Source organism: Vidua chalybeata, chromosome 3 (genome assembly GCF_026979565.1).
Source record: "Vidua chalybeata isolate OUT-0048 chromosome 3, bVidCha1 merged haplotype, whole genome shotgun sequence".
Lineage (NCBI taxonomy): Eukaryota > Metazoa > Chordata > Aves > Passeriformes > Viduidae > Vidua > Vidua chalybeata.
This window is the reverse complement of record NC_071532.1, coordinates 84246924-84373202: the sequence shown is the minus strand read 5'-3', so window position 1 is coordinate 84373202 and position 126279 is coordinate 84246924. Positions and strand designations below refer to the sequence as shown.

Sequence of the window (126279 nt, the reverse complement as noted above, 5' to 3'; positions counted from 1 at the left end):
GCTGTTCTGCAATGGTCACAGAACTGGCACAGAATACTTCCTTTGCATCATCAGTGAACTATGGGAAGAATTTGGAAAATACATGAAGCCTAATACTAGGTAATCAACATTCTCTGTGGTCAGCAGTGCTCAGAGGCTGTGTCATATGAACTAAACCACATCAGTCATGGCTGAAGTGTCTTTAAGAACTAGAAAAACAAGACTTCAATGAAGTTTGTATATGTGAATGAATTTACTATAGTTGGCTGATGGTGGGGAATGCCAGCTGCTGCACGGCATAAGGAATTAGGGTCTGCAGAGGACAATAGTAATTTAAAAATTCTTTGGAAATATTCTTGTGCGCATACCCCTTACTTCTTGAGTAAAAATCAACTCAAATATGATATATTTGCATATGTTGCCTCTCCAAAGTTAATACTCTTGGATGCTAATCTCAGATATTTTTGAAGGCAGACAACTGTGGACACTGTATGTAGCCAGAGAAAACACCAGAGCAAAGACAAAGAGCTGAAGTCCCACTCTGCTCTCCAGGCTGCTGACACTCTTTGTGTGTATTCATTGTTACATCAACATGTCCCTCAAAGATGAAATAGATATCAGGAGAATTTTGGAGAAATTATTTACCTAAACCCTCACAGTAAGAAGAAAGGATTATTTTCATTGCACATACAAGACATTGCAGTCTGAAATACCTGAATAGAATCACTGATGAATGCAAGCATCCCAGCATACCTAACATCAACAACAATTTGCTCAACAAGACACATCTAAACAAAATTTGAGATCACACTCTTCAGCCAGGTCAGTCTGTTTGTAAAAGGAGTCTGCTTCTCAGACTCCCTTCCAGTCAACATCTGCAGGCTATTTCATACAGCATAGGGGCTTATGTCAGAAAAAGGGACGTAACTGGGCTCCACTAAAGGCCACAGAGGATGAGAGAAACATGGGAGAAGACCAAGAAGCTGCATCTCTTGGGTAGACTGAGGTGAAAACAAACACGTGCTCTCCTTGGGCAAGTGACCTCTTGAAAAAATCAGCTAACCCCCAGACTTTAACACACTAAGCCATGTTTGTCACATTCGGACTGCCTACAGCATGTGCACACTTTGTCAGTTCTTGCACACCTTGCCCAGAGCAAGTACATCTGACCAGAATAAAACTCAGAAGGAGCACTGTTTTCAGTGCTTGTGTGTCACCTTAGGCTCTTTTGGCCACTTTAAAGTGGTTCTTTTCTGTAATACTCAGTAGCTTTTACCCTTCCAGGATATTTTTATTTTTATCAAGGTTTCATTAACATTAAAATTATATTATTTGAAGGAGGAGAAATCCCATTTCTTCTTCATTTAAATTTACTATCAAATTATTTGCTTTTGTAATAACAATATGTTTTTCATAGTGTCTGTGCTACAAGTACAATTTTAACAAATTTCATGTGTGGATGTGGTTTAGCTTTGAAAATTTTAAAGGAAAAGAGTAGGACTCCTCACAGCAATCATTCAATAATAGCAAAGCTTCAAATTTTGCCAACCATATAGATTTCATCTGATATATTTTTAAATGTTTTCTTCACCCACATTTGTTTTAACAAAATACTTTAAAAATATTAACACTCCTTTTAGTTTACTAGAAAGGAGCTTTTCCATAGCAGAAAATATTACTCTTTTGTTTTGACCACAGATAAAGAATGGCAGTTTTAGGACTAAAACAGAAGGTTGTACCTCCACTGTATAAGCCACACAGCTAAAGCAAAGCACGTAGAGCACCCAGCATGCATTTTCAAGTTCAAATGGAGCCCACCCACTGGGCACCTCTCAGCTGGAGACCAGGTCTGCAGGCTCTTCAGTCTTCACCCTGGTTTTTTCAGGTGCAAGAATTTCTAAGAGCCTTCAGCTTAAGAAACATGGAATCTAAGACACATGGGGTATTCAACCTCAGCCAGAAATAGAGTAGAAGTGGGAAAACCTGCTTACTTCCCAATTCTGCTCTGCTGATGTATATTCCTGGGAGCTTCGATTCCAGGATGAGTCATGCCAGAAACTCTCCTGTAGTTAAGACATCTTAAGGCTGTAAAGGGTCAACAAAGTGAGGCAGCTGCTTTCAAGTGCAGGAAGCATTTCCTTGGACCTCAAAATCTATGCCATCTTCTTAAAAATAAATGCAAAGCAGATAGATATTTCAGAAAGAACAAATGAAGACCAAGCAAACACCTTCACCTTAATCCAAGCTCCAGGGATGCAGGACTTGATAAAATGTTATTTAGCAGCACTTCACCTCTATAAATCTGGTATCACATTAAAAGGACACCAGTACATTAAGTTCATCATATTAATGGGGAAACAAAGCCATTGGAATGCTGAGGTGGAATGACTTGATCAAAACCAGATCTGGGTCTACCTGTATTGGATTAGACCCATTTTATCCAGAAAATATGCTGTCTCTGACTACAGCCACCAGACACATCCCAGGAAAATATCAGAAAACCCACTTACATGTGTTGACAAATCTACCTGTTTACATTATTGTGAGGTGCAGAAGGGAGGCTGATGCAACTGGTGAGTTAAATTTTCAGTAAAAAAAAAAAAAAAAGGCACAGAAATTATTTGATACAAGTCACTTATAGAAACGTGTGCTAGAAAAAAAATAGGAAAAAGCTCAGAATTGTAGTTTTAATTACACTGTCAATGTCATGCAACTCACCCTGAAATTAGAGAGCCACCTAAAGAGCTTAGTTAATCTGTCATGTCTCTGAAGGCTGCAAGTCAAAGGACATGAAGTCTCGTCTTTAACTGTTGAAATGCAAAGTGAGAAAGTCACCAAAAAATATAAGGAACTAGTAAATACTGACATGGATAAATTTCAGTACTGGAGTGACATCCAGGGAAATTTGCCGCTTGGTTATCTGAGGCTCAGGTAGTGAATTTCAGCTAAAACCAGAGGAAGCTGTAAATTGCTTGCAATGTTTTGACTGTCAGGATTTCAGAATCATCAGGGACACAGAAAAACCATACTTACTGCTGGTCTCAAGAGATTTCATGGAAAACAGCCCCAAACTAGAAATGAAATGAAATGTTTATTAACATCCACGTGTAATCAAACTAAAAACCACCTCCCATAGAAACAGCAGAGGAAGACACCTGTCCAACAATACCTTTCCATCAGATGCGATTTAAACAAATATTTGGTTTGCATTTTTCCATTGGTTAAAAGTCATACTATCATTATAGTCTCCCCTGAGTGAGTTGAAGGGTTCTGCTGTCTATTTCAGTATTCCAATAGGAATGCTATGGAATAGTATGTCACAAGGATGATATTTTACATAGCTGCACGATTACCAGAATTTAAGAATATTTGTAGTTTGGAAATATCTAAGGTTTGTTAGAACTATACATTTAAATTAACTGACATTACTTAAAATATGCTACTTTTTTTTTTTTTTTTACCTTAACTGTTGTTAGTTCACTTCTTAAGGGCCTCCTGCTAAGGCTAACCACTTTTACTGCCTAGTAAAGACAATACCAAAAATCTTATCTGGCATTAAATAGCTGTCATGGACATGAATGCTCTATGAATGAATATTAAAGACAATTCCTATCAGACTATGATAGTAAGAATACACAGAAGTAATGGCTGACCTTGGGTGTGTCATTTCAACTGAAGATTCAGAGATGATCTCAGTCATCAGAGTTGTAAGGACAACATTGCTTATTACAAATTGTGCTTTAGAGAGCAATTAATTATGTTCTACCTAGCCCTGGACTGTTATTAAGTGTGCAGTGTTACAACATTTAAACAGCTCTGAGTCTAAATTACTCTGACACACAAAGCATTCATGTGTTATGTAGAATACCTTTCAGTACTCTGCGTGTTCCAGGTCATTCCTGCAACTGCTCTGTTTACTAAAGACCCCTTGTGCATAACATCCAAGAAACAAGCTGGGTGTAGCAATGTACTACAGCTATTGGTATGAAGCAGCAATTGCTTCCACACAGCATAGCTTTTTCTTGCCTTTCCTACAATAGGAAAGGTACACCCCACTCTGTACCACAGGCTCTGTTCTGCACTTGCTGAAGAAAGAGAAACAGTCAGCTCTGCTGCTGTGTGCACTTACACCTGCCTTCAAAGGGGCAGGTACTGAAATTGAAATTAAAAAAAAAAAAAAAAAAAAAAGCAATGCTTGCTAGTTAAATGATCCTCTTTAGTAGTCTCAACATTACATATATGATACATTATTTATTTTTTTAGTCTTGAATACCTCTGCTGTCTATTTTATTAATTATTTTATAGTACTCTGTTACAAGCTCCATATATTTAGGAGACAAATACCACCCCTAAAGACTTGCAGTGCATGCTGGAACTATGCATGGGAGTAAAGCCTGAAAATAGACCATCTTTCTGCACTTCAAAGGTCCTAGAATAATCTGGCAGACAAGTGACATTAAAGAACACAAAATGAAAATTCAGAAGCAAGAAATGAGTTGTGGAAAGTAGATCTTGATATTGCTTTAATACAAGTGTACATTTTGTAGATAATTTTTAGAAATGAGGCATAGGACTTGTCTTGGAGTCTCTAACAGTCTTTTTTTTATTGCTACAAACTGTCTTTAAATCTGCCCTGTGATTCTTACAAGATCAATCTTTTCCCTTTTCTCTCTGTGACTTCTGTGCCCATTACCTTACTAGACTTCTTGTTCAATAACCTTCTCCTTTGACTTCCTAAATAAAAAGATCATTTCATATTCAGTAAATTAAACACATGGCTTTCAATGTACATCTCAGAACAGTACACTTCAAGAAAAAGAATTATGTTTTCCAGATAAATCATCAGAATGAAATAAACATAGAAACAATGTGCCTTTGGGGAATAAGAAAACACTCCAGGGCTGATTATATTTGCCAGAACACTGAACAAGGACTCATCAGATTGATTAAGTCTGTCATAACAACGAATCACAAAGTTATAAAAGACAAAATTCAATATTCTTTCTAAACATAGAAGCCTATTTTTAAACTATCAAAATAGTACTGCATTTAGAAAATCCCTGTTGCTTTTCTGTACAAGTATTTTGAGCAGCACTTTGGTATCAAAGATGCTGTAGTAATAAAAGCACAGACACTGCAATGGTCTAAAAATTTTTCTTTTTTACATGATGTGTATGTGTGGGCCTGGGAAGGGAAGGGAAGGGAAGGGAAGGGAAGGGAAGGGAAGGGAAGGGAAGGGAAGGGAAGGGAAGGGAAGGGAAGGGAAGGGAAGGGGAAGGGGAAGGGGAAGGGGAAGGGGAAGGGGGAAAGGACCAGATGTATTTTTTATGGAGAGAAAAACTGCTCCTGAAAAGCAATGCAGTTATGACAGACTTTCCACAAAATATTTCCTATTCCGTGAAAACTTGATCTGATCTGGAGAGAATTCCAGAGTCAGCCTGAAGCCAGGAGTAAAAAGTTGAAGCAAACTGGTCAGCTGGGGGAAGTCCCAGTCAGATGCCTGTCCAGAGTATGTGAGATTATGTAAGAGATGTGAGACTATGTAACAGATTTCCTGTTCTCCTGCACATGCAGGGCCATGCATCTCTTTGAGAACTGCAAATTCTTGGAGTCAGAGCTCATATTCTCCTGACATCACACTTCCTGTGCAGTATAACTGCAAGTTTTGTACAAAACCCAAGGAAAACATCACATCAACCATCATGGGCTTCATGCTTCTAAAGGCAGAAATGCAGGAGATTTTTTTATCTGCCAGATGTAGCCACTGCCCTGGGAACACATCCAAATATGTTTTTCCTCAAGTGATAGATCACAGAGGGACTGAAGGAAGAGCTTATTTTTTTTCTTTTGTACAGCAAATCACTTTTCTCATTTCTTGAGTATCCAGTAGCTGAGGAAAAATGTTTTCCTGCAGATATAAGCTCAGCTTGTGAGTGCTATGGACATTCTTTTCTTGATAAAAGACTCACTGATCACTAAAAATATCAGCTTTTGAAGTAGAAATTATTCTCCTTAAGCATCTCTGGACTGCAGAGACACTCAGAAGCCAGTATGATTTGTTGTAAATTTACCCCCTCAGTCTCCCCAGTGTGAAATTATCTCAAAGGAGAAAAAGTATTTAAAATGTTTGTCCTTAACTTTTCCACTTTTCTGAGGATGATTCTAAGACAAAAATAGGTAGAATTTTCAGGACTGCTGCAGATCTCCAAACAGGTAAGATATACCACACTGCCACTGTGCCCGCCCTGAAGCCCCCTGGCTTTGCCTGCCAGGCCCAGGCACGGTCAGCAGCAGGGGACACTCCCCTGTGTCTTCAGGAGAGCCGGGGAGCGGCTAAGACAGAGCGCTTCGCTGTCTGCCTGGTATGGAGGAGAGGTGGCGTCCGAGGAGGGAATGAGGGAGTCGACTCAAGGCTGGGGAAAAGGTCTCAGGTTTAATGCAAGCTCTGAGGAACTCCAAATGCCATTGTCCTGGCTGCCAAAATGCCCCTGAGGCTTTTGCATCATCTTAAATACCGGGGCGGTGAAGGGGGAAGGGACGCCCACCATCCAATGTGAGGATTCGGGGGAGTGGAAGGCAGAAGGACAGAGAGACACACAAACCAATGGGGGAAGTCCAAGGGAGGGACCCCTGGCCCTCGTCCACTCACTCAATGTCCAAGGTGAAAGATTCTGGGAGAGTGGAATGGGGAGCTGGGTGATGGACAGGGTACCAGGGAGGGGACAGGGGAATGACTGAGCATTTTCAGGGAGATTGGCATTGAGGGAAAGGCGGGAAAGCTCAGGGTGGAACCATTGGGAGAAAATGGGTGGTGAAGGGGCAAACCATTACAGAACTGTTACAGGGGTATAAAAACACAATACAACAACACACAATTATTAATTACTCCTTATCATAAAGGGCACTGACAAGATAAACTCAAATTCATTCACACTAGTATTTAAAGAGTACTGCAGAAAAGAGAAGGAAAAGCATAATGTTAAAGTGCAAAAAAGTAATCTCAAATGCTATATATATCTAGATTCTATTTTGTCTGCAACAGTCTGAAGCTTGCAATTCATCAGTTAGTCCTTAACCCACACTCTCTGCAAGTTCCTGACTTCATTGGAGGGAAAAAATGGACTACATGAATCACAGTTCCTATCGTTGAAGAGCTAAAATTAAGATTTGTGAAGATCAAAAATTGTCCTAGCTTTAGTGACTATCTAGTCATTTACCCATCAGCAAAACATTTTTAAGCTTCAAAGACTACCTTTTGCACAGTAGGACATGAAACAGTAATAACAATGGAGTTCAGCTCCCCCTCTTTGTATTTTCTTTTCATATTTTTCCCTAGTATTTCAATTTTATGATTTTGCAACTGATTTTACATCTGATCATTTCTCTTCATCTTGGCTAGATATTAATGACTGCTGATACCTAAGGCTGGTATTCTTATCCTCAAAGCCCAACTGAGCCAAATGCATGACTCACAAAGTTCCATCTAACAGTCTCTCTGCTCAGAAAACCAGTCTTGAATTGAAATGAGAAGACTCCAAGCGAAACATACAAACAGCCTTAAATAACTGAAAATACACCATGAACTTGGAAAGTGCAAAGCATTTAATTTTAAAGATCGCTTCCATGCTTCCACTGGAACCATATGGAGCTTACATTTCTTTATATTCTACACCTACACTATCCTGCATTATAATTCACATGAGAATATAGTGGCCTAATACATGCACTAGTTCAAAACATAATAGAGCATTTAGCTCTACAGTATGGGTTTTTTTCCCTGAGTTTACACAATTATGACTGACAGCAAAGGTCATTGAAATGTATTTAGTCATCCTTCTATTTAATTTGCAGTTTCCCCTCAGGCACTAATTTATTAACAATTAAAATTCAGATTTACTAATAACTCTCAAGAAAACAAGACTGTTGGTGAAGCATTAGAATTTCTGTCTCAATTTTCAGAATTGCAGTCACATCACAATCTTTCTATTTCAGTGTATTTCAAATGCTCAGCAGCTATAGAAATTAGACTGCCTTTTCTGGGATGTTATAAGGTCAATAATTCATCTAATACCAGATCTCTGAATAAAAGTAAAGGAAGAACCAAGAAACTGGAGGAAAGATTTACTGCCTCTAATATCTAATCTCTCCAGTCAAGTTGCTGTACAGAAACTAGAATTCATTGAAAATGCAGCCTCACCTATAAATCTTGGTCTTTTAATACTTTTTAACCATCTTAGGAGTGACAGTATCATTGTTTGGCTCATTGGCCAGGCAGTGAGGGCTCAAACTGTAAGAACACAACTCAAGCCACTCCTGGGGCAAGCCCACAATGCTTATCAACCAGAGTTCCCATTGCAGTGACCCTCCAAGGCTGTCAAACACATAATACTCATTTTGGGGATGATGAGAAATGATCTTGTTACTCCTGTGTACACAGTATATTCAACTACAGCTTCAAAAGTCCTGTCCCCAACAGTTTTGCATTGTATAAGGAATCTTTTTATTGCATCAATATATTCTATCCTATACAGCTTATGTTTTGTAAGGCATAAATTAATGTATTATGTTCAAATATACATGTAGTTTGTATATTAACATTAAAAAGGTTTATCACGACAGATTTAAAATTGGGCTTTGAAAACTAAACTTTCTGATTCTCCAAGGCTAGGGTTTGTTATGTTTTGTTGGGGGTTTTTTGTTAAAAAATACTGAATCCTTTAATACTATTGAATTTATTTTCAGGGCTGTATTTTTCTTTTTAAACAAAGAATAAAAATTCGTGGTGACTCTTGGTATAGCTGTAGAGTCTCTGATACAGATGTTATTTCATGTAATGTGATGTTACTATGGCTTTCTCAATTTTGTTTTTTTTCTGATTGAAAATATCAGCACTAGAGCTGGGTAGGAATTATCCTACACAAAGTAAATTGCTGAAAAAAATCTCATTAATTAAAACAACATTGAGAATTATTTTCTTAAATGTCTTTTACCACTTGGGTAGGAGACAGTCACCCTTTCTACCCTTTATTCTCAATTAGGAGACACAAACTGTCAAGGAAGTCATTCCCCTCCTTCTAAGGCAGGCCCTTCCAGACAGTAATTCAGCTCACCCCAGTCAGATACCTGTCTGAGAACATGGCAAAGCACTTGCACAAATGTCTGTTTCTCTCCACTGGCCATCAAGGGTAGACAGGGTGATGGGCTCATAGCTCAAGGTTTTCTTAAGTTAGTGATAGAAATTGTATCTGAAGCATTTGCTGAAGCACAGTGGGTATGGTCAGCTTTTCAGGTTGTGCTGTTCTCTGCCAGCCAAGGATCACAGGTACCACATTATCTGACCCTGTGGGCTGCCAACTTGGAAGAGCCAATTTTCAGAAACATTAAAGAAATGTCCATTTCCAAGGAAGTTATATACATATATATATACACGTGTGTGTGTGTGTATGTATGTGTATATCTGTATATGTATAGATATAACTTTTTCTTAAGAGCTTGATAATATCTGAAGCACCAAGCTTTCTTATGAATCAGAAATTCTCAACTCAACAGCTCTAACTGGAACCCCATTTATTTCTGGACTTTGATATTTGAAGACGAGGCATTAGAGAAACACAGCTATTTTAACACCTGCTTTCGATCCAGTTAATAACTTTGCACCTGATACATTCTTCCCCATTAAGTCAAATTTATGCTAATACTGTCCTGATTAGCAAATACTATTTAAAGCTGGTTTATGGGATGATTTCTGAATAAGGTGGGTGTCTAGATTCAGTGAATTTCAGATTATGAAGTTCACAAACTATCTATAGGTATCTCTGCAAAACAGTGGAATAGCCTGAAGGATGACAAGTAGTGACAATTAGGGAGAGATTTTTCTCATGCTGCGTAAATTTGCTTTTACTAAGCACAACACAGTCTCTAGTTCTGAAAACCACAGAACTCCAATGTTAAAGTTACTTGATGGAAAATTCAGTTAGCCTCATGAAACTCACTCAATTCTGAAGATAAAGGTCTGGAAACACAAGGCATGTACTTTAAACAATTCCAGAACTGGATTGCACAGGCTGTGCAGTACAGGGCTTAAGGAAAAATGAAGCAAGGGGCACCGAGCTGACAGGCTCAGCATGACAACTGTGTATCTTCTTTTGAAGGAGCAACATCTCTGACCTCTCTGCACTACAAGTCATGGCATGGTGTGGGCAGACCTGAACGCATTCTATAATCATACTGTATCCTGAAAAACATATTTTCTTCCTTTTTTCTCCCTCAGAAAAATGCTTTTGGAATAACTTCACATCTACAACATTCTGCTACTGTTTAGGATCTAGAAAAAGCAACAAAGGCACAGAAGGGATACATTTTTGTTCTCCTTCAATTCATTTGTGCTCTGAGGGAAACACCTAATGATGTATTTACAGCACGCTGTTTTCAAAGCAGTATCTATTAAAATATTAATAACCTGTTCATCTCACCTCATGGTGAAATAGGCGATTTCATATTTCTACTACATTACAGAAGAAGGATAATTTTCAGAGCTGAACACAAGAAGCACATCATCATACTCAACAGTTAGAAGATGACATCCCACATCAGTCAAGACATAACATTTAGTTTTAAGGCCCTAAGGGCAAAAGCATACACTGAACAAGACAGTCTGCACAGTTGTGTAGGTTTTTTCAAGCACAGGAACTGCATCAATAGCCACTTTACATGGAAAGCATCATCACTGTATTTGTTTTAGAATCAGAGAATCTGATGCACATTAAACCAATTGCTTAAAGCTATTTGATACCTTCTGGCAATATGGCAGAAAGTTTCAGACTACGTGTAACCACAGGTCAAGCCTGTCACATAGAAAAGCAACTACTAGTTTCTTCTAAAATGGCAATGCTGTTGCTTATCTAGCACATGAGAAGCAAGTTCATGTCCTTTACTCTCTCTACCCACAGCTCTTGCCTTTTTGACAAGCATACAAGTATCCTGTTTCTCAGAGTCCTGGGATAACAGCAAGGAGTAGAAGCTCCCTTTCTAGCTGAAGCTGGTTTTCTCAAAAAAAAAAAAAAAAAAAAAAAAAAAAAAAAAAAAAAAAAAAAAAAAAAAAAAAAAAACCAAACAAACAAACAAAAAAACAGTAAAAAACGGAGGAAGTAGCTCACTTTGGGCTAGAAAACAGTTATATGCTTGTAGATAAAGTATTCAGCTAGAAGAAGTCAGTCCTGCTTAATGTCATGTTTAATGTGCTTCCATAATCAAGTCTCTAGGCAAGGGCTGATGGCAAATATCAGGACACAGTAACATTTGTGTTACACACCTTCTGATGCAGCAAGTTTTTGCAAGTTTTTGTATTTTGGCACTGTAAGGCAGCTGGAGTTCAACTTTGCTGTGCCATTCTATATTTCTGGTTTCAACCCTTAATGCCTGCTCCGAGTAGGATGCTAAACCATCTATTTGAATTATGTATTTATTCCAGATCCTCATTTTGCAACCTCATACCCAGTAATTCACTGGCCAGGAGACTCCCAGTGTACAGGAGACCTTAACTCTCCGTTTAAGGGAGATCTAAACCCATTTTCTCATGTCAGGTGCTAGTTTAACTCCTAATTAACGTAATGTGTAGTATTTTAATTTTTTTTCTGTTGCAACTCTAATTCAGTGTTGTCTCTGAGAAAGACACAGAGAATGATTCAGTAATTTAATGGCTGAGAGGGAAAAGACCTGAATTTCCATCTGCCTCACATAAGCATTTTATAGGCTATATATAGGCTTCAGCTTTTTCCAGAAGGGTTGGATTAGAGGCGAAAAAATGCAGCAAGCAAGAAGTGAGCTGACAAAAAGGATGTTACTGGTGAACAGACTCTGTAACAGAGTACTCAGCAGCAGCAAAGGGACCTGATACAAAATGGAGGAAGGGGACAACAGAGACATGGCATTTTGAGGGGAAAGTGTTGAGGTGCAGTCTTGGTCCAAGAAGATCAGCCCGGGCTGTGCTTTTCTGCAGGTACTTTGGATCCGACTCTGACTTTCCCAGAGCAACTCACCACCTACACAGGAGTGGAAAAGCACCAGATTCCTCATTGTAAGGTCTCTGCCGCCTGTAAAGCTTTATTTCAGACAGAAACACGTACTGCTGGGGAAAGTTCAGAGGGCGAGTTCCGGCTACGGCAGAGTCCATTCAATCAAAAGGCTGTAACAGCTTTTTCTTTTTTTCTTCTCCCCCAGCAGAAAGAGACAACTGTCCCAAGGACACAGGGCGCCCCAATCCCATGGGCGCCGGCAGATCTCTTGGCAGTGCTCTGGGGTGTTTGGTAAACACAAGGACAGCGCTGTCCATCCCTCGGCGGTGTGTCTGGGGGCATTTACCCCGCTGGAGCCGCGCGCCCCAGGACTCCCCGCAGCCTCTCCCTGCCGCGCGGGGCGGGGCGGGGCGGGGCGGCGCGCGCACAGGTGCGGCGGCTCGCGCCGGGCCCCGCCCTGGCCCCGGGCACCACCTGGGGGGCGGGCTCACGCGCCGGCGGATGGATACATCACTTGCTGCTACGGCCGACCCCTCATGCCCGGGCACCGCTCCGTGCCCTTCTAAAGCCAGGCCGGCGTTTTTGCGCTCTTTGGGAAGCGCCGCGCAGGGGCGACATCGCGGCGCGGCCTTAGGGACCCGGCGGACTATTTGTCACGTCGGGAATAAGGGACGGTCGTGGCCAGGGTGGGCGTGTGCGCGCGCGCCATCCCGGTAGCGGGCGGGGAGGGAGGGAGGCGGAGGCGTCCGCGTCCGCAAATAGTTCCGGTTGAGGAAGTCGGCGCTCGCGGCCGCCGGTTCCCGTGGCCGCGCCAGGGCAGGAGCGTTCCCGGCCCCGCTCCGGCCCCGCTCCAGCCCCGCCATGGCCACCCGCTCCTGCCGGGAGAAGGCGCAGAAGCAGAACGAGCAGCACCAGGCCATCCTGGCCAAGCTGCTGCGGGAGGAGGACAACAAGTACTGCGCGGACTGCGAGGCCAAGGGTACGCGGGGCGGGGGGCGCGGGGGCCCGGCCCGGCCGCGGCGCTGCCCCCGGCGGGTCCCGGCTCGGGGCGGCTGCGGGGCCCGGCTCGGGGCCGCGCCACGTCCGCAGGGGCGGCGGGACCGGCGGGCGGCTCCTGCCGACAGCGGGCCCGGGGGCGGCAGCGGGGTCGGGCTCGGGGGCAGCGGCGGGGCGGGCAGACAGACAGACAGGCTGACCTGTCCGTGTGAGCCGCGTTCCGCTCTTCCATGGGCTGGGCTGCAGCCGCCTTGTCCTCCAGCGAGGAGCCCCCGGCCGGGCTTTATGCAATGACTGGCCCAGCCCTTTCCTGAAGTTTCACGGCCGCGTCCGCTTCCTGCGCTGCCAGGTATCGATCTGGAGCGGGCTGTGGCCTTCGCGAAGGGACTGGCCGATGCCAGGGGTAGTTGCCAGATGAGTTGAATGTCGAATGTCCAAAACAATATACCCTGCCTTGCTGACTCAGTCAGAATGCCAGGCTCTGTGAATCTGGATGTCTGACTGGTTAAATGTGTCACAGATGTGGCTTTGGCGATGAATGGTATTTTAAAGATTGTATCACTGGCAAATCTTACAGTGCTTTAGTATATATTTTTTTCCTGCACAAAAGTAGATATATATATTTGTATTTATCTTGGATTCTATTGCTTTCAAATGGAAAATTGTAGCGCATCCCTCTTTCATCTAGAGTCAGTTTATTAAGATCTTTAGGTAAGGTGGCTGCACAGTAAGTTATTAAGTCTAATGCTTCCCGAATTACAATTGGAAGTTCACACTGTATGATTAATGCCAGAGCTGCCTTGTTCAGTCCTTCTCCACAGAAGTGGAGGTGAAGTGTGAGTGAGCTTCGTTTGAGCAACCAGAAATGGCACTGTGTTTGTAAATCCTCTTCCCATCTGTGTGTGCTACTATTTTTCACTGTGCACACAAGTCATGCAGTGCACGATCAGAGAGAAGACTGTATTGTCCTAGTATAAACTCTTAGAAGTACATGATATGGATTACACCAAAGAAAGTGGGTCTTTATATTTTGTAAATAACTCTGCCTAACCATTCCCTAACACAGCTCCTCTTGCCCCCTGACAGCTGGTTACCATGTAAATGACTCTTCGTAACCAGTGACTTTCTGGAAAAAGCACATTTGTATATTTTATGTATTATTGGCACTTCGTATTTCCGTGCTGAATGCTGCTTGGTGTTGCTTGCTGATACATATATAAGTTGTTCTGTAGCATTGGCCTGAGGGCTGTGTTGCTCAAGATTGGAGTCCAGAATTCTCCAATTACTTGTCCTGTCTTCCAAATTTTCTCTTTCTGACTCTCGCTCAGTCAAAATGTTTGTACATCTCCGTAGCCCTCAGTGCTCCAGATCTTTTGTCCTTTCAGTTCAGCAGTGCTGACACTTTCAGCTTCCTTTTCCTTATATTTGTGTTAATTAGTGGTTTTATGCACTGTTCTTTTCTTTGGTGCTTTCTTTTGTAAGATCAAGCTTTGGTGTATCTTAAATTTGGGTTTTTTTTTTCCTGTTCAGGTTCTGTAGGACCTACCAATATCTTGACCAGGCTGTCTTCCGCTAGTACATATTCATTCAGTTTTCAAATTTCTAGTAGACTCTTTTACTTAGGTACCTATTCAAATCTGATGGCACTTTTGAAAGCCTCTTGCTTTTCTCTTTTGCTGTCTCTGTATGCCAGAAGCAAGGCTTGCTTTCATGCTGTCCCCAGGAAAGCTGGCATGAAAATGCTGGGTGATGCAATGTGAGGGACTTGTGGTTTGGTGGTTTCTTTTTTATTTATTCTATTCTTCCCTTCAAGTTTAATTTGCATTTGCTTCATCCCGTTGTAGCAATTTTTATTTTAAATCTTGTATCGTATTAGCTTTGTAGTGCTATCTGACTTTGCCTGTACTGTGTATCTTTGGGGTTTTTTTTATAATTGGAAGGAAGAGTGTGGAATGATAAACTTGCTTTAGTTGCAGCTCTTCTAAAAGCACCTGAGATGTGCCCATATATACACAGTTTGTGGAGATGTCTTACTTGAAGTTTAGGAAGTTTCCTTCTGGGAAGGAGGGTTGTGTGAACAATGCTGAGATGCTTCCATTATATCCTGAAGTCTAGATTTCTGTATACTTCCAGGAGACAGCCCAGAAAAAAGGAAACATTATCAGTTGTTAAGCTGAAAATCAAGCTTGTCATGAGCATGCCACTGTGGAACTCTTGCTCAAAGACTACAGTCAGCTGTTTTTTCCTAATATGTTTCGTGTTTGATCCATGGTGTTTGAGTGCTCATGACTTGCTGCTATCTGGCAAAGCTGTAGTTTTGCTAGTCCTGGAATGCAGAGCTGTCTGAGGCAGCAGCTATTAACGTGGCTCTGTTAGCTAACCAGAGCCTGCCAGCTGTCTGCCATTCCCCAGCCTGTGAGGTCTCCTTCACATCTTGCGACACTAACAGCACCCCTTTCATCTCTAGTCGTGTTTAGTAGTCTGGAGTTCCCTATGGTCAGTTCCACTGGAGAGCCTCTTCATCCTGGATTCTGCAGAAATTAACATGAAGCTATTTGTCATTAACATGACAAAATGTTAAGGACTTCTCTTCTGTCCGTCCTAGTTCAGTCTTTAGTTTTCTTAATGTAATGTATTCTTTTTTTCTTTGTAGTGTTGTCCACTTTAGTTTCTGTTACTTTCCTCTTTTGTGTGAGCTTTGCTGCTTTGCCTGTCCTTCTCCTTTCTGCTGCTCAGTAGGGCCCTCCAAGTTCTGTGTTTTGTTTCTTTTTCTGTTCACCTAATTGTGGGGTCACATCTTCATGATTAACTCTAGTTGTTTTAGCTGAGTTGCAGTTGTCTTGGATCTTATTCTGGCAGTATTTAAAAACATTGTTTTCAGTATAGGTCTTTCAGATAGCTGTCAGTTCAGCATGGGCATTTAACTGAAACTAATTCCTTTCTCTTACCCTAGGTATTACAGTAGCTCTTAAATCTGAAGTATTACATTTACCCTGGGCTGCTTTTCAGATACAGTCACATCCAAAGGTTGTGGAAGTCTTGCAGATTGTACTTGTATATCTAACTGCTATTCTTTGAGGCTCTGACAATTCTTAAGTAGCTAGACATAATTTAAAATCTTACAAATATCCTTTTGACCCTAAAAAATGTAATGTGGTCCTATTAGCATATTTACCACTCATTGCTTTCATTGCATCTACTGGAATGATGCTGTTGAACTCTGCCTTCATACCAATAAGGCTTTTCTGCTGGCTTTTACTTCTTGCATTAAAAAAGGTGATAGAGGATCTCACTACCATCCTGTCACTCCTGAGTTACTGAGTTAGCTTTCCTTGCCCATGCCATATGCATTGCCTGCAAAGAAGTTTGAAGTATGCACCTTTCCAGTATTTATCGCATGCTTGCTCTGTGTAAGAATTAGAAAAGTTATTTCTTGGTCATCCTCAAAGTAATCTTTCTGTCATTAACAGTGGTCTTGTATCAAGAATAAATCCATCCTTTGATTTGTAGTCTGCTTCTTCAAGTGTGAGGTATGCAGATACATTGGATGGCTTTGTAAGGTGAAGAATACAGCTGAGGACGCATCTGCCAGAGTAGCATTAAGTAATAATTAGGATTGTTGACTCTAGCAACAGTTTCTGGAAGTGATTTTTATTTTGTATTTGCCTTTTGCCTGTTTAAATAGCTGCTATGAATCTGACTGTTGCTGCTAAAATGTGTTGGGAACTACCTGTTGTAGGGCCATACGGTAGTTACCATATGTCACCTTCAAACTGTAAATCTTGCAGCTGTCAGAAAGGCTAGATGATACTTCTGTGGGGAAGAAACCTGAAAAAGGTTCTGGAACTGTCTTTGCAATCACTGAAACTTTTGAAAGAGTGAGGAGCCTGGGATGACATTTGACAAGGCAGTTCTTGTCTGTGTACTGTCTGTTCTTTATATCCCTATCTGAACTGCTGTCTGCATAAGGCAATAGATGTCTTCCCAGTGTTACATTACTGGGAAGAAGTTACACTACTGTTTCTGATACTTGTAGGAAATAGTAGGGTATGTTGACAGTAGCTTAAGTCACCCTGAAGTTTTGAAAGAGGCAACTGAAATTCCTTTGTGATCCTTTTGTTTGTATAACTAAATAAAGCTGGTAGGAATTGGAATGATGTAGGAGAAGCTGTATCAGGTATGTAGACTATGCTGAAAGCTATTGTAAAGCATTTGAATTTTTCTTACTTTTCATTGTAGAGGGAGCGTAATGCATTTTTTTAAATTGTTGTTTCAATCCTGATATTTGAATCCCTTAAGCAATAACACCTCTTAGAAATCTGTCAAATGAAGCCAAAATAAAAAAACCTCGAACTGTTAACATCAGTCAGAGACCCTTTGACTATAGGGGCTATAATTTGCTATTTCTATGTAGTTAGTACCTGCTTACAACATGCCAGAAGTCTCTTAGACTTGTGTTCTTATTGTTTGACAGCAAGGCTGGTGTTGTTAGGATGCTGAAATTAAATACTGAATCAAGTACTTAGAAGTTGAGGTGTGTGATGAAGCACAAAAGGAGATTAGTTTCAAACATCATTAGGAACAGTAATCAGAGTCTTATGCTCCCCATTTACAGAGGCAGTCACACTAGACCAGATCTGATGGCCTTCAGTTTACAGACTTACTTGCTTAGACAGTTCTTCTATTCTGCTGAATATCTTGTCCCATTCTAAGAAAAAAAAAGTGAATTTTCTCTTTGAGCTGAGAGCTGTCTGAGCTGCTACCTCAGACAGAATATACCTTTTCTGTCTGCTATGCTTGTATTTGGATGTTGTCTTTAATACCAATGGATTGACTACTGAAGTCTGTAAATTCATCTCCCTGTCAAGAAATCAATTACTTGAGCTGTCAACTGCTTTAGATTTTTTTTAAACTGTAATCAAGTTAAAATAACATAATTGGAAACTTTCAGACCTTAGTGTAAACAACTGTAGATGTTTTGGGCTTTCAGAAAAGGCAAGTAAGTTTCTGGATCAGAGGAAGTTCTGGGTTTCTTGGTTTTTTGGGTTTTTTTAATGTTTACTTACTTCATGCTTGATAGTGCTTGAAGCCTGTTTAAATGATCTGTTACCAAAATTGTAGCACATTGACACTGTTGCTTGTTCAGCCAGATTAAAATTGGTTTACTTTGGTTAGAATATTAATGAAAATACTTTTCAGTATTTATAGTTGTACTGTACAGTCATTGAATATCTGTATGTGACTGAAGACTTGGCCTTCTGTCTTAAGAGTAGCAGGTACAGGCACTTGGGAGTGTGGAGAGAGACTCGGCAGGAAAGATTGTGGTACTAACGTTTGTGTAGCTAGAACTTAAAGTTAACTCCCCTAACAACTAACCAATCCCAAGCGTGGTGTCTCTTAGCAGGGGGAGAAAAGAAATATAGTTTGAGTAAGGGGGCAAACTAGCTATGGAAAGAAATCTGGAATATCCCAGAAATGTTTACAGCTGTTCAGACTCCTTTGAGTAGACATTCAAGTTTTGCATATAATCTCTTCTATGGCTAGGAGACCAACTTAAATATTTGTGTATGATGGTCACTTTTTGTGAAGCTGCTTTGCTGTTTACTTGTTTGGAGTCTGGTCTTTTAACTGTTTTAATCTTGCCTGTATACTTTAATGGATAATGTACTTCTTTCTCAAGTAGATGAATAACTCTTTACAGCTCACTGCCCTCAGCAAGGCATCAGCTTTTGCTTCATTGTCAGTGTAAGAAAGCTTTGTGACAGCTCGTTGACAGAGCTCACACTAGGGCAAGGCACTGGCTGCTGTACCTCCTCAGGTGAAAATCTTTCCTGTCTTCCTCCTCAGGTGGAGAAACCCCTGGGAGTACACTAGGGGGAGCAGAACACAGCTGGACTATGCTGGAGGTCAGTTTCACGTGTCATCTCCGCTGCAACTTCAAGCCCTATATTGAAGTTGAAACACAAAGTACTAGCTTACTAGTAGCTGATTGTGCTGTATGAATATTCTGTACCAGTTGTTGCAAGTAGCAGATGTTACTGCAGGTCACTAAGATCAAGAAATTGCTGGTGTTTCTGTTGCAGGGTTCACATTATTTCTGCAAGCTTGGGAAAGATCATGTGAGTGTAACAGCCTGGAATATGAATTGACAGATACAACTGGAGGCCTCTGGCTCTCCAGTGAGGAGCCATTATTCCTTATCCTTCCATAAGGAATAATGAAGGCAAAGCATTTTGATTCAGGGTTGTTCTTACTTAAGCTTAACAAATGAAATTATATATCTTGAACTCTAATAATAGTAAGTAACTGTATCACTAGAAGTCCTAGTGATGATCTGGTACTTAGCTGATAGTTTTCTGGCCTTTTTGTCAAAGACAGTGCCTTCAGAGACTCTTAGGGACCAGAAACTCACTTTGGTCTCTCTTGGGGCTATATAACCAGGATTTGTTTCCTGATTTCCTGCTACTAAATAAAACTACCTCAATGCTCTTGTTCCATTTGCTCTTAACCTGTTGCTGACACTGGTTGGATGAGACTGAAACTTAAGAATTTGCTGCTGTTGCAGCCCCGAGAGGGATAATTGTCTCCCCCAAGAAAAGAGCCCTTAAGACATCTCATTTAGTGGGAAGAAAGTATGGTAGCCTTCGCTGAGAACTTCTGAATGGGGTGTTGCAGTGTTGGGTGACACTAGCAGCCTGTGTAATGAAGGGTCTTGTTTCCATCTCCTGACTCTTACAGTGCAGAAAAATATTTTCAAATAAGTCACAGGAAATATGTTTAGCTTGTAATAGAATTGGATTATTTGCAAAGTTGAAGGATTTTTTTCCTGAAGCGGATGCAATCTCTATTCTTCAGGACTTAAACTGACTTGACTGTGTGAGACCCAAAGCAGCATGATTTAGGTTTGAACTTAGCATTGCTTTGACAATAGGCCAGACTAGGTAACCTCCAGAGATCCCTTTCAGCCTAATTATTTCTGTGACTACTAATAGAAATATTTGTGGGACTTCTTTTTTTTTTTTTATTATGTTGCAAATCTTTAGATTCTCTGAGGTGTATTATACAGATGCAGAAATCTCTATGTGCTTAGTTTGCCACCCTATGTTCAGAAATTATTGGCAATCTAAGCTGTTTCTGTTGTGTGGACCATAAGGATGGGACGGTTCCTTAAAAGTGATTATTGCTATTGGTGAGACCATGCTCTTGCCTTTTTAAAGTGCAAAACACCCCAGTTCTTTTGTTCAGGGCTCCAGGTGCGGGTCTTCAAGTTGTCCTGAAGCTGCAGTTGTGCCACCCTTCAGTGATGTGAAAAAGCTGCAGGATGCTGTTTGTACCACTTGGACTTTGCTTTGTTCCTGAATTTCCTTTTGCAGAATGGAACGATGCAGTCTTCCATCTTTGGTCTGAATGCTATAAAGAAGAGTGAGCAACTGTGCTGCAGCCTGTATCATGTCCTTGTAAATTATACAGAGGAAGCAATTAGACATATCTACGTGATAAGCAGCCTTTTAGGGAGGTACCCTTTCCTGGAAAGATGACTCCCTCTTTAATGCATGCATCCTATAGGATTTAAGAGAGTCAATTATCAGACATTACTCAGGGAGTAGTCAGCAGTTGATTTAGCTCAGATGTCACATTGTCTTAGACTGGCTCCATAAGGTTCATTTGAGCATGATTCAGCTTTACTTTAAGAACTCTGGTGCTTCACAGTGTCTCTTGTGGCCATAACTAAATTCTCCTAGACATAATGATTTTCCCTTGTGAACAGGTAAAGTTGCTCATGTTGAGGTGATTCTGAAGAGGTAGGCTGATGAACCCCATGACTAGTTAAATCTGTCTTCACTGTACTGTCAGCAAGTTGCTTGCTGATATTGTGGCAGAGTAAAATGAGTTAGGACTGAGCTATGATTTTTACTGGCATTTGTGAGTGGGATAGCTCACAGCTGGAGGACTGCAGTGGGTAAGTACAGGTGCTTAGGAAGGGCACGCTGGGATGGTGGTAAAGGGGAATTGCCATTTGCTGTGAGAGCAGTGGGGCTGCCTGCAGCTTTACCTGGAGATGGGTGAGCCAGTTGAGAGTTTATGGGTCAGGAGTAGTAATGAGGATTTCCTCAGATAGTGCAAGCCTAATGTTCACAGGTTTTTTTTTGCTTTTAGGGTACTTGTACCATTCTTATTTTTTTGGGGGGGGGGAAAGCACAGCAGGGAATAAGTGATCAAGGAAGCTTCTGGCATGCATTGATGCCCATATCTCAATATAAGTGGTTAAGGACCTGTTTCTTGCAAACAAGCAATGGCAGGTTGAGGATGTAAAGGTTAGGAGTAGTCTTGGCTGTGGTGGTCATAAGGTAGAAGAGTTCAGGATCTGAATTGCAGACAGCAAAGCAAAGAGTAGGATTACAGCCATAATCTTCAGGAAGATTCTCTTCCATTCAAGGATCTTCTTGGAAGAATCGTTTGGAAGATGGTTCTGAGCAGAAGGGAGCCAGGAAAGCTGGTTGACTACTTCTTTAAGCTCTGGTGTGGCATATTGCAATGAATAGGAAATGGTACAAAGGCACCAGGGGTCTTGCTTGAGTGAATGAAGAGCTTCTGAAAAAACTCAGACACAAAAAGGAAGCATATAACCAGGTGGAAGCAGAAATATGTTGGCCCAGGGAGAGCCTGGAGACATCATCCAAGCATGCAAATGTGTCCAGGTCAGAAAGCAAATGTCCATGTGGGGTTTAATCTTACAAGGTTCATGTGAATGGCAACAAAGGAGGTATTTACAGATAATTGGCAGAAAAAAGAATGGAGAAAATGTAGGCCTGCTGCTGAACGGGGAGGGGAACTGCTCATAAGGGATGTGGAAACAACAATGTCTTCTTCACTTTGTTCCTTCCTAGTTAGACTTGTTTTCAGTGATTCTAGGCAAGGAAAGTGTACTCTCAGTAGAGAAGGATCAGGTTTGGGATCACTTGTAGAAACTGGATGTATACAAGTCTGTGGGCTCTGATAGGATGCAGCCAGGAGTGAGATGGGGTAGCCAAGGTAATTTTGTGGTGACTCATTAACTAAGGTCATGGTGAGTGTGGGGGTGGGTTTTGGGAGCTGAACTCAAGCAAATGTCCTTACTATCTCTGAAGAGGGCAAGAAGGAATGTCTAGGGAACCACAAGCCAGTCAGCTTTGCCTCTGTTCCTGGAAAAGTGACAGACCAAGTAATCCTGAAAACACATGAAGAAAAATGATGGACAGTAGTTGGTATGGATTAATCAAGGGGCTGTAATGTGTGACCAACCTGATAACAGCCTTCCACACCGAACCAAGCAAGATGACTGGCTACTTGGATGAGAATGATGGGTGTTTTCTTACCTTGACCTTTCATGAGGTTTTGGAAACTGTCTTGTAACTTCTTTGATCAGTTGATGAAATGCTTTCTGGATAAAGACACAGTGAGGTGGATTGCAAATAGCTTAGAGGCTGAAATGCCAGGCTCAGGGTGGTGATCAACATCCTAAAGTTGAGTGGGAGGCCAGTCCCTTTTGGTGTAGCTGAGGGATTATTATTGAGGCCAGCACTGTTTAACATCTTCATTAATAACCTGTGTGACCGGATAGACCCCTCCCTTGGCAAACATGATGGGATATCCACTGGGAGGAGTGGTTGATAAACCAGATGGATGTGCTGCTACTCAGGAGCAGGCAAGTGAACAAGTGGAAGAAATGAGCCAACAGGAGTGTTATAAAGTTCAACAAAGGGAAATGCAAAGCTCTGTCCCTAGGGAGGGGGTGTTGGCAGTGCAGAAGAGATGCTGTGGATCAAAAATTGGTCATGAATCAGTAATGCACCTTTGGCACAAAGAAGGCAAACATCTTGGACTGAATTTCCAGAAGAGAGTGGTCAGTGTGTGGGGTCTAGGAGATTCTTTCCTCAGCACTGGTGAGACTGCATCTGTAGTGCTGTGCCATTCTGGGCTCCACAAAGAGACAGGGACAGACTGGAGCAAACCTAGCAAAGTGGCATGAAGGGGAAGGTCAGTATGCCTTACAGTCAAGTAGAGGCTGAGGGCACTGACAGTGTTTAATCTGGAGGAGAGAACACTGCTGGGGGGTTCTTATTTATGTATGTGTATAATAAATACCTGGTGACAGAAAGTAAAGGTGATGGAGGCAAACTTGTCTGTAATATTTAGTGATAAGACCAATAGGCAATGAATGCAAATTAAAACACAGAATATACCACTGAAAGATAAGGTTTTTTTGTTGTTGTTTTGGTGATTTTTTGTTTGTTTTGTTTGGGTATTTTGTTTTTGGGTTTTTTTATTTCGGTTTGTCTTTTTTTTTTTTTTTTTCCTCTGGGAAAGGCTGACTAGGATCAGATTACCTGGAGAGGCTGTGGAGCATGCAATGTGGAAGTCCCAGAAATCTGGCTGGGAACAGCCTTAAGCAACCTGCTGTGCTTTGAGCTGTGAGCACCGGGGCTTGGACTAGCTGATCTTCCAGGATCCTTTCCAGTCTCTGCTACTTCAGACTCCTTTCAGTTGTTGTATCACTCACAAGCTGATATGGAGTCCCACTGCAGATACCATGTAATTTATTTCCTCTTTCTTCCCAGTGTGCAAGTATCAGTCTATGTCAACTCAAAGTAAATTCTTTGTTTAAAGTTGAAGTCCTTTATGAGAAAGTGATTAAACAGTAGTAAATACAGACTGTAGTAGAGCTTTGAGTTTTCAATAGAGAAATCTTGATGTTGTTTGTGCATCCAGAGACAAAAAGGTTCAAATCTAGCCATTTAAAGCAACTGGGAATTGAGATGCTATGATAAAAGGGTTACTCATATATTGCATTTGACTGAAATGTTTAAGTCTAGCTAGGAGAATACCTTCACAACTTTAACTGCTCTGTGGAGCTGGTAGAAAGTTGCTTAGAGCTACTGTTCCTTGTGTCAGAAATTTCTCTGGATTCTGTTATGACTAACAACAATTTCCTGTGGAAGTCTGAGGCAAAAAAGATTCTACAGATCTATAAAAGATACTAAGGATTTCTATTTTTCTTCCATTCTGGCCTCTTATTTGATTGTTTGCTGAGAGCTTGAGCAATATTAGTTCTCTTAACATTTTTCTCTTGAATGGCTTCACAAAAATCCCTTCAAACAAAACTGCTTTATTGTCTTAGCGATAACTTGGCAAATTTAAAATTTGAATGGATACCTATTTATATCCATCTTTGTTTACAGTAGACTCTGGGCTCCTGCTTATCTTCCACTGTCTTGTCTTGATCACTTGTTGCTTTCCATTACATGATAAACTTGTGTGTTTGAGTACGTATTCTCAAGGAGCTCCTGCCCAGTGCTATGAAACAACCCAATCAAGAGAACCCGAGTTCCTGCCTTGTTTCCTGCTTATCTAAAACACTGAGTTTTGTCTTCTTCTGACCAGAGAAGCCAGATGCTTTTCTGATCTGAGGTAATGATCTGAAGAGGAGGAAGAACTTGGAGGAACAGAGAACATTATTGTGCTGCAAAGTCTGTGGTAGATGTGGATATAGGGAGTGCTGATGTTTGTAGCTTATGGAGTCTGTGACAAGTTTTGTGGGGGAAGCTGATCTGTGTAGTTTTTGTATTCTGCCTGTCTCAATAGTCTTAAACTGTCAATTGCCCCTTTCCTCTCTTCAGGAAAGGTGTTTGCTTCTAGTAGATGATGGAGAAAAAAAGAGGTACAGACTGTAGCTCAGTGCCTGCCACAGTGGAGCTGTGGACAGCCATGTGTGATAGCTGGAGGCAATGTTGCCAAGCAACTGACTTTGCAGGTGTGATTTGGTAAAGGAGCAGTTCTTTCTCTAAAAGCTGTGTCAGGCTATGATTTTGTGTTTAAGAAAGAAGAAAAAAAAATGGAGTAGGTAACTTTCTCTCTTGCATGGATGAGAAAAGGAATGCAATATTCCACATTCAGCTACTGATTGCTGTAGAAGAATCTAATGCATTTTTACTGAAGTCTTTGAATGGAAATGAATAAAGTTTCATAAATAAAGGACTTCATTGGTAGGATTAAAGGAGTACTAGTCCTATAAGAAATTGTGCAAAAGACAATGGAAGTGATTAATCATGTAACCTGGTATTAATGAGTGCCACTGAACTTGCAGGTGGATTCAAAACATGGCAGTAAGGGACAATCGGGAATGAATGATCATTTGAAATAAGCTCCTGGCAATGTGTGCTGAAGTCATTTGGGCCTAAATTTGTCATTCATAACAATTCATAGAAGCAACCAATGTATTGATAAGTAATGGTGCTTTTATAGTATAGGGACTGATTATCCCATTAAGGTGTATATATATGGGGTATTTGCTCAGTTGCCAGTAGAATGACAGAAATATCCCTTTAAACATGGCAAATGCCACACTGCACTCTTTAGATCTTCAGAGGAAGCGTGCTTGGGGTGAAAGCAAAGGGGTATGTCAGTAAGACACTGAGTGCAGGCTTTTTGGTCGTTGTTCTCATTGCCAAGTGATACGTGGGTTATCCTCAACGTTAAATGCATTGAGCTGCTGTACTGGTGTTGTCTATGGAAAGGGGGGACCTTTCCACAGCAGCACTCATGGTGCTGTGCTTTGCAGCTCTAGAGGGGTGTTGATGACACACCAGTGTTTAAGCTGGTTCTGAGCAGTGCAAGTGCAGCATCCAGGGTGTCTCTTCAGCTTCCCCCCAAGGACCACTGGGTGGTGAATGTTTGTGAAGGGGACGTAACCAGGACAGCTGACCCAAACAAACCTAAGGAATAGGCTGTAACAATTGACAAAGTAAAGCTAAGAGGAAGCAGGGGAATGGGGTGGTTTTGTTGTTAGGGTGTTTGTCTTCCAGAGAAACCAACTGTGTACTGAGACCTGACTTCCTAGGAAGTGGAGATCGCCTGCTGATAGGAGAATAAATATTTTTCTTCTTCTTCTTTCTGCACATGGTCTTTGCTTTTCTTTACTAAACTGCCTTTATCTTGACCCATGGGGGGTTTTATCTTATTTTCTCCTCTTTGGATGGTGCATGATGACCAGACAAGATTTATCCACCACAACTGCCAAGGGTTTCTTGTGTGGTCTAAGTACAAAGTAACTGTCATTCTCATTAACAAAGACTATGAAGCCTTGGTTCCATTTTCTAGGCGTTCTGCAGCATAGAGCAAGCAACTTCTGAAAGAAGTGATGCTAAATACCCCTTGACACTTGTCTTTTTCACTGCTATTTCTGTGGAGCTTGGGTGTTCATGGAGTCCTTGTTTTGAAAAAGTTACTCCAAAAATGTATTTATGGAATGAAAGGATTTTGTAAAGTTTGGTCTTAAATGGGAATTTGAAAAATACAACAGATCCAAGATCTCATGCCTGAGAGGCTTGCAGAGTTTTGAGAGTACATTTGGAGAATTGTTAACTTCTCAAACAATCTTAATCCTGCTTTGAACTCATACTCCTGGGTCTGTATTCCCGACTGCTTTGGTATTGTATTCCATTTCTCTTCTGGCATCTGAAGAAAATGGTATTTTGAGAAAAAATACTGTACAGCGACAACTTATTTTCTACACAAAGTATGGAAGATCACTTTGGAAAAACAACTTGCACAAAAAACCCTCCCAACTTTCTCTCCCCTTTTCTGAAACACAAATCTAAGTAAATCAGCTGTGAAGAGCTCTACTTAAAAGTAAATTTCTTCTTTCCTTTCTCAGTCACATGTAGCTGATATAATGATGTCTGAGTATTGATGATTGTCATGCTGGAATGTTTAACTGTGTTAGTTTGAATTATATTTAATTTAGTATCATCATGCAGGAGACTAACATAGTTGTAGGAAGCAAGAAGATGCCTTTAGAAAAATGCAAAGCACATTTAAGCCTTGAATGTGTGGCATGATGCATTTGAATTGGATATAAACAAGCTACTTTGTGATTTAACAAATTTTCAAATAGTGGACTGAGCTTTTCCTCAAAGAGTTGGTGAAATAGACCTTAGAGTTGTTCAAAACAACTGAACAAAGCCCTAAGCAGCATGATCTAATTAGATCTGATTGAAACATCAAGTTACTCTAAGTGACCTCAGGAAGTTAATTTATGCCTAGATTATAGTTCTTTTGTTCACTGACTAAGGAAATGCAGAAGTTAACACCTGCTCTTTAAAATCTAGATCTCACAGAGCATAGATACCTTCTGTTGTGTGTATTGGCTTAAACCTAAATTCAGGGAGGGGTATTGAAGCACTCCAAGGTGTGATCCATTTGCTGAGACTTGGGCAGACTGCAGTATTGGGGTGTAGCTATCCTGACATGCAGGTCCTGGGCATTTGTGGGAAGGGTTTGTGTCTATGACACTGGAGCTTCAAGTGGAGAAAAGGTGTGATTCTGCCTGTCCTCTTCAGCCTATTCTTTTCCCCATGTCTTCTGTTAATTTAGTACCCTGAGCTCCACTGAAAGTTCTGCTCTGAAGATTGATAATATAGTTACAGTAAACTCAGGGGTCAGACTATTTGTGAGGTAGGCTGTTCCTGAGAACTGTGGTATATTAGTGGGTATATTTGAGGGTGGGCCAATGAGCTCTCTGTAGGTAAGACAGCTGAATGGTGCAGCCTAAAAATCTACTTGATCTGATCTACATAACCCGAAGAGGAAGTGAGACTGTATGTAGAGGAGGAATGTAGATGAATGTCTGCAGTGAATGTGGATTATATGGATGCCAGTGGGATGGCAGAGAGATTCAGAAAAGTAAGAGTGAGAAAACTCATGGGTTGAGATAAAGACAGGTAAAGCAAAAGCTGTGCCCACAAGAAAAGCAAAATAAGGAATTAATTCACTACTTAGCATCAGCAGGTGGGTGTTCAGCCTTCTCCAGGAAAGTAGGGTTCTGTCACATGTAGCAGTTATGTAGCTACTCACTCCAAATGTCTCTCCTTTTTCCTTCTTACTCCAGCTTTTATTGCTGAGCACAGTGTTGTTTGAGATGCCCCTTTGGTCAGATGGGGTCAGATGTCTCAGCTGTGTCCCCTTCTGGCCTCTTGCCCACCTCCAGTCTCCTTACTGGCAGGACAGTTTGAAGAGCAGAAAAGGCTTCAACATTATGTAAGCACTGCTCAGCAATAGCTAAAACATTGGTGTTATTGATGCTGTTTTGGTTGCAGATTCAGAACACACCACTGTGGGGGTTTCTATGAAAAAAATAAACTCCATCCCCACACAAACTAATAGAGCAGAGAGGATTGGTACAAGAAACAATCTGGCTGGTCATTATAGATGTTTTCAGTATATTTCTACTGTCTGGAGCCTGAAATTTGGCACTTTACTTTGGCCTGCTCATGGCTGCTTGAACAGGTGTACTTTTTGCTCAGTATAAACTGACTGGATGGCCAGGCCCAGAGAGTGGCATCCATCTGGTCACTTGTGGGGTTCCCCAGGGCTTAGTCTTTGGTCCAGTCCTATTTAATATCTCTATCAGTGATCTAGACGAGTGGCTTGAGTGCACCCTCAGTCAGTTTACAGATGATACCAAGTTGGGTGGGGCTGTTAATGTGCTGGAAGGAGGCAGGAAGGCTCCACAGAGGCATCTCAACATGGGGCTCTATCCATGGGCCGAGATCAGTTGTATGAGGTTCAACAAGGCCAAGAGCTGGGTCCTGCCCTTGGGTCACAACAACGCCCTGCAGTGCTACAGGCTGGGGTAGAGTGGTTGGAAAGTTGCCTGATGCAAGAGGACCTGGAAGTGCTGGTTTGACAGCAGCTGAACGTGAGCCAGGGTGTGCCCAGGTGGCCAAGAAGGCCAATGGCATCCTGGCCTGTATCAGTAATAGTGTGGCCAGCAGGACCAAGGCAGTGATTGTCCCTCTTTGCTTGTCACTGGTGGGGCTGCACCTCAAATCCTGTCCAGTTCTGGGCCCCTCACTACATGAAGGACACTGAGGTGCTGGAGTGAGTCTAGAGAAGGGCAGCAGAGCTGGTGAAGGGTCTGGAATACCAGTCCTGTGAGGAGCAACTGAGGGAGCTGTGGTTGTTTAGCGTGGAGAGGAGGAGGCTCAGGGGAGCCCTAATCACTCTCTGCAATTCTCTGAAAGGAGGTAGCCGGGTGAAGGTTGGTCCTTTCTCCCAGGCAGCCAGTGACAGGACAGGAGGAAGTGGCCTCAAATTGTGCCAGGGAAGGTATAGATGAGATATTGGGGAAGATTTCTTATCTGAAAAGTTGGTCAGGCATTGGAACAGGCTGCCCAGCTCCACTGCCTGAAGTGCTGAATCTTTATCCCTGGAAGTATTAAAGAACAGGTAGATGTGGTACTTGGCCATGCTTGGTTAATGGTGGACCTTTAAGATGTCTTTTCCAAACTTAAAGACTCTGATTTTATGGCTCTTGGATAAAGAAACTTCAGTCTCTGATTCCTCTGCATCTTTTTTCAAATTTAGGTTCTTCTTGGAGGGATTAAGGGAGTACATTTACCTTCTTTGTTGTGTATGAGAAAGCACATTTCTGGAGTCACTGAGGACTGCACAGAGCTTGTATAGTTTGTGGAGTGTTCACTTAAGGATCTCTTCAGTTATATTTGAGGAAAAAAGGTAAAGGAAAGCTGATTAATGCAATTGCTAGATAATGTCTCTGGTAGAGAAAGGTTCATTCTTGTTTATGGCAAACAGGCTACATTATAAGCCTGTCTTGCAGACAAATCATATCTCTGGGGTTTTTGTCATGGTTAAAGGAAGAACTTCAATTACTTACTGAAGGGTTTTTTTGAGGCAGGGGCTTATATAATCTTTATCTTTTGCCTGGGTGTGCAGAGGGTTTGATACATCCTAACAAAATAGTGTAGATTTATAAATTTCTTTTTCTTTTCAGTGATGCTTTTACTTAATGCTTAGCTATCAGCTTATGAAAACATTTTGTAAGAGCTCACTGTTGCCAATTTTCCTTTTATTTCTGCATATAAAAGGAATATAAATTGTAAACTTAAAACAGTGTTTTAGCATTTCCTTGCTGACAAGGGAAAAATTGCAGTCAAGACCTGCTCCAGAGGCTTCCTGCTAATACTGTAATATGCTACATAACCCTCTGTTTTAGAAAGTACCAAATGCTGCTAACAGGAAATGACAGCTTGCACACCTTGTTCTTGCAGCCTGAACTCTGACACAAGCAGTCTTTCTCTTCACGAGTGAGCAGGCAGAATAAAATTGGAGTGCTACCTCTTAGCCAAATTGAAATTTTATTTCTGAAGCTGTTAGGTTATTGAATGGACCAGGGTTGGCACCCCTGTCATCTCTGATACTTGGGGCACTGACTTTACTTTCCAAAGTAAAGTGGTGCAGTAGCACCCACAAGGCTGGTAGGAGTGCTGTGGCTGTGTCCATGTGTTCTCCCTGTACAGTCACACATGCTCAGGCTATCCACACGTGGTTGCCAGCCAAAGGTCAGGAACTTCTCTCTTGACAATTCAGACATTGCTTATGATTCTGCTTACCTGGGTAGTATCTGAAGTGTGAAGTACTTCCAAGTCAGGAATGCAGACTTTGGGAGATGGTTTTAAAGGAAGTTGCATTGCAAAACACTGAGTTAAACTGATATTTTCATTAAAAATAAGTGTTTTAATGAGGTAGGTGTTCTTTTTAAATCCTGTCATCTGATTTCTAAGATAAATAGGAGGTCTTTGGGGAACAATTCAGAAAAACCCATCATAATCTCCTTTTTCTTGTAATTTACATGAGGAGGGATCAACTGTGTATTTGTGTATATAACTTTATGGTGAACTCTAAATATTGTATTTTATTTCACAACTTAGCTTTTATGTCTTATAATCACCTAATATTTGAAAAAATGACTTTATTTTGGAAAAGGAATTTGTTAAAAAAGCAAAACAAAATTATTTTGCTTTGTTATCTTACTAGATTGCTTGTGCCAAATGGCTGTTAGACAAGAAAAAGACCTGTTCATTTCAAGAATAAACTGACATTACCTGTATATCTCTGATAGCTAATGTAACCAACCAGTCCTCTGATTTACAAACTGCACTTTCATATTCCACACTTAATTTTCTGTATAAAGCTTTTGCTGTTTGAAATTACTTGGATACATTCCAGAATTAAAGTTGTTATGAAGCCACTTGATTTTCTGGCTCAAACATAGAATTGAAGGAACATTCATGCCACGGTACTTCTTTTCTAGGTGAGGCTTGATACAGCACTTGAAATTTCTTTGAAATGTTTTTAGCAATTTTTGATGCTACAGAAGCAAGTGCATAAGTGAGCTGAAGGAATAATTGAAACTGATACATATTTCTCTCTCTGACTAATAGAGGTGGGACAGAGTTGTGCAGGGGAAGAGTTTCATTCATGGTACTTCTAAAGAGCCTATTTGGAGTTATGAATAGGTCTGCACTCAATGGATTTTTTTTTATGGCTTTCATGAAAAATGGTTATCCAAACCAAAACACAAACTTGGAGGAATTCTGTCCTTGAAATTCTTTACCACCTATGAGACACTGGCTAAAAATAGCTAAGCAATGCTTCTAAGGCTTGTCTTCCCACTGTTTCTGCAGTATACCTTGAACCACATGAATCTAGCTGCTATTAAGCTGGGCTCTGGAACAGTGTACTTTGAGTTGTCTGCCTTCAGAGAATTTTGTGCTGTTGAGTTTGACTTTACTTAAAAATATAAAAACAGCCTGTTACAAACAGTTCTTGTGTGAGTTCCTGTCACACTTTTCTAAATGTGGTAAATTTTAAGTTCTCAAATTCTGGTCTTGACTCTCTGAACACAAGCTTACTAAGCCAGCTGTGGGAGACTGCTAACAACTACCATTTATGCCCTTTGTTGCCTTTGTTTATATCAAAAAGTATTTTACTGCATACTTCGACACCTCAAAAGCACATAAAGACTGAGCTTGTGTGGTTTTCCCAGTCATATGTATGGAAATAAAGCAAGGAAGCCTCTTCTACTGTAAGGGAAGTTATGCTGAATGTTGGAGTAGATGTGATATGAAAACATGCTTCAGGCTATTTGTTCTGTTTAATCAGAAACTAAATTCATTGGATCAAGTGATGAGTAAATAGTCCTTTATCTGTAGTCTCAAAAGACTTAAGGTTCAAGGACCTTAAAGAACATTTAGTAGAATAAAGAGTCTTGTACTGTGGTTCTTGCATGATTTCCTTTGCTTCAAGATCTTTATGCAAGATACTTTATTCTTTCAAAGGTTTGCTTAATTCACAAAATCTTTCAGTGAACCTTAATATTGCAATTAAGCTTTTTGTCTTGGGTGTGGGTGGGTGGTGTTTTCTTGCAGGATTTGTTTCAATCCCCCCCACCCCATCGAGCCCAGGAGTCTATGAATCAGAAATGGAGATGGTGGATCTACTTTTTGTATGAAAAACTTAGCAACTGCCAATGAAACTAGTAAGAGATGGTCTTTGAACCAGCAGGATTAGACTGAAAAAGCATGATAGTAAATTATTTGTTTGGAGCACTTCAGTATTATTTTGATTTAATTGCTGTCTCTAATGTGTTATATTTTGAGCAGAGAAACTTGGAGGAATCTCTAAGTTCTGCCTTGTTCTTTTATTCTTCCCTAAGTTGCCACTGGAGAAGGGACTGTTTTGTGTTGACTCTTCTTGTATTGAATTGAATTGCATAAAATACAACTGCTGCTTACTTGTGTTCCTTCTTTTCTCTCTACCTGCTATGGAAGGGTGCTTGTCTCCTGTTCACAATCTTTATTTGTATCTTACAGATATTTTTGAAATACAGTCTTTCCTAATTTAGTTGAAATCTTGAGTAGCAGAACACTTGAGCAGTATGAATTGGGTGTGGGGGTAATGCAAAGAGAGAGAGCGCTGCATAGGTATGCGTGGATTGATGCAACAACTGAGGCTTTCTTTGGCCAAAAGTGATAGTTTTTGGGAACTAAGAGCCACTCGGGATGAGTGAGGTGTGAAGATTTTCTTGTAGTTAATTCTCAGTTCCACAAGATGGAGCCAGTTCTTTGGGAAATCAAGTCTGTCAAACAGCAGCAGGATTTGGGGAAACAAATGAGAGTTAAAGTAACTTCACTGCATATATGGGTAAAGGACAGGCAAGGTGCTGTTGAGAGAAAAAAGGAATTGTAGTCTGTCAGAAGTTTTTAAAGATGTTGGCTCAAGATAAGTTTGCTACAGACAATATTAGAGATGTGAAGTTAGTACTCTGTTATGTGTAGTACTTGGCTTCCTTGTAGAATTTCTAACTGGTAACTGCAAGAATGTAAAGTGAAAACTAACTTTGTGTTTATGTGCCTCTATCATATTTAAAGCTAGTTTTGACAAGCTTTTTTCATTTAAAACTTTGTCTCAAAACTTGCTAGTTTCCTGGCGAGCTGGTTTTATGCACATATTGTAAAGGATAGAGAATTGTTTGCTGAGATGTAAAACGGTTGTCCTTCTCTTTGACACGTGTAAAATTGAAAGGCTTCATGCTTGCTCTTTTCACCCCAATGCAGACATCTGTGTTCTCTCTATAACTTGAGATGGTTGGTGAGAGGGGTCAGTACCTGTATTGAGCAAAAGGAGTGTTTCAGTATTAACTGCAGTTACAGAAAGCTGAACAGATGGTGGGGGACTGGTGGAGGGAAGTAAACTCTGAATTGCTGTAATAAGGGAAGCAACCATCATCATTCGACTTTGTAGTCAAATCTGCAGTGACCTTACTCTTGCTCTTTTGTGGATGTCTCCCAGTTATGTCATGTTCAAATAATTTTCATTTTCTTTTGCCTCTTTTTTAGTTTGTTCTGTTCTGGTCTCTGCTGCTTGCTTTTTTGTATTACTTTTTTTTTTTTTTTTCCTAGCATGTTTGTGTGACAGGTTCTCCTACTCTGGCCCAGTCTTGCCTGATAGTGTATAATATTTCTTGCTAATTTCTAACTGCAGCTCGAAGCTGAGTAGAGAATGGAGTGCTGACTGAGATGTTTAAAAGAGTTAAAAGATTTTTTCAACTAAGCAAATGGAGAGCTAAAGCAATGCTTCGCACTGTATTGACTGCTTGGATTCATATGCAGTTAGTATATGAGGCTTTCACATTTTTTGGAATTATGAGAAAAGTACTTTTTCCTCATCATTTTAAATGAACTGTACTGTGTAAGCCTTGTTTTGTACCTGATGCAGTACTATACGTGTGCTGTGCAAAATAAAGCTTGAGCAGTTGGAGTAAAACTTAAATCTTGGACATACAAACACTAATGTACTTTGTGTTTTATTTCCTTTGACAATGCATTATACCAGCTTCAGCATTACAGTTCCTATAATTATGCTGGCCCAAAGATGTATGTCAGCTGTACTCATAAATGGATGGTTGTATCATGTAGAAGTGCATTAGGAGGGTTTGTCAGCAATGTATGAATTTTTATTGTGGCTTCTTCAGTCAGCTTATTTCTAAAATAATGGAACAGAACACATGGTCCTTACTGAGTGAGTTAATGGGGACAGAGAAGAAAGTGGTATTTGGGAGTATGTGCACAAACATTAAGCATATGCGAGGTATGAGTCCAGTTTAAATAATACAAAGGAGAAATCTGTCATCAAAAGACGTATCCTGAAAAAAGGAAAGTGTGAGGGAAAAGTGGGAAAGACTTTGAAATATGTTGAGAAAAAAGCTTTCGCCTCACCAGAGAATATGTAAAAACGATGCCTTTTTCACAGAATTCACACTTTGATGTGCACTTTAGAATGAAAGAATGGCATGTGAGATTGGATAACTTTTCCAGCAATTTAAAAATTGGCTTGAAATCAACTTATCTGAAGAATTTTAGCTAAAATTATGTAAATTGCTTTCAAGCTTTTTATTGCTTAAGTTTTAAACAGCTGAAGTTGGTTTTTGAAATGTTCACAGTTTTTTTATTAGCTGTAGATATTTCTGAGAGTAGGGAGAATGTTGGTTCTACACAATAACTGTACTGGCATGGAAGTCTACTATAACTAGAAATAAAATCTCCAGGATTTTTCTTAAATTCATGAGTTATCTAAAACCTCTGAAAACTTAAAGATATAACAGGCTACATTGTTTCTTGGTGGCTACATAATTATTTCATTCTTAGAACCCAGATGGTCTCTAATAAAGGACTCTTTAAATACCTTAAATATGTCACAATTAGTGCGGTTTCTATGCACCTGATTGAATTCTGATATATATTTGTGATGTCCCTGATTCTTCCCTCCTGGCCTCTTGCCCACTCCCTGCCTGCTGGGTAGGGATAGAAAAGCAATCCTTGACTGTGCAAGCACTGTCCAGCTGTAGCCAAAGCATTACTGTTACCAGCACTGTTTTGGTCACAAATCTAAAACATATCTCCATAGGAGCTGCAATTCAGCAAATTAACTCCATCCCAGCCAAGCCCAATACTGGGAAATGTTGCTTGGTGCTTTTCATTTAACATGTAAGCCAAGACTCCAAATTAATTTGTGAAGCTATATGATGGCTCAAATCCACCTTTCTGTTTAGCTCTTACAAGAAACTTGCATTTGTGCTGTGTTTAAATTTCCAGTCAAAATTCATCGCTCCTTTTTATGAAGGCAACTAAATTGCAGTTGTCAGTAAGACTAAATACAGGCAATAAACCTTGTACGCCTAAAAAATAACCTAGTTATTTTAAGGATTCTTTAAATTGTATATGACCTAGTGCATTCAGAATCTTGTCATGATTTCTCTGCAAGACAGCACACACCTTCACAACCACCAGCTAAGAACTGAAATAGGAATTTAGGTCTAACCAGTAGATGATGTATAGAAATATGGAAAAGAAAGTTTAGCATGAAGAAAAAAAATTGATTCTTCTCTTGGAAGCAGCAATCTGTCTTTGGGTTGCTGAAGTTTATTCCTTTGTTCATCTGGGCAGTATTCCAGGGACTTCACAGTATTCTAGTATATAGTCTAGTATAAATATTGGTCATTTTCAGTCCTATGGCCTTTTTCCTAAAATTAACTTTAGTAAAGGATGAAAGAGACTGAAAATATTTTTGAGCAATTGTCTATATCTTAGATGATTGAAGAAATAACTTTAAGTGTATTTTTATATTGGAGTGGTGCAGCAAGCTGCTCTAGTGCACGTTGACACTTCTAGTAAATTCAAATTACTTTCAGAAGAACAAAATTACAATTCTATAAAAACTTACATCAAACATGACAAGTATTTTGTGTTATTTTTGGCTGACTCAAGTTGCAGTGTATAGTGCAGTTCTTGGTAGGTAAGATAGCGTAACTAATGATATGTAAAGGTGTTTTAAATAGTAGAAAATAGCAGTCACCAAGATTCTTGATGTCCAGTCTTCATTTCTGAAGCCAAATATCTGTCTTCTTAATTGCCTAGCAAAAATACATGCAGTAGTTAAACCAGGTTACTCTTGAATTTTTTTCTAAAGGAAACCAAATATCTTTAAGGACCCAACAAAAAGAAACCTGTAAATATTTCTGTTAGTGCAAAATATTTTCTGTGTTGAGAAATAAGGATCCTTGACAAAACTGTAAATTGTTTATTGAATCACTCTGAATTACTGTTAAACATTTTTCACACAGAAATGTCTGCAGACTAGGCTTTAGTTGACTGTTTGGTTAAGTCCAAGCATAGTTGGTATGATGAACACACAGAAAATGTTTTCTCTTGCCTAGTGCTTAACTGTGGTTATGATTGATTTAGATTAATGAAAACATTTTTCATTTAAAGTGTTTAATATTGCATATTGTCATTACTCAGAATTAAATTCAGAGGTTACACATGAATATTTTTATCTGGCCTCAGGTTTGCCTGTTATTCCACTGTTTAATTTGTTCCTTCATTGCTTGAATAGATTTGATTTCCAAAATTTATTTCATAAATAAGTACTAATTAATGAAATTCGAGCTTTTGGGGAAATATAAAACTACTCTTTTTCAGGAGAAAGCCATCTACTTCAAAAGTTGTACTTTTTAACAAAGTTTCAAGTGTAATACTTTAACTACAATTAATAATCTCTCCCTTAATTTATTTAGACTTCAGTCATGTCAAGTCCTCCTTCCAGTCTTGTCTCATTAATGTAGAATTTGCCTGTCTGGGATCTCATAGCTGAGGCAGTACTTGGAGAATAGGAAATTCATGTGATGTGTAGTTGTACAAACTCATTTGTGGTAAAATGTTCATAGTGGTTGTGTAAACACCCTATAGGGATAGAAACTTGGACAGCACACAGGTGCTATAGTTAAACACCTTCTTGTCCCTAGTAACCTGATCAAACTGGCTCCAGTTTTTAGAAGGCACATGGGTTACTTCAAGGGGAAAACTGGAGAAGCTGTTGGGTACACAAGACTTTATCTTATCTCTTTCTAAACTGTCATGGCTAGATTAATCTTTTGCATGAACTGAAGTACTTGATCTACCTTAGTGGAGTGGCTATGAAGGTTTTTTTATTAAGTTTCTTCTGGTGCACTATTTTAGCTGAAACTTGATTAATAGGTTGAGGAAAATGACCTGCAAAACTCTATCCTGGAGCACTAAAACTAAAAGTGGTATAAATTTTAAGTGAGACTTCTTGTAATAAAAATCTACCAAGTGTAAGAGTGAGTATTTTGTGTCTGTAGTGTTTTATAGGGGGAAATAAAAAGGCAGATCAATAGGTTGCTAGTTGTTGAAGTATTTAAGACACATTGCAAAGAGTCTCACCATTCTTACCTGACTAGTAGTGGTTGTAACATAAAATAGTCATATGGGAAAAGATGTGTTAGTTTTGGTGCGTAATTCCTAGATCTTTTGACCCTTGAAATCAAATTTTATGATAGTAGCACTTCCTTTGAAGGCTGCCAGTCATTTTAATGATTATGGTCTTAAAGGTCAAGCAGTGGACATCAAGTATTCTGACTTTTTGAGATATTGAGCAAGATAAATTAAAAGCAAGGTGATTATGCAAAATAATGCTAGTATTTCTACTAGTAAGAGTAATGCTTCTTGAGCAAATGAGGGAATGTGTGAATGTGTCTTGGGATTTTCGAATACCAATTCTAAAGAATGGAATCTAACTGAAAGGATTTCTCCTGCTTCCTTATTTTGGCTATTGCTTGAACACTATCAGAACTTCGCTTTTCTCCTTCTGTTCCCCAGAGTTTAAAGGCTGAATAATGGGTGGGCGGGAAGTGCAGCTGAGATGTCTGCTGACTCAAATTGACCTCTATGCCATGTGATAAAGTGCTCAAGGAAGGGAAGAAAGGACAATGTTGGTTATGGTGGTGTTCAAAACAAGTGTTGTGGGTGCTGAAGCATAGCTTTTTAGGAAGTGGCTGGACAGCTGCCTGGCCATGGGAAGTAATGAAGAAATACTTTCTTTTCTTTTTTTCCCCCTTTTGTCTGCAGTTTTTGCTTCACTTATTAAACTGTTATCTCAATCTGCAAGTCTTCTCACCTTCCTGCTCTTTTCTCCCTGTTCTGTAGGAGAGGAGAGTGAATGAGCAGCTCTATGAGTGTTTGCCAGGTCAAACCAACACAGTCCTAAGCAAAAGATCAGGAGAGGGAAGCTTAAAGCTCTTCTGTAGGTCCCAGGAAAGTGTTCATACAATATATTGATATTGAAATGCAAATGGCTGCAGTTGCAGGAGTGGTCTAGGAGCACATCTGTCATACAAATGCACAAACTAACTGCTTGAAATGTTTTCCAACTCTTCAATGTGCCTTCTTGCTTTTGATGGTAATTATTTAATCTTTTAACTCCTTAGAGCTCTGAACTAGATGGACTTCAAAGTAGTAGTTTTAACAGTGGTGATGTACAGGGCTGGAATAAAATGATATCTATGTGTTTAGAGAATGAATAGTAGTTTCAAGTGAAAAATCCTAAGTGTCACCGTGAAAATTCAGGCCAGCATACTTTAACTGTCTCAACATGCCAGCACAGTTGAGAAACAATGGTGGTTAATAAATCAGCCTGATTCTGTTAGAAAATCCATTTGGCTGTAAATGGTAGTTTAGAAATCAAGAATATTGAACATACTCAGTTTTCCACCATTCTTAGATGGATATTTTTATCAGTTGGTTTTGCAAATCTCTGTATAATCATTTCCTAAGAGCTTGCATGCTACTGTTGTAGAGCCTGTGCTATATGAGGTATTTGTTGCATTAATATAAGATTGCCCTGCAGTTAATTTCAAGTTAAGTACAGATGCATGTCTTAAGAAGCTTTTAAATTGAGCAACTTCTACTGGTTTCTGTTGATGCTTCATCTGAGCCATAAAAATTATTCAAGATGCAAGCAAAAATCTTACTGCTAGTAAGCCAACTTTAGAAATTTTGTTTGTTGTATTGTTTCGGAGGTGGATGCAACATACAACTTTCTAGATACATCTGACTAGTTAATGTTTTGTGACATTATTTAGAAGTAGAAATCTGTGAATAAAATTGTTAACACTGGAAATTGTTAAAAGTGATAGATATTCTAGAGAGGCAGAGGTGAGCCTTTATTCAAGCCTCTTCGTTCACGTTGTCGGTATAGAATTATGCCAGAGAAAATCCTCACAGTATGTGGAATTTTGAAAATAATTTATTTATTTCCCCATTCCTTTTAGGACCAAGATGGGCTTCTTGGAACACTGGTGTTTTTATCTGCATCAGATGTGCTGGAATACATCGAAATCTTGGGGTTCATATATCAAGGGTCAAGTCTGTCAACTTGGATCAATGGACGCCAGAGCAAATACAGGTAAAATATCTTCAAATATGTTTCCAGTTTGGAAAGGATGTCAGGAGAACTTCTGAAAGGATTTGCATTTATCATGATGCCCCCCTTACATGTTTTACAGTCCTATTAGCTTTTGCATGTATCATACTTCTACTGTAGTGAGCCTACATTCATAAAACTCTCTTCAGAAGTTGGTTTACCTCTCATTTCTGTATCATTTTAGAGGTATTCTACCTTACCCCAGGGACTCTGAAAACTACTTCTTGGTTGTATTTGTAGAAAAAGTGTTGTAAGCTTTTTTAGTAAGGGACAGGACAGTAGCACTCGCATATCTGTGTGATGCCTGTTGGTGTTCTTTTGATGTATCAAGCACTGACTCTTCCAGGTATGTTCCAGTCTGAAGCCTCTTCCTGCCATCAGGCAAATTTTATTACTCTTTGTCTTCCTGGTCTGAAGAGCCATCCTGAGAGGTCAAAGCTTGTCTTTCCCTGGATGGGTTAGTTTACACTGCAAACAGGATCTATGTTGCTAGCTTTGTCCATCAAGTCTGGGCAGGCAGCCCTCCTGTGCCATGGTCATATCTCCCAAGACCTATGGTAACAGGGAGGTCTCCAAGTTAGAAACTTGTAATGTCATTTAAGCACTCCACAGTAGCATTCTCACTGTTTCAGAGTTTAAACTATTGACAGACATGAACTGTTTTCTACCACTTTTCCCCAGTGCATGCAGGAAATGGGAAATACTAAAGCAAGACTACTCTATGAAGCCAATCTGCCAGAGAACTTCCGAAGACCTCAAACAGATCAGTATCCTTTTTGTTTTGGCTTTCACATTGAAATGACTTTTAATGCAATTGAGATGTTATGAGTGTTTCAAGGAACTGCTACATTTGTCAGCTTATGCTATTTATTTCATTGATATTGTTGTATAAGAAATGACAGTGAAAGTTGAGAACAGTTCAGAAAAGATTTAAATCACTTCAGTCACAGCAAATCTACTTCGTAATGAGATTTGGCAAGCACCATTTATTTTTGCTTTCAGAAGAGGTGACTTCATAAATTTCTTGTATGTAGGAAGTTAGAGTGATATTGGAGAGCTCTTGAATATTTTCTTTGTCTTGAGTAACTGCCATCTGAAATTTAGAAGCATTTGATCAGCAAATAATGAGCTGAATGCTACAGTAAAATAAGCCATTGCATCTTACTCCAGTGAAGCATGGATTTCTTTCTCTAGGTGACTGCATGGGAATACATAAATAAACCCAAGGTCTCTGAGGGCTGCCAGTTGTGTTTGTGTGTGGTTATCATTGTGTACCTGGACAGGAAGGGTTGGAAGAAAAACCGTCTGCTGGCAATAAATAACTCACAAAATACCTTTACTGAATCACTAGGATAATAATGACATTAATTTAAATCTGGGATTTTTTTCTTGATTTAGTGAAGTTACTCCATAGGTAGGATTTGCTTCACCTGATCTTACTGTAACTCTTTAATTATAATGAGATCCTAAACACCTGCTCTTAAGGGAGCTGAGTCTTTGCCCAGCTACAGGAGCTGATAAACAGACTTAGTTGTAATTTGATCTAAATTTGCTGTATACAAAGATGATTCTGGTTCTTCTGTTTATTAGATACTGCACTTGATATGTTATGACAGAGGATTTCTTTTTTTGGAAGAATTAGACTCCTCATTAAAAAAATGCACTTGAGCAACACAGATACTTTTTTCATATTTTAGTAGCCTTTGCATTAAACATACGAAAAGAATCAGATAGCACCATAGTATTCTAGCTGTAATATTCTGTAACTTTATTTTAGCCGTATGATTGAAATATTTTGACTAAAACTTATCCCAAAATGGGTCTTGAAGATGTATATTTTTTTTGTTGAAGTTAACTTAAATTCACTGGTGCTACTGCAGGAGAAGTAATAATGCTTTAAGCTTTTCTTCTCAGATCAGACCAAAAGTCTAATTTTTAGACTTTGAAAATAATTTTTTTTCACACTGTATGCCTTGAATTAATTACGTACCTTTTTGAATAGTTGTGGACTTAGTTAACTGAATATACTTAATTGCCTGTGTTTTCTTTATTAACACTGCACTGCCATGAGAGGTAATTGCAACAATTTCTGCTTTATTTATCAGTTTTCCCATAACTTTGGCACCTACTTACCGACTTGGCATTCATGACGAGCTGTTGTGTTATGGATGTTTTTTGCCTTTTTTATTTGCCCATTGTATCACTACAAAATAGTAGTGATGCTTAGTATGTGTCATCAGTGTTCTGCTTGTGAATATTCTTCATTATTTTGGATAAACGTTGAAAATATTTTGCATGTGATGATCAATTTTGTATATGTTCATCTGTATTAGTGTTTAAATTCCTGTAGCAGTATAAATATATTCTAGTTTTAAGGTAGTAAAGTGGAGACACAGGAGGAATGTGTTTGTGGGATCTACCCAAAGTCTTCTGCTAAAGATCCCTCCTCATTTCTGCTTCTTAATCACAAGAGTGACCTTTCTAAGCCTTTTTTTTTTTTCTTTCCTGGTACTTGGCAGGGAAGAAAAAATTAATTTCTGTAATGTAGAAACTAACTTTCAGGATAATTATGATTTTTTTTTTGTATGGCAGCTTTAGTTTCCTGTTGAAAACTATTTTTTCCAACAGTAAATAATTTTTTCGCACTATTAGTACTAATACAATTGTACCTTCAAAGTGCTCAGGAAGCCCTTTGCAATTTATATAAATTCGGAAAGAAGTGGAAAGCAGTGTTTTGATTTTTGTAACTTTTATGAAATTGTCTTCAGGTAACATTTGCATACAGTTTGAAGCTATGATTTTTGACAATATAATTTGATGCACAGAAGAGACTGAGTGCTCTGAATTCAGTGTTAATCCTAGGACACAGTATGTGGCGCTTAAGGGTGTCCTTCCATCGATTGCGGAAAAATGCTTTGGAAGTTTGAGCCAACGAGTCTGAGCTTCCACAGTTACAATATCAGTTTTTGAATGGATAATCACATTGCTGGACAAAGTAGTTAAAATTTATTCTTCAGATCCTAGAGAGTCAGCTTTACTAAATGGAAAGAATTCACACTGCTTTGGATGAGCTGCTTTATGAAGCTGAGAGAATAATTGAGGAAAACTAGCTGTCTTTTTTGCATTTGAGCTATTCAGTTGTCAGTTCTGGTTTTCTACAGCAATATGCTTGCTGCTACTTCCATCTTTGCTTCAATATCTTTTTATCACTAGTTGTTTTGGCTTTTTTTCCCCTTCCACAGGGATGTTTGTTTTAACAGGAGACTCTCATGGAGGACTTAGTGATCTTGGAGAAGTGTTTATGATCAGCATTTGATAAATGGTATAACATGCAAATCAGAGAACAGGTACATATATTTCATCTCTTTTATGAAGAAAAAGTATTTTTTCCCAAGTTAAGATGGTAAACTATAATTATTTGCCACATATGAGTACCATTGTTCAAGTATTTTCAGTCCTACAGCCATGTAGATTATAAATACCAGGTGAAAATACCCTAATTGTGAAACACTGAGTTACTTATATATACTTATATATACTTATATATATATATAAGTATATACTTATATATACTTATACTTATATCTTTCTCATATTGTTTTCTTCAGAGATTAAACTGATTAATTTTGTGTAGTACAAAGAAGCTCACTTTGGGCACTGCAGCAGCAGTTGTTCTGTGTAGAGTGGTTGATATTACTATTTATATGAATGCATATCTTCCTTAAACTACCTACTTCAGAGCTGTGGAATTTTTCATCAGGGATAAGTATGAAAAGAAGAAGTATTATGATAAAAATGCAGTTAATGCCTTCAATGTAAGTAAACACTTTAACCAAGAACTGACACCTTTTTTTGAAAGCTATGTAAGAGAAATGTAGCAAACATTATGCGTGTTAAAATGTCTTTTACATTTGAAAACCATTTGACTCAGAGTTAAGTGCTTTCTTCTCTATATTTTGAAGACTATTCCTAGGTTCCTTAAGTTTTACCTACACTGTCTATTCCATTTACATCAGCAAAGCATTATGATCCAACAGGTGTCTTATTTATGATGCTTTATATTGTGGTTTTCACTTATGGGTATTTCTTTAACGGTATAGTTTGAGTCTTTTTTATTTATCTTTTTCCATGTTACAAGGGTAAGATAGGATTGCAAATTATGGTGACATAAATGGTCTTCCCTCATTCTCTGTAAACCTTGATGAGAAATCCTAGGGTGTTTTGAGCCCTTCTTCTGCTGAATTCCAGGCTGTTGCTTGTGGTGAGGTGCACTGTAGTAGCAAACACAGGCAGTACAATGAGCCTGCCATTAAATCCTGTAGCTGTGTGTTCACTACAGTAAGTTGGTGAGTGCTTCTCTGGCAAAGGAGTTTCGAGAATTTGCACCTTTACTGAAGTTCAGCGTCTTCTTAGGTTTGTTTGTTTGTTTTTTTGATACATCTGTATCTGGGATACATCATCTAGTTCATGCACTTTTCATCCTATAGTTCTATTTATGTTTAAACATACACAGCTGTGTACCTGCTTTATTTAAGTATGGCCTGACATATAGCTTTACTACTCTGCCTTAATAGGCAGTGAACTTTTACAGGGACAAGTGCAAGTGTAGGTGTAAAGCATGAGAGCTTATGCTGCATTTCCCATTTGAGAAAGTGGATCTTTGAACAATGGTTTTGTTTTAGAAGGGTTAAAAAAAGCAAACAGAAGAGTATTTCAGTAAGTACTGTTGACCTGGAGGAAAATTGCTTCTCTTAAGATGTAAGATACAATTTGGTTTGAATTACAAATGGGTTGCCCTTCTTTACTTTTATTCCAAAATAGAAACTAGAAAGAAGAGTTTAAAATTATACTTCTTAAAAAAGTTTTAAAGACACTCAAGATCTTTCTAAATAGAGAACCTTGGTGTCTAACGTAGCAGTTCACTCCTGCCTTAATATGTTTGAAGGAGTAATCAGCTTTATCATATTGCAGAGTAAGATGAATCACTTACCTGCCATAGCAGCAAGGATAGCATCCAGACAAGCTGAAGAGATACATATATGTTACTGCTGAGTACTTTCTTCCTGTGTGGGCTTTTCTTTCGTTGACTCGTATAAACGGCATGATCTTTCTGAGAACAAAATCTGATAGTAAAATATTTTAGCAACAGGTGAGTCATACACTTTCAGAGTCGCCTGTGTTTGTTAAAGACTACAAGGCATCAGGTTTGAGGTGGACAGTCTGTAGCCACAGTTATGGCAGATGCTAAAAGTACACAATAGTAAATGAGCTGGACTAGCGTAGCACCTCCTGTTGTCTGATGCTTGTGCTGGGTTATCCTCCCTGGCTCCGGCCCTGGCCCAGCTCACGTGTGCCTATTGTGCTGCACCTGCTGTTCAGTGATAGTTTTTCTGCTGGGCCTGGGCCTGACAAGGAACAAGAAGAAAAGGTGAAGCTGAGCCTCCATTCTGCTTGTCTGGTACTCTGCATTTCTGCTTTTCCGGAAAATTTCTTTGCTCTACTTACTTTTGCAAAGACCATCTTGTACCCTATTTTTAATCAAAATTAGTATTCTTGGTGGGACACATGAGCTTTTTAGCACACTTTTTGTTGTCACCTTTGAAATGGAAATGCCTTCAGCTTGGATTAGGACTAATTTAAGTTAGAGATGCATATGTAGATTGTCTTTTGGTAAAATGAATCCTTTCTAGGTACAAGCAGATGATACAGAAGTGCAGAAAGAGGTTTGCAATGCCTAAGGTATTTTTTCTTAGTGGTAATTTCACTGAAGTGGCATGTGAAAATTTAAGGGGCTTTCCCAGATTTCATCCACTGTTGCAAGTTGCTTGTGGTAAAAGCTTCCTGTAGCATAAAAGTTGTTTTAAATAGATTATTTTAAAACATGCAGTACAGTATTTCTCTTTGTGTGATTTTTGTGGGTTCATAAGCTTTTCAAGTTTGTCTACATCTCTGTGTTTGTATTCTGTGTTTTGAAGCCCAGGAGTATATATCAAGGTTCAGTTTTTGACTGTCAGGATTCATTTGTTACAATGAGTTACAAATGTATTTTTTTGCAAATTTTTAATTTTTTTATTAAGTATAGAAGATCTTTTCTTTTCTGACAAGACTGTTGTATTACTAAGTTTGATTTTTAGGGTTGCACAGTATAATAGCAAAGTTAGCTAGTGCAGAGTTAGTGCTAGCATGCAGACTAAAAATATGTAAGTATGATTTTTTTTTTCATGGTTCACTAAAAAGTGATGAAGGATAAAGCTGTGGGCAAAAAAGGCATCTGTGATTTTATTGGCTAGTTACATTTTAAATAGAATAGTGCATTTAAGTAAAAATCAAATATGCATTAGAATAATCTAATGCTGACTGAAAGCAACTGGACTTTAAAAATCTTTTCAATCTATTAAAATGCATATTATCTCAGTTTTCTGATGCATCATTTTTGGAAAAATGTGAGATGCTTGTTCTGTATCACTGTTTAGGACTAAATGTGTGGTATAATTTACTCAGCTGTTTTAAGTGGATTATCAATAAATAGTTACTCTCATTTTCTTGCTTAGACCCAGCACAGGCTTGTGGCTAATTTACAGAAATTAGCTCAGAGGCTAATACCCTGGAACAATGTGTGTATATTTGTCCTGTGAATAACACATGAGATGTGGTATTGTTTATTGGAAAGAACTGGTTTTGTTCTTTGAAAAATCAGCTTAGGAGCAGCAATAGCTATTGGCAAGTAAATGTATTTTAAATATCTTCAGCATAATACTGTTGTCGTGGAATTAATTTTCTGCCTGACCTCATTCTCAATTTTTAGGCATAAGTTATGAATGATGTAAAGTACAGCATAGAATCCAGTAAATTGAACTTCACATAGTAGTGAAACAATTAGGGCATCTTTATAAATGGTGCATCTAAGATACAGTAACAAGAACAGTTTCCTGTGCAATATGCTGTGCTTTTTGACTGAATTTATTCTTGAAAGCTTCTAAAATGCAAGTGGGAGCTTGCATTGCTTCTGTAGTTAACAACAGACAGTTTTGCTATAGTTCAAGTCACAAGAGGTGATTTTGGATGATAAAACTATCCTTCAGGTAGTACAGACATGAAACTGGGAATACTGTTCCACTTCAGAATTGTACTTGATCATCACTTTGAAGCACCCATAAATCCTTTTATATTCATCATAGGGTTTTTTTGTACACAGCAATCCTAGAACTAAAGGGTAAAGTTTGCAGAACTGTTTGGTCTATAACCATCTTAGTCCTGAAGACTGTTAAACCTTTTGTTTGCTTTGGACTCTCATTAGAAATTGCTTATGCTCCTTTAGTTTATTGTCTCCTGGAACACTCTTGAAAGAGCACAGCTTACAATTAGACAAACACCTTTCCCCAGGAGTCTGAACTTGTATGCTTAAATAAATGACTTGATGGACCTTTTCAGAATGATTGCAATAAATAGAAGTGAGGAAAATATGAGCCATGGAGAAATGCTCTGGAGTGTGGGGTTTTATGAAAGTAATATCTAAACAGAGTATTCATCTTGACTGACAATCTCTGTATTGAGTCCCAAATATTTACCAGAGCTATGCATCTGGTTATGTGGAGGAACAGATGTTAATGAGGTTCATGATCTTAGATGCAGTGGCCAAGAGAAGTGGCAAATCCTTGTTTTAGGTTTTGTGGAGTTACTAAGGATCTTCAAAAATTACTGGCCTAGAGGACTCTTTCAGCTTTGAAGTAGATGATTACAATTTATCAATAAATAAAGAGGAAATGTGTAATTTTTAGAACCAAGCTTTCAGAAAGAGTAAAATCTGTCTAGAACATGTTGTTCTAGAATATGCAGTAAGAACTGCTGGGGTTACTCCTTGAGACACAGGACTGCACTAAAGAAGTTTTTTGTGATTCACAACCCTAATAATTGAATTTGACCCTGTCTGTATGCTGCTAAGTTAAAAGTTTACTAAAGTTGCACAGAGATTCAGGAAATCAAGCTTAAAGCAGGGAAAGTGAATAAAAAAAAAAAAAAGCACCTCCCCTTTAATGTAAAATAAAACCTGTAAAAAGACAATCTTTCTTCAACTGTTGTTTTTTTTATGACCCTTTATGGCATATAAGTAATGAGGAAAAGCAGTGAGGTCACTGTGTTGAGTGAGGATAAAGGTTAGCTATGTAGGTATCATCATAAACAATCTCTACAGCTTTTAATAAAAATAAGTATATAGGAGAATGCATATAGGAATCACTTTATTCAGGCTGGATGATGATTCAGCTGAAGTAGATTTCAAATACTTTCAGTCTCAAAAATTTTGAACTGGTACAATCTATTCCACTATCCTGACAATGTTTAGAGAATAGAAAACGAAGTTTCTGTATTTAAGAAAGGGTATGAATTATGTATGGAGCAGAAGTTTCATGTAACTCTTAAGTTCACTGAAGGAAAAGAATTATGGGTCTACATTTTACATGTTTTCCTAAGACATTGTGTATAATTTAAGAAGTTTGAAGTTAGGCAACTGGCTAAAATGTGCTGTGCATTTAGAGATTGTGATGACACACTTTCCAGAAAGTTATCTTAAAGGAGATGAAATCTGTAATACATTTACTGCACTAAAATATGTTAGGTAGGCATCTTAAGATATACAAATTTGGGTATGAAAGGGCACATGAACACTTCAGTTTCTAGTAGCCAGCATTCAGAAGCATGCAGTCATTATTGTGGAGGGAGTGGTTACCAGTTACCTCTCGCAAAAGTGCAGTAAACTTACTGGGGTTTTTCGTGGTCTATGAAAAACTTCGGAATCAAGTGATAGGAAGTGTTTTTAAAATATGCTAGTCAAGATAGGCATCAACAGGGGGCACTGAATTCCCTACAAGAATTATGACTTGAAGGCAGGGATAGGGAAAGCAGGGTAAATTATTTTCAAGATAATTTTGTTAGAAATGGGTTAAATTACAAAATAGCAGAATAGCTAGGGTTGGAAGCAACCCTTGGACATCATCCTGCTCCAAGTAAGAATCATCTAGAACAGGTTGTTGAGTCCCCTATAGAATTGAGTTTTGAATATCTCCAGGGCTGGAGACTCCAAGACCTCTCTGGGGGACCTGTTCCAGTATTCAATGACCTCCAGAGTAAAAGAATGAAAGAAATTTATTCTTATGTTTCAGTGGAGTTTCCTCTGTTTCAGTTTATGTTCAGTGCCTCTTGGTCCTGTTTCTGAATGTCAAAGGCAACAGTCTGTCTGGTTTAGTCTTTGTTCCCTGCTCATTCCCCACCCTCCAGTTTTCTTTCCTCCAGACTAAACAATCTGAACTCACTAAGCCTTTCCTTGTCTGAAAGGTGCTCCAGTCCTTTAATCATCTTAGTGTGTCTTTGCTGGACTTGCTTCAGTGTGCCCTTGTCTCTCCTGTACTTGTGAGCCCAGAATTGGCCATGGTGCAAGCTCACATCCAGCTTGTCCACCAGGACCTCCAGGTCCTTTTTTGCAAATCTGCTTTCCATCCACTTGATACTGACCCCATACTGGTGCATGAAGCTACTGCACCACCATATGGTGCAAGGCTTGGCGCTTTCCTTTGAACATCAGGTGACTCCTCATGGCCCATCCTGTTAGTGGTGCCCTGAATGGCAGTACACCTCTATTAGTGCATGAACCACTCCTCCTGTTTGTACCCTTTGCAAACCTGTACTCTGCACCACTGCATGGCTTATTACTGAAGAAGTTAAATAGTGTTTGCCCTAGTATCAGTGCCTGGGTGTACCACAAGTGACAGCCCTTCAGCAGCACTTTGCCAAGCAGTGGAATAAATGAAGGAGTTGGAGAAGCCAGACTGGATTTTCAGTAAGCCAGCTGCATTCCCAGTAGCTCCTACATGCAGAGTCTTGTTTTCCCCACTTCCATAAGTACTTCACACAGCTGGACCACATAGCTACAAGTTGCTATGTCCAAGTAAACAAAACTTTGCCAAAGATGAAATCTCTAGTGACTACCTTGCCAGTTTAACATGGATCATGAAAATGTAAATGATCTTGCATGCAGCCAAGCAAGCCACTTAGGGGAAAAGAAGGTGTTCTGAAGTGCAGGGAAATTCTCACTAAATTTTCCCTGGAACAAATGCAGAAAACACTGGTTAGGCTGGACAGGAGAAATGGAGGGCAATTCAGTAAGAGATTAAAAGCATCTGCTTTGTTTACCTAGTGTCAACATTTAACTAAGCCATGGTGACTCTCTCTAATATCTCAGAGAGGTGGTTATCAAAAGGAGAAAATAAATAACCTAAAAAAAAGTGGGCAGCAATAGGTGTGGATGTTCTGGGTTAGAATTGTGAAAAAATATGTTTTTCTAAAGTCTATTAAATATATCTGTATTTCCCAGAACAGTGTATAATTGCATCTATGTTTGATGTAAATGTTACAAACATCTATAGCTTTCCATGTGTTCAGAACTACAACTGGCTTGTGCATAAGCATCATCTATTCCTATAATTAGGATGGTAACTCTGAAGAGATAGGGGAGTGCTGAGTGTGTTCACAATATTGACAGAAGAGCAGTACTGGCTTCTTTCATAGCCAACCACTGCTCTGCTTTGTGAAACACAGGATTCTGGATCTCTCTTACGGGTGTCCAGTGTTACAGCATAGAATAGGGGAGCGTTGTGGTTTCACCCCAGTCAGCAGCCAAGGGCTACACAGCTGCTCGCTCACTCTGCCACCAGCAGGATTGGGAAGAAAATTGAAAAGGGTAAAAGCCAGAAAACTTGTGGGTTGAGATAAAGACAGCTTAATAGGAGAACAAAAGCCATGCACACAAACAAAGCAAAATAAGGAATTAATTCACTGCTTCCCAATGGCAGGCAGGTGTTCGGCTGCTTTGTGTAATGATGACTTGGCAACAAAGGGCATCACTCTGAATGTCCCCCTTCCTCCTCCTTCCTCACTCTTGGAATACTGAGCATGATGTCCTGTAATATGGAATCCCTTAGGTCAGTTTGGGTCACCTGTCCAGGCTGTGTCTCCTCCCAACCTCCCATGCAGCCCCAACTTCCTTGCCAGGCTGGCAGTACGAAAAGCAGAAAAGGCCTTGGCTCTGTGTAAGCTCTGCTCAGCAATAACAAAAACATCTCTATAATTAATCAACCCTGCATTCAGCACAAATCTAAAACACAGCCCTGTACTAGCCACTTTGAAAAAAATTACTTCTACCCCTACCAAAACCAGCATAGGGAGACAATTTAATAATTTAAAAAAATGCCTTGCCAGTTAGCCTTAACTTCCAAAAATTCATGGGTAAGTGTTGTTAATAGTACATTAGTATTCTTATGCTCCTTTCAGTATTCCAAGAATAGACCTCTTAAAAATATCAAGCAATTGGTTTGTGTGTTTATATCCATCTACTAGCAGTCTATAATTGCTACTGCTTTAGGATAAATTACTGATTTTAGTATTGTTAACATTTGTTGGAGATACGTAGTAATAAAGGCAAAAGTCTGCTGAAATAAGAAAAACATATGTAGCAGCTAAACTTAAAACCTGTCAAATGAAAGCAGAATAGTCCTCTTCATTTAGGCAAATTCCCTGCATATTGTGTGTGTATAAACTGGCCACTCGAGGGCACTTTTGTATTTGGTTCTGCTCTGGACTTCCTGAGTGGTTTGATAATGCACTCATTCTTTAATGTCTTGAATCTTCTGTGTGATAGCAGCCTGCATTTCATATTTAAAGGGAAGCTTAGTGTAGACTTACAGAGCTTCAACTTGAATCTTTTTTTATAAAAGGTTGAATAATGACATGCATTACATCAATGCTGGATTTTGGAAAAAGTACAAATAAAAGCAGGTGAAAACTTTATGAAGTACTTACACCTTAGTGACCGATGGTGTTGACTGTTACGTAGCATCACAAACATGTCAGTACAAACTAAACTAAACTAAAATCATTCTTAGTTTTTGTTATGTTTTCTGGTAACTTCATTTAGTTTTTGTTTAAATCTTACTTTTTTTTACTTGGAATAGTAGTCTGGTCAACAGAGTACATTAAGACATTAAGTAGGGCCAACTACTGTTTGTATTGTTGCTTTTACACAAACTGTTAGTATATATTTGGGTAGTGCCACCACTAAGTAATAACAGATAATACAAAAGTGTTTTAGGGAGGAAAATGGGGACAGGTAACACATTTACATGTAAAAGGGGCTGGGAACTGGACTAATACTGTAAATCTGCAGATTCTTTCTTTTCTGATCTTACAGCTTTTGTGCACCAAAGGGTTTCTCACTGAGCACAGGTGAAATCTTACAGTACTGTTGCATGTGTATGTAATTTCTTGCTCAGCACTAAAGGTACGAGATGCTTTAAAGAGAATATTGAATTTCATTATGCAAAATGGTTATTTTTGCTGTAACCTCTTTATAGAAAGGAGTCCTAAAACACAAACAATGGAAGAAAAATCAAGAATTACTAAAAAATAAATGACTGCAAGTGTTATGGTCTGAAATGCAATCAAAATTTTGTGAAAAAAAGAGAAATGTGGAAACTTAAGAAACAGCTCCTTGCCATCATTCTTTGTTTTAGGCAATTCTGAATTTCTTAATCAAAATATGTCACTACTAAAAGTTAAAATGATGTATTCATATGCTACTTGTCATTCTGCAGTACATTGGTAATGTGCAAAATCACCCAACTTTATTCTTTTTCTGGCAGTATGTATGATTAGTTGCAGAGGTCACCATTTGGTGCTTTAAGGTGCCAATAATCAAAGAAGTCTTTAGTTGACTGCTTTTTAGAGCATAGTGCAAACATGTTGTCAGAGTAGATCAGTGTGTATTTTTCCACTTGGGTTCTGGAATAGGGTTGAGAATTGCTGTTTGGATTTTCATGGAGAAATTTAGGTATCTGTCAACCAGCATTGCCAGATCTTTTTCCCCCAGGGAAATTGTCCAGTCACTCATCTCAAAGAGTCCCAAGTGCAAGACCTGGAAATTCACAAGAGCCTTGTACTGTTGGCTGCGGGCCGTTGCTCCAGCCTGTCCAGATCCCTCTGTGGAGTCTTCCTGTCCTTCAGCAGATCAGCACTCCTGCCCAGCTTGGTGACATCTGTAAACTGAATGCTGGTGCATTCCATCCCCTCATCCACATCCTGCATAAATAAAGATACTAAACAGGACTGGCCTCAATACTAAACCCTGGGAAACCCCAGTAGTGACTGACCAGTCTTTGGTTGTGACTCCATTCACCACTGCTCTCTGGGCCCAGCCACCCAGCCCCTGTGTACCCAGAGAATAGCACACCTGTCTAAGCCATGAGCAGCCAGTTCCTCCAGGAGAATGCTCTGGAAAATGATGTCAAAGTCTTTGCAAAATTCTAGGTAGACAAAATTTACGTGTTTAGCTTTGTCTAGCCGCTCAGTTTGATTTGATCTTTTCATTCAGCTTTCCTTATCTGGTGCAGCCTGGTAGATTACAAATTCAACATGATGCAGTGGTGATAAAGCTGTTGAGCAGCACAACCTTGTACTGTTGCTTTCATTATATAAACTTAATCTGTTCTTTATACATTGTAATGTGTTTTCTCTTAAAGATTAGCTTCAGTCATATGTCTTTTGTTCTCTGGCTTAGTTGAATATTTGCGTGTGTGAAGGGTGCTTTCAAATGCTCTTTTTTTGCCTGAAGTGGTTGTCTTTAAACATTATGCTTGGGCATTTCTCAACTTGTACATCTTGTTCCATATCCCAGGCTAGACAGCAACTGCTTTTCACTCTGTCTCACAGCTCTGACAGCTTGCATGACACTTCTTCATTAGTTCTATGATTCCATTACTTGATTGGCAAAACTATAATAATTGCTTTCAGGCCTTCATAGAATTACCTTCTTCTAGGTTAGATAATCCTTTATATTATCAAGAGGATGTGAAGATTAAGAACTATTATGGGAGGTTGAAAATTGACAAACACCTATGGTGCTGATTTTCCACCTAACTCCCAAATGAAATTCTGCCTTCCGTATTCTGGGTGGCAAGTAGCTGTTAGCTGCTGTTCACCTGTGAGGGCTATCAGGCTTAAATTCTCCTAAAATCTGAAGTATACAAAAGAATGAAAAAACCCCAAACCCAAACCAAAAATCCCACTTGTTAGCAGCTTGAAAGATCATGATTCATTATCAGAATTTTACACATTTTTATCTAATTGAAAACTCAAAAGCATGACGTTAGAGTACATAGTTCAGTATATTGTGTAGTTACCTAATAATTTTTCAGACATAATTTGGTTACAATGTGGTGCAGTCATAATGAACAGGATCCCAATGTTCCTATAGCAACAGAATGCTACTGTTTGTGAAACTGCATCATTGCAGCAGATGTATCCATAACTCTGCTAATAACCCGAGGATTTTAAAACAGTAAATTTAAAAATGAGAATTCTGTTTCATATTTCTGCAGGTAAAATTTGGTTTTAAAATGAAACCTTATAAATATCTTTCCTGCAGCTGTGCACCACCTTCCAGCATAGACATAGTTTTTGACTTCGTAAAAATACTAAATATATAAATTCTATGAATATTCCAGCTGTATTAGTAAAGAAATTGGTAGGATTTTCTGTAAGAAATATGGGGTATTTAGACACAAGATATGATGGGGGTTTTTTTATCAGCTTTCAGTTTTCATTTAGTGCAAGCTACTTTTTTAAAACTAAATAAAAACATGTCATTTAAATTGCTTATTTTGGTCAAACATAATGATCTACTCTGTTATAGCTTCAATTCTTTCTAAATTTTCCTTCTAGATAATAGAGGTGATACAAAATAGTGTAGAAGTGTCAGCTTTATAGCTCTGAATATCTTCTACATATTTGGAAAATGTATTTCAGTTGCATTTTTATAATAACAGAAATAGAAAGATAATGTTTCCATTACAGTAATCAGCTATGCATTAAAAAATTTGATAGGAAGATGTATGAAAATGCCTTTAGAGAAATCCTATTTTTTTGAGCAAATTGTATCTGTTGCATATTTAACTTACACCTTTTGGAGAGTTCTGGAAGTCCAGTGGTGTTAATAGCAAATTTACATACCAATTCCTAGAAAAGAAGTGTCACATGTCTGAGAATCTTCAACCTGCTGCTGAGAAGTGGTTTTATATTAACCCTAAGCTCTTTATGTACTTGGAAGGTTCTTAGAGAAGAGTTAATTAGAACTTGAATTAATGTATAACTTTCAGAGTTATTTTGCATTCCTCTTAATAAAAATATTCTGTTGCATTGAACGAGAACAAAGGCACTCTCTTCTCTCCCCCTCCTCTGGGGCAGTCTGCCTTCATGCTTCAGGACATTAATATTTCAGTAGTTACACTGTATAAAAATTGAACAATAGGTGTAACCTAATTATTTTTCTTAGGCCTCTGATATGATCTTATCCAGGTTCATTTTCTTATATTCTGTCCTAGTGAATTTCATTTTAAGTCACACTATCCTACTGAAACATTTCCTTTAAATACTGTACCCAGGAAAAAAAAAAAAAAACACCTTTGTCTCCTCTTTATGTTTCTTCTGTGTCGTGTAACCACTACCATCAATATTACTGAGGAAAAAAAAAAGAATGAAAATCATGTCTCTTAGTGGTCTCTACTGCCTCCCTTCCCAGCTGTTCTTGCTTATTTTCTTTCTCATTTCTTTCCTCTGTTTTGTACAGATATCATCTGATGCTGCTCAGCCTTTGGCATCTTCTCCTTCTCTGCAAGCTGCTGCTGAGAAGAGCAAAGCAGAGGTATATTGGTTTTGGGTGTAACTCTTACCAGGTTACTGCTTTGCACAAATGTTTACATCCCTATAGAGTAATTTCACTGAGGTAACTTGAGAGTTTGAATTGTTGTTAATACTTCACACATTTGAAATACATCTCTCCTTTTGTCTTGGACTAGCTAAATGAAAAGACCCAATACAACGGCAGAGTATGTGTGTGGTTCTTCCTTCTTGGTGTTTATATGTCAAAATTCTGGTTCTCTTCTGATTTAATGTCACAAAACTGTGGAAAAACCACTTAATTCCCAGCTAATAGGTGTGAGTGATACTGTCCTGTCTCATCAGGAATAATTTCTGATACCTTTTTTGGTATTACTTGCTTATTCCAGGTTATAAATTATCAGTATTGTTCCAGCCATTTAGTTCATTCTCCTTGGAGATGAATATAGAATTAATTTGACTCACACTGGTTTTAATATCTCTTCTGGCTGGGATATGAGTGTATGCTAACACATTTACTGTTTAGATGGATCTTTGAAAATCAAAACACACAAGCAAGTAGTAGATCAGACATCATTTATATCAACTTTCAGTAAATGTTGCAATTTGCAGCAATAATGAAATGCATATTTAGAATGTGAATATCCAGTGTTAGCTTCTTTTAGATACTTCACTTTAAATTGAGATTATACAATATATGAAATAATTTCTGATGTGAACATAAATCAAGCTTTTTCCTTCTAAATACAAAAAAATTGGACAGAAGTTATAAATTATTTTAGTTCAGCTATATTTAAACGTTAATTAAAATTTAAATGTCAGTGTCATGGACTTAGACCACAAGCCTTGTTGAATTTGTCATGTGTTTTAAGTTGTACCAGGAGTAGCAGCAGCCACTAAGAATGAAACTTGCTTTTACTTTATTTACCTCTATTGGTGCATTCACATTTGAAAGTTCTTCTGTATAACTAGTATGCCATGTTATTAGGAATGAAACTTGGAAAAAGATCAATAATCTTTGTTTAGAATTTAAGATCAGTATAAAGTCAATTTAATTTTATTATCTTCATAGTGCTTTTTGACTGCTTTTGCAAGTAATGAAGCACTTGAAGTTCTGGCATGAATGCAACATCTGAGAAATTTTTTTATTTAGTCTGAATTCATTTTTATCTAATGGAGCTGAGGCAGAAAGCTTGAATATTGAAATCAGGAAGTGTGAAGATGAAGGACTTTCAAGTGAGTTTTCAAGTCTACAGTGAAAATTAAATAAATTAAAATAAAGTTGGTAGGAATCAAGACTGTTTCTGTAGACTATGTGAGGTGTGGAAATAGAAACACAGGAAAACAGTTTATTTTAAGTATTAATATATTCACTACTAAGCTTTCAGAGATTTGTTAAGGGCAACAAGAGGCATATATTTATATCTGGTCACCTTTACGGAGTGTTTGCCATATGAAACTAGCTGCAAACCCTCCTTGTTCTTGAATCCTTGAAAAATAAATGTTTCCAGATACTTTTTACTCCAGAAGTGAGGTTACTTTGACAAAACTTACTTTAAAAAAATGTTGAAGTCAAACTGGAAATCAGGACATACTGAAAAAAATGCAAAAAACTTTAACTCTGCTTTCCCTTAAACATATTCATGGAAATTTAAGTTACTGTGATTGAAAAGTAAGAGTACCTATATGACACTTCAAACAACCTTTCCTGGGAGGAGAGGAGTCAAATCATAGAATTGTAGAGCCATAGAATAGTTTGAGTTGGAAAGGCCCTTAAAGATCATGTAGTTCCATCCCCCTGCTACGAACAGGTCCACCAACCAGGGACCAGGTTGATCCACAGCCTCCCTGGGAAATCTGTTCCAGTGCCTCACCATCCTCACAGTAAAAAAAAAAAAATCTAATTAAACCTAAACATATCTAATCTAAACCTGCTGTCTTTCAGTTTAAAGCCATTCCCCCTTCTCTTGTCACTGTCCTGACAGAGTCCTTACCTTTTGTTCCTGAAGCCCCCTTTAGGTACTACTATAGGAAGACTGCTATAAAGAGTCCCCAGAGTCTTCTTTCTTCTCCAGACCCATACAACCTCAATTTTCTCAGCTTGTCTTCAGAGAGGGGTGCTCCAGCCTCCAGTCATTTTTGTGGCCCTTCTCTAGGCTGCAGTGGGTCGCTGTCCCTCTGATGTTGGGAGCCCCAGCTGCAGAGGAAGGGTCTGTGAGAACAGAGCAGAGGAGGAGAATCATGTCCCTTGACCTGCTGGTCACACTTCCTTTGATGCAGTTGTCTTAAGTTTCCGTGGGAGAAGAGATTATGTTTATTTAAATTATTCTGCTTGAGAAGGTTGGAGTGGGATGTGGGAACAGAAAATGAAAGACTTTGAAAAGTTGTTGTTCTGACAGTAATTTGTGTGTATATTAGAATGCAGGTTGGTACTAGGGTCAGTGAAACAGTAATGGAAGAAAGGCTGAGCTTCATTGAAAGGTGTGGCTATGCATTTGTAATCCCAGTTAAATAAGACTGCAAGTCTCAGGTTATTGTGTGACCTCAAAATAAAATACTGCTCTATACTTGTCCCAGTCATACAGACATTTCTGGAACACTTTGCACTACCACAGGTGAGATACAGTATTGGCAAGGCCTCTAGTTTGGACCACTGTGTTCACTTTTGTGTTCTTTTATTCAGTGAAAGTTGGTGTCTGTTTCTTTTCATCAAAACAAAGGTTCCAAATTTCCCTATGGGGGTTTCATGACTGTGGTCATTGCTTTGTGTTGCTTGTAAGCAGGTGCTTGGTGTGGTAGTCTGATTTGCCAGGAACTGAGTGTTCAGGTTAATGCCTGATGAAATAATTCACATGGGTTAGTTGGGACTTTAGTAGCCCCAATCCATCCGGTAAATATGGTGGAAGGTTTGAAAATGGATTACTGGAAGTTTTGAAGAATGTGTTACTTGGATCCCACTTTGCTTGGTCACCACCAAAAAAATAACCCCAAACAAAACCATAAACAAACAAAAACAACCAAACAAAACCAACCAAAAAACCACAAAACCTTCATCTGAGTGTTAGAACAATATTAAGTAGATAGCATGCTATAAAAAAAATATTAAATTTTATATACTGGATGTTAAAAACATAAAAAAAAAGAAAAGACCCACAAATATCCCTTACTGAAACAAACTATTAACTCTTATTTTTAGTACTGGAGCTGCATGGACAGATCTAGCCTCTCAACCTTCCTCCTAATACTTGGACAGTTGTAAACAGTAGTATTTTCTGAAACAAGGCTGTTTTGAAGCTTTGAACAAGGGGTGCAAGTCTAATGGCTGAAAGAGCATTTAGGAGCTACTGTTTCATTTTCTTTATTACAGATGGTAAATCCTTGTTTCATGCATTTAGTGTTCAAATATACTCACCAGTACTACGCTGTAGCTGTACAGGGTAAATGCAGGCAGACTAACACTTTGTCAAAAGAAATTGCTAACCTAGAAAGTCTCCATCTTCTTTATGTTATTCCTTAAGGTATATTTTATGTTATGCTTCAGTCAGATGAGTCAGTAATTTTGGCACATTTATTCATTAAAAACTGAAGTGAAAAAATTTCTGTCATGTCGTTATGATGCATTCAAAGTAAAAGGATCTTTAGATGTTCACTTTCTGGAATAATATAATGTCTCATGATTCAACTGGCCTGTCATATGGCCCAAGGCAACTTTTTTTACATTCAGGAGTATTTTTTAGGACTACTAGATTGGCTTTTAAAAATTAGTACCTTTCTGTAAAAGGCAGCATGCAATTTACCTTAGTCTAGTTCTTTGGTCAAAGCAGCTGACATCCTCAATGACAGAGGCTATCAGAGTTAACAGAGATACTTATACTTGTAGATGGTTTTTTCTCTTCAGCTCTGCTTAGCTTAGGAGAATCAATACTGGTTCTTTTTTCCTTCTGCTTATTAAGCAGAAAAGCAGATGAGCAGATGAAAAAGTGAATTTCTTGAATTTAATCTGAAAGTCACAGTATTTTTAGTGTTAGTATTTGAGCAAAATGAGTCACTTGTGGAAGGAGAGCAGATAAAAGCATAAACTCTGATTTAAAAGGGAGTAACTGAAGATCTCTGTTTATAGTCTGTATGGCTGGAGACATTCAATATGTTTGCAAATTGGGTGCTAGCAAAATGCTTTTTTTTTTTGCAGAAGGAAAAAGAAAAAAAGAAAGAAGAGAAAAAGAGAGAGAGAGAATCAGAAAAACCATCAAAACAGTTAACAGCTGAAAAGGTAATTAGAGTTTCTTTTTTCCCAGTTATTTAAAAATGGCACATAGTATTAGATATGTTCAGACATTTGGGGAAAAATAATGTGTGTGTGTGTGTGTATGAGCTGTAATCTGGTTAATCCACATAAATTGTTTGCTTGTGCTGTTGCTTGCATACAAAGGTTGGTTGACCATACAATGAGGAATGTGTTTAGGAGAAGAGGGAAATGGATTAAGCTTTGTCAAAGTTTAGGCTCAGACCATAAATCTAATTAAGGTTTTTAAGAACACAGAATAGTCTTGAGTTGGAAGGGACCCACAAGGATCATCAAGTCCAGCTATTAAGTGCACAGCCCCTATGGGGATTGAACCCCCAACCTTGGTGTTGGTGGCACCGTGCTCTGACCAGCTGAGTTAAAACCTCAGGGTCATGGACCACTGCTGTTCTTGTACAGAAAATTGTCAGTTTATTGAGTCCTGTATTATCATCTAAAACTGTCTTTGATATATTAATCCATTCTAAACATAAATGTAAAATCTATAGAATTTAATTAGTAACTCTAAGTAACTTGAACATTTGCAACTAAGATGATGTCACAAAACATGATAAGCAAACAACTTAAGGTGCTTCTTTCCATAGTTATGTTAAAAGATAATGAGCAGCCTTAGCAATGTAGGTACAATTAAAATTTCATGTGCACTTCTGCAGAGTTAATATTAAACAAATATGAAATGGGTACTTTTAGTATTAAATATATTAATTTCTTTTAATACAGATGTTTTCTCTCTGATCTTGTGAATCTAGTAATATGTTCAGGTCTGAAGTGCAGTCTGTAGAATGCATTGGAGTCTCCATCTGTCAGTTTATTCCCCCATAGTGCTGTGTTACAATTATGAAAAATGTTGTCTGTTCAAAGACTATGATTGCAGATGTATTTCTAATTCAGTTTTCAAGTAGAGTATTTTTTCATTTTGCATAATAAAACAAGGTACAAAAATATATACATGCATACTTGGAGGGGAAAAAAAGCCCCTCCCCAATACAAATACCATTTTTCCTCAATTAGAAGGCAAGTTTGGAATGAATTAGTGCAGAAGCAAATTTTGTTATGACAATTTGTGAAGCTTCACTGAGCTGTTGTTATTGATATGGTACAAGGTTAAAGTAAGATTATGGATGACAGTAAAAATATTAGAATTGTTGATTACTGAAGCTTTATGGGGGTGTCCAGCCAAGTTAAATGTTTTATTTTGGTCCTTATAATAACATACTTTAGTTATAAAGGCTAAAAACATTGCTGTGGTTTGGAAACATTAACTGTCTAGAGCCCAAAGATCTACTTTTGGAGTGGGAAAGAAGGTTCCACTTTGTAAGGATGCGTGAACTTTGCTATGTGGCTGGGAATATTTGGTTAAGTGACGGGAAGTGACAACAGAGCATAGTTACAGCTGAAGGATTATCCTACCACTTGAAATAAAAAACCAATTCTAATGCTACTGATCAGATTTACATTTGAAAAGTCATTAGATTACCAGTTAATGATTAGGCAAATAAAAATAAGTATTTTGATTTTAAATGCTTGTACTACAAAATGTGGAATTTGGTAAATATATCCATGTTAGATAATCATGCTGTTGTAGCAGCTGTAAAATGTTTGAAGTACTGCAGCATATTTTATTTCATTATTAATGTGTCAGCATTGACTGCTCAAATGGAACTCATCTGGGTGCCATCTTTTTAATTTAAGACATTCTTAAAGCTTGGGCTTTTAAAGGATCATTCATTCAAAATAAACTGCTTTCAGACTGTAAACTCTATACATTTTAAAAGTCTAGTTGCTTTCTGTAATCTGAATGAAAGAGAGCTGTATCATATATTTATTTCTGCTGGACCTTGTTGGTAAGGTAGAAAACATAGGTTTTATTTTCATACATGGAATAATACATTGCTGCTTTTGCAGTGTGATTCTGCTTTAGGGAGCTGATAAACATTAGTATTTCAGTAATAATGATACACTTCACATCCAGGTAGAGACTCACTATAGGATCTTTTAAATATTGCCTCCTGAATCAGCAGGAGAGTACAAGCATCTTGACCATAGTATTTATCGTGTTTTCAGCAGCCACATCAAGCAGTAGATAGTTATTTTACCCAGTTCCTGGAGGAGGAAACAATATGAGAAGTCTACACACTTCATATTTAAAGTCACTGGTTGCCTTTACTACAGACATGGTTTATCTCCAGTCAAGTTATTCCAGTCTTGGGAAGTTAATGAATTGAAAATATGTGAGCAAGCAGTTAGCAGTTCCGTCACAGTTCTGAGACTTCTTTTAGATTAAGGTAATTCAAGCAGTGCTTTAGCTATCCTACAGAAGAATCACTAAAGATGGAACACATTAGAGGTCTTAAACTCATAAAAAGATGAATCTAGAGAAAACTTCAGATCTATTCTCAAGTGTCATGTACTCCTACAAGTCTTCAGTTCCTAGCGACTTCAATTTTATCTTTTGTTGAGATTAAATTTCTTAGCTCATAAAATAAGAATATGCATCCTAAAAATTTAAGATGTTCACATTCAATTTTCATGTTCTTATCTCTGCTTCATAGAGCTGACTAATTTGCTCCTACATCCATTTGAGAGTCTTTCTCTTGTCACTAACTAGGTCCTGTCGCTAACTGATCCTTAGCCTTTAGTAAGCTAAATGTTTAGCATGATTTCTTTTACATTTCAAATATTACTGAAAGCTTCTAGCATTGATGTAGTAAGTTTATGATCCTAATATTACATTCATGTGTCAGGCAATTATGGCATAAAAGATACTTTGTTGATTATCGTGCTTTGATAAACAAAGACCATAATTTTTTAATTTATTTAATTATAGTGAATTTTCTTACTGAAATTGCTTTTCAGTAAAGAATCATCATGTGCTTGAAGTGGGTTTCAGGAGAAATAATTTTTTGTGAGCATTCACATTGGAGACTTCAGATGCAGTGTAGAGTTTCCTCAAGATCAAAGAGATCTACTGCAGAATAGTGAGTAGCAAGGATACTTGCTTGACTCTGTTTTTGTGGGCTGTTCACTTTGATGAGATTACTGGGTAATTTGTGATATAACAAGATCTTACTATGTCAGCTACTGATTGAGTCTAGTCCAGTGATCAGCATTTTATTAGAAGCAGCCAACAACAAGATGTTCCACATCAGATCTGCAGAACTCTTAATAAAACACATGACATTGCCAAGCTACTGGCAGCCATAAGGTTTTTTTTAATCTAACTGAAGAAAGTTAAGAAACTTGCATAAGTTACCCAGGGTCTTTCCTCCCTCTCTGCTAATGCTGTTTCCACCATTGCAGATCTCAAGTTTCCTTAGTGCTTCTGCCTAAAAAAACCTTATCCTTACAGTTACTTCAAAGAAACAGGAAAAATACTGCAAGTAAACTGCTGTAACAATTATTGTTATGTAGTGTTTCATGACATGAAAACTGGGGCCAGGTTATTTGAGGCTGACATGTTCACTCAAAACCCAGCTTGTTTGCAAGCAACAGAAGTGCAAATCTTTAGCAATATAAAAAATGTGTTGAATTGCAGGAATAAATAATCAAACTGAGATAATTGTGTGCTTCTTAATGTTTCCATGGGCCAACAGCAGGGTAATAGCATAAGGCAGACTGTCATGTAGTGAAAGCAAGTTTTACATGTTCAGTACAGACAGTTAAGGATAAGAGATTTTAAATTGACTAAAAAAGTAAATCTCATGTTGCATGAGTGCATTTTATTAGTGGGGAGGGGAAGGAAGTCTGTAGGTTGGCCACCAATCTTATATGTTCTGTTGGTAGTTACATAAGAAAATCTTTAATTTGGAGGCAGGAAAAAGCAGCTGGACTTCTGCGAGCCATTTTTAAACTTCATCATCCTGCCTGCCCTTTCATCAGCTGCTGAGGAGCTTTCCTTTCTTATTAATTACTCCTCTATACAGCTGAAGGTAGTGAAATTTCCCCTATCAGCCATGATTTTTTCCCCCTTTATTTTCTGCTTAAGCTGAACAAGTTCTCTGTTCAGGAAGAGAGTAAACCACTGAACTCCTTTTTTATTTCTGGTGTGAGTAGAATTTTTGTTCATCCTTGAGTAATTGGATGTGTTCAATTTAGAATTATTTGGTGATTTAAAAAAGAGTATGTAGTATAAGTACATGTGCATGAGAGTACATCTACTTGTGCATGAGAGAGCTCTCAAAGCCTCATTGTAGTTTTTGGAAATAAAGTTTAACTTGTGTAGATAGTCTAGGTAAAGTTTCTTCTTGGAGCAGTTCAGGTAAGCTCCATGCTATTCTTCATGCAGCAGGTTGGAGCAGGCTGTGTGTGCACTCCATCTGCCTTGTACCTGTTTTGCACTGAAAGGGAGCACAGAAAAGTAGATGAGGTGCATGTAGGTCGTTTGGGCTGAGCCATCAGGGGCATGGCCAGCGTGTGAGCTGGGGAGACTGTGTGCCCCAAGGACAAACAGGAGTGCAGAGTGAACTGAGGAATATTGTTCACAAGCAGTCAGAGAATATAAGGAATAATACTTTAATTAGTAAAGGCATTTGCTTTGCACTACATAGAACAGAGAAGTTGGACTGATCTGTATGAATGACTTATTGAATTTCAGAGCAACCAGGACTGTTTAGTTATTCAAGATATATCTGTTTATGCACTTCCACAGTACAATTCAGATAAAGAAGGCATCACTAGGTATGATGCTCTGAGGCTCTGGAGTGCTCCCAGAGTACAGAAGAAGAAAATTGGTGTGCCTAAATGTTCAGATTTGTGTAGGGTTGAACTTTTTATGTAGTCTAATTTTCAAATAAAGAGAATGTAACGTGCAACAGTGCTAGCAACCCAGAATTAAGCCAGAAGTTATTTGAAAAATTGTCCATGGAAAACTTGGTAAGTATTTCTAATATCCAAAATTAGAAAGTTCAGCTAAGTCCGTGACACTGAATGCTTTGGAAGTGTTTGGGTTCAGCACTGTGTAGCTTTCTCTGCTGTTTAGTTTAGAGGTTTCACAGGAATTGAGTACTGTCATGAAAATATTGTGATGTTTTCTCTGTAAAATACTGCATGTTGAGGACCATCTAAGTTATGGAAGTAAACCCCATTAAGGCAAGATTGTGTTGTACAGGGACAGTAAAGTTAAATGGTTAGAATATAAAGAACAAACAACTTTTTTTTTTCACTAAGTATTTGTGTATTTGCAAACTCAACACTCAGATTTTTGATTAATATCAACATTCAAAGTTAAAGATTTTTTCATTCTGCTAAACATACCAGGATGATTAATGGTTCTGAAAGACTGCAGCAGTTACACTTGATTAACTGAAGTTCAAAATGACACAGTGAGTTAGTTTGTTTTATTATATTGCATTTTGAATTTGAAACTGGCTCTTGTTTTTGTATAAAGTTACTTCAAGTGACAGGAATGGGTCAGTTGGAGGTTATTTTTCAATGGTAGTATATCAAATGCTGTTTTTCTTCCCCAAAATGAAGACTAAATTGGCAGATTAAACTTGGCAGTAACAGTGGGCTGCTGCCTCTCAGTCAGCTGGTACCAGGCAGCACCAGATTGCCTGTATTAGAGGTACAGACATTGGTTTATTTGCCTTCAAAATGTACTGGAGAACCCCTCAAAAATGGGGGCAAGTCATACTAGCAGCTTTTCCCTTTGTATAGGAAAAACAATATCTCAAATTCTCATTTAACCAAATACGAAGAGATTAACGTGGCTTTTTAGGATGGTGTGTTTGTTTTCCCCCAAAGACAGCTAAAACTCCCAGAAATAGTCCAACCTGTTGGACTATTGAGGCAAAAGAAAATATCAGTCCCCTTTATTTCTCTGGGATGTAATTTTCTTATCCAAAGTATTACAGGTTATCATCCTAATAATTTTGTACAAGGGGAAATGAGTTTGAGCAAATACTGTTGTAGTGTTCTTCACTTCTTTAGAACTGAGTAGCACTGTAAGAATGCATGGAAGAAATGAAAGCCTGCAAAATATTTGGTGTCCACCTAAACACCAGTTTGGTGAAAGTGAACTGTTTAAGTGTTTGCTTTTAACTTGTAAGAATAAGTGAATTCACAAATATTGACCTGGATGATAATTTAAATACAGAATCCTGTTATAAATAGTATGTTTTCTTTGTTTTGATACTGTATTGTTGATAATTTGCTAAATCACTTGAACAGTTGATAGTATAATTTCTCTAGACATCTTAGCATTATTTCCAAGTGATTTCTTTTTAAAATACCTTTTATTTTCATATAAAATGAAATTGCTTTAAATTGCAATTTTAAAAAATCATGTATATCATGGGAACAGAAAAATAGAAGCCTGTTTTGCTCTCTGAATACATAGTCTTATTTATGCTCTTAGTCCTTGTTTTCATAAATTCAGACTAAGCAGATAAGAATTAAAGCTCAGGATTTAGGAGTATGTGATAAGACATAGGGCAGCCTGTTTCCCTGCCTCCTGCCCCCACAACCAGTGAAGAGTTTTAAGCCTTCTAATTCTCTCAGTCTGCATTTTACAGTCTGTGGACCTCTCCCAGCCAGGTTTTACATTTCTAATCATACCTTCTCAGTCTTACGGAAGAGATCAGATTTTTTTGGGTTCTTTGGTTGTTTTGAATGCTAATCTGGAGGAAAGCAAATCAAATTAGATTCTTCCCAAAACGGTGCTATTCATTCCTTTTGCATGTAACAAAGGACTTCTTCTGTTAGAGGATTGCCATGAAAAATAGTCTTACTTAATGGAATTAATCTGTCATGGCTCTTATTACGTATTTGCAGTTGTAGACAAAGAAATTAAGAAACAGATATTGCAGGTAGAAGCAATGAAAGAAACTCGCTTTTTGTCAGAAAAAAAAGAGAAGTTTTTATCTTTTTGATGTTGGAAAAGGAGTCAGCGTTCAGGAAGGATATCACTTTTTTCCTTCAGCCATGTGTGTGTTTGCTGTATCAGCTTGATCCTCTCAACTCTGGTCTTGCAGAAGAACAGTATTTTAATGCAATTTTTAAATTCTATGCAAGTAGAATCTAAAAACAATGAGAAAAAGCTTGAGTACAGGCTGCTTTGGTTACATTTGCTTTTGTTCAACTTGCCAAACTGCTTTTAACAGAAAGCTGGTTTAAGTTTGCTTAGTTTTCATTGACCCTCTGTTACACTTTTGCTCCATGCCAGTTCAAAACATAATACTGCCTTGGGTTTCAGTTGTTAATACTTATAAATAGATGGCATTTTCAGCTTGTGATAAGCTTCATCATTTTTCCTGGTGACTTTGAGACAATTAAGGCAACATTACATATGCTTATTTGTATATTGAACAAAATTAGGTGGACACATCTAAACAAGCATGTACTATATCAGCCTTATTCATGGGTGGATGCTGTCTTTAGAAAAAATATGTTCTGAGAAATTTGAAACCACAGGACCATGCATGATGAAAACTGCAAATATACAATCACATGTACAAAGTTTTATAAAAATTACAGTACTAGTTAGGAGATTGTGTACAGTCAATCAAATGCGCAGGAACAAAATGGATGAATTTACCTAAGTGGTACTGATACATGGAACTGAATGTAAAGAAGGATAAGGATTAGATAAGATGAATCTGATAAGAGGAAAAATACTTTAATTTAAATAATGTCACTCAAAATAATAAACTTATCTTGTTTTGAATAATAGGCTACCTTTGTTTTCCTAAAATAATGCAAGTACTGGAGCATGGGCAAAGCAATCAAGTGCTTTTGTGTGTTCTGTTTCATTTTGCCATGCTTAAGCTAGAACGTGCTCAGTCTCACTCACCAGTAGTGTGTGACCATCAAGATAGGGCAATGGCATAGTGGGAAATTCTGTCAGAAGTGCAAATCTCACTGAAGAGTAAAGATACTGACTTGTTTTTCATAAAAAATTATTTTAGATGTCACTGGCAACATTAAATCTCCAACATGAGCTTAAGCTTTAAATGGATGGTGATGATGATAATATGCTAGAAGATGTTCCAGCAATCTTCCAGTGTCATGGAACAACTTTGTGTGTCTTCCAGCTTAAATTTGTAGTTGACATTGGTATTGATTGTGTGCCTTTTTGCTAAAAAGAATATTTCTTCGGACTGTTGGATTTATTGCATTTTGATAGTTGCTTTTGGCACTAGAAGAGTTGTGTGGAACCTTTGATGACTCTGACATTCATACTGCTGCATAATTATGTCTTCACAAAGTTAACTCAAAGGTAGTTGGAAAATAGCACTGTAGCTGTGGTAGAGGTAGAAGCAAGAAAAGATAGAAGCAGGGTCTTTCAACACAATTTGAAGGAAATTGACAAATTTCTCACACCAGATGATTTTGTCAGATGAAAAGTTACCAGTTGCCTAGTTGTTCAAATAACTGGCAGCTCTTTAATGGTAATACCTTACATATATCAGTCAGAAATGTTAACCAATCTGCAGTGAATTGCCTCTTGGCTCTGTTGAAAAAAGAATTGCAACTGCACAAGTTTGTGTTTCAGTTTTACTTGAAATTTTTCTTTTATGAAATAGGTACCTGAAGTTAGAAGAAAATGGGGCAGTTCTGAGGTTGGTCCCTAGGCATGCCACTGTACTGTTGTAAAATAAATCTGTCTGCCTCTCTACTCAGCAAGTATTGTCTCTCAACTTGAGAGTATTGTACTTCATGTCAGATTAAGGTACTGCAGGCTTGCCTGCTAGGCAGAAAGTGTATTTTACACAGAGTAGTAACATGGGTGACTTCTGTTCAAGAGAAGTCACTGTAAGTAGATATCACTGTATCTTTTTATTTGGTTTAAAAGTGGTTTATTTTTGTTTAAATTAAACACATGGGGCTGAATCTTACCATAAATGTAGAAATAAATGATGGAACAAACAAATCAGAGGCGTTGTAATGTCACTCTGAAGGGCCGGTTTAAAAACTTCGGCATCTTTGAAGCTGTGAAGATAAAAGCTGTAAAAGGCTTTTACATTTTGTAAGGATGATTTAAGTATTCTATTTGAGAATATACAGAAATTTCATACAGGTTCACATTTATTTAAACTGGAGGATTAGAAGCAGAAAGAAGCATGACTCATTCCCAGTTGAGATGGAGGCTGCAGTGCTTATTGATAGTTCATGTTAAAGATTATGATGGCATGGAGAATGAAGACAAAGAAAATGGTGCTTGCCCAAATAAAGAGAAATCCATTTTGGTATTGCATATGATCAGTTAAAATTACTTAGCTTTTAAAGTAATTGTTTCAAAGTGATTAACTTTGAAATGAGAGCAAAATTGAGGAAAAATACCCTGACTGGCAGAAGAAATTAATGTAGCTAATGATGCATAAGTATTTATTAAACATTTCTCCCTCTCACTAAGTTCTGCATGTATATGTAAGTGAGGATGATAAAGTACTCATCAGCTCTCTCCTAACTTCTCTAGTAGTTCAAGAACTAACTAGTCCAGTAGTTCAAGAAAGCAACAAGCTGATACAGAAGTAAGAAAAATAAACCTGTGGGACTATTTCAGTCTTGTTAGTTGTCATGGAGAGAACTGAATTTCTGTGGAGCTAACTGAGAGGCTTTTTCAAATATATCTTCAGAAAAATAGTATGCTTAGACTTCATAAGGTATTTGTAGTATACTGTTTGTGATAATGTAGAAATGATACCAGCACTGAGTATGAGTCCAACACTCTGAGTAAAATGTTCTAACTCAGAGGTTGTTTCTATGAAATACTATGCAGTGTGATGTTGTAAGACTGACTAAAACATAAAGACTGTAAGAATCAGATTAACAACAACAGGGGGTAAAGTGGAGTAATATAATCAGTAAAAAGAGAGCCGGTGATCTGCTTCTAGTACATCCAAGGAAAGTAGTGAGGTGGGTCAAGGAAAAAGATTATTTCCCAGGAATACCAGGCAAGTAAGGGGTGATTGCATAATCGGGTATAGAACTTGTGGGATGTAGAGAGACAAGAGTTTGGGGATGGGACAGAATATTGTACACAGCTTATTATGGGATGTTTAGGTGACACAGACCAAACCAGGGGAATACGGAAATAAAGGTGGATTGGGGTGTAAGAAGCTTGAGGAGGCAAGGGGGAAGTGGATAAAAAGGGGCAGTCACATACGTGCTGGTTGGGCAGGTTGCTGGGCAGTAGGATTGTCTGAGCCTTCCCTTGGTCTCTGCAGGTTATTCTGTATTCTTGCCAAATGCTATTTGCAGCTACTGAGCCTGAGTGCATTGTCTCTTCTTTGCTTGTGTGTGAGCACTTACAAACTTCAAGTTCAGCTACCAGAAAAGTAGGGTAAGAGGCTGGTGCTGGACACTGGAGAGAGGCTGCAGGCCTGAGGAATTTGAGGGTCAGCACCTGCAGAGACCATTATCTAGAAGCCAGCTATTTGCAAAGGCAGCATGTCTTAACACCAGCTGCCAGAGACAAACATACTGTGATCACACCTGATGTGTGTTAACAGGTAGCACATTTCACACTGGACTGACCAGTGAGTAAGATACAAGCACGTGGAAAGTTCTAAGGTATGAGCTGATTGCTGGCTAAGGGTGTAGGATCTTGATATTGAATGAAGTTTCACATAAAAAAAAAAATTCAGCAAAAAAAGCATTTCTGTTATAATTAACGAAAATACTGAGAAACATACCTATGTGGATAGGGATGGAAAGCATTTCTTTGTTTTTGTACTGTAAGCTCAGTCAGGTACCATGCCTGAAACAGCTCATTCTTGTCTGGAAATATATGAAAAAGGAATTAGAAATAAATGCCCTTTAGTTCTGATTGGGTACCATGATGTTGTTTCATGGTACCTTTCAAAAACCTTTACTTGAAAGGTTTTTGAAAGGAAAGTTATAAAAGAAAATAGTTTAATGAGGAACTGGAACTAATATAGCTGCATTATTATAATCTTGCTAAGGCTAATGAGCACAACAGAAATCAAGAAGAAATGTGTAAGCTGAGTTCATATAACCATAATATGTGATTTGAAAACTGAAGGTGTATTTAAAATAGCTTACAAAATTACAAACCATGTTTATTGCATTTCACAGCTTGCAAACTGAGATGCATTAAAATACTTTGACCCGAACCCGATTTATAGATCTCATAACGGGACGCTGGATTAGCTGTAAGATGGATCTTTCAAGGTTTTCTGCTTCATAGTGATTTCTTCTGTAAGATGCAAACCCCAGGTTTTATTGGATTAAAAGCAGAATTCTTCCATTTTATCTAAATCAAGTTCCATGACAAGATAATACAAAAATAGGAAAAGGGTTGATAAATAGCTTTTTCTCTGCCTTTTATGTCCTTGTAAACAGGTCCTTGCTTTTGGGCTCAAATGCAGTAATTTCAAAGATTTACAGCTACAGGAAACTCTTCTCAAGTCTTTGCCCCCAGAATCTCTGGAAAACTTGAATACCTCTGCACTCAGACTGTGTGCCTCTCCTGTTCTGCAGTCTTGCCATCCCTAGCTCAGCTTCAAGTTGCTACATCTTGTGACCATTACCTAGGAATCATCTTGCTGTCTTTAGATGCTTTTATCTAGTATCAGACTTAGGAAAAAGAGCTTTTCCTCTTTTTTTCAGACCCTATTCTGAACTTTTCCACTTTAAGAACCTTATATATTTGAATCTGAATGTATAGAACTGTTGTTTCAAATGTGGTTGTTATTATATAGATTTGTTGCATGAATATAAGAATAAGGATTTATCTCTGATAGTTTTCTGTAGTCTCAGCGGTAAGTATAAAAAGAAAGCCAACTTAATTGTAGAAAATTGTACTTCTACATGGTTTATAGGTCATTTTGAGCAAGGTAAAAGGGCCTCTGAGATTGTCTCATGCATTAGAAAGGAGCTAAACCAATTCAGCTACGTACAAGACATAAAAGGTTTTAAGCCTTCTTGGAATATATTGACTAAAGTAAATGAGATCTGAGCTAACATTTTAAATTCAGTTAAAATACAATGTTAGTACTGCTTGTTCAATAAGTAAGAACAAAGGAATAGTCTTAATCCATTTTCACAGAAATGATTAGTGTATTAGCCTAGATCCAGCTAAAATCATATTAATGGAATAAGATTATGGTGCAAGGTCTGTTATTTCTGCCATGAAGTTTTTTATTCAAATTACTAAAGATATAATGGATTTTACATAATCTTGCTCAAGTATCTTGCTCTAACTGTGAAAATCTAATGAAATTCACATACCCAGGTTTTTTAAAGTGAAGATGTCGATCAAGGACCACTTTAAAAGTTTTTCCTTTGGGTATGTATTTTGACTGAAGGACCTTCATGTGTACAAAATCATATTTAGCAACAACAAAAGGCAATTTGGTGGTTTTTTGTTTACTTAGTGTGAATGCCTTAAATAGGCTTACCCAGGTGAGTGTGAGTAGTTCAGTGTCTGTGAGTGATTAACTGAAATAATCACAATAGACTCTTAAATAATCAATTTACGTTTTCCCCTTGGCTTGGCTCCTTGGTTCAAGATAATTCTAGTTTGATAAATAAGAATTGTGGCTTTTTTTGTTGTTGCATCAGAGTTTGATTGCAGAGTTGCTGTAGTCTATGCAACTTCACAAAGATACCAACATAGTTTTACTTGTGTTTCAATATAGTATGTCAGTTTTCTGGCCTTTTTGCTAGTTAGGCAAAATAGGCGTTCATCACTTGCTAAAAGTATCCTCAGTTCTGAAGAGTTAGTCTGATTTCTAAATTTCTGTATCTTTAGTTGCAAATCTGAAAAAACAAGTCCTGGTATTTTACAGGAGCGTGAACAATATAACACATTTAATCTTTAATGCTGTTTAAGTAAAATATTATTAAAATATTAATTTTTACTTATTTTCAGGTCAGGTATGAAAGCTATAAAAATATTCTTTGAAAATTCTAGGGTGTGCCTATATGGGTAATACTGTAAATGGATATGGACTAAACTTTTTAGAGTGTGTCAGGAAAAATCATATCTACAAACTTAATGCAAGATAAAGTAAATTACTAACATTATTTTCTCATATGGCAATTCTCAAATGTTTATGCTCTCCTGCAAGTTTTATTGCAAGCAGGTAATGAAGAGGGAAGGAATGCAATTGCTTTATGCACAGGGCATACAATTTCTTTGTATTAAGAGCAAAGGAGAGCTTTTGTTCAGTAACTGTAGAGGCTTATATGAGCTCTAGTGAGTAAACTGGAAATTGCTTTTAAGTAAGTTAGAAATGCTTTTAACAAAAATTTTTTATGTATCTTCACCTTTCATAAGGCTTCTTGTAGTTAAGGTAGGGAATATGAGTTAGAAATACAGTGGTAATCAGATGCATTTTAAACAGTCTGAGTTGTACATTTTTATTAATTTTTCATTAAAATGGAAAATTGAGGAAAAAATGTGAAGGAAAATGGGAGCAGATAAGTGGACTGGACAGCTGATGAATCAGATTTTTGACAGTGACTGATATCTTGCTTGAGAGTAGGAGAGATTTTTAGATTAGTAACTTATGACTTCTCCAACTGTAGTATTTTTCTACTTTAGAGGTATTAATCATGTGCCTGATGTCCTGCATTATGTATGCTACCCCTTTAAATGCTCTCACACAGTGTAAATGAGAATAAGGTGAATGATCTGAATAGTCTTACTGTTTTATCATTAAAAATGTAACACTTAACAGAGCACCTGATGTATGTTGTCTGTTCTGTCAACCAAGCAAGCAGGTGTAAAGCTTTCTACTTGCCCTCTTGTCCTTCCCTGCCCATCTTCTGCACCTAATAGCCAGATATGTTTGGGCACAGTGATGAAAGTTGGGAAAGGACAAGCTTGTTTTGCAGTAAGGGAATTTCGGTTGCAGGAGCCATAGACCTCATAGCATTGTGTTTTGTATGTGAATTTAATAGGTGTGTGACAGTCAGTCCCGGTGGTACTGACCCTCCTTTTGGTCTTGCCCATATATCCCCTATTGGCAACATCCTATGTGCTGTACTATAATCTTTGTATGGAGGAAGGAAGAGAATTGGCATTGCTTTCATTTTTTTTCTTTTTTTTTTTCCTGAGGCAGAATGAATCACTCATTTAATGGTTATCTCCAAAAATAGCTGGCTGAAGAAAATTTGATTGAATACCCCACTGGCTTCCTACAGAATGTGACTTATGCTTCAGGTGTTACTCAGTTTTCTTCACAATCCCATCTCCTGCAGACTTGCAGTTCAAGTTTTTGTGAGAAAGCACTGCTGCCCATTTCAGGGAGTTGGAGTTTACCTTTGGATGAGTCAACTGCAAAACTATAATACTCAGATTCAGATCTTTGAGGCTTGTGTATACTGAGCTTCAATGGGAAAACTGAATTTGAGAATTCACTCTAGTTTGCTGGATGAGGTTTGTGTGTAGGTTGATTCACTTGACTCGTGCTCCTTGCATCTGTTTAACAAAGTCTATAGAGTACAAGAAAAAGGGAGGAGAAGGTTGTGAAGAAAATCTACCAGTAGGGAAGTACTGCTGACTCTTAAGTGTATATGTATGTCTGTCTGTGTGTGTGTAGTTCTTGAATGTACTTAACGAGGTGCTTGGAGACCAGCTGGCTTCAGTAAGCAAAACAAGAAATATGATTGTGCAAAGCTAGCAAAACTAAAATGATACAGTTATCAAAGTATCACCACTCGGCAACAAAACACCAGTGTGTTACCAACAGTGTTGTAGCCACAAATGCAAAGTATAGCATTTTGAAGAAAGTGAATTCCATCCCAGCCATAAAAGCAATTAGTTTGAAAAACCTACAGTGTAAAATGCCTATCAGTACCCTTGTCCTTATCAAAGAAACATCTTTATTCACTAATAATTTGCTTTAGAGTAACATACAAGAGAGAGAAACAAGTCTGTAAAATCAACTCTAGAACTTAAGGTGTGAATAAAGTAGTTAACACTGTTACTTGCTGATTTATTTGGTTTAATTTAACTCAAGAAAAGTATTTTACATAAATTCAACTAGAATGGTGTAACTAGTATATTGAGAGCAATACATTGTGAAAGCTCAATAAAGGCCAATATTGATTTCTGTAAAATGGAGCTTTCTTTTTTTAATTTGATACCTAGTAGAGACCTTCTTTTTTTCCTTTTTTTTTTTTTCTTTTTTTTTTTTTTTGCTGGCCTAACCTAGTGTTCTTACCCATTTTTTCAAAATTAAACCTCATATAACTTCTGTTGTTGTACAACAACAATTAGTAAAGAAAGAATAAAGGAGGGTGGCACAGTAATGCAAAACTTTCTGATGGAAATGGAATTGAAAACTTTCGGATTCTGTGTAAATTGGGAAGTTTTTGACAGTAGTGTTCTTTTCATCTTTAAGGATGAAGCCAGAACTGCAGCAGAATAAACCTCAAAACTTTGGTATAGATTTTCATAGCTTATCCATCAAAACCTGATAGACTGGAGATTACCTTAAAGTCTTAGAGCTAATGTTGGATAAATGAACAAGATTGATAGGTGACTAACCCTGACATTTTCTAATGGTAGGGAAATGAGCAAGATGAATTAAATCATAGACAATATCTCTATGAATTACAAGAAGACTGACTGTTGCAGCTTCCACTAATGAAGGCATCGTCTCAGTGTGATATTAAAGTAGGCTTGTGCACTTGGTTGTGTTAAAATCAGGTAAGTTAGAGGTGACCTGGTCTTCTCCACTGTTGCCTGCTTTTGGATTTTGTTTGTGATGGTTTCTTAGCACAGAACCTTGTAGTTGGCCAAGGTGCACTATGGAGGTATATGGAGATTACCAGCATATAAATTTCTACCCAGTAATTTCAAGCCAGTTGATTTACAATGACAGTAAAATTAGGGGAAGTTAGGTGAAGATCCAAATACTAATTTCTGCATTTCCATTTTAATTAAATAGGAAAGAGATGCTGCTTCTTATGTGTAGACATAATTTCTCAGTTGTTCATTTTGGTAGAGTTATGAAGAGTTCACAAATATTTTTAAATATTTGCTTTTTAGATTCTGAAAGATGATCAATCTTGTTGTGTGAGGACTACTTACAGATGTGGTATTAGCACCATACTGTCACATCATTGTTTTGTAGATGTACAGCAGACAGGATTAAGACATCGCTTGATTTGGGTATAAAATTGGGGATATTCATCACTGGATACTAAGAATCAAATGGGAGCAGGAGCTTGAATAGGGATTTTTTTCCCTGATGGCACCTTTATCAGTTATCAATGCCATCAAAAAAGCTTATTGAAGTAAAGGAAGACACCCTGTGATGCTCTGCCCTTGACTGCCAAGCCAGTCATGACACTGTTAAAAGTTGGTTTGGTCAAGCAGGGCTTCCTCTTGATGAAGCCATGCTGATTTCTTCCATTAACATTCTTGTCCTTTATGTGCCTGGAATTGGTTTCCAGGTTAGTTGTTCCATTGCCTTCCTAGGTATTGAGGTAAGACTGAGCAACCAGTTGTTCCCTGGGTCTTGCTTCTTGGCCCTGAAGAAAGGACTGGAAGAAGAGCGTAAGAGTGGGAGGTTAAAAGGACTGCATTGGAAAATAAAACAATGAAACATTATTGTATCCCAGTTACCTGTCATCTACAGGATTGCAAAAATTTATAGTGCCCATACTGGATCTGAGTAATGAGTGTGTCCCTACTCCTGTACTGAAAATATGTGCTTTATAGGTGAAAATACTTGTAAGAGGTTGCAAGGTTAATTCATTATTTGCCTCCTTAATTTGGCCAAAGTATCTAATACCTGCTGATGGAGGGGTAATTAATTTAGGTTTTGTGGTTCTTTTCATAACAAGGACTCAATTTTTTTAGGAAAAAAAATTCCAAGTGATGCTAGAAAATAAGCTGGTCATGTGGAAGATGTAAAAGAATCAACTCCCTGGAAGCTTGTTTTGGCTTCGGTTCCTTTCAGTGATACTTGCAAGCAAACTGTTTTCAATAATCTCAGAATAATTAGAGGCAGTGGACATTGCTTGCTTTCAGTAGATCTCCAACATGAGAAGAACCCTGAAGGGTAATGTAGTGCCCATTGGTGACAACTGTGAAAAATGGCCATGTAAGACCTGCATATCAAAGATGTATTGATGTTCTGCTGTTTGCAAGGACAGTATTTCTGAAGAATGTACCAGCAGCTTAAAAATTATTTTGAATGAGAAGCTGTTAATGCATGACCTGAAGTAAATATATCTAGAAATTGCTATGACCATGTACTTCATTCACTAAACCCACATATATTACTAAGACAATCTTGAATGTCATAAAAAAATAGTAGCACCAGTAACCTTGAAGGCTCCACTTGAAAATAAATGCACAAAATTGTGCACCTGTTCCTTCTACTTGCCTTTTTCATATCTGATTCTTAATGCTATTTTTAGTTCACTTAAAGCTGCTTAGTCTCCTGTTTTTAATGTGGTCTTATTCCAAAGGAATAGGTTATCTATTATGAGTGTACTGGTGTCAATACTTAAAAATAATTGCTGTGGGATTCAAGGAGACTAACTAGTAATAGAAAGTGAGATGAATCTCAATGCAGCAAGACTCCCAAGCATTTGTCACGCTACCTTGCATCTCTACAAAATGTGGTATTTTTTAGATACAACACAACACCAAATTAAAGAGTAAATTTAAGAAATGTTATGCAGGTTTTTTTCTTGTTGCACACTTCCGTGCTCACTGAGTGCAGTACTTAATATCTTGAAAGGCCACTCTCTACATAAAGCTTAGTCATGAATGAGTCCTATTGGGGCAAAACTGCTAAAAAGAAATTAAACATCACATTTCTCTTTCTGATTTGAAGCAAAACTTTCTAGTGACTCCAGTGTGGCTTCCTTTCTGTTCTTGTCCAAAAGTTTCAATACTTTGTTTATGCCAGAATTATATGGGCTGGAAGAGACCTCTTGATGTTCTCTCCTCAACCCAGAAACACGGCATGATCTCTGCTGCAGAGCACTGAAGTAAGCCATTGCTTTTTGTTATATCTACTTCAAGTGGACCACAGTGCAGAATCCATGGGACTGAACAGAGAACAAGACTCTCAAGAAGCAGTATGGTAGTGAGGGTCATTTAGGTATTCTTAAGAGTAATTGTGTGTATGCAAGTTTTTTGTTCTAACTCATCCCACTGGTGCCTTACCTAGTTTATGCCTAAGTGCAGGTGACTTTAGAGAAGTCCCTGTCGATCTGTGAATCATGGCAGACCTTAAGCACCAAACAAATGTCTTTTGAATTTGCACAAGAGCCCTTCTATGTACTATGAAGCATCTTAAACAGAAATAAAGGCATGCCAAATTAGAGAATTGATTGAAATCTCAGACAGGAAGATAGGAAATTCCAGGAAATAGTGTTTATTATGGTGAGAGAATGGGGGACCAAAATAATTTTGCAGGTAAAATTAAAGAGGAAGATATTTTGTTCCAAGTAGCTGCTGAATATTGCTTTATGTGTCTGCTGTTACACAGATGAATTATTGGTAAATGTTAGGTGACTAATGTGTTTTTTCATTTTCCAGAATGAAGGTTAGAATGTTGGTGAAAACTTTGTAGCTGCAAAGATACTGAATAGTGCTAAAAGGAGAAAATCTTCACCAAGGAAACAAATGCAGTATTAATGGCTAGAAATATTTGATGTACTAATGACCTTGAAAATAATTTTGCAGTTTTTCTTAAAGTAATTAACTATGAATTAACCTTAAAATCTAGTAGTTTATATACTGGCAAAGGGAGCAAAATGGGACAGAAACTTTTGATCAAGAAATAATAGTTGCAATATTGGAAAAGGGCGTCTTAAGGGATGATATTTTTATTAGAAATTCATATTTTTATACCTTGTATCTTCATTGCCTTTCTTATTTAGAGAGTGATGAAACACAAATATGCATTTAATATGTATTGAAAATGTTTATTTGACAAAGCAGAGGACCTAAGTAGATTATTCCTCCCATATTTTTATATTTTTAGTTCAGATAATGAGATTAATTTGCCACAGTAATAAGTACCAATAAAAGAAAGTGCTATTTGAACTTTTTCTCTTTAGTTCTTATTAATGTATGCAGAAGTGTTTGACTTCTGTGAAAAGTTTGCATTCAAAATTAACCTGTCAAGCTTTAAATTGTTTCAAACTTATGGTTTTAGGTAGTTATCAGAAATCTAACACAGTGTCATGAAAATTTGCACATTTAATAGAATTCTAATGGTTTTTCTTTTCAGTTGAAAGCAATCATTCTATATTCATAAACTTTAAGCTGTTTAAGCAAAAGGAAAACAAGCAAGTTTCATGAAATAAAGGAACATGTCAGAAATGCTTCTTTTTACAACTTCTGTGACCCATAGTGTTTCTTACAGAGATGGAGAAGACTCAAATGTTCAAGGTTTTATGGCACATTCTGTTTTGAAGTACTGACTGTTAATTCTGATTAGTGTTTATAATAATTTTGTTGGTTTATGGCATATTTACTAAGATATGATCAGTTGTAGAAAACTTCATTTTGAATTGTCACTTTTAAAAAATTCTTGATATGCTGTCATGGTTTACTTTCAAAGATGATAACTTTTTTTGAGTGCTATGCTCCAGATTGTAAACACAGTGTTGAAAGCTACTATACACAATAGAATGAGGGAATTCCTGGACTGTTTTTTTATCAGGCTATTTCCCAAACAGCTGGATCTTGAGCAAGATATGTAAAGTCAAACTAAGGATTTTTGGCAAGAGGGAGCAAGAATTTCTCTGAGAGATTAGCAAGGGTCAGATTATGTGTGATGATACCTGTTTGCAGTAGCTGCAGGAATGGAGTTGGGTTAATTTGGACTCTTTGCTGAAGGTTTTCAGTGGGGATTTTCAAGAGGAGTGTCTGTAATGTAACAGGCTTCTGTTCACTTGGGCTGCCTTTGAATACTCTTGAGTTTCATCACTGCTCTTTACAAACACCAAGCTCCTTACTCTTTATTCCCCTTTGGCAGGAGAGGAAGAAAGTAAAGGATTACCTAAAACAGATCTTTATAGGATTGTGTTGAACTTTAAAGCTCCTCTAATACTAAATACTAAGATTCAATTACTTCTCCAACCTGAGGAGCCTCAGTGATCCTGTGAAAGCCACGTTATGTATGTGATTAAAGGTGTGAGTGAAGCAGGTCTGTTGGTGTCTGCCCAGTGCCCAGCCTGACAGTGTCCTGCCACTGTTACTGGTCATCTCTTCTAGTTAAAGGCTGTACTCATTGATCAACCAGTCCACTTCAGGTTTTTGTGATAAGTTTGGAGCAAAGGCACGTTAAATGCACACAAAGAATTGCATTTGTCATGTCACTACTATTAACCAGTTCATCTTCATTTTAGAAACTGGTGTTTTGATGGATTCAGGGGATCAGCCTGATACTGGTGTGAGAAGAACTATAAACAGATTTATGAAGTAATTTTCATACTCAAATTTCACAACAATATCATCATACATTTTGACATCTCTAGGCAAGAAAAGACTAGGAATTCCCTTTTCAGACAGAGAAGAATGCTGTTATTAGCATTCAGGTTTATAGAGGAAAAGGTCATGAACTAACTCAGGTTGTGTGCTTTGGTGCTTAGTATCTCTAAATTCTGCATGTTCTGCCGATGTTCTTTGCAGAAAGGTGAATTGATGTCATTAGTATGCTTCTAATTTTTAAATTTAAGCTTTTAAACACTTTATTTTTTTACTCTTTAATGCTGCAGAACTATATAGTTTGGTTGCTGAAATGGATTGATAAATTACAGACCACTTTTTGCCTATTGCATGATATGCAGTGGTTCATTTTAAGACTTCAGTTTATTTTAAGCTATCCTCAAACTTAGATTTATTTAAAAATTTAGTACATACCAGTGAAAGTACAACAATAATTTTTATAGTCATGTGCCATGTCCCTTTTGACCATAACTGCCACATACTTCATTACAAATCAAATTCATTATGATAAACAAATATGGAAAAGGACTTTTACTTCTGATACTGAAGCAGAGTCTTTAATGAAAATTTTTTAAGCACTGAATCTTTTCAGACATGTTACTTGTGTTTATTTTTTTTTCCCCTTACAAGCCACAGAAGAAAGAGGATCAGCAATCAGAAGCTAAAGCAAGTCCAAAAAAGTCATCAGAACCCACTATTGACCTTTTAGGCCTTGGTAAGCAATACATAATTGCTTGGTTTGAAATCAAACATAGATATGTAATTTTGTATTTTAGTAGATATACTTTGTTTTTTCTTTGATTACTGAAAGATTAATTTGAAAACCATAAGATTGCATGCATGAATTTAAAACTGTATCAGAAAATGCCATTGGGATGTGAGTATATCAGTACTTATGTTTTGCTAGGGAGAGTAATGAGATCCTGTGGGAAGAGGAAGTTATCAAAGTGATCTTCAGAGGCCTTGTGGATTGTAGTATTTCATTGTTTGTGGTACAAGCGTACTTTTTAATGAAAATGCTGAGGTCATCTGAATTATGTATCTGTAAAAGACATAATATCATACATTTCCAATGCTGGTTAAAAGAATGGTAAACTGTCAGACTAATACCTTGTAAAACTTAATATAGTGGCCATTTCAGTGTTTTTTACTGACTGCAACCATCATTCATTTTTATCTGATCCACCTTTTTATTTTCTGACTGGCAGGTAACTATGGGTTTGTCCTGTAAATAAAGTAGCTTCTAGTAAAATAATTTAATTGGCACTGTCTGCCTATACTGTTGTGTATAGGCCATTCCCATAAAATATGTCTTTCATCTATCTAGTGTTGCTCTAAATGTGTTTTTTTCCATTTGATTACTTAAAATGTAAATGGAAAAATAAAATATTACAGTATTTTTATTTCCTTTTGAAATTCCTGTTCGGAAAATCTTCTACAAGTTGTGAATGGATATTAAGAGTATTCACTTTCTATCCATGTAATGGTTACTCTTAATTTTCTACATGATTTCTACATTATACTGGAGGAGGCTAATAAGTCTCTTAAATGCAGTTCTGAAAACTTCACTTTGAAGAAGAGTGTTTTGGGGTTTTTTTTAGTTTTTTGTTTCAAGGTATGAATAATGTGACAAAACAGTAAATGCTTTCTCTGTTTTAAAATTCACATTCTCATCCAAAATGCGTGGTTTCTTCCCTCTGATGTAGAGCTGATGTAAAGTACCATTTCTGCATGGGTTATGTGTATGTTGTCCATATCTCATTCCAAGTAATTGCTACTATAGGCGTACAAATCTTAATTAACACCGTAGAACGAATGTAGAATGAGCCTATTAAAAAAAAAAAAAGTAATTTAGACCTGATGGAAAGCTGATTCTCCTTTATTTTCCTTTAGCAGACCAACAACCTAATTAAAACCGAAAATTTAATCAATGAGTGGTTTTGAGATTGCTAGGCTTCTGTATTCTGTTGGTCATGATTTGAAAAGTATCTTGGTAACACTGTTTTATGATACAATAATGAACTCAGATTACATTGGCTAACTTGAGATGTAATGTGCAATGAAAATCGTATTATAATTGGTGTTCAACAGCTCTGCTTCTTCAGTGAGATATAAAAAGGGCAAAGTTTATAATATGTATGTTAAAACCCCATAATTTTAGAGGAGGGAATGCTTAAAGATCTTTTAAATAACAAATTGAAAAGCAGTGTAATAAGCCAGTAGCACTTGGAATCCACTGAACTGAAAATGAGGTATTTGTTAATGAGAGCAGACCTGCATATTTCATTTCAAGAGTTGTCTTTTAATTAGCACCTGCAATAGAAGAGTTCAGATAGTATTAAAAGAGAGGTCACATCAACTCAGTATATCATAGACCATAGAGTAGTCCAGGTTGGAAGGGACCTCAAATGACCTTCTGGTCCAAGGAGTCCTTGGGAAGGGGAGTGTAGAGATTATCTAGCATCCTATCTGGGCACACAGCCTGCAAACCTCCAATGATGGGAACTCTGCCACACGTGGAGTTGTTCTAGTAACTGAGCTCATAGTAAAAAAAAATCTTTCTTACGTTGACAAACTTGTACCTGTTGCCCTCTGGCTTCCTTGTGTGGCTCTGTGTGTTGTGAAGAGAGAGGCTGTGTCCTCTTCATAGCTGCCCTTTAAGTACTGGCATGCTGGGATGAGAGTCTTCCTGAGCCTTCCCTTCTCCAGGGAGAAAAGACCGACCTCCTTCAGTCTTTCCTCACAGAGCAGGTCCTGCAGCCCTTTGGCTGTCTTCTTGCCTCTCCTTTGGACCCTCTCCAGTCTGTGTCTGTCTTGAATTGCGGGAGCCAGAACTGGACACAGCCTCCAGGTGAAGCCTGGGAAGTGCTGAGTTGAGTGGGATGATCACAACTTTGCCTCAGCAAGTAACACCCCTGTGGATACATCCCAGAACTTCACTCACCTTTTTTGCTGCAATGATGCGCTACTGATTAAAATGTTTGATATGTCATATCAAATAATATTAAAAGGGATATGATTGCTTAGCTCTTTCTTCTTACTGAGCAGACATTTTTCTAATGAGGATTCATTCTCTTAGGACTTCATTTCTGCAAGTGAAAAATAGCACTAGCTTTTAGTAGGGCAGCTCAAAATCACTTGTGATAGCAGGTTAAGTAAGTTTAATGGATCAGAATTCATGCTAGACTAATTTTGGCTTTCAGAACAGCCCAGCTTCTTGGCAAAGTATTTTCTTGAGTAACCCTCACTGCTAGCTTTGGGTATGGTGTTAGTCTGTGGGTCATTGTTCTCTTTGGCTCAGTTGGTTTTGCAGTAGTGACCTCATCAGAAAGTAAACTTCCTTAGATAGAACTTATCCTATGAAAATTGTACCTGGACAATTTTCTAAAAGGAAAGTCTCTTTCACTTTTCTTTACAAATTGCAAAATTTTCAAGAAAATATGCCTTGGTGAATTGTACTTTTAAATCTTGTAATAGGAGAAGAGGCATAATATCCTCAGTGACTGTAGTATCACTTCTGTGTTTGTTCTGAGCCCTTTTGAATAGATCTGTGTGGTTCCCTTGATTTCCTCATTAGGGGGTTGTTATTGAAATGCTGTTTAGATACTCACTTTTGGTGATGCGACAACATTCATGGGTTTTGGCTTTCTGATTCAGAATAGATTTTAGTTCAGAACTCCTCATACAGAAAGGTGGGGAAATGCACATGAGCAAGCTAAATATTGTTATGCTCTGTACGGGCAGCAGTGTCAGTGTTCTTGCTGTGCAACCCCAGATTCCTTCCCTTTCTTCCCAAGCAGCGGGGAACAACAACCTGTTTCTGTAGGCCAAGCCTGAAGCTGCTTTTTTAGTCATCTCTACAATTATTTGGATCTTACCCATGCTGGAAGAATGCCCTGCTGAAAATGTGGAGATCTAAAATTGACACTAAAATCAATAATACAGGATGTTATAAAATGATTTTTTAATAGGATAATTATAGGAAACACTCTTTGGTTTTAAAGTCACAGTGTGTAAACCACAGTTCTTCAACACTTAAATAATTGGCAGTGCTGTATTTTCATCTCTCTAGTGTTAACCTTGTGCTCTGTGCTCTTTTTTGGTTTTTTCTTTACTTACAAGGTAGATGTCTCCACTTATGCCAGGTTGATGTAAATGATTTCTTAATATTTTGGAAAAAATGGTATGATAGCTATTTACAAATGTCCATGGAATATTGGAATGATACACAGGCAGTTTGTGATCATTGTGTTTGCCAAGATATGCCACGTAGAAATTACTTTGACATAGAGAGGAAAAAAAGGAAAAAATAATGGTTTTAAATTATATTACCTTACAGAATTACCAGGAAGAAAAGTGCATTTTATGTATTCTGCATCATTTGCCATGTTTAGATGTGCCCTTCAAAAAATAAACAATTTCATATTCTGGATTAACCACTGTAGTTAAAATGAATAACTAGAATAAAACATTTATTATGGTATTTACTAAATTTGATGTGTGGGACATTCATCTGGCATGGCTGGAGGTAAAATATGATATGCTAAAAGCTGCTTTTCTGCTTCTGCATGGGAAATATTCTCTGAAAGAGTTCTCTGAAGTTTTGAGAGCTTAATTGTGATATGAAACATAGCTGAATGTTGCATAACTGAGAGATGTATTTTTGTCAGGACTGCTGGGTAAGTACCAAAGCAGCATGGTTGGTCCTAAGTTGGAAAGTTGCATTTAAGAAATAGTAAAGATAGATTTGTAAATACATAAATATCATATAGGCACATACAGATCATAGACTCCTAGAATCCTACAATAGTTTGGGTTGGAAGGGATCTTTAAAGATCATCTAGTCCAACCCCCCTGCCATAAGTAGGGACATCTTCAACTAGATCAGGTTACTCAGGGCCCCATCCAACCCGGCCTTGAATGTTTGCAGGGAAGGGCAGCTACCATGTCTCAGGTCAACCTTTCACAACCCTCATTGTGAAAAATTTCTTTCTTATATCTAGTCTGAATCTATCCTGGTTTAGGTTAGAACCATTACCCCTTGTTGTGTCACTGCAGACCCTATTAAAACATCTGTCCCGATCTTTCCTGTAGGTCTTTAAGTACTGGAAGGCCATAATAAGGTCTCCCTGGAGCCTTCTCTTCTCCATGCTGAACAGCCCCAACTATCTCAGACTTTCCTTACAGGAGAAATTCCTCTGATCACGTTCATGGCCTTTCTCTGGACCTGCTGCAAGAGGTCCATGTCTTTCCTGTGCTGGGGACCTCTGAGCTGCATGCAGCATTCCAGCTGGGGTCTCACCAGAGTGGAGAAGAGAAGTAGAATCCCTTCTCTCGACCTGCTGGCCATGCTGTTTTGGATGCAGCCCAGAATACAGTTGAGTTTATGGGCTGCACATTGCCTGCCCATGTCCAGATTTTCATCCTCCAGGATCCATAGTTCCTGCTCTGCAGGACTGTTCTCAATCCATTCATCCTCAAGCCTATATTTATAGCATAGGTTGCCCTGACCTGGTGCAGGACCTTGCATTTGGCCTGGTTGATCCTCATGAGGTTTGCATGGCCCCACTTTTGAGCTTGTAAATATGTCAACATTTATAGTATTGCTGTAATGTTCAGATTATGCTTAGGTAAGCAATATATCTACCCAAAAGGAAAACATTTACAACTACATGAGGCATTACTAGCTTTCTGGCTTTTCACAATTTATTTTCAGAAATATTATGTAGAAATTGCCCCCCTGTGATTGCTTTTTCCCTTCTGCAAAGGTTTTAGCAGTAAATAAAATTTTACTAATGCATTAAATAATTCAGCAATAATTTGGCCAGACAGACCTTATTTGCGTCTTTGCCCCAGATTTTTTCAGAACTATTGACCTGTTTCTCTCAGTACTGCCTTTCTAGTAATTTGGTGTAGAAAATCATATGCATATTCTCTCTATTGAAAGTCTTGGTATGGCTGTTGTAAATGATTGTATGTATAAAAATACATGGCTGCTTAGTAACCAAGTTCTTGTAAATAGTTTGGTTCATAAAAAATGAGTTTCAGAAATGCAGAGTTTAAGACCAGATCTGCTTTTTCTCTGTTTCCTCTCTTGCTGTCCCTTTGAAGCCCTTCTGCTGGTCTTTTTCACTATTGGTGCAGATTAATATACAAAGGATTGATGATGTATATGAAAGCTATGATGTATATGAATAACAGAAGGCAGCACCGAATTGGAAATTATCATGTCAGGGATTAATAAAATCTATACAGAAAAAGAACTGTAAAGGTAAACTTCACTGGAACCCTTGACTATATTATTAAATACAACCTGGTAAATAGTTCCTGCTGTCAAACTGAAACAAGACTTCCAAATCTGAAATCAGAAGCATCATATGCTGTTACAGTGTGGCAGACAGCAGTCACATATTATGTGCAATATTGTCATAAACTGTGAGAAGAGAAGTTTTGGAACCACACCTAGGAGCAAGGGTGAAGAACAGCATCTATTGACTCTTCACATTCCCTTCTCTGACTGAGCATGGAAGCTCTGCTTTGCATCTGCTCTCATTGCAGTGGGTTTTGCTACATCTAACATTTCATTCATAGCTAAGTGTTATCCAGAAAAGTGATGGAAGTACTGTTTCTCAAAAGCTAATTGCTTCAAAGTAATCCTGTGGTGGCTGAAGCTATAAATTTCTCAAAATACTTAGACAGGCCCATGTAACCTAGTCTGATGTTTACCTGTTCCCTGGAAAGGCTACAGCTGTGTTTCCTTCTGTCATATACACACCACCTCTTCTAATCAGGTTTCAATGGTAGGTGGCACAAGTTGAATGAATAGTGATATACTTAGAATAAATTAAAACTGAGAACTCTGCTGAAGTATCTTTCTTATATTACAGAAATATTTTAAAATGACAAGGGAAAGGAGGTAATACATCCTAATCCATGACCTAGTGTGTTGAAGTTGAAACTATCCATATCTGTATATAAGAACTGTGAATTATTATGTTGAAAAACAAGACTGTATGTGCCTACATACAAATATATTTAAATGGAAATACTAATATTGCTACAAGTAATAAACTAGAGTGAACACACTGTTAGGTTTTCTTCTGTATTCTGAAACTTAGTTCTTTCAGCAGGGAAGGAGGAAGGTTTTTGGAGTCTCTTTTTAATAGATATAAATATTCCAACTATTACATTTTGAGAAATGAGTAAAACAGGATCATCTGTTAATACTGTTCATACAGACTTAAAACAGGGTTGTAAACAGTAATTCAAAATGTCTGGTTTCTGCACCAGTGGAGACAGGGAGGTACTTATTCAGTAAGAGATGAAAGGCATGTGCATTAACAAATAACATTCTTACAGAACAAATCTAGCAAAAATCTGAGTTTTCATAATATTAGTTTATAAGCAGCATATTAAATACTTGAAAAATACTATATTTTTGCAAATGGGTTCTGTCATGACTGTTCTAAATATATGAAGTACTTGTTTCAGTAAATGATTGCATTTAAATTTTCAGTCTTCTATGTTAAACACCTTTACATTCAGGAAATCTAAACTACTTTGGAATATGACAAGAAAGATTTTAATACATGTACCTGACTGAGAAAATGAGAACATTAAATTATTATTTCCTGACAGTCTATTTGCTTCAAAATTACACACAGTTCATTCCTAAATTTATCTGAAACAGTGAACCTTTAGGGAGATGTTTTTGGAACTGCCAGTCTGCAGAATGACCTCCAAAGAAGCTTATGCTTAAATGACCAGCACATTTATTTACACACATCTCACAGCACTAATGTGCATCAAATGGTGCAGCAGATTATACAGATGGTCATTTGGCTGTCCACTGGCTTCCATTCATCAGAAATAAGGGAAAGAGGAGACCTTTGCATTAAGGTGTAAGGAGCTCTATCATAATCATGGCTGACTTTGTAACTTTGCTTTTCCAAATCAGTGCAACAGCAGTCCCCCAGCAAAGTCAAATCACAGAAGAGTAATAAAACTACTGAGGTGGCTACTTCACATTCCTCAAGCTGCTCACTTTTTTACTCAGCATAGAAGATCTAGTAGTGTCAACTCATTCCCATGGCCATGTTGCCTTCATCAAGGGCAGACAGAAATGAGAAGGCATCTGTCATGGTTTGACCCCAGCTGGCAACTAAGCCCCACACAGGCACTTGCTCACTCCCCTCATGGGATGTGGAAGAGAATCAGGAGGGTAAAAGTGAGAAAACTTGCTGGTTGAGATAAAAATAATTTAACAGGTAAAGCAAAAGCTGTGCATGTAAGGAAAACAAAACCAGGAATTCATCCACCACTTTCCATGGGTAGGCAGGTGTTCAGACATCCCCAGGAAATTGGTGCTCCATCATGTGTAACAGTGACTTGAGAATAAAAATGTCATCACTCCAAAGGTGTTCCTCCTCCTCCTTCTTCTTCCCACTGCTTTATATCCTGAGCATGACATCAAGTGTTGGGTATGGAATATCCCTTTGGTAGTTGACCTCACTGTCCTGACTGTGTCCCCTCACAAATCCTTGTACACCCCCAGCCTCCTCATTGGTGAGGTGGGGTAGGGAGCAGGAAAGTCTTTGACTTTGCAAGCACTGCTTGGCAATACTGAAAACATCCTTGTGTTACCAATTTTTTCCAGCACAAATCCAAATCAGAGCCCATACTGGCTACTGAGAGAAGCATTAACTCTATCTCAGCCAAAACCAGCACCGTGGGTGCAGAATCCGTGGGTAATGGTCTTCTGAGTGGATTGTTTCAGAATGCAGTCTTACAATATTAGTAGCAGTGTAGTGTTTCCAGTATACTGTACTTTAGGGCTTTTGGAATACTGACCCTCCTGTGATGTATGAACAGCTGTACCAGTCATGGCAGTGTTTCTTTTGCAGAGAAAGTTTTGACTTAATTCGGCTAGTTTGTTCTGCCAGAGAAGTCTGACTTCTGCACTGAGATTGGTTAATTTTAGACATAACTTCTTCTATTGCCTATAAAAGCTTTCTTAAACTTGCTGTTAGAACTATTCAGTCATAAAGCTTAGCAGAATCTAGAGTCACCTTTGTATTTGTCAAGCTCTATGTAATGGCAACCCACTTGTGATATGCATAGATATAAATTTATTAGCCAATTCTTATGCCTTTTTCTTGAGCAGCTTGAAATCAGAAGAGAATGGTTGCTCTGTTCCTTAAAAACACTTTTGTGATATTTTTGCCCCTGTATCTTTTAAAGTACTTCATTGCAGATTCTCTTTAAGGCATAATTCTTCTTTTTTGTCATGCATGCATCCACGTCCACCTAGATCAGTAAGTGTGTTCATGTGTGAAAGTGGTTTACAGACACCAAGGGTCAGAGTGAGAGCCATAGGTTCTTATGGATTATTAGTTCAGTGTGCCTGACAGGTGTGCTCATATGGAGCTATAGAATAAAGTCTGTGCAAAGTAATTTTGAAAAAGGGGAAGAATGGACCTTTTCCCTAATGCAAAGTTTATTTATGTACTTTGAGTAAAATAGCAAATCAAGAATAACTTCATGGATTCTAAAATGCAAATTTTAATTCCGGAGCACAGATGAGTGTATTTTGTCTGATATATGGCCACCAAATTTGGACCTTCTCAGTAAGACATCTATTTAAATTCTTACTAAAAATGTTGGTGTGCAGAGATTGCAGAGACTCCTGAAAAATGAGTACTGTGTACTGCATAGTTGGTGTGGTTGTCCTTAGGGAAGTTTTAAGTGGTATTTTGTCATTGGTTGGTTTTTGTTTGGTTTTTTTTCTGAAGGACAGTAATGTGCCATTTTCTTCGGGAAAGATGTCTTTACAAAATCTAAACAATATCACAGTCTGAAAAATATCTCAGAAATGGAGCACTTTTTTGAAGGGGGCAGGGTAGGAGAGAATAGACAGCTTTAATTATTCTCATGGTATTAAGATATTCATGATTTTCACTTTAAAAGTGATTCTGTTGCTTTTTCAGATGGTCCAGCTGAAGCATCTGTTACAAATGGAGGCACTGCTGCTGTCACAACACTGAATGATGACCTGGATATCTTTGGCCCAATGATCTCTAATCCTTTACCAGCAGCTGCAGTACCTCCTGCTCAGGTAAAATTTATTAAGTGTATTTAGTTATATGTATGTGTAAATATATCCATTCACATGTATATTTTCCTTCAGGAAATTGTTCATTCACACAGAAGGAGTGCACACTTCTCAACACATCTTAAGCACCTCATGATTAGAGATGCTTAAACTGTAACACTGATATTTTTCTCACCTCTTCAAGCTTCTGGACTGCTTGGATATAGAAGTAGATGGTGTGGTCTTCCCTTCTGGTTATTCAGCTAAATTGGATTCTGTCTTACCCTGGTGATGGTAGTAATGTTTTAATTTCATTTATATTCTTTGGTCTTGTTCTTTTTTTAATAGGTATTGCTGAATGTAACTTTATGTTCTCAAGTTATTGGGCATCAAGTCATCCTTTTAAAGACCTCTTATTGCTTTGTGATGCTGATATTTAGGAAAGGCTGCAGCAGATACTTCTCTCTTAGACCTGCTAAAAATTTGGCATCTGAGGTTTCATACTCAAAATCAAGAGCAGATATCAAGAAAAATTTATATTGCTACTAGGGCTGATCTGTCTTTTGTATCATCTTGGAACTTGTATGTCTTATTTTCTTAAGGGAGAATTGCATAACTCCTGCATCTGGCTTGCTCCTTCTTATAGCTGTGATCATTTGGAAGCAAACCCATCACCATGCCTGTTGTAGCCTGGAGAGGCAGCTTTGGGACACACAAAGAAACTGCTTGAAGCTGCAGCTCTCCTAAAGTAGCTGTATGATTCAAAGAGCAATGTTTTGGTAATGGACATGTGCAGATTTCCCTAACTCAGACTTTGTTCTGAGAGGGAGGTTTTGGAGTAGTGCTGGGCTAACTTCCCCATCTGTGGCATTTTGTTAAGGTCATTTAGAAGCTTATTTTTGTGTAGGGCTTCCTGTCTTGCTCTGCTGAACCAGGAAGAATTGTATGTATTCTTGAATTTATGATTTTGGGACATGTGATCTCTACTCTCTTCATCCTTTAGTTTTCATAGTATGTACAATGGAAGGGATAATGATGAAAAGGAGTTCTGAGTGCTTTAAAGCATATACATGTTATTCAAGAGATTTTGTTACCCTTTACTCTCCCTTTCCCTGCTTGCTGCTGAGGGCTATGTGCAACATGCTAGTGAGGGTTTCAGAGACTGAAACCACATTTCTTTTTAAGCATAATGCTACAGATAGAGCAAACTTCCCACCATGCATTAAGCTACCCATAAACAGTGAGGGAAATAACATGTATATTTGCATTTAGATTTGGATGTGTTAGCTAAAATTGCAAAGGAAATTGTTGGTGTAGATTTTCTTATCTCTTCTGGAAGTCTCTGGTCAAAGTACCAGGAACAGCAATACTGGAGTGCTTCTTGTCTGTTACTCTAATGCCTTATGTCAAAATTGATCCCTGTAGAGCTAGATGTGAAAAGCAGTAACCCCTTTCTAGCTTCCCTTAGTTTTTAATTTATTACATTTGGGTGTAGATTGAGCAAATTTAAATCTAGAATCGTGAAGTTTTCACTTGGTCTCAAAATAAACGGGCCAATGGGTACATAATGGGTAGCACTGAATTCTGGTTTTCCCCTTTTCCAGCCATTCTGAAGGTGGAAATTATGACTGCTGTATGTAGTTACTGTGTGCCCAGGAGAAAAGAGCAGCCTGAGAAAGAAAAGCCTTCTTTTGTTTCTGTTCCTTGGACATGTGATGTGACCTGCTGGTTAAAGAATGATTTAGCTGAGGAATGCAGGAAATCCAAAAGAAGGCTAAATATTTAAGAGTGAAAAAAAGCAAAGTGAAGGGTGATACCCTAGGTGATGATGACTAGTGATGGGTTAAATAATGGAGTAGCTGCTAAAGCATACTGAATTATATGTATATATAACATTTTAAATGCATTTCTGTGACAAAGATTTGGTCACTGGACCTTTTGTGAGAGGAATATTTTGACATGTTGTTCATCTTATTGCTGGTTTCTAGAAGAAGCATGGTACTTACTAAATTGATTTAAAAGTGGTAGAAAGGACAATATTATTCTCAAAATCTGGTATCACCTTGTTTACATACTAGAAACTATTAATATATTCACATGCTGTAAACAAACCTATCCAGATTTGTAGTGACATTTTTCTTTCTTCTGAGTGCTGTAATCAGGAGGAACAAACAGAACTTTCAGCAAGCATGTTTTTATCAAGCACATGATCCTTATGATATATTGCAAGATTTAATTCTTGGTTATCTTCCATTTTTAATCAGTAATCTCAGAGAAAATGCAATATTATCAGATAACCTACAGATAAGAGACAGGAAAACGGGTAGGTAGCAGAAGACAAGTTTCTGATGGTGATTACATGGGTTGCTTGCTAAAGTGGGGCAAAGAGAATATTATTCTGTTTTTCTTCAAGGTTATCAAGACCTTGCATGTGTTCTGTTTCAGGATGGTGGTATCTAGTCTGGGAACTGAGACTGGGGAGAAGTTTTCTCTCATTTGGCAGTGCTATAAGTATTTTGTAAGATCTTTCACCTTGCAACATGGATAAAAGTTGTATGGGATTCAGAGAAGAGTTAGGAGAATACAGGGTGCCTTATTATGAGAGGGTTTAAGAGCTTGGTCTAATTATTTTGTGCAAGGCTGTAATTGGTGAAACGGGCATGAGCTCAGATCAGCAGTTGAGTAACCCTAACATTCAGTTCTTGTGCTTGAAATTGGAAAATTTAAAGTAGAAGTCCATGGCCAAACCTTAATTTGAACTTGTTTGAATATCTATTAACAGAATGTATTGAAATTTTAAAAAATTAAGTAGAAGAAGGGGATGAAATGTGGAATAGCATGGCTTGCTTTTTCACTGAGATATTTATCATTATGTTCTGCATTGGAGGTGTGTCTGAGGTGCCACAGTGGGATTTGAGAGCTTTTCTTCTGAAAAAGAAGGGAATTTATTCGTGCTCCTCAAACTGATCTGTATGACCCTTGAGTTTTCACAAGATTGCTTTGCTTCTCCATTTTAACCTGAAAGGCAGCATTTAATGCTAAATGCACTCTGTTTTATGGCACTGTGGAGCACAGAAATGTCTGTTTGAATGTTTTATTATGAGACTGAAACATCATGATGTCTGCAAAACTTGAGATTTATGTCCATTGTCATAGCCAAGGCATATTTTTCAAGTGAAAACAAAAGCATTTGTTTCTCCTTTTTCAAATGTGACTTGAGCATTGATGATCATGAGTACTTTGACTCTGCTTTCAGATATGTTCTCAAAAACATTTAAAATGTTTCTTTCCACTGTTCTGTATAGCTCGATGTTATTATGCAAACAGTTGAATTTGTAAAGGACTGGTAAAGAACAATATGTGACAGAGTAATTTGGTGTTTTATGGAATTTTGCCTATTTGCAAACTCAGGAGGGTTTAAAAAGGGTTACTTTAAGCAGCTCCTAAAGTAGAACTAGATAAAAGGCATGTGCTATAAATTATGCATTATTCATGGGCACAGAAAGGAAAGAAGAACGTTTCATGTGTTTAACAATGTTTTTTCATGTAAAGTGGGCATAGCTTAATTATAGGTATTAAAATAGGGTTTGTTGCCAAATGTTGTATAGGAACTGAGCAAAAGTCTATCATTTTTATCTATACTTAAAACAATTTCCTAAATTGTTTTAGCCAGATGTTGATTTCAGATTTTGTATGGTGTGTCTTCCAGCAAAAGTGTGATGATCTTTCTTCAGTGAAATTTGTAGGGAGGAAGAGAAGGGGAGAACTGTGAGGTATTAAGTTTGGAAGTATTAATTCAGTGAAATGTTTAATATATGTCTTTCTCCAAGCAGGATACTGAAATCTAGTCAACTTAAACTTTCTTGGATTTTGTGTGTGTGGTGCGGGGGGGCTGATTTAAATTATACTGTCTTGAGTATGAGCTGAGATTCAGTTCAGTGGTTACAAAAGTGTATTTTCATAGAGATGATGTATGTTTTTCATGATTCATATCTGAAAAACTTTGGTGGCGTATTTTAGATAAAGAGATGTTCCTAAATACTCATTTTTCCCTGAGGTCAGGTGTGTGTAGCTAGCATGGTTGCCATAGATCAGCAGACAAGCTTCAACTTATTAATGAATTGTGCTTATGTTAATGTGTTAAAGTCCTCAGATTTTATGTAAAAATGTATTGTTTCAGAAATTTGCTTTATCATGAGTGCTATTTAAGCAGGGCAGGACTGGAGAGCTATGTAGTCCTATTCCAGTATGATCAGTTGAAATGCTTGTAGCTTGTGCTTATGTTTGCTTTACCCCTGTCAATATTTTCAGGTATCTGAAAGCAAAAGTTTTGTTCCTTCAAATGGAGTTAGAGCAATTCCAAACATGACTACAGGCTGGGCAATAAACTGAGACCAGGCCTGCACAGAGGGACTTGGTGGGGGCTGGTGGGTGCAGATGTGAGCGTGAGCTGGCAATGTGCACTTTCAGCCTGGAAACCCAGCAGTATCCTGGGCTGCATCAGGAGAAGTGTGACCAGCAGGTCAAGGGAGATGATTCCCCAGCTCTGCTACACTCTCGTGAGAGCCCTTCCTGCAGTGCTGCATCCAAGTCTGGGGCTTCCAACATAGAAAGGACATGGAGCTATTGGAGCAGGTCCAGAGGGGGCCCACAGAGATGCTCAGAAGGATGGAGCACTGGTCCTGTGAAGTGAGGCTGAAACAGTTGGGGTTGTTCAACCTGGAGAAAAGAGAAGGCTCTGGAGACACCTTACAGTGATCTTTCAGTATTTGAAGGTGGACTACAGGAAAGATGAGAGACTCCTTTTTAGGGTGTCTATTGACAGGATAAAGGAAAAGGGCTTCCAATTGAACAAGGATAGGTTTAGATTAAATACTAGGAGGAAGTTCTTTACTGTTAGGTGGTGAGACTCTGAAACAGGTTGCCCAGAGAAGTTGTGGATGCCCCCATCCTTGGGAGTGTTCAAGGCCAGATTGGACAGGACTCTGAGTAACCTGATCTGGTGATCTGCCCATGTCAAGGGGTTGGAACTTGATGATTTTTAAGATCCCCTCCAACCCAAACCATTTATGAATCCATGATTATACTCTCTTAGGTGTTTTAAATGCCTTAGGTGGAGCGCAGTGGAAGAGCAGGCATCATACTCCAGAACCAGAAGGAGTCACCTGAACAGACTCTAGAGGAACAAAAATTTATTTTGAGTTCTAGAGAAGGGAAGTCTGAAGAAGGAGTTGAAAATGGGACTGCAGGGAAGATAAATGTTTTCAAGCCTAGACAAGGATGATTGCAAAGGAAACGTATTGCTTGTTGTGAGTACTGGACATGCAGCAAAAAATAAAGTTGAATTTTTAATCTTATTGTAAGGTTAATTATATTCTTGAATGTGATCTGAGTGATAGAAATCTTAACCTTTTTCAGATATTGCTGATAATTCCTAAAAGCAAGAGAACACATGAGATTTCTTAGTGTTTTTCTTTCTGAACTGAATATAGTTGAGTGCTCATTTCTTCCATAGTTATTAACAGGAAATAACAGTTGATTATTATTAATGGAACTGGGTAGATGTCTAAAAACAAATTATGCAAAATCAAACCCGGAAGTGTTGAAATAAACATCAAGTCCATTTTCAGTGCAAAGATAAAAAAGGTAAGAATGGTATATAGAATTTAAGACCTTAATAATGTACTTAGTACCTTGCTTACATAATAATTGTGTGCTAGGCTGTATTTTCCCAATGCAAATAGCTCTTCCAGTCAGCAGGGAGAAATTGAAAATGTTGTGTGGGGCTACTATTTATCACCATACAAATGGAAAACAGTAGAGGCCTGGCTTTTCTACAGGCTGTCCCTGCTTTCCTAGATACCAGCCAGAGCCAGAGACATGCTGGTAGCAAGAAAGTGCACATGTGCTTTTTTCTCTCTTCCAGTCCTTCTCTCAACTCCATGTGTCCCACTTCCCTCTTTCAATTTGCAGGAAAAATTCTGTTGCACTGATATCATGAAACTGCTTATCAGTATGATCCTTAAGCAGCTGATGAGCATTAGGTTTAGCATAATGACTCTCTGAGGGCACTGTGTGTAGGAAAATGATTATATGAATGCCAGGTGTGTTTTTATACAGGTCTTGGGTAGCATGACAATGTTAGAGATACAAAAATCATGTTAATGTTGGTTGTTTTTTAACTTGGATGCTACCTGCTGTTTTCTTGCCATGTATTTTGCATTACCTTCCATTTTTTTTCATCTGATGAACACTTCAGGGAGTGCTTGTCCGGTGCTTTGGCTCCTTTGACGGTCTTCTAAAACCAAACTGAATGAAGAGACATAAATGAACATTTAATCTTAGGTTGTAAACATAACATGATCAGACCTCCAGGCTTCCAGCTCTGCCTTCTAGAGAAAAGCAAAGTCCTGCCTTGCTGCCTGCAGGTTGCAGAGGGACAGCTCCCTCTGTTCACCCACTTGCAGTGCTCCTGTGTCCTCCTCCTGCAGCCTGCTGGGCACAGCTGCCACACAGGGGCTGACCTGGGCAGGCACCACGGGAGATCTGTGTCAGCAGGGAACAATTCAGTAATGGGCTTTTACCTGAATGTATCGTTAAATCTGATTCTGGTATTTTTGAAGACTGGTTATATCACACTGATAAAAAATTTTCTCAAATAGGGCTTCCTACTACCCCCTTAAATAAAAATTTATTTGCTTTGCAATCAGAAATTATTGTGAGAAGGAAGAGGAAGAAGTTTTTTTAGTATGTACAGAAAAAAATGGAAAATTTAACTGTATACTGACCAGAGAGGTTTCATAGGTATTTTTCTGTTTGCTTTCCTTCTGCAGTGCTGTCAGCCCACTCTTGGTTGCCCACTAAGTCCTAGTGACTTTGGCCTAAATTGGCTGTAGTATAAATGGAGATTTTTCACTTTCCAGAAAGTACCCAATTTTTTTTTGGTGTTTTTTTTTTTTGTTTGTTTGTTTGTTGGTTTGTTTTTTTTTTGTTGTTTTTTTTTTGGTTTTTTTTTTGTTTTGTTTTGTTTTTTTGTTTTTTTTGGTTTTTTTTTCTTCCCTTTCTACAGCAGTTTTGGAAATTTTTCACCGTCAACTGTGTGAATCTGCAGTCCTTTCTCTTGCTGGTTTCTTGCAAATTTAGCTGGTAATAGAATTGTTCTGTGGTTTGTTTTTTTATTTTTCCTAATCTATGGCACTGCCTTATGCTACAGGTTTTAGCACTTCAGAAGTCACACATTTAATGTGTTTTTTGAAGCTGCATATTGAACATATGTATTGTGGTGTTTGTAACAAATCCATTGTGACCATAGTGGACTTCTCAGGGCTTAGTCAGCAGCACACCAGCAAAAGCAGAAGATCTGAGATAGTTGCTTTAAGGAAGATTATAGGGGTGTTCCATATCTGTGTATTTTGTGGCGTGCTTTGTCTGTCTGCTAAACTTGGGTATGGGATCTCAATGAACAGACCTGGTTACATGTTGAGTTCATTGACAGTGGTATTCCAAGGAAGATTTTCCTTTAGTATGGAGAAGAGTTGAAACTCATGCAAGCTGTGAGTGCAGTAGGTATATGCTAAGCAGCTGGGGATCACTTAGCTGGACTAAAATAGGACAATACTTTAAGTATGATTTGCAGTCCTGGCTCTTTTTCATTGTGCATGCAGTTGATTTGTATTTAAAAGTTCCCACTGATAACAGGATGAGTTGTGTATTTTAAGGAATATAACAAGAACCTATATATTGCCTGGTTCCCTGAGAAAGCCCCCATATGAAACTGTATGGGTATGAACAGCAACATAACTAAGTAGGAACAGCACTAAGAGACAGGATGTAATTTGCTTACAAAGCATTCTATTGCAAGAGCAGTACAAAGCCTGCCAGCCTGCCTGTATTTTAGGTTTTTATTTGTAGATTGCAGTAAGTTTTAGATAATTATGCTTTCTCAATAAGTGAAACATGCTTAAAGAACTCTAGGCCAATTATAAACAATGTATTTTAGAAATTTCATTACTTGAAGTAGATAACCAAAATCTTGCCTTTTCTCCAAAGATACATTTCAAAGCACTTAATCTTTTGTTTTAGCTCTTCTCTAATCTGTTCTGCCTATGAGAGGATTAATGAGATGTGAATTTTAATCTCCTTATTGATTTCCTAATTATTTTTCATAATCTAACTCCAGCTCTTGATTTATGCTTCTCACTGATGAAAAATGTAGAAGCAACAGGAATGAATAATCTGTATGTGTATGCCCTGAAGCTGGTTGAGGATTTAGGTTTTTTTGTTTTGTAACCTCCATCTGGTCTGATGGTCTTCCATATTGCCTGTACTGCTTTTTTCTGTCTTTAGTCATACCACATACTTTTAAATTCTCATTCACTTAAATTTAGTTTTTGTAAATTAATGAGGTTTTATTAAGTAGAGGGGCAAGGCTGTACAGCAAATATTTAACATCATCTTTTGCTGTTTTCCTTCAGTAGTCTGTCTTGTCTTTTATTTCCCAGAGTGCTTCCACTAAGCCAGCAGCTGCCACCTTGTCTGGAGCAGCCGGGGATCTTGATCTATTTACTGAGCAAACAACAAAATCCGAAGAGTCAGCAAAGAAACAACTCTCCAAAGACTCCATTTTATCACTGTATGGCACAGGAACAATGCAGCAGCAAAATGCTCCGGGTAAATAATGTTGTGAAGGTTTCTGTGCAGTCCTATTTTAATCTTTATCTAGAAAAGTTACCTTCTACAAGTATGAAGCTAAGGTTGGATACCTGCTAACTATATTCAAATCAAGGTTTTTATTTTCAGCTTTTATGAAACTGAGAAAAATTACTGAAATGTAATATGGATGCTAAAGAAAAACATATATGTGATTTTAATTTATTTATAGCTGTTCAAATTATCAAGTGTGCAATTTACTGAAAGATTTGTGAAGTCTGATTCTGCCATGCAATTAATCAGTGAGGATCTGAGTCCCCAGTGTGCAGGCAGTCTGTCAGGATCCCTGCACAACTGTCAGAGCTTTGGTTTAGCTGGGTTTGTGTGAATACAAAGACCTCCAATATAGCAATTGAAAGATTCGGGTTCACCACGGGGATGCCAGAATTTCTTAGCAGTTAATCTTGTGGTGAGAGTTGTAAAGTAATGTTTTGCTTTTACCAGAAGCTAAATTGGCAGCACTGAGATACAGATGGACAGAGTTATCCTTGCAATTATTTTGGTGCACTTCTGACTGATGGGGTGGGGGTGGAAAATCATAAGACACTTCTGCTGAAATCTTCTCTTCCCTGGTACAGGTATGTTCATGGGGTCGTCTTCTATGCCATTTACCACACAACCATCAACTCACTTTCAAGGCTTTCCAGCCATGGGAGTTCCTGTGCCAGCAGCAACTGGGATGATGGGAAACATGATGGGACAATCAGTGCCAGTCATGGGACAAAGCACAGGTGTGATGGTAGGAGTGGGAGTGCCCAATGGATTTACTGGTACTGCACCGACTGGTGTGATGGGACTTCCTCAAACTGTCGTTGGACCTCAAGGTGGAATGGTGGGACAGATGGTCACACCACCACAAAACAAGTATGGATTGCAACAAAACCAACAAGCTCAATGGAATCTCTCTCAGGTAAAGACTGGCCATTCCCAGACAAGAGTGCTTTAGGAAGAATGATGCTTTTCAGATAGAAAATGTGTGGCTGTAGGAGGAAGGTTAAGTGTAGCCAAGTTAAAGACTACTGGACTGTGAACTGCTCAGAGGCACATGTTAACAAACCAGTGAATAGTTCAATGAAAGATAACTACTATGAAAGCAGAGAATAATTTTGCCAAGGTAGACCAAACTCAGTACTCTGCTTCCATAGCTCTTCTCATCCTGTCATCAGAGCCAGCCAAGTAAAAAGCTTAGCTCAGGTAGAGTTACAAAATTTGGAAATGAAACACAGCCTTATAACTAAAAGCAAAATTTAACTACGTGGGAATAACCATTAACAATGAATACTTTCATTCACAGATTTCAGGATAAATTCTGGTGGAATGTGAAGTGCTTTCTGCTCTTAACATTTTCCTGTAGATAATTTGCTTAGGTGCATCTGTTATTTATCTGTAACATTTCCATTCTATGTATTAAACATGTTTCAAAGGTTCTCGAGAAGGGTTAATGTACATGTAGTACTGTATTTATACATTTTCCAAGGAAACATCTTGAAATCAAGTATTTGAGCATTTATTGGGGCAGGGTGAGGCAGAGGGATCAGACTTAAATTATTCCCTTGGAGTTCAGCATGGATGATTCTTTCAGCAACTATTTTTTCATCCTATTGTTTGTATTATGATAACAATATAATAATTCCATGCTGCTTACTTAGTAATGCAGGAAGAGAACCTTAGTGACTGACTTAAATTGGATGAAATGAATTTTTACTGTTCTGCTCCATCTTACGGTGTGAATGTTTATGAAGGTAAACAGCATTTCCTACATGGATAAAACAGCCCCTGTTTGAAAATGCAGGCTGTCATTCTTTGAAAGGTAATTCTTAAAGGTGAGAATTTCAAAATGTCAGATCAAAAAAATCTGTGGATATACTGGGGCAATCTTTTCATAGGTAGCTAGCTTTAAAAAGACCCATATCAGCTTTGAAATTAAAATCTTGCCTCTTATCAATTACATGTTAAAACTTGGCTCCTTGAACAAGCTCTTCACATGTTCCTGTACCCCTTGCACATCAGATGTTGTCAGTATGATGGCATTCCACAGTCTGCAGAACTCTGATCTAAACTCTGACTTTAGTTGAAAGGGGGAGAGCTTGCTTTACCAGACTAACTGTATAGTCTGCTGCTTAAGAATTCTACTCCAGAAGAGGTGAACCACTGGGTAAAGCATGTTTTTATCACCTTTTTTGTATTTCCAAGTTCAGTGGTGGCTTGTTTTCTGCAGATACACAGTTCTGTGTGAAAGCACATGGAACTTAATTTTACCCTGAAATACTAGTTTGCAATTTACTTGAATTTTTCACCACTGTTTCAGTTTCATTTTGCAGCCTGGTATTGTTCACTCATGTTTAAATGAACTCTGATTTTTACCTAGTGCTGCCTTTAGTTTGAATCAAATGTTATTTATCCAACATCTCTTTTCATTGGCTCTGATTATTAATTGCTCCAAAAGCTATTTTGCTCTTAAACTCATTTTAACATTGAACACTTAAAATTACAGTGACTAGATATTTGTAAAGACTAAAAATAGTTTTGCAGCAGCCCTGAAGTGAATGTGCTGAATTTTTAATTCCTTCCCACCTTTAACTAGATGTTAAATTCATGTGAATTTAATTTGATGTGGATTATTTTACTTGTTTTTTAAGGAATTACAGTATCTTGAGTAGATGCTTTAGCAAGGATGGTTGGATAAAACTCAAGTTTATAAATCCACCTCATTCTTTGTTGATTGTCACCTAAATGGACAATTTCTGTAAAAACTGGTGTAGTCAAGGTTATGAAGTCTCCAAAGAAATGTCACTGAAAAAAAAATAAATCTGGAGCTGCAAGTGCAGACAAGACTACATTACCAGCTTTGCTGTTTCTTTATTGCAGTTACAACAGGTTTGTTCATTATCTTTGAACCTGTGAAAGCAAACTTTTACCAACCAGCCACACTGGCCACCTCCTTCACATGCTGTCAGTTCTCAGGGGACACATATACCAAGTGCTGCAGCCCATCAGCTGATGTATGTTGATGGTTGAAAAGCTGGTAGCATAAAGCTTAGAAACTAAGATGGAGTCAATATTTTTATTTAATGAGAAATATTTTTAGGGAAATGTAACTGGGTGGCTGGTTGGAGGCAGGACTGCTTTTGGCCAGCAGCGTGCTGTGTTTCAGTGCCAGTGCTAACCAGGCTCGTGTGTGTGTGTGTGCTTTGCAGATGAATCAGCAAATGGCTGGAATGAACCTCAGCAGTTCCAGCAACGTGATGGGCTTTGGCCAGCCCCCCAACACAGCCGCAGGATGGACTGGAAGCTCCTCTGGCCAGACTCTCAGCACACAACTGTGGAAATGAAAGTTGCAATAGAAATCTTTCCCAGAACAGCCACCTAACATTCCTTGTTCAAATACATTTACTTTTGCTGTTCCTTCCATGTACATATATATTGTTTTTCTTTTTCCCCAGCTGTTCAGATTAAGAATATAACTGACTGACCGTGTTGTGGTCTATATTGATTTAAATTTGATGTAGTGAAAAGCAGATCAAATATATTTATACATCATTGGAAGCATTTTCATACAATGCATATGATTTCATAGACCATATTAAGAAGCTGCTTAACCACGTACTGATGTTTTTTTCCCCTCAAAATTCTAGATCAAATGTTTGCATATAAGGGATGTAGCTATCATGTTAGTAATATCCAAAAATATGAACCCCCAACCCCCCAAAATTACCCAGTAATCCTGTAGAAGGTACTGTATGAACAAATGTTTAATCATATATAAATAGAATGTAAATGTATCACTGAGCAATGTTTTCTAGTGTATCAAAGAAATTCTGTTTCATCATACATTTCACTGTGATGTTGTTATGGTGTGCATAACAGGGAATGTGGTTATTGAAAGAAAGATAAACCTGGATGTTACTGTAGTTCTACAAATCAATAGTTTATTCTTTTAAAGATGAGTATTTGATGCATTTGCATTTCCTGTGGTAAAGTCTCTGACCTGGCTCAGGACACAGGCACACAGTGTTAAAAGAGAACTGACAGCACAATATGCATTCAAGGTAACTCAGTGTGAACAGATATATTTTGTCTTGCAGAGAGATCCAGGTTTATGACAGTGATTGTGTTTACATTTTATGGTGCCTCGTAATGATAAAATGTTATTTCCCTATATTAAAAGGATAAATCCATAAATGATTGTAGGTTTTTTATTTCATTGTTGTATGACCTGTTTGACTGCTGCTTTTAATGAAGTAGAACATGTTCAGTTTGGAGGATCCATTTGTACAGATATTTAGACCAACAGTTCGTGAGTTAAAATCAGTTTATAATTACACCATTAAGCTGGATAAATACAAAAAGTATATACATAAATAATGATTTTGAAAATACTCCATTGCAGCCATGTTTATCTATGTGGAAACAGCATTAAAGCAAAGGTAAGTGTCAGTTTATTAAGCTGAGAGTTCAGAAATGCATGCAGACAAGTTAGAACAAAGCACACCCACTTGATTTGTTTACTAGAGTCTCTGAAAGCTTCCTTTTGTTTCCACAGAAGTCTGTGAGGTCTCAGGCAGAAGCAGATGATTTTAGCTGTCCGAACTGGAACACGCGCTGGTGCGTCCATTGTCCCGCCCTTGCCATGGGACTGTTCCCCGGTCATACCTCAATGCTGACTGTGTCCAGGTGGTGCTTTGGCTCGTTGGCTAGATTCACTTTCTCTGTTCGGGTGTGCCATACAAGAACCTAGGAAATACCATGTGTGTCAGTAAAGTCATCTGCAGAGATGACACGACAGCTTTTCACAAAGTCTAGCAATCGGTACCTTTGTGCAGTTGTTTGCTTTTGGCTCCAGTTCCTCCACTGTTGTTATCTGTTTCAGAAAATCAGATTCTTGCATTCCTGGTTGAGAACCACGACGCTTGAATACGGCTTTGGGATGCGACAGGATCACTTGAAGACTCACAGCAAATCCTTTGAGAGAGGGAGACAGGGAAAAAGGTTGAGAAAAGCCTTTAAGCCTTACATTTTTGTGCAGTTATACTTATGTCTAGAAATCTCCCACGCTCTTTTTAAAAATGTGTAAATCTGATTGTGTGTGTAGGTTTGTACATCCTACATTGTATTGTTTTGTTTTGGTGTGCCCTTAAGATATGATCAGATATTTTTTAATTGCACCATATTTTCAACCTGTTAAATCTTAATTTCCCATCATGTAGGTAATATATGCTCTCTTGCCTGAAAGTCGGGTATTGCTAAAATCTTGGGTTATTCTTCCTTTCTACTTTTAATTAAGAAATAAAACTCAATTATAAGTAAAATAAAATATATGAAATTCATACTGTACAAACCATTCTACACTTCAAGGTGAGAGTCAGGAAAAAAGGTTAAAATATGTTACAACTGTGATATTTAGATAGCTTTAGCCTGTAGACTTTTAACAGCCTTGTTGAGGAAAGACAAGTCATACTAATGCTCTGCCTTGGGAATGACTTTCAGCAGCAGTGGTCTGCCAGGCAGTCTCAGCTGGTCTGAGCCTGGCACAGCATGGCTTAAAGGATTTATTCAGTGTACAGACCTCTCTGCAATGCTTTCTCTACTAACATGCATCAGGTTCCTTGAAGGAAGACTGCAAACTGAGAAATCACTGGTTTGAACAAACTCACCCTCTCTGAAGAAGCTACCATGAATCTCTAATTTGCCATTATTTATAGAACTCTCCTGTTTTCCTTCAGCAGTGCTCAGTCATATGTGTGCTTCTTTAACTATGACTCAAAAACTCGACTGATAGACTTGTAAAGAAAAATTACATTTGTAACTCCTTTTGTCTGATTGCCAAGTCTACCAAAGAAATCCTTTCTTCATCAGGTCAGAGTGGTTCCAGCTGTCCCTTTATGACACATGTAGTAACAGTTTTGACATCAGTTCTGGAAAACTCCAAGAACATTTAATTCTAAAGCCAGTATTAAAAATTTATCAGTTTAAAATTTAGCATAACTTTCTGTAACTTAATGTAATTGTGAGCCCTTTTTAGTAGAAATGTCTTGCTGCTGTATTTTCCTTGAAAGTATCTGAGACTTTTACGGGAGCCTTTTGAAGAGGAAAATATAAAGTAATTACTACATCACATGTAAAGAAAGGCACACTGAAACCACTTTATCATGGTCTTGCTTGTAGGAAGCAAAGGAAGACACCAGGAAGTTTGTTTGTTTTCAGTAAGGATTTGGACCCTGATGAGGTCTATGGGTTGGATGTGAACAGGTCCCCGTTGACTGATGGACACAGAAAACATTTATACATTAAATCTTTGATGTAGCTTTATACACCCTGTCCTGCCTGAGGTAGAGAATAGGTGTCTGCATGGACAAGGCTTACCCACACAGTGCAGTGCAGACTTGCTTCTCACTCCTTGTAGCCTGGCTGTGATGGAGCACAAGGTGGGCTCTATCTCAGTGCTCTTGGTAACCAAATGTAATCATTTGGGAAGAGCTGAGGGTGAGAGTTTAAACTCCCTCAGCTACAGACAGTATGTACAGTCAGCTTGCTGCACCTTCAAAGGGGCCTGGGGAATTAGTACTGATGAACAAAACAGTCTGCTTCAGTTTAGTGATTTTGGTTAGGTTTTGTTGGCCTTTTTTCCTCACATAAAACAAACTATAAATTTTGAATGCAACTGGGCTTTAATAATTTTGGGCAAAAAAAAAAAAAAGTTCTTTTGCATGGGAAGGCATTTTTGGAACCCTGATCAGCTGTGTGAGCTGCTCTTTCTTTTTAAATATATTTAAGATTCAAGCTGCCCATGCATAAAGAAAATGAAGTAAACACCAAAATTAGTGTCCCAGATTTTAGTGCACAGAAATAATCTCCCTCTAAGCAGAAGAAATGCAGATTTTCTGCTGTTTATCTTTGCGGTGTCAGTGTGGCTCCCTGACCCATAGCCTATACTTAGCCATACAATAATTTCTCTTGTTGCAAGGCTTGCTCCTCTGTTGAGAAAATTGCACTGAGTTCTGAGGGTGGATTTCTCCTACACACAGATGTTCAAGTGGGCCATGGCCCTTGCGTGTGACATGTGCCCTTGGTACCATGGTACTGCAAATTGTCATTTGAGGGTGCTGTGAAAACTATTGGTGCCATCAAGTAAAAGTTAAATTATAAACTGAGTGTTGCAGGTGGCAAGAACGTGGGCTACTGTGCACTGACTGGCCTAAGGTTTGTTTCTTTGGTCATGGTCCATGCAGTCTTTTTTTGTTAAAAGAATCCAATACAGCAATTTAAAGAGACAAAATAATTCAAGGAGACTTATCTCTTGGCTCTCTAGTTCTTCAGCCCTGCTTTATAATGGCTTTATTTTCACATGTATGACATTTTGTAAGATGGATTTGAGAGAAAACCACTTTCTAGTGACAACTTTAAGTTGACTTTATCAGATGTATCATATTGATGCCAGAAATAGAAGAGACAGCTCAAGTTTTGACCAGACTGGCACTAATTATTTCTCTCAGTAGATAATGATCCTGTGCTAATAGATGAAAAGACACTGTTGTTTTGAATTCTATCACTGAACAGGGATTTATCTGGGATTACTGTCTCCAGTGTAGCATAATTGAACAGTGCTTACATGCATACAGTTATTTTACTTAAGTCATTTTTCCTACAAGGTCATACTGGGCTTAACTTCACATGAAATGCCAAAAGACAATTTCATAGGTGGAGTGTGAAGAGGTATTTCGGGGGTTTTTTGGTGTTTAATGCAAGGTTATAAATTAAATCTAATTGGCTGAAGAGCCACCTAGATCAGAATTAATTTGTTGGAGGACAAGATACCTGGAAGACATGGCAGATAATACATCTGTTCTTCTTTGAATGTAAGCTGTTTCTGTTTACTCACACCTTGACTTGTGTTAGACCAATGGCTTCTGTTAAAAGGCAGAGCTATTTTTCTTCATCCAGTTAAACTTGGGCCAGGGTTTAAAGATTTTATTGCCATGGTTAATGCCATTGCTTCCTGGATGTTCTAGACAGGATAGTAGCTGAAGGCAAGCTAGAAACTTGAGTGTTTATCATTTCTGGAGTGTATAAATGCTAATGCTCTGTGCTGACGTTGGAACAGATGTTCTGGTTTCCTCATAGATCAAGATCCCACCTTTGGCTTGGGCTTTATGGCTTTCAAGTTCTGTTCTCCCTCTGGTGTACTTTTTGGGTTGCAATAAGGCAGAGATGTCTAACCAGGAGGTTTTGTAGTTAGGAACAAATGGATCTGCTGGCATTAATTCACCATGAAAAAGGCACTTGATTATAAACTCAGTGTTTAAAACAGTATTTATCCTTGGATGGGAAGGGAGGTTGGTGTTTTGGTTTTGCTTTGGTTTTGGCTGCCATACCACTTAAATTTTTTTTGTTTGTAACTTCCAGCAAGTGACTCTTTCAGATTCAGTTAAAATATGCCATGTTTTGCAGTGCTGTGAATAGTCTGGCATTTTGCTCAGGGAACCCTAAGAAATATGAGATGTACTGAAGATCTCATGACTATAACAAAATTTTAAGAAAATACAATCATAAAGGTGGTTGCTCAGGCCCTAGCAGAGGTGCCTAGGGCACAGTGGATGAGCTCTGGACCCAGAGTCCAAAATCTGTTGGCCCAGTGATTTACAGTCACATATTAATCTCTGTGACTGAAGTAGCTCCTGAAATGCTAATGCAAAGCAAGCATCTGCCTTCTTGAACAACCTTCACATTAGGAGAATCACAATCTAACTTATTTCCTTGAGTGATCCAAAATTCCGGCACTAGGAACAGGCCAGAAGTAAAACAACATTTAATACAGAAGACTTGGAATCAGATCCATACTAAATAAGTTTTTTCCACAGTTTTTGCTTTCTACCTTCTCTCTCACTTTTCTTCCCTGAGGGTAAGCAAGTCTGTGTCAAACTCTAGAACCCACCTTGATTGAAAACTGAAGCAGAACTTTGGAAATACCAGAACTAATTCATATGGTGTGTTGGTTGCCAGGAAAGAAGCAACACAGGAAATTGCTATTTTGCTTTCTGAATCCAGTTTAGCATTGGAGATTAGTAGTATCAGCCACAAATTTCTCAAATAACCAATGTTTAATGAACTGACCTAATGTGATTGCCATGAGCAAGTGTGTTTCAAAGAATCTGGGGTGGTTGGCCAATTAGGGTCATTGAGGTGAGCCCAATGAAATCAGCAGGACCTGAATTTGGCCTTGTATTTTGCTGTCTAGAATAAGAATTTTATGTGCTTAAAGTCAAGGATGTGCTTCTCTGAACAGCCACAAGTTAAATTGGTGATCCCAAACCTTTTAAGCCATCACTCTGTTCATACCCAGTGTCATGATCAAATTCTTGTGATAATCACTGTGAAAGATCATTCACTAAACCAAAGGGAGCCTCCTTACCAGTGCACTGGGACATGAGCGCAGAACATTAACTGTAGACAGCTGACATATATCCATATCAGCATTACTGTATGCACCTATCCTGTTTGCATGGCAATATTTTTAAAAGACATCCTTGATGTTCCTTATGTGCAGCATTCAGTATAACCTAAGTTGCTTGTGTATGGAAAAATGGAAAAATGCCAACAGTGGACTACAGCATGGACTTAGGTTTGGTAGCAAATCCCTGGAGGTGTGTTGGGAAGTCAGGAGGGAAGGGCGAGGGTAGGAAACTGCAGGTTGACACACATCCTGTACCCTGCACCTGCTCAGACACCTGTGGAGTTCTGGATTTGCAGTTCTGTTCATGCCTGACACTGTATTCCTGAGGGGAATGAAGATGCAAATTTCACATCATTTTTTTAGCAGTCTACACTGCATCCATTTCTTTCCTTGCTGAAATGAAAAATTAAATTCAATTTCTTCTGTATTTTTTGAAGACTAAGTACAAGTTCTCTTGCAAAATAGTAACTCTTTGTTTGTGGTTGTGCAGTAACTTCCTGTAAGTTTGGGGGGGGGTTTGTCCATATGACCCTCCCTGACATGACTTTGGTCAAAGCGCAAGCAGGGAATGCTCCTAAAGGACCTGCTGTTCCCTGATGCCAGTGATTTAGCCAGCATCTGCAAGGTAAACAACTTCAGAACTTTCCATGTAAACCTTCATGTCTGGGTTAGAGTCCCTTGGCCCATGTTGTGTGGCTTTCTGCCTGCTGCTGATGAATTATGGACCACACTTTCAGCTTTATAATGCCATCAATAATACCTTCTAGAGTCCAGTATCCATATGTATCTGTAAATCCACAGGGACTGTTCAACTGCACAGCTGCAGTCCCTGACACACTGCATGGTTTTGGGCATTGAATACCTGCTTCACCCCTGAGGAATGCCTTTATGTGAACACCCAAATACTTATTTTTATGCCAGGTTGTAGTATTGATGTGAAATGCCTCTACAGTGCAGAAAAATTCACCTAATAACCTTTTTGTCTTTGAGGTGATAACAACCATTAGTCCTCCTTTATTTACTCTTTAACTACTTGGACTGTAAATACTGTACATACTTTTATCAATAATTTCAATTAATATAATAATACTCTGTTAAGATGAGAAAGAACTGTACACTGTCCTTTTCCCTCTCTCAAAACATAGGGTTATCAGGATTAAAAAAGGTGGCTATTTCTACCCTATTCTTGCCATTGTATTCCTACTTTTCTCTCCTGAGTACAGAAGATGTCTAAGGGCAAATACTGTATCATTTGCTGGGAAACCAGCTTCTGCTCTATCAGAAATTGGACCTGTGCACAGTGGTGATTCATGTGGCAGTTGTGAATGTATACAAAAGACTGTCTAAGCATGGACTGTCAGCAAGACAGAGCTGTGTGGTGTGCAAACTTCACTGCAGAAGATTGATTATATTCATTTTGAAGCTTTTCTGCCTTCATCTACCAGGCAACAGCTGTCAGTGATTTTTCCTCTAAGCCCAGTGTTTCAAACTATATCCATCTACAGTTATCACTGTCATTCCAAATAACCAATGCAACATGAATAATTTCATGATAAAGTAGCATTTTACAACATGAGGTCTAAGAAGGTCTGCATTTATGTTGCCTGGTTTAGACTGATGACAAAATGACAGGCAGGGACTCCTTGCAAGAATTGCTAGGATGAATTAATTTACAATTAACTTGTTTCAGATAGACAATTCACACAACATAAAAGCCAAATTGCCACATAAAAATGAAAACAAAGTAAGTTCAGATACCACCAAGCAGCAAATTAATTAGACAAGATGTACAAGCTTAGACTTCCAGGGCCAAATGGCCGCACACTCTGCCAGCACTTCGGAAGTTTAAGAAGCTGCTCAAATTGAGAAACGGAAACATTCATGTATCAAGTGAGCCTCACCTGCCATGTCAATAGCAAAGGGCCTGTCAGCTCTCCAGCCCGTGTACCAGCCGACGACTTTGCCGTTCTCCACGACCGGGCGCTCATAGCGCCGGCCTCCCACCAGCCCCACGGGCCACACGGACACCTTGCGCGTCGTCCGCATCTGCAAGAGGCAGGCACAGCGTCACTGCCGGCGCTCCCAGCGGGCTCTCCTGAGTGCTGCTGCAAACCCACACCAATCATCAAGGCTAGGAATTCAAAAGCAATTCTAGCTTACAGACTGCGGCCCAAGAGCTGCGTGTGCCCACTCATTTTCTGTGAAATCTCCGGCTCTGTAGTCCATAGGCATCTCAGTTCTACTTTAAACACCCTATTCATGTTATCTTTTATACCAAGAGTTTTTAAAGCTGTGAAAAAACAGGGAGTTTTGTTCTTGTTTGTTTGGGTTTTCAAAAGCATAGTAGATCTTTTTTATCTGCAAGACTGCAGTATTCTGGCAGTGGGCTTATAGTTGTAGAAGCTGAGATAATATAGAAACCCAGTGAGAGAAAAATACAATAATAATGATTAATACACACTTCACTAGGACAAGTACAATTAGTTTGGGACTTGTTAAAAATGCATTGAATAGAGGAAATTATGACACACAACTCCTTCCAACCTGCAGCAGACCTGAGATGCAGCTCAGATCTATTAAGGATTCGTGAAAAAAGATTGCTAAGCCTGTCTTTTTAACTTCTGTATTTTCCCTTTAAAACCTCTGCTAAATTTCTGAGAAGGACAAAAAGCAGGCCAGGCAGGATGCTTATTATCACCAGCAGCAGTTTTTCCCAGTGATGTAAATTAACTAAATGCAAAACTGGAAGTGTGATCCCTATCTAGCATAGAAGAAGCCATAGGTATGAAAAAATGACTGTAGCAAGAAGTATCCATGACTGGGAGCCACTTCAAGAAGGGCACTGAAGTGCAGAGGCATGTCCAGAGAAGGGCAGCAAAACTGGGGAAGGGTCTAGAAAGTGAGTCCTCTAAGGAGCAGCTGAGGGAGCTGGGGGTGCTCAGCCTGGAGGAAAGCAGGCTCAGGGGGACCTTATCACATCACAACTGTCTGAAAGTGGGGTGGAGCCAGGTGGGGGTCAGCCTCTTCTCCCAGGTACCATTAGGAAACTGCTTCAGGCTGTGCCAGAGAAGGTTCAGCTTGGCATCAGGAAAAAATACTTCACTGAAAGTGTTGTCAGGCACTGGAATGGGCTGCCCAGAGAAGTGATGAAGTGACCATCCCTGGAAGTGTTCAATAAAGTGGATATGGCACTTAGTGCTATGGTTTAATTGATGAGACTGGACTCGATGTTGGAGGTCTTTTCTAACCGTAAAGATTATGAGTCTGATTCAGTGACTTCAGATAACTGGTTCAGTGGTCCATTTTCCCCAGTAAACAGGAGATAATATGACACAAACCTTGACACACTGCTCCCCATGGGAAAATCAGACTGTCTGGCGTGAGAACTGGAGCAAGCGAGTGCACTGACACAGCAACTTGCACAACTTAACCACACTGGTTCAAAAGCCACCGTTTTAACTACTGTGCTTTAAATATGGTTCTATTTAAACAAGTATTAAACTATTTCAGTGTAATGTGGGCTTAATTTGATCTATTCTAAAAACAGTCTCATCTTTTGTTGTAATTGAAACTTATTCCTTGGGGAAAGGTTATCCCTTTTTCCTTCCAAGCACTCTTCTCAGCAAAAACAAACACAGTTTTACATATTTGTAACCGCAGTCCCCTATTGATGGATGCTGAAATAAAAGACAACCTTGGTTAAATATTAAACACTTCCCTTTCTCTCTGCCAAGGTGAAAGATTTATCATGCATATTATCAAGACTTGCAGGAGTCACACCAGGAAAAAACAAAGACATCACGTCAGCGTGATTCACATTTCTAAGCTAGAAACATTAGCAGATTCTTAGAACTTTCACATAAAGTATAAAATACATATTTAAAAATCCACAAAAATGTAGGCACACACAGAAGAAAGACATGCACCTTCTCTCCCTCTGATTATTTGTGTATCTTCAGATTTGTTTATCAAAAATTCCTCTCTTCCACCCTAGTAACTGTTGCAGCAAGCTAGAACATTTCACTCAGTAGCAGCAGCCCATAGTGCATAAGAGCAGAGTGTGTATTCAGCTGGCAATATAGGGAATTCTTGTGATAAGGATTCTCTCCAAGCCATTGCCTGGTTAATTGCCAGTGAGAGGCTGCCACGAATCTTTCTAAGGTTATTGATAAATGTATTTACCTGCAACTGTTCTCCCTGCTTAACTTTCCGATCTCTCCCACTCCTCCGTGTAGTAAATGCAAAGTTAGCAATTGGCTATTTGGGTATGGACATCGGCCAAACCTTCTCATGAAGATCTTTTAGCTCTGGTTTTAATGACACATCTTTTTTGCTTATTTTGCTAACAGCATATTTACATTAACATCCAAATGTGGACACAGGGAATCATCCTCCTGGGCATATCTACACCGCACCATCAAGCTACATTCACCTAACTATGCTACACCAGTAAATACCACAAGATAAACACACATGGTGCCATTAATACTTCCTGGAGGGTGTGGATACCTGAACAAATTATTAGTGTTCAGAATTGCAGTACTTTGGCCATCCTGTGCCAACTGTCTGTACCTAAACTCAAAATGCCACAAGACAAGGGCAGGCATACTCTGACTGCAAGACAGTGGCCAGAGCACAGTGCACCCATGCACTGCCTTGTGTGCACAGTAAAAGTTTGGGAGCTCTCCTACAAAATGAGCCAGGTTACACAGGACTTCTGAACTGGGTCAATAGTGGCCTCAGCATCTATGCTGGCAGAACCAGATAGATTTACATTAATACTCTGCAATACACAGTGTTTTGGAAAGCCTTGTCAATGAAAAGTATTTCACTGACCTCGTAAAACCAGCATGTAAATGACCCAAGAAGTTTTAAACTCATAATTGTGGGTCAATCTCAGTGTCTGTGAGTTATGTCCGTAAAGCCACCACATGTCAGATGCAAGTAACCCCTTACAGAGCTCCTGCTTCTGTCCTTGGGTGACTTTATTCTTACAGGTTACATTTTTGAAGAATGAAATAAGCAGGTGTCAAGAATACAGCAATTCCTTTAAGTAAAAGCTGAAATAGCACAACTAGACCAGTATTTATGCTAATTCTGAAATACCTCACAGCCTTGGGATATGCTAGGCAGATGAAAGTAGGAATATTTCTTTTAATCTTCTGAGAGTAGCATTACTGCAGTTAACATACTGATATGTGAAGGCTGTATTTTTGTATGATGGGGAAAAAGCTATTATTTGGATTAAAAGGCCAGCTTGCACCTGGAATTTTATGCTGCTAATCATCGGGACACAAAAAAGTGATTCAAAAATGTGTTAAATCTGAATAGCTTTAGAGCCGTGGGTTAAACAACTGCCAAAAACAGCTTCCTAAATGACTTTTCTATTTGTCATTGTAATGACAACGGTAGCACAAGCTGTATTAACACTCAGCATTTAAAATCCTGGTAGCTTACATGAATGGTATTCATCTTACTTACACTTCACTCTCTGCAAGTCAAGCATCTGCCCTGTCCTAGTTAAGATGTCTGCAGTTAACGAGCAGAGATAGGACCCCAACAGCAGGATTCATCCTGCCTGACTTGGACAGCTCTCTTTAGGTAGAAATGCTTTTGTCCTCTGTTTACCATTTGAAAGGGGGTCTTGGGCATAGGAGGAGAGTGATGTACTGGGTGGGGAAGATGGTAGAGCAAACCTGAATGAAATAGGAGGGGGAGGAGAACTGGGAAGGAGTGGGCAAGGAAATGACAGGAGAGATGAGTAACAACTGACTGAAGAAATGCCAGTGAGGTGATGGGTATACAGCAATAAGTACAGTAACAACAGAGTAATCACTGAAGAATAGCAAATGAAATGGAGGAAATGGAACTGAGCAATAAAAGACAGTGAGAAAAGCATTTCTAAATTTAGCATCTCATTAGTCAATCAAGAAAAGCTGCTTAATGGGATGCACTGGACTGATGGATAGGGAAGATAGCAAGCCAGTAACAAAATATAAAAGCCCAGGGGGAATGAAGGCAAATGACAGAGAAAAGGAAGCATGGCTGTACTTCCTACAGTGAAAAGGCTTCCAGACTGGAACAACCATCCTGCTGTTTTTGCAGCATGATGTCAATGTGTTTCTGTTTGGGATTCGAAGCGAGGGCAAACCTGCTGCCACACCTCATAAACTTTTTGTCCCTGTCATTTCAACCCCTGTGTGATTTCTGATCTGTCCTGCTCAGGCTACAGATTCACATCCATGCTCACCATCCTACCCCACACCCCTGCCCATCCCACTGACACTCCAGCAGATTTATATGCAAAATTCTGATTTATTACTACCAAAGACAGGATCTAGATCTCCTTCACTACAACAGTTCCTTAGGACAAAATTTTATGGGTTAAAGCATAAGCACAGTCAGGTTCCCTGTCAGTTCTCACACAGTTCTCTGCATTACTCACAGGCCATTTAAAGCCAAATTCTGCTTCAACAAAACTTACAAGAGAGCACTATGGCTCAGCCAGAGAGCTCAGCCTGATGCTGTGGCTGTTTACTGAGGCTTTGAGCTGAGCTCCTGCCCCCGCTTACCATCATTTCAAAGGAGGTACTAAGGCATAGAAAACCTGTGTCAGTGGCTTTTGTGGTCCAGGGACTGGGATGCTAAGGGGTTAGGAACTTCAAAAGGCAAGTTTGTTGTTGGCAAATTTGATTGTGAAGTGTATTGTCCATGGGAACATTTGTAGAAGGGATCTACAAATCAAAAAATTGTCATTCCTTGATGTAGCTTCTTCTGCAGGTCTCACAGGTGCTCTGCTTCACCATTCTCCCTGCTAGAAAACTTTCTTTCCAAGCATCTGCTCTAAACCTCCTCTGCTGATTTGTACACAATCTACATTGCAGAGGGAGGATAGATTAATTCTCCCTTTTCTTCAGCAACATTTTATATATAAGGTACATGACTAATGTTTCTAAATTATACCAGCATCCTTGGGCACAAATGTCAATATTGCTTCCCTGCAGAAGAAAACTACCAAATTTAACTAAAGCAGTTAGCAGCCAATTTCTGTGGACTGGGACAACTTCCAAAACATTTGCTACTCATTTTACTTCTGGGCCCTTCTATTTACGGGTTGCCTCATTCTACTCCCTATCATTCTACTGGGTTGTGTTCACTGTACCTCTGAAGAGCAGCTGACCCGGTGTAATTAATTTCACAGTAACAGTATCAGTTTCACAGGTAAAACTGCTGCTGCCAGTGCAGAAACAGAGAGTCCTTGGTACTTTGTAACCAAGCAAAAACCTGTTTCAAATAGCCTTTTTCCCCCCCTTTTTTGGTCACTGTTTCCTCTCATTTTTAAGCTATTTAATTCTCTGCCAGTCTTTTCTAATCCAGCCTCTTTAGCATAGGTATTACATGTCTACGTGGAAGAAAAATGTCAGTGTGCATTTAAAATCTGTCATGTACTTCTAAATCATTTATATACTAGAAAGGTATTTAATGCACTGCTAACTCATATTTGGATCACTTTTTATTCTGAAGAAAATAACTAATGACTGCCAGCTAATATTTAATTCTGTCTAGACTACTGAATATTATTTTTAAGACTATTATAAAAATCTGATTTTTCCAACCAGCTCCAAGAGATACAACAACAGATTTTCATGTTTTCAAAGATAAAGAGATTCACTTATACTACTTTTAAATATTTTGCATAAATATATGCAGTAAAAAATACACAGAAGTTAGCTTAATACAGTGTATAAAAATTAGGACAGTTATGTAAGTGTAATTGAAGGAACACTAACACTTCCCTAGTCAAAGCTGGAATAAATAGTAAATATTCACCTCTTCTATAATGCAATTTTTTGAGTTCCCCTCAAAATATTTTACAAAGATGATCACGGGAAAACTGAAGCCTGTGTGACATGCAATGCCTGCAAGTATTTCTGTTCTATTTTTAATAAACAATGAATTCTTTTTTTAGGCTACTAAAATGGCTGTTAAAAGCCATTAGAATATCTTCCACCTTCATATATACCTTTTGAGAGGGAAGGGCAGGGACACAAGAAAATTCTTTCAGTCTGATTCTATAGCTCTTTGAATCTTGAGCTATCTGTAAAGACTACCTGAGCTTAGGGAGAGCAGGATGAGATCTGTCCTCCCATACCTCCTTTCCAGCTTCAACTCTACCATCATATTAGGGCACTCTTGTGCAGGAAACAGCTACAGCAAATGGAATTCTGGTCTACAACTCAGTGGGCAATAGGACTAACTGCTAAGCTGCTCAAGTTTGGGTTGGGTTTCTTTATCCCTTAGAAATAACAATTAGGGCTGTGATCTACTCTGAATTCCATGCTGCAAGGCTGTATCCACATCACACCTTAGAGTGTGGATATCTCTAAGGAGACCCAGTCTGCAAATCCTCTCCTTGCACTCAGACAAGGCACACTTGTGGAATGTGCCACACTTGCATGCTCTAGGCACCCAGCAAACATTGCTATGAAATTCTGGACATTGATGACCAGAACCCTGAGGGTGGCAGGGAGAGGGAACATGGTTTTAGATATGAGCATCTTCATTTCAAATGTATCTCAGCTTAGGTGTCTGAACAAAACACAAGCAAAAGTGGCAGAAATAACCTAGACAGGAATGTCTAAAACTCAGTGTGTTTTTGAAAGCAGCAAGCTCACTTTCAGACAGATACTGAAGACTTTTACTCCTCATGCTGCTCACCCCTCACCTTCGAAGTTTTCAGGGCAGTCTGCACAATCAACAGCAGAGTGGATTTCCAACACTAATTCCTCCAATTTGCACACATATCCAAACATGGACCATGCAAGTGATGGCCTTTAGCCAGCTACTCAACATATGGAAAGAGCAGAGAAAATTCCTGAGACAGAGAAACACAGGAATTCTGTGAAGAGTTAAGGGAAATGGAACTTAGCTGTCTATCTTCAGTTTCCAGTGCTTAGGTTAATCCTGTTTTTAAAATCTCTCTGTGAAGGTGGAATGCCAGTATTATCTAAGTTTTTTTCCCTCTGGAAGTTTAAAATGTGAAATCAGCAGTTGCTAGGCATCAGTCACAATATTGCAATAACTTGCATTCAGGAATAAGATGAAGCACAAATGCACCAGAAACTATAAGAACCACTCCAAAATGAACAGTGTGTGGTAAAAAATAGAAGCTATGGTGAGTCATGTGGAAACATTTGTAAAGCATTTTAAATACAATAGGTGGAATTCCAGGCCTCTCAGTGGCTTTTTTATGAATGCAGGCTGACTTTTAACATAACAGGTATTTTTTGAAAGCAGACTTGTTTTTGATGGAGAGATGCACAAGGACACCTCCAGATGAACAGATCATACTGGAAGAGAAAATACATAAATTATTTCTGAGGTCCTGACCCCAAAATAATAAGTGACAAAACACAATATGCCAGACCACAGGCATTAAAGTAAAAGCATGATTTTTCACCTGACCACCACTACACTCTCAAGCAGAAAGAACTGGGAATAACTTAAAAGCCACACCTCTACTCCTGGAAATATTTCTTCGTCATTGCTGCAGCCTCATTTAGTACTCTAAAGAATTTCACAATCACTGAACAGGTTGGTTCCTTCTTTGCAGCCTTTCCATGGAAGATGAACCTTTCCTAACAAAATGCTAAACTGAGCCAATGCTGTAGTAGCAGAAAGACAAACCAGGCTTTCCACCTTATTCTACAGGGGACAACTAAAACTGTTTAGAGCCTGCCCAGTTTGACTTTGAGGACATCGTTTCACCAGTCAGAAACTGACCTATCCACCCACATGCCATTGTAGGTCTTAGGAAAAAAGATAAACAGCAGTCAAGGGTTCCAGATTTACTACAGAAGGTGACATTTTCCAGGCTACTGTAAGCTGAGGTTTTTTTTCCTGATTTCCATGAAACACACTCAGCCTAGGTCTACTGGGCCCAGCTCGCTCCACATCAGATATAAAGTACTCATTCCTATAAGCACCAGGCAGAAGTACTTTGGACAGAGATTAGAATTTCTTCATCAAAAGCTCTCAGAAGTATCCCATGGCATTCCATGTCAAAGCATGCTCCTTTTTGATCATGGCCTCGTGGTTTATACACTACAGCTCACAGGAAAGCCTTTGCTGATCTTTCTTTGTTAAAAGGCTCCATCTCCTGTAAGGACACCAGGGAAACCCACAGCAAAAGACCTTCCTTAAACCCAATCCTTGACGACGTGCAGTTCCCTTGCTCGCCTTCTGTTCTGCAGTCCTGCTTGTTTGACCTCTGAGCAAAACATTTCCCTAACGCAAATGTTCCTCTCATGCTGGCTTTACAGTCCTAACCAGCCTTGGTTCCCATCTCCCCGAGGCCCCACTGCTGCCCCTGGAACCAGCTTTGACTCAGCAGCAAGCATCACAGAGAGGCCAGACCTGGTATCTCATAAAGCAGCAAATGTTCAATGTAGGCACCTGCCTGCGCGCGGTGCTGCTGGCACCGTGGGGGCTGCACACCCCTGTGCCCGTGGCAGCCACCTGCTGAAAGTCACACAGCCAGCACACGATGCTGCTTGGATGAGAGTTCAGAGCTCCTGTCTCATCCTACATTTAAACTTCTCCCTCCTAGTGAGGAGACTACAGTTTATCAGACCTCCTTAGGGAAAGCAGCTGCCGGTCTGGAGAATTGCTCCTGGCAGGGCAACAAACTGAAAAAATTCCCTCTCAGGTATAGTTACCACCATTTTCATAAGAGGAATTACTACCAGATTTCATCTGCAAACAATGCATTCTGAAGCTGTTCTTTTCATGCTTGGAGAAGACAAGTATAATTTATGTTCATAAATCAATCAATACCTGAAGGGGAGATCAGGATTTACCACAGAGTTGTCAAGCCAGAATCCATGAATACATGGATTTTATTTTATTGAGTCAACAAGCAACCAGCCCTCTAGCAGTGCCTCGACTGCAAAATCAGGCTCCTGGCTCCCTCTGAATGTAACCTCCCACACGTAAAGGCGCATCCCGTCGGCAAAGCCTGCCAATGGACTTCTGTTAACTTTGCCAGGTCTGCAAGGCATTCCCCGTGTTGCTACCAGTGCATCCCAGAGACCCTGCCAGCAGCTCCTTAGTGACCCCAAAAAACACCCGCAGGAACTCGCAGCGGCAACTGAGGCAAAAGCTCCTCCTCTGCTCCTGTAACTGAGCTTTCCCAGCTCCCCATTTCTCAGGGAAAACTCATTCATGCATGTGTGTCTGTCTGTGAACACAAGGCTCAGAACAAACAGCTCTTTCCCAGCAGCTCAACACAGGGGAAAGGGAAGCCTTAGGGTTGCAGAGGTTCATGCTGGAGGTTACAGGTTCATGCTGGAGGTTACAGTCCTTGTTAGCAAGAGGAAACACAGGTTGCCTGTTGCGCTAGCAATTCTCAAGGTTAACCCTTCAGACAGTTTTATCCCTTCATTTTCCTGCATTTCCTAGCTAAATAGAGAGGTAATTTGTACCTCTATTTTGTACCTATGATTCACAGCAATTAGTAGAATAATGATAGAAGTTTTAAAAGAATAAACATGGCCAGACTCCTTTTCAATAGCTGTGGAGCACTCAAGAGAAATGCCAGCCAATACTGTTCCTTCAGCTTGTCCCTAACATTGGTACTCAACAACAAAACAACAACAACAAAAAAAAAAAAAAAAAAAAAAAAAAAACTAACAAACAAAAAAATCCAAACAAACAGTAAGTATTTGCCAAATATCTTCTGTCCCACATTACTCATTGTGCCAAAGTGTATTTTCCGTTTCTATTAACAGATTCCCTAAGATTCAGTCAAATTAACCTTATTTCTACAAATACATGTGAGCACTCCCATAACATCAAAGAAAAGTACGTGAAATTACTCTGCATTATAATGCACTGAACACAGCTATGAGAATTCTTAAAAAATCAATTGCAACAAAGGTTTAGCCTCTAGGCAAAGGTCTTTAAATTAGCAGCTTCAATGCTGAATGCCAAGTGGGCAAAAGAAGTAGGGTATCCCTGTTGAATGGGGAGCCCGCACCTGCCCACACACTGGAAATGGAAAGGGCTGCATTATGAACCTAAACACAAACGAGCCTAAGCATTTCTAAACCAGCTTCCCCTAAGGAATTGCATGTGCTTCACATTTCTGTGTATCACTTGAACTCAGTGACTGTAAAGCACGCGAGGAGGGGCACAGCTCGGCAGCCAGCGGCGGGGGAGGGGTGTTCACCTCGGACTACAGCTCTGTCCACCGGCACAACGCACACACCGCAGCGTGTCTGAAGTCCTCTGCTGCCAACTTGCTTTCCTGTTTACGTCCCTCATTTCTCTGCCAAGGTTACTCTCCTAGCTGTCACAGAAGATGTACATGATCTTTCTTCTACTGTTTTATGTCCACCTATTAAACACCCTCCTTCCTGCCAGGGGGAAGCCAGAAAGAAAGCTGGATATCCTCTGCCCCGAGCGCCTGCCAGTTCCCACCAAAATGAAAAAAAAGCCCTTCACCAAGGGGAGGCAATGAAGACAAAAACAGGTCCCTTCACAAAAGAGACTCCTGAAAGGGCGTTCAGTCGTTACACAAGCGATTTGCTGCTTTTAAGAGCGAAAGGCTTCAGAAAGGCAGCTCCAAGTGAAGAAGCCGGCTCTGGCTTAATTCATTAGCGCCAAGCCAAAAAAAACTGTGAAGGATGGAGACTCCTGATGCGAGTTGCCCTACAGGAAGAGGGATGCAGCCTGAAAATAACAAACCAAGGAGCACTTTTCAACCCAGTTTTGACAAAAAACACAGGATCCCTTATATTAACCTTAAACTTGCCTCGCTCGGCAGCGAAGTGAGAAAACAGCAGTAAAAAGTTGGGGGAGTATGGAGAGGATGGACAAGAAACTTAAAATCAAGAGAGCGGTGGTCACACAGAGGCAGCCCCGGGAAGCCCGGGTGAGGGACGGGCGCTGCAAGGTCTCCAGGCGGGGAGCGGGCTTGACTCCCCCGTGCCCGGAATTTTTGGATAAGGGACACCGAGTTCGCCGTAAATCGGGGATGGGGAACGGCCCCGCGCGGGAGCCTGAGGAGGGGGAACGGCAGGAGCCAGAGGGGAAGCGGGGAGCGGCCGGGAGCGGGGATGGGGACGCGGCGGGCGGCTGCGGGGAGCGGTGGAGCGTGGCGGCCGAGCGCGCCCCCCTGTCCCGCACGCACCTCCTGGAACAGCTCCAGGCTGTAGGTGTTGTCGTCGTCGGCGAAGAAGAGCACCCCGGGCTGCGGGGGCGGCAGGTGCTGGTGCCGCTGCCGCAGCCAGGCCAGGCCGGCGTTGCGCTGCTCGGTGGCGCGGGGCAGCCCCGGGCGCTTGTAGCGGCGCGGCGTGGGGACGTGCAGGTGCGTGCAGGGCAGCCCGGCGCCCGCCACGAAGCGGGTCACCAGCTCGCTGCGCGCCGCCGCGTCCTCCACCAGGATCCAGTGGAGCCGCGACACCTGCCGGAAGGTGTTGGCCAGGCGGGTGAGCTCGGCCTTCTGCACCGGGCGGCTGTAGGTGGGCGTGATGGCATAGATGGTGGGCAGCGCGGCCTCGGGCCGCCGCCGCGGGGCGGGCGGCCGCGCCCCGCCGCTACCGCCCTCGGCCCCGCCGCGGGGGGACAACGCGGGCAGCGGAGCCCGGCTGCTGTCGATGTCCAGCACGATGATGACGATGAGCACCCAGGGCAGCAGCAGGAGGAAGCGGCTGAAGAGCAGGGACTTCATGCTGCCCCCGGCGCCCTCCCGCCGCGCCGCCGCTCAGCGCCGCCCCATAGACGGGCGCGGCGGGGCTGCCCCACCGCGCTGCTCCGCGGGGCGCCCGGGCGGCGGCGGCGGCGGCGGCGGCGGCCGGGGCGGGCGCTCCCTCCCTCCCTCCCGCGGGCGCGGGGGCCACCGGCGGGGCGGGTCGGGGAGCCCCGCGGTGCCTGCGGCAGCCCGGCGGGGCAGCTGCCGGCCCCGCTCCCGCCGCTCCTCTATTCTGCGAGCGGCCGCCCTTCCTCCTCCTCTTCCTCCTCTCTCTTCACCCTCGGCATCGCCGGACCGGGGCTCGGCGGGGGGCTCTGGGGAGACGCTCCTTCTCCTCTGCTTCCCCGGGCGGCTCTGGCGGTGCGCGGGGGCGTGGAGGGGAGGGCGGGCGGGGAGGCGGGAGGGAGGGTCTCTGCGGGCGGGGGCTCCCGCCCCGCCCCGCTCCGGCTGCCGGCTCGGGGAGCTCCGCGCTCGGCGTCCTCGGGGGCGGCGCCGGGCTCCGGCCGGCGGGGACGGGGACGGGGACGGGGACGGGGACTCGCGTGGCTACGGGGCGCTGCTTCTCTCCGCGGCGGGCGACAACATCGGCCGGTGGCCGGGACGCCTTTCCCCGGACAGCGCCGGCCGGCCGACGGGCAGGGCTGGGGTAGGCGGACGCGTCCGTGCTCGAGTACTTACTCCTCGGAGCGGCGATGAGCCGCTCGTTTCATTTCTGCTTCGGTTTGGGTTTTGGGTTTTTTCCTACCTCGGCCGAAGTAAGAAGTTGTAAATAAGGCGGCGGTTTGCCGCAGCTCCCCTCGGTGCCCGTCTGTCGGTGTCGCCCCCCGCCCCGCACCGCCCGCGCTCCCTTGACCGCATCTCCCGTTGTTCGGGCGTGCAGCTTCCCCGGAGGTCACATGGAATTGAGAGCTCCTTCTTAAAAAGCATACGTATATCAGAATTTCGTAATAATCCGCCTGTCTTTATTTTGAGGAAAAGGCATTCATCAGGTGCCGCAACACACATGAAATGCACAATCTAAAACCTCTTACAAATCCTCTCCTCGCGGGGAAGTTTCCGATGCATTTTTCAACACTCCCTGCTGTCATAACTAAACACTTCCTTACAGCTTGAATTATGCTTTTAAAACTTCATGCTGCATAAGAACACAGAAGCACAGCAGTAGAGTTTGCAAATTACTGAGTTCTACACGATTCTCTGATTAAAACGTAGAGATCGATTGGTGTTCTCACTGGCTTCTGAGCTATTTGAGATAAGAAATAGAATGATTCATCACTGATACTTTGATTTTTGGTAGAATAGCATGGCTTGCAGAAATGGGGGATGCCTACACTCCAGCCTCCTGGGCTTACACCACTGCTTTCTTTCCTGTTTTATATTCAGCCTTCACATTTGCATGTGTATAGCAAATGTAGATAACGTGGACACTCTGTCTATCTATCATTCATATCTATCCCAAATCGATTTGTTATTCAAAAGGACACACACACAGAGGACATCGATCTGTTGTAATGTAAGCTGAAATTCATGAGAAAGTGAGGGCGACACCTGGCCGGGCACTGAACATCTGAACGAAGAAACATCTGTGTAGCAAAGAGATAATTAGAGTTAGCATGTTCTGTGGAGGAGTGGAGGGGTTGTTATGTGATTAATGAAATAATATGGAGGAATGGAGCAAGCATAAGTAGTTCAATATATTCAAATCAGAACATCTCAGACACAAAATTACAGTTGCCTGTTTTGTGCTGATGCTGTTTATCTAGAGGACGATCACCTAAACTGTGTCTTTCCAGTGACTGAGCACACCACTGTTTTCTCATTTCCAGTACAATTCTATTTACAGAGATAATTCATTCAAATAATGCAAACATGTGTATCAAAGCAACATACCAAGAAGGTATTGCTTGGTATCATTTGCAAGTTAGCAATCATTTGGAGAAGTTAATTCTAAGCTTGCCATTTCTAGATACTCTATGATACCATGTCAGGATTCTTACAAAATTATTGGGACAGAACCTAGAAACTAAGGGTTACAAATTAATGTGTTTAATTGACATTCTTTATAGCCAAACATATTAAAATATTTTTAAAATACTGGTTTCCCCCTTTATATTACCTTTCATCCAAAATATTATCTTTAGTTAACCTGTGTGTTGTATTCAGAGCCTATAGAGGATACTTAATAGTTTATGGCTGTAAGACCTTAGTAAAAGCAGCAATAAGAATAGCTGAACGTAATTGCAGCAGTTTAGGAAGGAGCACAAACAGTAAGCACCAGGGAAATATCCCGATGAGCTGTGATCTTCCATCTCTTTAATTGTATTCCTGAAAGCTGGCAACTCTGTCTCTCTATGCTTGCCAACAAATACTGCCCTTACTCCTGTCAGGGCTGCTGTAACAGCAATATGAGACACGTGGTTATTTGATAACAAATTGCAATGACTACATTTTCTCCTCACAACCATTGTAACACTTTCAGGTGCCACAGAACAGGCTCGGAGGTCATGAGCCAGATACATGAGGTGTGATATCTAATAATGTAGCAGCATTTTCCCATTAGCTTCACGTGCAGATTATTTCAGATGGAATGGTAAAAGATACCACTACATACAACCAACTGCTTGTATTAAATTGTTGTTTCTTGTCAAGCAAAGCAGAATGTTCTTCCTCTGGAAACTGGAAGAATCCAGTCAAATTGCCACTCCATTTGTGGGGGCAAACTGTCTACAGAGATACTTTTTTTCAGCTGAACACCTTAGCGCTGGTTATTATAAAAATTGTCACATTTGATTTGAGGCCTCAGGTGCAACTCTGAAACAAAGGACAAGTTTCTAACTTGTGATGGATGGTACCAATCACTGCGTGACTCAGGCTGTTCCTATGGTTTCACACATAGTATGCAGCACAGTGCATATTCTGGGTAGTATCAGAGTGTGTGGGCAGGCATTTCTCTTTAGGATCTGGTCCAGAATTGTTTGTTTGCAGTAGTTTATGTTTTGGGTCATCTATTATGGAGTTGTGATTGCTGCCTCCATTCTCCAAAGATTTTTTTCAGAGATGTGTCAGGACTTGGCATCCAATTTTTCATTTGTTTTCAAAAAAAGCTACCTCTACTTCAATTTCTTGTGCTTCTTACCAGTAGAGGATGCATGACTCTGGCAGGAGAATGCTTAACACAGTCCTAGAAAGCAGCCTGTGTGTGCAAGTGTGCATATGCACACCCATACTAAAGAAATCCCATCCCTAGGAATGCTCTCCACAGGCCCACAGAGGCTTCCTGTTTCAAACAGGAGCACACAGCAGATGCTGGCTGGATGCAGTCACAAGGGGTTGTGTAATGCTAGCCAGCAATGTTGTGCCCTGTTCCTGAACATCAGGATTTGCTAAAGCTAGGTACATTAAAAACTGTGTTGTTTGTTTTTTTTTCCCCCCAGTTATTGGAAAGTTGGTGGAGTTATACGATAGCATTTGAAATAAAGCTATTAAAATTTATTGTTTCATGGGTTCTGTAGCTGATAGAACTATTACAGTCCCATGGGAAGCAGAAGAAAAATCAGTTGGATAAACATATAAAAATGTGCAATTATTTTTAACTAGTGGATGAAACACTGGAGAGAAATAGTTTCTATTTCACATGGCTGTAATTGAATAGATTAAACCCAAGGATGGCTCATTTCTTTGGGCTATTTCATATTTTTCTTTCAAAAGCAGTGACTGGTGGTGACTGGAGGTGGGTAATTAGCTCTGGCACGCAAAGGGGTCTCACCGACCTGGCTTCTGTGATGGGTAAATCCACATGCCAGGTGACTCAAATCACAGCAGGCAAAAGAGCACCCCACCTGTCTGAATGAAATATAGGCAGTGTAGTTTCTAGTGTTTGCAGTTACACCTTTTGGCATTGCTCAGTCAATCAAAATGTGCAATTAGCCAAAAAAAAGGGCATTGAGGCTGCATCCCACAGGAGTGTCAGGGAACATCCGCTGCGTACTGCACACTCAAGTGCAAAAGCCTGATCTCAGTGGAGCCACAGTGTATCCAGGGATTCAAATGAGAACAGATTTATTCCACGTTAGTGAAGACCAATGTGTAAGCCAGGCATCCTACTGAGAAGGTGATGTTCTGCCATCTGACAGGCACAGATCACCGCTCTAAGTGTCTGCACAGAGGTATCTTGGCATCAGCAAGAGGCA

At 39.0% G+C, this 126279-nt stretch overlaps 2 protein-coding genes across 4 annotated transcripts; one reads left to right on the top strand and one right to left on the bottom strand.

Annotated features, from left to right (window-relative positions):
• The first annotated feature begins 12502 nt into the window (after positions 1 to 12502).
• On the top strand, positions 12503 to 103067 carry SMAP1 (small ArfGAP 1). Of its 3 annotated transcripts, XM_053938067.1 has the most exons (11): positions 12503 to 12972; positions 39517 to 39650; positions 40350 to 40435; positions 43408 to 43483; positions 55339 to 55413; positions 59578 to 59658; positions 80717 to 80801; positions 90073 to 90200; positions 98678 to 98846; positions 99464 to 99795; positions 102083 to 103067. In XM_053938067.1, exons 1-11 carry the CDS (start codon positions 12855 to 12857, stop codon positions 102215 to 102217), a joined length of 1419 nt encoding a protein of 472 aa, XP_053794042.1. In that variant the 5' UTR covers positions 12503 to 12854; the 3' UTR covers positions 102218 to 103067. The 3 variants fall into 3 exon arrangements, with proteins under 3 accessions (XP_053794042.1, XP_053794043.1, XP_053794044.1); XM_053938068.1 differs by lacking the exon at positions 55339 to 55413 and having other exon boundaries at positions 12504 to 12972; XM_053938069.1 differs by lacking the exons at positions 55339 to 55413; positions 59578 to 59658 and having other exon boundaries at positions 12504 to 12972.
• Positions 103068 to 103276: 209 nt separating this feature from the next.
• B3GAT2 (beta-1,3-glucuronyltransferase 2) lies at positions 103277 to 122165 on the bottom strand. The gene is made up of 4 exons (XM_053938070.1): positions 121529 to 122165; positions 110238 to 110382; positions 103699 to 103847; positions 103277 to 103619 (listed from the first exon to the last, which is right to left on the bottom strand). Exons 1-4 carry the CDS (start codon positions 122066 to 122068, stop codon positions 103533 to 103535), a joined length of 921 nt encoding a protein of 306 aa, XP_053794045.1. The 5' UTR covers positions 122069 to 122165; the 3' UTR covers positions 103277 to 103532.
• Between the last annotated feature and the right edge of the window lie 4114 nt (positions 122166 to 126279).

Coding starts and splice junctions, on each gene's coding strand:
- B3GAT2 (XM_053938070.1), bottom strand. CDS start 122,068: ATGAAGTCCCTGCTCTTCAGCCGCTTCCTCCTGCTGCTGCCCTGGGTG. Junction 110,383..121,528: donor GCCTGGAGCTGTTCCAGGAG/GTGCGTGCGGGA, acceptor TGCCTCTTGCAG/ATGCGGACGACGCGCAAGGT. Junction 103,620..103,698: donor AAGCAAACAACTGCACAAAG/GTACCGATTGCT, acceptor GGTATTTCCTAG/GTTCTTGTATGGCACACCCG.
- SMAP1 (XM_053938067.1), top strand. CDS start 12,855: ATGGCCACCCGCTCCTGCCGGGAGAAGGCGCAGAAGCAGAACGAGCAG. Junction 39,651..40,349: donor GGACGCCAGAGCAAATACAG/GTAAAATATCTT, acceptor ACTTTTCCCCAG/TGCATGCAGGAAATGGGAAA. Junction 90,201..98,677: donor CTGCAGTACCTCCTGCTCAG/GTAAAATTTATT, acceptor TTTATTTCCCAG/AGTGCTTCCACTAAGCCAGC.